The sequence below is a fragment of the Onychostruthus taczanowskii genome, unplaced genomic scaffold (assembly GCF_017590055.1).
Source record: "Onychostruthus taczanowskii isolate IOZ18803 unplaced genomic scaffold, ASM1759005v1 scaffold65, whole genome shotgun sequence".
Taxonomy (NCBI): domain Eukaryota; kingdom Metazoa; phylum Chordata; class Aves; order Passeriformes; family Passeridae; genus Onychostruthus; species Onychostruthus taczanowskii.
Genome location: NW_024504233.1, coordinates 3,005,967 through 3,150,145, shown reverse-complemented (window position 1 = coordinate 3,150,145; position 144,179 = coordinate 3,005,967).

Genomic DNA, 144,179 nt, shown 5'->3' with positions numbered 1-144,179 from the left:
TTAGTTTATGTGATATTGCAAATAATAAATACAAAACCAGCTTAGATTGCTTTAAATAAAAGTAATTTAGTGGAACACATTTAAATTACTGAAATAAGTAGGACAAGCCAGCAAATGCTAGGGAATTCAACATGAAAATTTGATTCAGATCACATGGATAATTCATGTTTCACATGCCTTTTCCTTCTAGTTCAGGATAAAAGTCATGCTAAAATTCTAATCAGGACTACTACGAATTACTGAATTCGGTTCCCTCTTACTAGAAATAGTTTTGTGTTTCTCTGTACCTTATCCTTTACCTGTAACTATCTTTCCACAAGGATATTTTTTAAACTGCTAAAACCTCCCTTGTGCCGCTCAACTGTTGTGCTGTTCTTGTGCTGGTTTTCAAATTTCTCTTGTTCTTATCTCCCCTTAAAAATAACAGAATGGTAATTTTTTTTCATCCAAGTCTTCTGTCATCCTTGAGGCTTTCCAATCTTCCTTAGGGCTTGGCCCAAGGTGCTTTGAAGTCAATGGGAACAATCCCATTTTCCCCACAGCTAGTTTTTGGAAGCATCATTAGGTTTCAGTGCACTCTGTATGACCAGAAAACTCTTGGTGTCTTGAGGAGCAGGTCTGGTCTCTGTCCTTGAATAGTTATTTAATTTGAATAAAGTGAATTTACTCTCCTTGTAGTTGAATAATTAATGTCACATCAGTGTTTTCCCTCTTCTCCACAGCCATGGTTTGTTTTAGAAAGGAGAAGGATGTGACTTTTACACAGTGTTGTATATGGAGTTGTGGCACAAAAGTGTGAATTGCATTGCTAATTATTCTAGAAAAGTTCCTGTAGATCTTTTGTTCTGCCCACTGCAAAAGGATATTCTGTTAATCTACAGAATATATTTTGTGAAATATTTTGCACAACTGCAATCTTAAACAGACAATTTATTTCCCAGTTGACATTATATCTGCAAATGGCAGTTCTCCCTCCTCATAATTTCAACATTGCATACACTGGCCTGGTAGACAATCGGTATGTGGATTTGAGGGCAGCTCCTGCCCTCAACTCTGCTTCAAATTCACTCAGTCTTTGAAATAAAATTCATTGTGCACCCTTATATCATTCTTGTTCAACACCTTCACACAATGCTTAAACTTAGGAGGAAAGTTCCTTGATGTGTTTAAACTAATAAATAACTCAGTAGAATCAATTTACACACCCCTCCCCATCATTTTCTAAGCAAGAAAAAGTGAAGTGAGTCAAGCTCAATCCAGAAAATATACAGCACATGCAGTAAAAAGCACAGTTATCTGTAAAAACACCTGGAAAATGAACCTTGCAACACTTCAATATCACTTTTGAGTAAATTCCCATTGTACAGCATGATTTAAAATATATTCATTATCTTGCTTTTCACAGTTCTTTAGACTGACGTTTGTTCTCTTGCTGTGCACTATTAACATAACTCTTCTTTGTTTATTCCTTTCAATTATGCTTTATGCTCTAGAAGAAATAAAATTTTAGGGTCGGTGATAAATTTTTAATAGACAATAGGGGATTTCTGTTAGTGCTTATAAAATAGCTTTATAGCCTATACAGTGTTCAGGTTAATGTTGCTTTTTTGGCAGCACAAATTATTTAAAACTTTCTTTTAAATTTCTCTTATTACATACAACTTTCTTACCTTCTGTCAGAAGGAGGTCTTTGGAAAAGCATCATTCAAATTCTAGTGTTTCCACAGAAGTTTATTTTGCTGGGATCTGTGATATTAATCTGTGAGGCTGGCTTTGCAGTCAGCCTCTAAGGTAAGAGCTGTAAACATGAACCATGTCTCTGAAGAAGGCTTGGCAGTGAACAATCAGACTTTGTTTTCTGCATGTAGGTGCCCAGAGTATTCTGAATTGCTGGCTCAGTTTCCAGAGCAGCATCTATCTCCTGTACTTGAAATATTAAGTGTTGATCATGGGATTGCTTCAGGCCAATATATATTTCTCTCACAACAATAAGAAGGGAGTGGCAGCTTTCTCTAACCAATTCAATCCCTGCCAAGGTTACCCAAGAGAACTTAAACCAGAGCTTAGTTTCATGGAGAAGACCTTTTGAAGACAGGATGTGCTTCAGCACCAAGGGACCTTGGAGAGCTGTGTGATGGAGTGAAATTGGTGGAACAAGAGGAAACATATTCTGGTGAACTGCCTGGATTATCTGTCTATTAAAAGCTATTTCTAACATGTATTCAAACTCAGCACAAGCTTCAGGCACTTCCCTGTCTTGGAGCTGTCCTGGTTTAACCCCAGCAGTAAACTCGGCCCCACAGAGCCTCTCCCTCACTCCATCCTGGTGGGATGGTGGAGAGGGTCAGAGGAGCAAAAGAGAGAACTTGTGAGTTGAGGTAAAGACAGCTCAGTAAGTAAAGCCAAAGCCGCCCCCAGAAATGAAGCAATGGAGGAATCCATTCACCACTTGCCATGGGCAGGCAGCTGTTCTGCCATCCTGAGGGGAGCAGGGCTCCACCACACCTAGTGGTGACTTGGGAAGATAAGTGCCATTGTTCTGGATGTTCTTCCTCCTTCCTCCAGCTCTGTGCAGTGAGTATGATGCCATGTGCTGTGCAGTATCCCTTGGGTCAGCTGGGGTCTGCTCTGTCCCCTCCTAATTTGTTGTGCACTGCCAGCTTCTCGCTGCTGCAGCCGTGTGAGAAGCAGGAAAGGCCTTGCCTCTGTAAGTGCTGCTCAGCAATAACTGAAACACCCCCAAATTATCCAAGACACAGCACCAAACCACTATGAAAAGAATGAATTCTGCCTCAGCCAAAACCAGCACTAGAGTCCACCTAAAAAATAGCATGGTATGTTTTATGGTGGCTGTACCTCAGGTTTCTTTAACGCTATAAACAAACTCATCTATGAAAATAAGCACAGCTGAGGAAACAGGAGCAGGACTCACAAGAACCAAGGAGATGTTCTTGGTTTGGCTTGACCTGTTAGCAAATCCTCCTGTCTGTTTGCTTCTGCTTTCAAAAACTCATTTGAGGAAAGCTCTCACTTGCATATGATAAAAATACTGGGTTTGATGCTGCTGATAACGTGGACACTTATCTGTCAGATTTGGTAGTCACTATTGCTACCTTGATCTCTATTTACTCCTCCATTAGGCTGTTCAGGCTGGCTGTCTTAAAATGTCTTTTTAAATTGTATTTGAATGTTTTATTTTGTTCACAGAGATCCATCAAATTGACATGAAAATGAAGGAGGTATTGCTAGAAATTTAGGGGTGTCTCTTGAAAACTCTTTACTATCAGAGAGCTATCACTTACTGTCAGTTACATAATGGGGTTTTGCATACTAATAGCAAGTCCTTGAAATATTGCTCATATTGTTCAGTCATGACTTGATGTAATCACTATGATACTGACAGCTGACTTTTGAGAAGTGAAATATTACAATAGCTTTGCTCTAAGCCCTAATGACAAATCAAACAGTTACATTGCTGGTTCTGTTAATCCCTGTAGAAATTTGTAAATTAAAACTCTTTCTCTTTGGCCCTTTTTGTCTTCCCTGTCCTAAATAGACTGGATTTTCAAAGAGATCTCAGCAATCATATCACAAAAAATATTACAGAAAAAACCCCTCAAACAAAAGCTCAGCAACATTTTCAATGCTAAAAGTAAAAGGCTGCTTGATATTTTATTCCACGTACACTACTCATCCAGGTTGCTTTTTGCTTAAGTCATTGGCTAAGAATTTTTCTTGAATTGTCTGGTATCTGTTGCCTTATTGGGCAAAAAATTACTTTATTGAGCAAGTAATTTTTATTAGTATTTCCCATAAAGATCTTGGAAACAGTTCTATCAACATGTAAGTTATGAAGTAAAGGGCAGGGAAATTATGTGTACTAGTGCAGGGTTTGATACTTAATTCTTCTCCCATTTTGTTGTTTAGGAGCCTGTGTTCTTCATCTGGGGATGGAATGGTCTTAAAATGATGTCAAGTTTCATGGGTAAAACTCTCCTATGTTTTACAGTTAATGTGTAATTTTAGAGTCAAGCTGGCTTCTCTTCAGATTTCATCCTGAAGTATTTTGCCATTGAGTGGATCTGTTTTATCATCTTGCCATAGTTTAAGCCAGAAGCAGAGTTTGAAGCCTATTTTCTCATGTACAACCTGCTGGGAAACACATTGAACAGCAGGAGAATATGGTTCTGGTTTCAGGTATTTTTCCTTGTTATTTAGGAGTTGGGCCCCTAGCAAACTCTGGAATATTTTCCACTGCTTGAAAATGCCACTTGTCTTCTTTAAAGCCCTTTAAAAACTCTGTCTTGCCAGCATGTGTGTCTGAAGCATCCTGCGTCTGCATGGAGGCACAGCAAAATGAATATGGATGATTTCAAACTGCAGCTTGCTGCCATCTTTTCCCCAGGTTTGTTTCCCAATCCAGGAACTTTACACAGGCAGGAGCATGTATCCCTAAATGCTGCCAAAGCAAATTGCCAGCCCTTTGGAGCTGGCAAACTGGCAACAAAGTTTGACGCGGCGTGTCCATTTTATATAATTGCCTACCATCATTTCAGAGGCAAGCTGCCACTGGATGAAACTCTTTCTGCACTGCAGTTTCTTCTGTTCCCAGTTGTATGCAGAGTTTTGCTTCTTTCCAATCAGTTGATTGTAGTGTGAGCATTTTTAAAAAAAATTATCGCATATAATTTCCTGTTGCATTTACAAAGAGCTGTTTACAGCAAGATGTTCAGCAAAGGCAAAAACTTTGAATATTTGAGCATTCTGGTGCAGTGCTGTGACAGTATGAGCTCTCCCTTTCAGTGTAGTTTGGCTAATCTGAAGATGGGCAATAGTCAGAAGATGTCACTGCAATCTGCAGCTGGTGTTAAACATGCAAGGTGTAAGAAGTGCTTAAATCATCTGATCAAGGATCATCAATTTCCTTCATCTCTTCAGCATTTAGCAGTTTGTCCTTGTCCTAGGTGCTATGACAATTTAACTTTGTTTTAGCAGTAAACGTGCCATGTACTGCAGCTTGCAAACTGGCTTGCAAACCATGGCTAATTGCAGTGGTGAATAATTCCTCCTTTGCTTTTCTTGTTATAAGCATTTTTTAGAGTCTCTGTTCTTTTCAGGCAGTTATCTAGACAAGGAAATCCTATTAAGATTCCCCAAATCTGGGCACTCAGCTTATGCTGGCAACTCTGAAAGTCAATTAAATAATTTAAATGCCTGTAATCACAGACACTTCTGAATGGCAATGCATTTTCTTTCTTCATGAGTAATTTTCAATAATTTTGAAATTCAAAATGTCTCAAAGTTATCCAGTCCTTGTATTGCTTGATTATTTTATCTGCTGTATTTACTATTGGGCAACCATAATCATAACTAAGCATAATTCCTCACTGCAAAGTGGGTAATAAAAGCAAAATTTGCCACAAAGCTGATCAGTCAGAGAAAGCTGCCAGAGAACCAGTCTGGGGTTCAGCATTTCAGAATTCATTCTGCTTCTCGTCTCAGCCTGGGCAGGGTTGAGTGACAGGTGCTGGTAGCTGTCATTTGAAATGAGACCCTTCTGTGTTTCCTATGAGTCTGCATTTCTGGTACTTTCTCATTTTTCCCAAATGCAGATAGGTCCCCAGGGAAAGTATGAAATATGTTCTTAGCTTTATGTTCTTGCAGGTTTCCATGGCACTACATAGCAATAAGAAATGAATTTTTATTTCACCTCTAATTTATAGCTACTTGGTATAACTTCTTCAGAAATAACCCGATTTTCCAAATCAAGGTTCAAGAAATGTATTTCTTCTCAAATAGACATTTGACTTTCTTGTGTTTTGTGGCATGACAATCTTTTACCAGTTCTTGACAGCATTAATCTACATTTCATAAGAGGTTTGTAGGGTGCTGGCTACAACAGATAACTTGGAAGCAGCTCTTCTTTAGATATATTATTTCTGTATCAATTCATCTCTATAATATTGCCATGTTAGAATTTGTAAAATAATAATTTAAAGTACCAGTTCTTAATTTGGAATGCATTTAAAACAGGAAAATAAGTGATTCTCTCTTTGGCCAGGTTACACACTTCAAATATTATGCAGGTGATAAAGCTTGGTGGGGACGTGGTCTCTGAAAGACAAATGTATGGTAGTTTAATAAATGGTGTTTCTGGCAAACATTAAGTGAGCAATGGCCTTATGGATTTACTGTGCTATGGCACTAACAGCCCACTTCAAATCATATGAACATATATGAATATATTCTGAATATCAAGCACAGTGGTTTTGAAAGAGTCTTTCTTTTCCTGCTGCTAACCCGTGCATAACATGTTGCACAAACAAGATATTCCTTTTACTGAAAGGCAGATATTAGGAGCTGTATCAGAGAGTATAAAATCAAACTTCATGTATTACCAGAATGGCACTAAAATTGCAAAATGTAACAACCCTGTTAACAAACTATTTAATAAGACTCTCTTATGTCTGGAAAATTATGGGTCTAGTGATGAAATTACAGCATAGCTAATCATTGTTTTTTATTTTCCTGAAGGAACTGATAGGTTCAGAGTTTAATTTTTCCCTTCAATTATAAAATGCCCATGATTATTTTGAAATGAGGATCCCTAAAATTAGAATTCTAAACAAAACAGGTAAATTAAATATTGCTGAGTGGAGTTATGGGTTAACACTTTATGGGGATTTTCCACAGGGAGTAATTAAGGTTGGAAAGTCTCTGTGACATTCATCTTGTCAAACTTCAAAACTGAATCAGGTTAGCAGGGCTGTGCTTTTCCATGTTCTGGGTATTTCCAAGGCCACTTGTCTCTGGGCAAATATTTATGGGAATTGAGTGAGATCAATGTGAGTGTGGCTCCCCAGTTTTACGTAGATGTGCCCACCCTACCTGATCCCCCAAGCTGCCTGCAGAACATTGTTAGAGACACCATGACCTATTAGACCATGACCTTGTCTGAGAGGGACATTTTGAAGCAGGTCACACTTGGATGTTTCATTCCTGACACTTCACACTGGGATGGCTGGATAGATGTGTACCAGGATAACTCCATAGTCCTAAAGATACCGTGCTAACTGCTGATTTTCCCAGCTGGTATTTTCTGTACCAAGAATCCAAAACTGTGCCAGAGAGCTCAAGGCTCTGAGAGCAGATTTTCGGCTGTGTAATATTTAAATTGAGAAGCTTATGCCTGTTTGTGCAATTGTTTAAATTAAAGGTCTCCATGCTTTAAATGGCAAGAAAACCAAAAATGTGTAGGGTGAGGTTTTGGCCTCGTTACAGTAAGTTGGAATTCTCTATTAACATGCTTCTAGTGTTTTCTGGGGTTTTATCTGTAATAATGGAGTAAAGCACAATCCTGAGGCATTAAATCCAGTCTCTAGGTGTTCACCTTTGGGGTAAAGAAAAATTAAAAAACAAGGTCAAGGATAATCAAAGGTAAGACTTTGTTAGTATTAAAAAGGAAGGAGATAGTTACTGAGAAGCAAGGACCATAATAATCAAAGGCAGGTTCTTTCCATCTCCAGTGAGCTTTAGAGTCAGCCTCCTTTCCAATTTAAAGAGTGCACATTATGTGTAGACAAGAATTTCAGGAATATACTTTGAATAAAATCGTAAGCTCCCTTTCTCCATAAAGCATTAAGTACAAGGTATTAAGAAGAAAGTACAGTTTTAAAATGGAAAAAGCCCTTTACAGACAGATATATTTTAAAAGAAAGTCCATCATGAGCTGGAAAAGGAGTAGCAATTACTTATGAATCTGAAAGTGTTTGTAATGTTGTTATTAGAAATGACTTTGTAGAAAGGAAACTCTTTTGAAATATGATTATGAAAAAGACAAAATTAAAATGCAGGTCAGGTGTATTTTTAGGCTTGCACCTGTCATATTTTGAGCCACCCTGCAGCAATGTATATATAGAATGAAATAGTTCATGAGAGAATGTTTTTGAATTTTAATGACAGCTTCAGGGGTTTCATGACCTATCCGCTCTGGAAAGAGTACTACTGGTTTGTAAGAATTTTCAGTAAAAATCATATGACAATTACAATGGTGGCTTCTCTGTAGCAAGAGAATATTGATTAAAGAATTATGAAATATTAAGCACAGACCTTGGTAAGACTCGGGCTTCTGGCCCCAAATCAGGGAGATTTGCAGCAATTCAAAGCAATAACTGTTGGACAAATATTGTGTATTTTACAGCTGTAATTTGAAAGCAGCATGTGGCAGACTGGTGTAATTTATGCCAGAGTGTATTTTTATTGCATAACTCATTACTCTTTCCAGTGGGAGCCAAGAATATAACCTGCACAGCAACTACTGAAAATCGAAATTGTTTGCTAACAATTGCCTTAGGTACATAAACAGCCACGCAGTCTAAGCCATTGGATGTTATTTTCTTGTGACAAGGAAAACACTGTTTTCTTTTGGAGTGTGAGTGGATATGTGCACATTAATGACAAAACTAAATGAGAATGGGTGAGGAGATGATTTCCTCTCAGAAAAGTTTTTGGCAGGTGTTTGGGTGATTTCCAAGTTGTGTGTGGTTTTCTGGTTGTCAGTGTTATGTGGAGTTTTTGTTGTGTTTTTTTGGGTTTTGGTTGTTTTGTTTGTTGGTTTTTTTTTCCCTATCAGGGGACCAACAGAATGGAGTTGTCCATTTTGAAAGATAAGATTTGACGTGGCAGACAATTATTTTTCTGCATTAATTGTTAGCAACTGTTGTCTGCAGAGAGATAACTGATGCCAAGAGTGTTTTGAAATCAGTCCTAGGTGGCCACTAGCTTTAGGTTAGAGTGAGATGGAGCAGTTAAACATTGGAAGGGGCTGCTGGAGCCACCATCCCTGGAGGCATTCAGGTCATGGCTGGAGGTGACACTCAATGCCATGCTTTAGGTGACAAGGTGGGTGTTTGGTGGAAGACTGAACTTGATCCTGAAGGTCTTTTCCAAATTTTATGATTCTGTGGATGAACCTGCAGTTCTTTATCAATGGCAAATTGTCAAATGACTACCACACAATGCTGTTGGCTCTTTAAAATCATCAAATCTTCATCTGACTTCTCTCAAGCAAGTTCTCCATTGAGCCTTATCAATTTTTCTGAGTTATCCCTTTTTTTTTTTTTTTTTTTTTTTTGAATAGTGGAAGGAGAATTTGGCTCAACTATAGCTGATCTTGACTTGAGCTGAATAGTGAAAATGTTTTCTTTGCCAGTCACTAAAGTTTGTGGGTCGTAGACTGAAAAAAAAGCAATCTCTCTGGCAAATATAACATTTCTTAGCAACCAAAGGTATGAAACAGGACCTTGCTAATTAGAGTTGTAACAAATTCATAGTTTTCTGCACACTGCTGTCAAGAAGCAGCTGCAGCTCATTGCACTGGTGTGTTCATTAATGCTCTACAACATGTTTTCAAATAAAATCCAGTCAATTACTCTCGATAGACTTATCATGATATGTGAAATATCCAACAAGATATTTTCTCTCAGATGAATGAACAGGCTTTAATTGACTTGAAAATCTGTATTTTTGTCAGCAGAAAAGAATGATCGGAGGTACTTTGCTTATGTAATCTACATATTTAATTTCTTTTGTAATTAATAGAGGGTCTTTGAACCTAATGATTTAAAAATTATGCTTGAGGTATTCAATGGCAACAAAATACAGCCCTGATTTTATGATGGCAGTCACTTTTGGCAGTGTAAATTAATGTTTCTGTGAAACTGGGACTAAATATGGCACTTTTAAATGGACTGATAGCAGAAATTCGTCTATGTGGACTTCTGTCTAGGACAAGTGATTTGATTCACACATTCAGGAAAATAAGGAAGTTAATGGCACTATTTAGAATTGAACCAAGATTCAGGACAATGTATTAATTAAATAATTACCTGCTAGTTTCTTGAAGCCTCTTTGTGCATTAATCCTGAATTTGGGATAGAAGAGTTTTGATGATCATTCACAGAGAGTCAGCCCTGTTCCCTTTCCCCAGACTTGTCACTGTCCTGTAATGAGTGGACTCTTCTCCTTTGAGCTGCAGTTGATCAGTGCAACTTTATAGGCGTTTGCATGCAATTTTCAGACCCAAAAAAGAGATGAAGAAAGGAATAGATGAAAAAAGTTGAAGTTATATGGAAAAAAACCCCAAAACTCTCTGTTAGAATGTAACTGAGTAATTGTCTGTTCTTTAGTTGTCTTTCTTCAAATACTAAGAAAATTTGCTTTCCAGTATTTGCTGTTTTTTCTCAAAAAATTTATCTAGCTACAGCCTTCAAAGATTCCTTTTCTCTAGTCCACACTTTGCTGTCTAGAATACACTGAAATATTCTGGGTTATTAAAACACCTTTTCAAGGCAAAGGGCTTCAACTGCCATGACTTTAAGTTCAATCTAATGCAGGTACTGCATGTGAAAATCTGTTCTAAATAAGAACTTTTAAAGAAACTGAAGGAGTAAACTGGGAAACTATTGGACCTTCAGTTTTGAGATGTGATGTAGTAGATATTGTTTCCTGCCACCAGCTAACAGAGTGGTTCTGTGGTGCCTGACACTTGCAGAATGTTTATTAATTTTAGTTCTTCCCCCCCAGGGGCTTCTAATCAGCTTGTCAGTGCAGCAGCCACGGAATCCTGCACAAAGCTGAAGCACAATTCGTGTGGGTTTAATAAGAGTTCTTAAATGGTGAGGTCCTGTGAGCCCTGTTCTCTTCAGGTGCAGCAAGATCAATTGAACACCACCATGTGTAATTGACTCCAGTGGGCTGCTTTGATCTACTCCAGAAAACACATCTTTTCAGTCTCCTTTCTTGTCTTTATGAGGCCTGTCCATTTCTAGGCATTTTTCTTATCTTTTCAAGGGAATCACATACATCAATGATGCAAGATCAAGAAATCAATATATCAGTGCACAACTGGGCTAAATATTGTAAATTATCCATTAAGTTGTACCAACTTTCATTTTAACAAAGAGTAAAAGACATCTGAACAAAAGGTAATTTTGTCCAAGTTTCTAACTTTGCGTCTTCAGTGAAAAATCAGGCCATAATTAAAGATTGAAAGGCATTTATCCTCAATGGTCAGGACAAGGAAGATATTTTTTCTCAGAAAACCTCAACTTTTTGGCTGATATCCAACAATGAAAATTGTTTGAATATTTTATTTCAGATATCTTGGGAAATCTGTACCTGCCCTTTAATATTAGTTTTCTTAGCATGTGATAAAACAAATCTATGGAATTATATTCATATCAGCACATTAAGTATGGATGTGTCTTATACTCTGTATTGCATTGCATTGGAGTGGGGGATTCTTAGGATATTTGCAGCTTACACAGAGAAAACAGAGACAGTGTTTTCATGGACTTTTCTGGGAGTTTACCATAAATATTTAGGCTTAATGTACTTTTAACTAGTTACCCTGACATTGGCATTTTTTGGGAGGTTAGCTGTTCTCAAGTGATTTAATTATTGGTAAGAAAGATCACAGAAAGGTCTCTGCTTTCTAAGTGATCCGCTAAGGCAATCTATCTCTGAGAAATGCACGGTAGGGGATTTTACAGGGCTCTCTCTATCTGTTACCGCAAGAATTAGGAGATTGCAAGCTCAGCAGCTGAACAGGCTTAGAGCAACATTCTTAATCAGAAATCAAAAGCTCACGGTGATTACAAGGACACATGATATGCGGAGCACCCCGAGGCAGTGCAGGAGAAGCTGCGGCCGGCGCTGGTGCCGCTCCCGGAGCGCTCGGGCCGGCTCCTGCCCTGCGGACAGCGGCTCTGCAGGGCTCCCCGGCTGGCCCCTGCCGGCATCTCCCGCTCCTTTCCCCGCCTGTTCCTGCTGCTCCCGACCCGCCGTGCCCCGCCTGCTCCCCATCCTTTGCCAGGCTCCCTGCAATCCCGGGTGCCGCGGGCGCTTCCCGGCCCTTCCCCGCCGCTCCGGCTGCGAGCATCCTCCTCCCGCCGGCTTTCGCTTCGTGTGCACAGCGCATGACTGAAGCGCTGTTTAACGTGTTCTTCGCGGTTAAAGCCAAAATCTCGCTGCTCTCACTCCTGCCCTCAAAAGTTCGTGTCTGAAAGCCGTGATGTCTGGGCCATTGAAATTATGTTGACTTCTGTCCAAGGGGGCATGTTCATATTGAAATCAGTTTAATGTAACTTGATGAGTATTCCCAATAATATCAATAAATTGTAATTAATATTGAATATTAATCCTAAGATTAATTTTATTTACTAACTACACGTTTTACGTCTTATCAGGATGACAAGTAGAGTAAGACCCAAAATACATTAATATGAAAGCAATAATGCAAGACATTTGTGATAACTTCAGATTTCCTTTTCACCAGGAAGCAACCTAGCAAATACACACTTATTAAAATTGCAGCTCTTTGTTTTATATTGTCAAGTATGAAGAAATTCTTGTAGAGAAAGAGTACAGAGGATGTGTTTTCTTCAGAAGATGCATCCCTCATTGTGAGGTCTCTGTTCTGAATTTCTGACTTGCTCTAGGTCATGCACCAAGAAGAGCAAAACAGAAATGCCCACTGTGTACCAGAAGTTGTTCATTAATTTTCTTATCTAAGAAAAGCTTAAAAATTTATCAAGACCACTTCTGAGAGGGCTTTCTTCTAATGTGGTTTCCATCACTATTTTGTAAGGTAATACAGTTTCCTTCTGATTATTGGAAAATGTATTGATTGATCAGCTTTGTTTAGGAAGTCCTTCTTACTGTCTTCTCTGTGGCTTTGAATATGTATTCTTTTTCTGATCTTTTTGGAGAAAAGCCAAAGTAACAACAAGTCCTTGCATTATATGGATTTATTTTTCCTCTTATAACAGGCACGCCAGCTGGTCACTGTATTTCTAAACAGACTGTGTAGAACAGCAGAAAAGGAAGACAAAAATCCTAGATTTCACAGTATCAAACCCATCAAAACAAAATTGAAGTACTGCTCTACTTAATGCTGAATTCAGAACAGAACATTACTGCTGGTGGGTGTAAATCACACCAATGGACTGATCTGATCATCTCAGTCTGTAAATAACATGTGTCCACAACAGTAATAGGAATTTGAAGTCTTGAATTTATGGAGGAAATCCCTTCAGACCCTACACTGAATTTAATCTCCCTCACCCATAATCCAGATTGAGTGAGTCTGGATTCAGCTGTCCTACAGTCATTTTTCATGAGTGCCTTCCCTGTCAAATCATAGATATGCATTGGTCACAAATGGGAGGGGGGAAAATGTCTACAGGAAAGATTATAGCTGTAAAACCTTTTTCATAGTTTCTAAGACAAATAATTCAGCCTTCAATGTGTTTTGTATCTGGTCCTAACTGTGAGAAAGAGCAGCTTTGGGAATGAGCTCCAGGAGTCACTGCAGCACCTGCAGCATTCACATCTCCCTGTCTCTGCAGAGCTGGGCACTGGCTGAGCCTGTTCAGACAGAGCATGATGAAAGGCAGCCAAGGTTTAGGATCCTGTGTATTCCAGATTCACCAGGTCTTTCAGGTCTTCCACTGAAATGTGCTTGTTTACTGGCTCTCTAGGTATCCTGTGTCCTGAAACTTTTGAAAAACAAAAACCAGCAGTGCTGGAGTTTTTTGGCTGAAGGTATTTCTATTTTCTGTGCTTATATAATAGCATTTCTCAAAAAAATCCACTAGAAGTAATCTAGCTATTTTTATCGTCTTTGTTTCCAACAAAATCCTAATTCAATCTCTAAAGAACTGCCTTCTGGAGATATGAGTTTATGGAAGCATAGACATTTAAACCTTTTACATTTTACTACTCACCAGCCAAGAAGGGAACAGAAGAAAGCCAAGAGTCACCAAGCTGGAAAAAAGCTTTCTTTAGAACGTCACCACAGGTGTAATAATTGCACTGTGAGAGTGAGCCTTAAAATGCTTTTTTATGTAAAGTTCCAATTGGTAGGAGAATCCATCACCTTGATCACACTGAATGTACAGGGAAAGTTTATCCTGAATATATTTGGAACACACAGGCTGAAGTCCCCGCTTTCTAGATGGCTACAGGTGTACAGCTCAGCCTGTGTAATTACAGCAAAGGCAATGTAAGTACTGCATGTCTCTGCCAGCCAGGCCCACTATCTTTTTTTTAAAATAGGCACTGTGATAGAAATGGAAGAAAATTAATAATAAATGTGACATTTTGATTTTGTTTTTTAATAGACTATTTTCAGGAAAACTAAAATAAAGATGATTGAACAGCAGCATTGTACGCAGTTTAAATCCTCCTGAAGATGAAGGTCAACACGGGATTCTGAGATAAAAAAGACAGATTAAATATTTTGAACATAAAATGCAGTTGATAATGAAATCTATAAATGGAAACCTTTTCTATGTTGTGTAATGATAACACATGACATTTCCCTGGCCATATAACCTTTAGCTCTTCTGTCAATATTATTGTGCTGCACTGATTTCAGAAAAGGCATTAAACACTGTCAGAATGAAAACCATGTTTTAATAATAAAGCAATTATTATCCACTTATGATGTAGGAATATAACTGGATTTTAATGTATTGAATCAAACACTATCTGCTTCAATAACAGTGTTGCTAAAACTATCATCTATAATTTATTAGGAATGGAACAAAATTTGACATCAGGAATGTAAACTAAGCCCTGCAACAAACATTTGTTGCAAAGATGCACAGACACCCAGCAAATTATTGCTGAAGGGTCCAAGTATTAGCATCAACCTAAGGTTTGATGTGTATTTTATTTCTAAGATGAAAGCAAGCCAAACTTTTAGATTTATGAAAAGTAATTGGTCAAGTAGCAGCAGCAGATACCACATACTGGTGGTTGCATAAGCATTATTTAAGAGATATTTTGTTCAACAATCTCTGTTCCACTTAGAAAAGAACTTGTGATATAATTTCCAAGCACAAGGCATGGTCTCTGAATAATTGAACAAAATCTTTCCAAGATTGAATTATTTTGTCTTGTAGTTTTCCTTTCCCCCACGCCCCCCAACCTTTTTTAAAAAATCTTAGCTTCCAATTTGTCATTTGTGTGCCATTTTGTGAAAGGATATTAATATTTTTGAACTGGTTGGGCCAACTTTGCCTAAGCAAATGCTTGTGGCTCTATCTTTTAATATTTGGGCGTATATGACTGTTCATGTCTACAACTGTGTGTTATGTAGCTTGTCTGATCTGTTTTGAAAGTTTTACTAAGAAATGTGGTAAACAGTGGAGAAAAAAATTATTTCTTGCCATTTTAGGTGTCCTTTAAGAAAACTTGCTTCTGTGTTGCTGATGCCTCAGTCAAAATATGCAAGTACAGTGATGCAAAGTGTTGTTTAAAAGACTGACTGCAATGATTAGAGGAGTCAGGAGTTTTGAAAGCCCTGTATTTGTACACAGCAAACTTCAGCTTTGCTGTAAAACCAACAATGTGGCATTTTGTGTTGATTAAGCTATCAAGACACAGCAGAGTTCTTCTGGAGAATAAATATCCAGACTTTGTAGTGGCATGGATCCTGTATGCTGTAGAAAAGCCAGACCAATTTCTGCTTCTTGTTCCCTGCCTGGTTTTGTAAAAGGGTAGAGTATTAAGGTATTATTTTCAATAAACACACATTTTGTATTGTTTTTCAGCATTGAGGAATACACTCAACAAAGGCTGTAACAGACTTTAGAATAACACTCCAAAAGTAAAGATAAAATCACACTAGGCCCTCTCTTGCCAGGTGCTCTAATAGCAAGAGGATGGTGTAAAAAGCAGTGGCAGAAAATCACTCCAAGGGTTTGTGCTATCTTTCTATCAGGGATGTTTTTATTACCCTGCAGGATAAGATACAGTGACCTTGTTAGGTACCCCTCTCATTCCTGCTGTTTATTTGAACATAATGGACAGAAATGGAGCTTGCAAAGACACAAGAGTAAGTACTGATTTTGTCATCTAAGCTGTGTAGATACAAGAATGTGCCAGGGCAGCTCATCTCCCAAAATGAAGCTCTCTGATAAAACATCTGAGGGTGTTTGCACTGTAATGTACCAGAGAAAAACTAAGCTAGTGTTAAATGACTTTCTAATGAGAAATAGTCCAGCTGTGGCACGGTGGTAAATCATCCTCCCTCAGAGCTGGGCTGTTACAAATAGATTTCTACTCCCCAACCCAGCCACTGATTATCTGCACTGTGGGAAGGGGCAGGATGCTGCATCCGAGCCTGGGGCAGGGCCACTGTGGTAAAACATCTTGTTCTGTCCTCAGCACAGCCCTAAAGTCAGATTTTGCTGTGCTAGCACCTGCAATGAAACTGTTAGTGCTGGCCTTTAACCTGACCTCCTGGGCACCATGAAATGTACAGGTCTTGTGTGTGCTCTCTTTAGTGCACCAAGCCCAGCTTGGTCTTAACCTGGACAAATGCTGCTAGGAGTAATCTCCAACAGCCAGCTCAGCTTTATCTCTAGGAACAATTTTTATAATGCAATAAGCCTTTAAAATATCTGAACACTTCTTTTTGTAAAGAGGATACTGCCTAACTCCTTTCTTCTAATTGACTTCTTTGCCTCTGGAACATGCCTGCTAGAAATTACAGGGCCCTAAACATTCCCCTTCCTTCATAAAATACTAAAATATGAAATGTTAGAGAATTCAGGTGCACAGCCTCCTTGAGAAGTGACAGCTAGCGTAGCTTACAGCATCACAAAGTCCAAGGATTCACGTAATACCCTTCCTAAACCTGAATAGAGGAGATGCATATTCAGATGATTAAATTATTAGAGATGAGGAAAGTGTTCCATAGGAAGAGGCTATAAAAGATTGAAAGTGCTTACTTGGAGAAAAAATACAGAGGATAAAGAAATATATAAATAAAAAAGTAATGCTGCAGAGGAAGTAATTACTTTTGTTATGTACCAGTGATCTGTATTGCAAGACTAGAAGAAGGAATTAATGAACTTTAGAAAGGGACATGCTTAAAATGATAAATGCAAATCCTTGTTCTTTTTTAAAAAAAGGTCTAAGAATAGTTGATTTTAGGATTGTCATACACTTACTGTGTTCTGTGCATAAGTTGGTGTGAAATAGCCTGCAAGGCTGAAGCCATTCACAAATGAGCTTGATTTTTGTTTGGTTTAAAGTGGGATATTCATCCTTGGATTTTAAGATAAAAACCATTTGTTGGCACAGGTTTGTTTTTTTTTTTCCACCAAAGTGTAACAATTGGAGGCAAATCACACCATGTTGTTTTGTTCTGGGAAATTAATTGTTGTGTTCAAGAGATATGCCTGTGATGTCCCTGCCAAGGAATAATTTCTCCATGGTACACAGCTTGGTCAGTCAGCACATGGGAGCAAAGTTACAAGTCATATTGCAGACCCTTTTCATCTTAAAATTTCTCTTGTTCAAGTCTTTATGGTCCAGGCAGCCTGAGCAATTTTTGTCTTTTCTTGCTAATTGCTATGCACCTCAGACCCGAGCACATGCCCAATAAATCACTGCAAATGTTACTGGAAGGTCAGCTGAAGGTGGAACTGCACGTTGTAGGAGTTTTGGAGGTAGCACCTGTGTGGCAAAGACTTATTTCTGTAACACAGTCTGTTTGGGAGCAATATCCATCAGAAAGAAAACCCCAACTATTTCCAAATGAAAGCTATTGCAATGGTAAACTTCAGCTTTAAACTTTGAGCTGTTTCAGTTGTAGTGCTGTTAAAAAAAACCCAACCCACAAAAATCCCCAGCAGTAGAATATTATTATAAAGACATACATTTTTCCCAGCTCTAAGGTGTTGTTATTTTTGGTGGAACTAATAAAGTATTCACTTTCAAGCTCATACTGATCACAGGAAATATCGTGCCTTTTAATCAAAATCTGAGGAAAGAGAAAATAAAAATAGTTTTGTAATTTCAACTATAGTATTTGCTGTTGCTCCTTCTATATTTAAATGCAGACCTTTGTGTGAAAGAGAGCAATCTGGTTAACAAAAGAAGGCATATTAGTAAGAACTTAAATGAGTTGGGCTTTAAAATAAGTGGGTGTTGTCACAAGATGAAATTTAATTAAAGCTGACATTATTTCTAGCTGCTATCATTTCATGTTTTAGCAGGAAAACATTAAGGAACTTGATATAGCCAGACTGAGAAGATGTTTTATATAAATCATGCCACATGTTTGGTTAAAAGGTATAGTCTGACTTTACATTAGATGCTGTAATGCTGTATCCTGTAGCTGGGGATAAGTGGGGCAAGACAAGAGCCCTTTTCTGCTTCAGAGCCAAAACTGGGTATCTTCCAGAGGTGCCAGGTACTGCAGATATTCAGGATATGGCCAAGAAGAGCCCATGACTGGGGAACACACGCTGCTCTCCCCAGTGCCCCAGGGAGCCAATAACTTGAGATTCCTTACTCTGCCTTCTCTTCCTCTTGTGGGCAAATCTCAGCTTCATATATTATTTTCTCCTCTGCCATTAGTAAAGTGGTATTTAAAGAGAAAAAAAAATAAATTTAGGCTTGAAATATCTCAGATAAACCTGCCAGGATGCAGTAGTGAATGGTCACTAGAATAAAAAATGCATTCAGTACCTAATTTTAGGCTTTCTGCAGAATTAAGACAAACAAAAATTGGTTACTACATCTGTTCCCTGAAAAACTGACATTTTGAAGTATTTTATTTCCAGATAATAATTCAACCAATTCTCTTTTCTCTGCAATTTCACTTTTGAAGGAAATAAATTTTAAGTGTTTTGAAATTCTCAAAAGTAACTGAATTTAGGAGTCAGAATTGTAAGGTTCCTGGCTCAGCCATAAAGACCAGCTCTCAGGTCTTGCAGTCTGATAAAGCCAGCAAGATTTTATAGTCATGGCTAGACAGAAAGATTAATAGCTTGGGAAGATTCTCAGATGCAATTCTGTAAAGCCAGGAACAAATCCTGTGAATCCTTGGAAGAGATGAGACCGTGGGAGATAATGAGTTCACACCTGCCCAGCAGGGCTGCTGAGTGGTAGGAATTCGCTCCATGCTTTTCATCTCTAAATCCTTAAGTAAAGTTTCCAGGGCTTCCAGACAGCATGAAAGTTTTCAAGGTCCATCAGCTAAAGGCTGGGACAGAAAGGGAGACATTTTGTGCCATGGATCTCTGGAGAAATGCTTTCCCCAGCTCAAATTCTGTATATATTTTTTTTTGTCAGGACCACAGGAGCTCATTCCTGTCTCTGTGTAGGTGCATGAGGGACCAGAGTGATTGGGCATTCAATGGTGTGGCTGTTCAAATGCTGCTGCCTGTTACAGTCACGCTTTCTTTACTGATGCCTTAGGATTTCCGCTTTCATATTTTTCATATATTTGTTATCCTGCAATTCTTTAGTGTATAGCTCTAAACTCCATAGAGAGTGTTAGCTGCTGCTTTCCCATTTTGTTCAGACGTAACAATTCCTCTCCAGGCCGGGGAATCAAGGACACCTCCCTGTCTCAGGCCCCGAGGGATGAAAACAGAAGTGATTTGGGGGGAGCAGACTGAGGGTAAATTACTTCATTACCTCAGGGTGGAACTGGGAGATTAAACCCCAATATGCAAATGGACCAAACTTATAAAAGTGTGAAAACCCATCACCTATTTTTGGGTGTAGCCCCTACTTTGTCTGCCTGAGATGTACCTGAAGGCCCATCGATAAATATAACTGCTTTTTATTCCCTAAATTTTGTCTGGCCTCTGTTTTCAAGTACTCCCAACAAGGCATCATTACCATACCAGACTTTGAGGCACTTGCACTTGTTTGATTTATTTATCAGTTTTAAAAGGGGTGTGTTCTGACATAGAAATTTCAAATGGTACCATCATTCTTCCAAGGCTAACATCCCATCAGAGTAAATATATAGAACTTGATTTAATTTTTTTACTTAGAAATTTAAATGTCAAGCCTCATAGCTTGCTGGAGAAACTGTCTAGGCTCTGAAATCCTTGATGCAGTGCTGGTTTTTAATCGGGCAAGAAGATGAGCTTCAAGGTTAGATGAACTGAAAACTCTATAAAGTCCTTAAAAGTTAGTATTATTTGCAAAATCAATTGTGTTACAATAACTCTTACAGGTCTCATTTGAATACCTTTGAAGCTGATGGGATTTGCATATAAATCCATATTCTTAACGTAACGTAGGAGATGATTTTAGAACTCCAAACAGACTTTGTGATAAAACTTTCTCTGAGTTTGAAAATTTAAATGGGAATCGTGTCCACACGATCCACTTAATCCTCACCATGGAGAGCACTGGAGGCACTCCCTGGACCTGTAATTACTTCAGGGGTGTAACAGAGTTTTAAGATCAATATAAAAATGTTCTAATCTTCTTAGCAATTATCCCAAATGGTGTAATTTAGTGTTGTACATGGCATTATTCTGGAACACCATTTTCTTCCTGGAGCCCCTGAACATGGCAGCACTAAATGGTTTCTTCCCAGGGCAAGCACAGGGCTCTCCTTGGCAGAATTCCCCCATTTCTCCTTGTCCCAGGCTTCCTCCTGGAGCCTCATACCTCTCTGCAGATAGACCTTTGCTCCCCAGAGCCTGCAGCAACCAGAAGACAATACCATTCTCTGCTCAGTGTGGCTCCTTAGAAAATGTTAATACTGCAGTAATCTGTTGTGAGTCACTTTGCTCAGTGTTCTAGATCTTGGCTGTAGTTGTCTATTTATAGCTGAACTCCCTCAAGGTTTCTAAAGACCTTTTTCATTCAAACACCATTAATACATTTTAAAGAAATCAAGTTTTCTTCGTATTTATGTTTGAAAAGGGTTCCATGCTAGAATACAGCACAACCAAGAATATTAAAAAGTTGTCTGATGAATGCTTTTCTGAATGGAAAAAGCAATTGATACAAAATTTTACTTTTTTTTCCCCCCCTGTTTTCTAGCCGCGTTCTTTTCGATGCAATTTAAAAAAATCTCCAGGGGCTCCTCAGGAGTTAGGCCTTTACCTGTTTTCCTGCCATTATTAACTCCTGCATCCTGGCAGCTCTTGCTGGAGAAGTTATCACTAACATTCACTGTCATCGTTAGGAGACAACTTTAAACTGATTGGAGTATTTATCAAAAGGTGTTGTTGGCACTCTCAGCTGAACTATAAATCATCCTCACTGGCTCATGCTTTGTCACTCTCTGAAGCCTGACCCTTATTTTATTAATCCACAGGAGAAAATACATTAGAGAGGAGTGTATTGAAAGAACAATAAATTAGCTGAATGGTCTTTAATAGACATTGCTGTCTGCAGAGAACTGGGTAAATCTCAACAGTAAAAAAACCAGAGAAGTTCTGCATGTGGATGCTAAGGAAATAATTATTTCAAATTACAATGTCTTGTTCCAGCAGTTATATTATTTAATCTACCTGGTTTTGTAAAGTGGCTCAAGTTGTCCCCCCAGTAACCAATCTGATCATATTCCCAAATATACAAATTGGTTTTATGCCATTTGTTGTACCATTGCAATTAGGAAAGTAGATTTGCATTCTTCCCGACTCTGTCCTCCTACTTAAAATATTATTCCACACAAATACAGAATTTTTTTGTGAAAAAGAGCACAAAATATAGGAAAGTCCACTGTGAGAAATCTCTGACACCAGAATAAGAATTAAAATAGAAAGCTTTGCAACCTGTCTTGTGTCTTTCTAAGACACCTGAAATATATCCTCAGTTCCTAAAGGAAACTTTATGGAAGTGATGGGTGGCTGTAGTTCAAATTTCATGGACTTGCAACACTAACTACATGTACAAACCATCAGTTGGATTGCTCTGTTCAGTCATTCCATTGGGGAAAAAACAGAAATTGAAATGAAGGTAATTTCGGTTTCATCTTCTAATATCCTCCTGTGAAATACCTTCTAAACCCAACAGTAAAGCCATAGAAAGGCAGAAAACTGGCATTTGTTTCAGCATGTGTATGACAAAAAAACTAACATGTTAATCTATAATGAACAATTGAACAAAACAAAAAAGTGAAATGTTCTTAGCTGCAGAACAGTGTTACTGGAATATAGCACAAGACAAAAAAGCTAAAAATATTTTGTGGGATTATTCTCCTAAGTGGAATTGTGCCAGGTGGCGAAGTATAAAGCAATTATTCTGCCTGATGTGCATCCACGCAAGTGTAAGTGCACAAGCTGGCTGGTTAAGAGGGCAGTGCCTGCTATGGGTGACAGCTGCTAAGGGTCACAACAGACACGAGGTGTTACTGGGGTGGGGAATGAGAGGGATAGGGAATGGGAGAGAGGAGCTGGTAAGCGTGTCTGCTGGTAGGAGAAATGGCAGCGTGGATGCAGGCTGGAAATTTAAACTTGTACCTTTCAATTAAGTCAGTTGGTTTCTTTCAATTGAGTTAGAAACACACACAATCTGTTAGAACATCTCTGGTGAGAGTTTAATATCATGAAGTGCAGTAATTTGATCGTCTGTGGTCATCTGAGCAGCACTAAGTTTATCCCTTGGGCAATGCCATTGACTTCCCTGGAACTACTCCAGGGAGCAGTTGAGCCCTGTGCTCAGGGAAGGAACAGACATTATGCAGGTTTGCTTACACTGTCTGGTAGCAGAGCAGCTTTAGTGTTGAAAAACCATATTCTAAATATCTTCATCCCAGTAATTTTCAGCTATTTACTTACCTCCTGATTTCGGAAGCAGAACTGGAATATGTAGACTTGGAGTTCAAGTATTGCATGGTTACAAACAGTAGAAACAGCAGCTTCAGAAAATGCCCATGTTTTCAACCACAGACAATATTTCTTATGTTCTTTTGTGTTTAACTGGGCTTAATTAGCGTTCTCATGCTGGATGAAAGCAATAATTTATAATAATTACTGTTGTCATCCGATAAAGGTTTCCTTTCACCTGCAAATCATTTGTGTAGTTCTGGAAAAGCGAGGGACTGCCCTAAGTGGTGCTGTGGAAGAGGCAGCTGGGGGAATGGAGCTGGCTGGGATGTCAGGGAAGGCGGTGCAGCAGGAGCCACATTGCTCAGCACCATGGTGGAGCCTGGAGACCACCAGGGGACACCACAGCAGGGTAGAACTGGTAGTAAACACAGCCACTCTGAGGTTTGCAGGCAGGTTTCTAATGAAATTCAATTAACCCCAAATCTCTTAAAAGATTACGACACGAATTACTCTTTTGTGGCACAGGTGTTCTAACCTGCCCCATGCAGTCACGTTCCAACTGAGATAAGCAAGAGTCTCCTCAGACTTTTGAACTGCTGCCAAATTAAGAATAAATATGGTTCTTTGTAGTAATAATAACTTTATCATAGGTAATAGGCAATGAGGCTGAACATTTTAAGATATAGTTGCACCAAAACCAATAAAACTCTTATCATGTAGCAGAGATGTTAATTAAAAAATGAGTGAAACTGGCACAAAGTGCCCTAAGAGTATGCAAGTGCAATGTAACAGAGTAGGTCTGAACAGTTAAACTGAGTCTTTCAACTACCTATGTAAAATATTTTTGGGCAGATATGCTGGCAGCTAATGCAGCATTTCCAGGGAACAGCTTCTAGAATCTGCTTAATTTAATCGAATTTAGCAGATACAACTTTTGATGTAGAAATAGCAGAAAATTTATGTTCTCCTAAAGGAATGAAGTTTTACTTTGGGAAATACGGTATACGTACAGGATAGATTGAATAGAATTTGGTGAGTGACCAGTACACTTGGTGCAAACTTGGTGAGATGTTGGACTGCAGCTGAACAATTATTCAAAGCTGGTTTCCAAGGGGAAACTGGATTTTCATTCTTTTGCCGGTGAATATTTATGCAAAGTGGAACAGAATTTCCAGGAGTAAATTTAAAGCCTTTAATTTTGGGATGTCTGTATGTGTGTGGGTGTGTGTGTTAGTGTTCAGGCAAGCGTGCTCCTATAGCATCCAGAGGGGGAAGGTGAAACATGCAGGGCTGCAGAGGATCCAAGCTCTGACTTGCACACTAAGTGATCTCTCACATCTCTCCTAGTGAATCTAAAGCACACATCTCTCTTAGTGAATCTAAAATCAAGGATTTAGAAATTGATGTCTCAGGTTTCTAGCCTGAGAATTTAAATGCCCAAATCCTGCTTGCCTGAAAAGAAAATGAGCATCTCAGGAGATGAAGTGCCCTGAAAATGGTACTTACGTATATAAGTTACCTTATATTTGCAAAGTACTTTGCCTCATGATAATTTACCTTAAAGTAAATTTATTGTCTAAGCATGAGATTAGGAAAGATTCAAAGATGGTAACTGAGAATTCATGACAACTGAGATACATTTAAACAATTTTGAACTAAACTATCGATGTCCTGAACTTAGATTTCCTCAAAATTTATTCACAATTACAAATCACTGGAGGACATTGAACCTCTTCTATCAGTACTAAATCCCATAAAACATATAATAAATTGTGAGTGCCTAGGTATTTATTTAGAAATGTTTTTCTTGATGTCCTGCTAAGAAAGGCTATAAGGAATGAAATAGAAGGCAGATACACACACCCAGGGGTTCAGCAGGCAATGCTATTGGCTGTAAGGGAGGAGAAAGTGACATGTTGTGATTTTCTGTGAAATATTATCACCACTTCCAGTGAAGTACATACACTGATTTAGCAGTTCAGGAATTCAGCCACCAAGTGGGACATGGGTGATCATGGTTCAGTGAGCACTCACTCCAGATATCAAGGAAAACGTCAAAAGTCATTCTCACTCCAGTGAAGTACATACACTGATTTAGCAGTTCAGGAATTCAGCCACCAAGTGGGACGTGGGTGATCAGGGTTCAGTGAGCACTCACTCCAGATGATCAAGGAAAACGTTAAAAGTCATTCTCAGTGGTGTTTAGTACTGCTATTTGTACCTTGCTTCTCCCTTTCAAAGATGGGCAGATTCACAGCATCTGGAGTAGTGGCACTGCAGACTACACTACTATGAAATAAATAAATTGAATCATAAGGGAATTTTTCACTGCATATGGTTTGCCACAGGAAATTTTCTCAGTCAATGACCCACAGTTTATTTCAGAAAAATTTGACATGTTGTTAGGTCTAAATGCAGTGAAGTATGACAAAGTTGCTTCATTTCATGAAGCATCAAATGGAGCACTGGAACTTTTTTTTTTCAAACCATTAACCAGACAATCTCACTAACAATACATTATCAGAAAACTGCAGTCAGTTTTCTTCTGTTTGTTTGTTTTCATTTGGTGGTATTTTTGCCTTTTTTATTTTTTTTTCTTTCATTTTTTTTCAGTACAAAACCCAATCCTTTGTATGTCACAACAAAAGAAACATTTAGTTTTTAGTTTGGAAATAGACTGAGAAGTCCTAAGGCTTGTGCTGTTCCCTTGACACAGTGCTGAGGGCTATTGCAGCTGTGTGAACCCTGCGTGTACCGAGGCACCTGAGCCTTTCTGGCTGCAGTCCCTAAAGCTGCCCTTCTCCTTAAAGCTCAGCCAAGGGCTGCCTCCTGGAGGAGAAGGGGTGCTTTTCTTCCCTTTGTCCTCTCAGCCAGATCAGAAAATTCTCAAGAATTTGAAATTCTGAGCAAAGAGGAAGCCGAGGTGAGAACAATGAATGTACTGGGCAAGTGTGTCAGACAAGTTGTTTCTTACAAGGCTCTGAAGAGTTTGTTTTCCTGCTTTTTCTCTGACCTGGGGAAGCTCATGGCATTGCTGTTCAAAGTTCTCACAGAGACTGAAATAAATAATGATTCGTGTTGAGGACAATGGAGTTTTGGTTTCCCTATAGGAATGAATTCCTCAGCTGACAGTCAAGTTATCAATACTCAGCTGGCTTCTCTACCACTGATTAATTATGGGGACATTTCTATTAGAAATACAACAAATATTTTGATGTCTTACAATTGGTACTGTTTAATTAAATAGAATGACAGCAGAGATTGGTTCTTACTGTTTGCTCATGTGGTGCCCAGTACCATGGCCTTACAAAAAGATCCTATTAATAGAGTATATAAGAGAAATTAATGCTCTATCCAAACATGCATGCAAAGTGTGAGGAAATTTTAATCAACCGACCTAAGGCTTTGTAAACTGTAAGTTTGCTTGAGTGAATCTAGTAGAGCTAGAAAATTAGACTTGTGAAAAAGAGAAAGTAGGCCTCACAATGTGAATGATAATAAATGATGTATGAATATTTCAGAGGTACAATTTAAAATGTGAGGGTTTGTTTTATTTTCAGGGAGCATTTCCATGAGTTTTTAGTCTTATAGCTTTGGCTTTTACTTGTGATTTTTCTTCTTGTATTTTAGAATTGCTTATGACTCACATGACTCAGCAGTGAAAGGAAAAAGCTGCTAATCAATTTTAGAACATTGCAGGTGGGAGACTCGTCTGGTTTAGTTTATCATAACTACACATGTTAGGAATATAGTTAGTTATTCGTGGAAATAAAAATTGCGATTCTGGGAACCGGGAATCACATCACTCAATTCCTGGCCGAAAGCTTTGTGCATCCCAAACCAGAGAAAGAAACTAACTTGAATATGAAGAACTCAGAAAGAAACAAAGACATCCTGCCGCGGGCGAAATAAACTGTATAAGAACTGCTGCCTCAAGCAGCTGGGGTGGACGGGGAGGTCAAGGCACCAGTGGGTCCTTTCATCACGTTCACCCGCATCACCGACCGGGGGGGATACGCTGTCCTTTGGGTGGTGGCTGTCAGACTGTATTATGGTCCCGCAATAAATTTTATTTTTTATATTTTTATTAAAATTGGCTATTTTAAATTTTTCATTTATAACAACACAGAAGTGAACTTATCTGAAATTACCTTTGAAACGCAAGGGTAGGTCTCAGTATAAGTTATGTTTTCCTGTGTATTAAGGGGTAGATCTGCTCAGGGAGGGTTTCATAGAGGCCAAAGCCAACCTCCCCTCCCTTTCTCCCAGGTGAGCACATCTGTTCCCCGTCACACTGTGCAGCTGCACGGCTCTGCACAAGTTCCTTCTCCTCTGCCTCCATTCCTGCTATTCACACCATGGCTGCATCTGTGTCTGCATGGAAATCACTGAAAAGCTGAGGGCATTTTTAAGAGCTTTTTGCCAGATGATGGGTTTGAAAATCATCTCGGTCTATCTGTATTTTGACAACAGACAACTCAAGGAACAGTCTGAGCTCACTGGGGAGGACTCCCGCTGTCAGTTCAGTGCTGGTGGTCAGGGCACGAGGACAGGGTGTGAAATGACAGTGTCATGAACTTGCCAAGTGATTCTTGCCAGCTTGCTGGCTCGCTGGGGGTCTGGCCAAAGCCCTCAGCGTGATGGACAGCACAAGGACAGGGAAGCCTTTGCCCTGTGGCAGCTAAAGCATGGCTGATGATGAATGGAAATGACTCCCAGTGCAGTGGAGTACATTAGACCTTGCAAACACAGCTGAGCTGGCTCCAGATTACTTGTGGGCCTGAACGACTTTCCTTTAAATAGGTGTTCCCACCATGCACACCACCAGTGGTTGGTTGGTTGGGGGTTTTTCCCCTCTGCCTCCTACTTGCCAAATATGGAGATTCTGTGATGGCTTTGATTTGTGGATTGCTGTTGGGGTTCTTTTTCATACTCACTACCTCATTCTTTGAGGCAACTTCAGCTTTTAGTTCTGTGGGATTTTCTGTTTTCACACTGCATGATTTTTTCCACATTTTTTCTCTCTGTATTTTGCGTATAGAAAAAAATCAAGTTTACACAGACCATTCCAGGGTACACTTACTCAGGTCAAACAGTTCTAAAATTGAATTGCAGCATTTCAAAGGAAATCTCATTCTCCATTTTTGTAGTCCATGTAAATAAACTCAGAAGAATACAGGCCTGCTACAGAATAACATTTCAGAACTTGTAGAGTGATAATTTTATAGTGCATTTTGAACTCCTTTTAACTGAAGTAATTCTTCGGGGAAAATTATGGACACACATACTCCAGAGATTTATTTTAGATAAAATAATTTAATAAAATGCTGGGATTAAAGCTATCTCTTTCTTAATCTAGGCACGTAATTTTTGTTAATCACAAAATTAAATTGTGTGTGCATAATTGCTGTATTCAGGGTCATTCTTCTTGCAAAGGGTTTAATATTAGGATTGTTCAGAATTGTGGCTTGACTTCAGCAAATTATGTTGGATATCAATTGGGCATTACTTAGAAAAGGAAAGTTGCAAGAAAAGGTTGAATAAATAAAGGACAATCATTTTTGTAGGATCCCTGTTAGTTTCTATCCTTGAGATATTATCTAAACTTACATTAAATGGAAGAATCAGTTTATCCATGCTTTTTCTATTTTTTAGGAATTTGATTTTCCATGGTTTCTTATTACTCTCCAATACTGAAAAGTCAGCAGATAATTCAGGTCAGAAAGGACATTTGGAGGTCTCTTGTCTAAGCCCTTGCTCAAAGCAGGGTCAGCTTTCGGCTCAGATTCATATTTCTGGGACCTTATCCAGACACAAATGTTCACATTTAGAACATTTCCAAGGCTGGACGCTGTGACAGGGTACACAGAACTGTGCCCATGACAGGAACTTCAGTTTGACAAGCAGATGCTCTGACTGCTCCAGACTCCTCTGATGAGCTCTGTCCTTGGAGCCGAAGCTGGAAGGCTCTTGGGGAAGATCTGCTGGAGAGAGTCCTTATCAGTCCTTTCTCCCGGGGTGCTACGAGTGATGTGGGCAGTGTGAATCACCAGCCACTTAGCTGGGTCCTCTCAGCTAATGACCAGGGATGTGGCTGTGCCGAAATGAGAGCAATTAGACCTCTCTCCTCCCCCTGAAGTTCAAGTCAATTAGCATGTGCTCGGGTTTTTATGTGGTGAGCTGCATTTAGCACAGCTCAAGTGGTTAAACTGATTGGGTTTGGCACTTAAGCTGCCAGGAGGAAGAGATGATTTTCTTCTGTGCCTGATGAGGGCATATTATACTTGACAAGCAAATATCAATACTATTAGAACTACCAAAACAATCCTTATAGAGAAGATGTTTATAAAATATATTTACATTAGTGCCAATAACAGTAAAAATGAGGAGAGTGATGAACACAAACTCCATCTGTAGCTGTGAAAGAGCAGCTATATAGATTGGCACTAGTTCAGCTATCTTCAGAAATTTTAGTCCTTTCATTAAGGCTGCCAGAAGCAGACTCAATAGAAATATTTACATTTTTATTTCAGAGCAAGATAGCATTGCTTTGAAGATGCTTTTGTTCCACTGAAGTGTGAGGATCAGCAGAAGTTATTTAAACTTGTTAATTTCTAGAAAATAAAGGCCTGATTATATTGGAGGTATTTTAAGCCCTTTTTAGGGTAAGCTAGATATTCCAGTACCGAGTTCTGCAAATCTTTGTTGGTATATCGTCATTCTCTTCCTGCTTGACTTGATAGAGAGCTGGGTCAAACATTTGCCTCATTTATGATAATAGAGTTCACGACTGTTTGCTTCATAGGAAACTAGCAAAGCCCTGGTATAGCATCCAAAATGCAAATTAAATAGCCATAAATAACACCAAAGGAAAATACCTGCTCTGTGCTGCGCTGCAAAGATAGAGCAGTGCTGTACAGTTCTGACTGGATTATGAACAGCAGGCATTACAGCACATTGTTACACTGCCCTTTGCAGCAACCAGAGATTTTTCAAGTTCTGTTTGTTTTGCTTTTATTGTATGGAATCTGCAGCCCACTTGAAAGTAAATAAAATTATGAAACATATTTTCTGTGAGGAGAAGAAAGCCAGAATGCAATCAGCAGTACCTGAAACACACGCGCTCAGTATTTCTCAGCAGATGTGTTACTGAATAAAATGCCCAGGCATTAGCATTTTTAATGTCCTCTTAACAGCATATGATAGATGTGTCATGAATAATTAGATATTATTAACTACTGAACAGTGCTTAATTCACTTACCTGCCGGTACATTTGCCCTTTCTATCTGACAGCTCAAGTTGAATAAATGCTATCTCTGGCTCTGAACCACCAGCTGCATGGGGCACAAAGGTCAGCCTTTCACATCTCAGAGTGAGAGCTTTTACACTGGATGGTAATGCAGCTCCTGAGTCTGAGCTGTTTGAACGAGACTGCCAGTGGTGGAGCTGGTGCTGGACCTTGCTCCCGATTGCATGGTGTGTTAGCACATCATCTCAGGCTGCTCAGGAAGGAATTAATGTCAGTCACCTAACAAAATAGTTTAGTGGGATTATACATCCCTTTCTGTAACTGCATGCCAATAAACCTTTCCTTACACCATAACCAATGCAATGGCCGGGTCCTCACCTAAGGAGAACTCCATTTCATGGAAGAAACCCCTTGACTTACTGGACAACATTGTTTGGGGGAGTGTACTGATCTTCACATCTCTACCTGTACATAATCCTATAAACTACCTTGAATTATTTGATGGGATTATTGTGGGTGGGTGTGGTTTTGAAGATTTTGTTGCATTAGTTTTAAGTTTGTAAGGTCAGGTTTATAATACTGTAGGGTTTAGAATATTCTTCACACAGATCTGTAGGGCTACCCTAGCCAATAAAATAAAATTTACAGCTGGAATAAAATTGATTACCTTTGCCAATGTTGTCAGCAATTGACGTTTTAGGCAGAAAATAAGGTCACACTAAGGGCCAAGGCCCTGCTGCAAATGCCATTGAAATCAATGGAAACTTTCACACTGACTGCAGAGTACTTAAAGGTCAGGCTCTGAAGTCCAGATTCTTCTGCTGGAAATCTGCCCAGCACTGGGGGTTTGCCACTGAACAAACAGGCATGGAAAGAAACTCACCTCCTGTAAGAGGCAGCAGGTTGCACTCTAAGGTTTAAAAGGAGGCAGGGAAAGAAGCAGTGGGAAAAAAGACAGGGAAAGCTTTTTTATATAAAAATATAGAGATTAATGCTATTTAAAAAAAAAAAACCCAGTGGTACAGTGGGCATGCTGTGATTAAAGAGAAAAATGGAAAAAAAAACTTATGGGAAAAAAATAGCTGGTATGACTTAGTCTGCAGAAAGTCTGATTGTGTAATTCAAACTATTCTGAATTCCATGAACAAAAATATTGTTGACAAATAGGAGGAAAAGATAAAGTGAGTCCTGCACATGAAGATCATGCCAGAGATTTTGTGTCAACTTTTTGTATCTTCCACATCCGTGAGAAAGCAATTCACAGTCATTCCTGAAGTTAAACCCAACGTGAAGTGCAGGGGAGGTTCGGCAGTGCTGGCAGGTTCCATGTCCTCTGTGAAGCTCTGACAGACTTTGCCTCTCTCAGCATGTGCTGTCTCATCTCTTTCATTGCTGCTGAGCACAAATGCTTGGTGCATGCGCTTGAAAGATGCATTTTCACAATGAGGTGGGATGGGATGGGATGGGATGGGATGGGATGGGATGGGATGGGATGGGAGCTTTTGCATCTAAACTGAGGACACGGGAATTAAACAGCATTGAAATGGGCTCTGAGCTTCCTTCCTGCTGCTGGCATGCCACACAGCTGTTTCTCTTCAGGGGAGCAGAGCCACAGGAGGAGAAACAGTCTTTGCTGATTGCTCTTTTGCTAATTTATATGAATGCACTTAGCGTGCACATATATTTATATCGATATTTATGTTATACAACACAACTTGGCTCATGTTGGTCTTGATCCATAAAGAAGAAATCCTGGGATTTTGTTCCCATCCATTTGGTTACTGTTTCTGTCAGGAGTATTTAAAAAGTTGTTTCTAAGTCTGTGGGAGCAATTTAACCCCAGGATTATGTGGTACTTATATTTTTTTTTTTGTTCTATCTTAAGTGAGAAGTTGGGAGGTACTGTATTTATATTATGAGAAGCTGGGAGGTACTGTATTTATATTATGAAGTACAAAGACCAACTGTAGAATGTATTTAATATCTTTTTTATATTTAAAAAATCACTACACAATTTTTATCATTTATCATCTCACAGGGTACAGTAATTGGTCTTAAAATTGCCTGTTTTGAGTTTGTCTATGCATACAGTGACATATTAATTATAATGCATTTTAACAAGTTTACTAATTGTAAAGTGTATGCTGCATCACTCTCATGCGTATTGGATTGCTGAACTCCTCAAGATCGGAATTATACCTGTTTGCTCAGTCTGTGCTTTTCAATGCTAAGTGATATTTTTACAGTTAATTCATTTCTTATTTTATTTCTGAAAATATTTACAAGAGTCTGATCCAAACTGTGGTCGCTCAGCAATTTCATTATTGCTGTTATCTGGGATATAACTTTATATATATATGTGTTTATATGTGTTTATATGTGTTTATCAAGTGTTTTAGCCACACTTGATTCAAAGAATGTGAAGTCCACCCAGTGACCATCACCCTGGATAGTTTCTGTGCACTCCCTGCTTCTGCTGGGTATGGCACCAGATGGGCTAATGCGTGTATGAGCCTTAGCGATGGGGCACAAGACACTCCGTGCTTGTCCTGAGGAAGATCCTTTATCACAACAACCAGAACCCTCTCATGTTCTAAACTGAACTCAGAACAAGCAGGTTGGCTGCCTGCCAGAGCCGTGCCGCCGCTGCCGTGTCTCTCCTCCAGCCGCCTCCTTGATCGCGCAGTCCCCACGTGCCTCGCCAGCCCATCAGTGCCTCCACCCGTTCTACGTCCCTCTGACAGGCAGCTGAACCCTTCCCAGAGTGCTCACTGGTGAACAGAACTGAACTGGGTTTTACAAAGGTGAAAAAGGCCCTTAAGGCCTTTCTTATTTCCCACGATCCTTTCCTCTGGGTGCTCCCTGGTGACACTGCATGGACAGGCTCCTGCCAGTTGAAGCTTAAGATCTATGCCTGATCTACTTATGGAAATTACAGCAGGAAACGTCTCTTGTTTCTTTCCAAACAGCTGCTGCTCTTTTCTGCTCTGCTGTATGTCTGCTGGTCAACTTGCTGTGCTGATTTTCATATCCCCAATGATTTTATAGGGTTTCATTGTCATTAGTATTTCCAGAACCCTCTCTGTCTCCCATAAGGAGTTCACAGCATTAATATTTTCTCTGCACTTTGTAAAGGTAGTGTTCATTTTTTTTGGCAGTGGGAAATGATAAAAGGGCTTTCAGACAGTCTGTATATTCAGTATTGTAAATTATTTAAACATGTTTGTCTGTTATTTTACCAGGCAAATACTAGGTTCTTACCATATATATCATTATATTTTTCTAAATTCTCTGGCATATATTGTAGTATCATTAAAACTTTTCAGCAGCATTGAAGGAACTCTTGCCTGTAGCTAGATGAAAAAGTAATATGGTCATTTCTTTGCATTCACAATAGATTTTCTAAGCTGTTCACCCCCAGGCTCTTGATATTGAGTGAAATGCATTCCTTAATCAGACATGAGACCTCATTGTAATTGTAGATCTGCAGTGGAAAAAGGCCTGCAGAACACTTGCAATATAAGTGGAACATGTTCCAAGCTGAACAATTACAGCTTGGTGTTTAGATTAGCGTGGAGAGGTTTGATCCAGACCTGTGGAATTCAGAAACTCAGACTTGGGAATTGGAATGGGAATATTACTGTCGTTCTTACAAGTCATGAAACTCAGCCTTTCCTTTGCTTACATATACATTACACACCAATGTGGCTGTCTCCTAAATGTGTGGAATAAAAGATGTGGTTTAGACCTCTGAACTTCAAGTTCCCATTATTGTGAAGTTTGGCTAATGAAGTGATCAAGTCGCTAAGGTTTCTCAGGCAAACAGTCTCTTCTGCAATATGCTCTGTGGAAGTGTGAGGAGCGTTTGGAGTTGGAAGATGAGTTGGAGATGAGTTTTGAGGGAGGAGGGCTGGCTAATAGTTGAGAAAACATCTGTCGTCTTCTTGTTTGAGCACTGCACAAGATTGTCTGCATGTGCTGCATGTGCACAATCTGTTTTTTTAAAAATCAGTTAGCAATTGTTGCATTGTTCTAGTAGGAATGTTAAAGTTATCAGTATCTTGTTTTCTGAAAACAACCTAGATGAAAACTGTGCCCTCAGAGCATGGGAACTGCAGCTGAAGGCAGATTTTGGAACACAGAGTTGCACTGTAACATAAATTCAAATCAGGAAATTCCTCATTATGTGCCCCATTTTATTCAGTGTAGTTGTTAACCTCTGTGCAAAGGGAACATGAGCCATGTACAAAGCAGCCACCAGAAGGAATGGGATCACTGTGCAACTGATCTGTTTTCCACACAGAAAAAATACATGTATCATGACAAAATCTGGGCCTGGAGGAAGCAAGGAGGTTTCATCAGATCTCAGATTTCTGTGCCAGGTTAAATAGCTTAAAATCACAGACACCCAACTGTTCACCAAATTCAAATTCCTCAACCATTTTCATTAATTATGAGGGACACAGAGGTTATGTCTAGCCAGGTATTTAGGTGGTGGTAACTGTGTGCAGTTTTACCAACGCCTTAAATGCAAGCACACAGTACCTATGAAAGTAAGAAAGGAGGTTTGAACCCAGTACTAAATTTCTGCAGTCTTACCAACTGTTGGAGTTCTCCGTACATATTTATTTTGAGGAAAGCCAAAACTCACAAGAACCATTCTGGTTTATATTCTTCTCCCATCTCAGACTTTACTTTTAGAGTAGAGTGAGCAGTCTCCAATTGAAAGGAAGGACCAGGATCCCTTGAGAAAGAAAGCAGAGAAAGGGAATAGGAAAATATACACAAATGGAAATTGCCAGTGGTGGGGAGAACTAGAACACTTGATGTGTGCTAGGCAAAAAAAAAAAAAAAAAAAAGGAAAATGAGAAGAAATAATTCCCCAAATCTTGGCTTTGTGATGCTTTCTGAACATCTGTGATTAGAAGGACTGAACTAAGATAGGGGGCATTTGGGGCCATAGCTGGTGCTGCTGAGTATTGCTGACTAATCCTTTTCTCCCAAGAATAAGAACAGTGGGTGCTCATGGTTTCCAAGAACTTGAAAAACAACCTTTTGCTCAATTAAGTGGGGCAAGTTCCTCAGTGAAGTTTCCTTGAGCTGAGCTTTGCTGCAGTAGAATTAACTGTTCAAATATCTGTCATATTTCACAACTGGGAGCAGTGGTGACCTACACAATCTTCATCTTGCTGTGATCAGGCATTTCTGAAAACTCTGCAAATTTCTAACTCAATGTTTGTAATTTTTCTGGTTTATATTTTTTCTTAGCTCTTATTCTTCTTTTGTGACTATATTTCAAATTTCCAAATTATGACAAAAAGGTGCCGTGCCTGTAATGACAGCCTACAAATGCAGTACTTTTAAATTGCCTTTGGAGGAACATGAGCTGATACCATGTGATCTAAAATAATTGAAATTAATTGTCTCTATTTCTTGCAAATCAATTCTGCCATGCCTTTCCAGAGACACCTGCAGAAGGCAGTGATGCATTCCTAAGACTGCAGTACACTGTGGTAGAAAATGAAGCAGCCCTGGGTAACGGGCAGTCCCGATGAAACACTGATCTGCTGCTTTTTCTGTTTCCTGCACCCCTCCCTTACCTGGAGCCCTGCAGCATTTGCTGTGAGGCACTGAGGCAGTTTACAGTGGCCTTTGTAACACTTGTAGTGCTCAAGCTCTGGCCTCACAATCTTGTCTCCCTTATTTTCTTTTTCACTCTTTGAAAGATCAGCGGTGTCATTTATACTCTTCATACTTTTCTTCTGTGCTCAGCTCACTCTGTAATCCCTGTATTTACAACAATCCAACAAAAACATTAGTTGCACAAGCACATAGTTCCCTCTGTCAATTATTATGTATTTTATATATGTTGATGCCAGCTGAAATTTTGGACTAATATTTAAAATGTACAAAATAGGTGCACCAAGATAAGGGAGCAGGTTATGGCTGGCCTCTGAAGATGTGTATATATTGCAGTGAATATCATTCAAAGAAACTCTTAGATCTCTCTTGCTGAGGACCAACAACAGGGAAAACCAAAAGCCCTTAAACTCAAAAAGTGCTAATCTCTCATTGATCTTCAGGCACAGTGGGACACAGGCTTTCATGGAGTGTTCTGAATACTGGTAAAAGACTTGGAAAAAGGAAAGCCTCCTCATTTTATGGCAAACACTGCCCTAAAGTGTGGGTTTGAGGCAAAGAATAGTCTGTGGAGCAAAACAAAATTTTGATTTTGTAGAATCCCAATCATTTGTGCTGTCTCTGCAGACCTACAGCAGTGGGGATGTATGTGCCCTATGAGATCCCTAGCACAAGCCTAGGGTAGCTGCCAAAGACTGCACCCTAACCAAAATCCGTGGAAACATCATTAAGTTGATTTGAAGCACTTAAGAAAAGTCCAAACCCCATGCTTATAATAATAATAATAGTCCCATTCTACCACAAGGAACTTTTAATATATCATTGTTATGTGCTTTCAATTTGTTACTTTTATAGGACAAATCAATCCACTTAACAGTCCACATATAAGCACACATAAAGAATAAGCACATTAGATAAAACTAGATTTTAAAGATAAAATTTGGCTGTGTTAAATGTATTTCAATATGTGTGTGCTGTGTTTTTATCCCACAGCACATTGTGGTGGGTGTTATTTCATGCAGACGTAAAAATAGACTGGGCATGCATTGCAGCATTAAGGTCTGAGGAATTATCTGTAGATTTGACAGCTTTTCAAAACTTAAGACAGTATAATTCACATTTTAATTGGCTTGTGATGAAGCAGTTGTTTTGAAATCTTCCTTCTTAGTAAATCTGTAGCACAGCTCTCAGAGGCTTAAGAAAAAGTACTTGGCCTTTTCCTTATCCCCAGAATCTTCATGCATAGACGTACGTGGGCACCAACTGTCTCATCTCCAGACTAATTATCTCATTTACATTTTTCCTGCTCTCTGCTTAGAATGCTCCATGGACAACCAAGATTTAAATTGTGTGCTGTCAGACACAACTGGTTCAGGGACACACACACACATTGAGTGCATTTTATTTTATTAATATTATTCTGAATTACATGGTACTTTTATATTAAAATAGCGTATTATCTAGTGCTTCACCTAAAATATTATGTTAAAGATGAAGCTCCTATAACTTAAAACATTCTAAAATTAGGGATTTTGTCTAAGTTGCTCTGATCACCTCTTCCACCCTCTGGACTTTGAGTCTATTGAGTGGAGGAACTCCTTCCTTTTTTCCTATTTAATTTAAGGGAATCAAAATATTCTTATACAGTTACATTTTGTAGCTGCCACGCCATACAACTAAAAGTTGCTTAGAGCAGAGTGGCACTTCACTGATAAAATAGTGATCTACTGATGAGTGCAAATAAAGTAAGTTCTCAGCTGTAGGTCAGTCTCACCTAATTAAAGATGTAATTGGGTCCTTTCATGATCTGATGCATAATAAGACAGTGTAGTTGGAGACTGCCTCAATTTGAGGCATCACCTATCTACCTAGCACAAGTCCTGTCTTTAAAAAATAGTGATCTCTTGAGGTTACCAGCTGAGGCAGCACACTGTGACCGTATTCTCACAAGATCAAGCATCTTGGGGCCATGTGCTGCTCTCCCTTCAGGGCACCGTGTACTCCTAAAGGTGTGGCAGGTGGAAACCTTGGTATTGTGCTCAGTGCAGGCTGTGACTGCTCCGTGTTGTGCTCCACAGGTTTTGTTGAGTGAGTTATTTCCCATGCAGGTACAGAAGTGCCACGGGTCACTGACTGACGGCTGCTAGCCCACTTCCCTCCATAGCAAGATTAATTTGCTACAGAACCAGCCAAATCAGCACCCTTGACAGGCAGGATGTGTGTGCTCTCAGCAGCTGAAACCCAGCTTTCCCAGTTAGTGCTGACCTTTCAGTTCTGCTGAAAGGCAGCTTTCCAGGTTCCTTCATTTGAGGGCAGGTACTGCTACTCTTCCTCTCCTAAGCAGGAATAAAAAAATAGCAGAACATGGGCTGCAATGAAGTTTAGACCTCCACAGAGGTGGCAGGAGAACCTTTGGGGTCCTTTTACTGCTGTGAACTATACCATCAGTCATTTTATATTTAGTAGTTATTTATATTTTACCATTGATCCCCAAAAAAGTCATGTGATGAAAAATGAGCAGGAAATTTCTGAAGAGTGCCTGTCTGCAGGTATCATGCATGCATTGCTGTCCCTAAAAACCCCAAAATATGGGTTTAAAGCAGCCTCTAGTAAGGAAACCTTAGATTAAAATAGAAGGTTGTGATCTATAGGTACAGCTATGAAATCAATAGGCAGTCCCTAAAACCACTGCTCATAAGAGACATATATTGTATATTGTAGTGCATATTTGTCTGCAGCTCTGGAAAACAAATTCTCCGCAAAACAGCATCAGTCTGTCTGAATAATTTAGGTGAAGAAAAAAAAAACCAAAAACCAAAATGAACAAACACCTCCCCCCAGCCCCCAGAAGAAAATAGGAAAACATTTTGTGCCAGGTAGCTCATCCAAATGTTGAGAACTACTTTTATTTTACTCTTGTCATCACTCTCTAGAGCTTTATACTGTGAGAACAAAGAGGGCACTCAATTTTGTGTGCAATTTTAAGTATTTCTTAGTGCCCATTTATGGTGCCTTCATATACAGCAGCTTTTTCACACAAACCCCTATGCAAACCACAACCTAAAAGAACCCCAACTACAAAAAATCCCAGTGCAAAACCACAACACTTGAAGTATTTCACAGCCATAAAATTAGAATCAGCAAGTTAGTAAAATAATGAAATGATGTGTAATAGCTCAGCTGTTGAAATCAGTACGTTCACTCCCTTCCATGTGCAGAAGAGCTAATCCTCATCCCCAACCAGCTGAAACTATAAATACATTAAACAAAAAGCTAGCTAATTATAATCTTGGGTGTATTTTCTTTTAACCCACATAGGGCCCTCATAGCTGCAGAGTGCTTGACTTGTGGTGTTCACTGTATTTCAGTAATTCTGTTTTCTCCATCCACATTTTAACCTCTTTGCTGCATTGTTCAGACTCTGTGCCCAGGAATTTCTGTCAAGAAAGAAAATGGGCCTAATGGTTTTGACTTTAAATGTCCTGTTTAATTACAGTTTCCTAGACATTTGCACTCTTCCATATGTATATCTGGCAGTTCCAAGGAAAAGGAATTTGTCTAGTAATAGCACTGAAAGGGCATCTATTTTTAGACCTAATTTTGGAGATTCCAACATCTGGACCTGTGAAAAGCTCTCTCTGTCCTGAGAAATTCCCATCTATATGTTTTAATAGCTATTTTTTTAGTTATAATAATTCTGCTTTCCATAGGGTATTTCATCCTTAGGAGGGAGGATGTGCCTAACAGATAAGATATTTTAGACCTTATTATGTTCAAATCTTAAATGCAAATATGAGTATTTAAAAATTATCTGGCATTTCTTTGGACATTTAGGGAAACAAGCTAATACTGGAAATTATATTCCTGAAACTGAAGGCTTCTCAGCAGCAAATCAGTTCCTTTTCTTCTTTTTCCTTCAGTCAGGGGATCAAATTCCCAGATCCTTAATAAATTCATTGATTATATTCAGGTACAGTTTCCACTTTCATACATAAAAACTAAATTTTGGAGGGAAGTTAAAATTTAGCCCTACACTCTCTAGTCTTCTCTTGAGGGAGTCAAACGACAAATTCATATTTTTTCTGAAAAGGTAAATGCAAAATTACTTACTCCTAATTAAGATGTATATTCATACAAGTCAATAGTAAATTTTGTACTGATTTTAATGGGAATATTTATTGAGACTCTCAAGTGCCCAGCCTCTGTAATCCCCCTTTGTTTCTTCCAAAATAAAACCAAAATGTATCTGCAGTTGTTCCAAAGGCAGTGGTTCCCATGGCTGGATCCAGGCAGCTCTGGTTAAAGTTCAGCAACCCAGAGCTTTGAAATCGGTGCAAACATGGAGTTCCCTTAAGACAATGTGGAGAATATGGGTTTAGAGTGGATCCTGAGCTGCTGTGCTCTGCTAGTTTGGAAGAAATTATAATCACTCCTATTTTAAAAGTCCATACTCTTGTTGTTCTGAGCAATTGAGTAAAATTGCATTGCCAGTAAGAAAAGCTGTCTAAAATACCACAGTAATAATCAGCTTAATAAAAATGCTTTGAATGAATGTCATCTCACGAAAGCAAAATGTGGCATGGGGCTGATTTGTAAAACCGCCTCGTTAACGGAAATTATTTGTAGCTTGTCAAATATTAAATTGCTCAAATTGGTTTTTGTAATTGAATTTCAAGGAAATTAACAGTCTGTTGTAGTAATAAATTTAGTAGATTATGTATTTGGTGCATTTTCCCCAAATTAAAATTAAGTAAATAAGTGGCTAAGACTTTTCACAAATTTCTATTTCTTTAATGGCTAAAACAAGAAAAAAGTAAACTTTCTTTTACTGCATTGCACTCAAAATCAATGTAAAGCTTAAGTTAACTTGAGAAAACCAGAATCATTAGAAAGGAATTTTGTAGAGTTGTGTGTATTTTCATATTAATTTTGAAAATGAAATTACTCTGACAATAGTTTTCTGGTATTTGTTCAGTTTAAATTGTATTTACTCTATCTTTTCAGCCTTAAATAAATCAGCATGTTTTATTTTTTCCTGACATGTAGAGGTTTTATAATAGAAAGAGAACCCAATTTTGTCACTGTCTTGGAAGAAAATGCTCAGTAAACTTCTTATAATGTACAGCAAAAATAGTGGCTGCTCATAAGCCCCTGTACAATGAAGATTTTTCTGTGTAGTGCAGAGGAATTTTTTTCCAAGTGTAGATGTAACTGCCCTACATAAGGTAACCATCTTGCAGTAACATGGTCCCCTATTACTGATGGATTTTGTTAGCATTTCCCATCATCATATCTGCTATAATGCCTGTTATTACATGATTTATTATGTAATAGGGCACTTTAGTTCTAAAATCTAATTTTGTTCAAGTGTGGCTATATATAGACTGCTCTCAAACCACTAGGCAGAAAGAAACCCCCACGCCCCATCTCTAAATGGATGATTCTTGTGGAATAAGAAAAGGCAGAAGTGATTGAAATTGATGTTTATTTGTCTGGAGCTGAGGTGGGACAAGTTTCTGTTCAGTGCTGTCACCCCAGGCTGGGGTTCCCCAACCATCCAGCACTCACTGGGCACTCTGAGCTTCTTCCCAGGGTCTCCAAGGGTACAGCAGTGACCAGGACACTGCTCTGGCCATGATTGCATCATGGACAAAATTTCTTGTCTGGGAGTCTTAAAAAACTCCCTTTATGTTATGTTTCTGTAAGTTCAAATCACCCTGGGAAGATCAATAGCAGTGGTTTTGCAGCAGACAGCCCCAATCTGTACTGTGGAGCAGTGTGGTTTAGGGCTCAGTTTTGGTAAATGGTGGTTGATGTTCTATCCAGTAGATACCATTGGCTTGCTCACCCAGTTGCAGCATTGTCAAGCAGTTAAATGCAACACTGTCAGGCTTTTGAAGCTTTTGAGAAAAGCTGCAGCCCTACATTTCATGGCAATATCTAATTGTCTTCTTGAATAATTATCCACAAAAGTTGAAAAATACCTGAGATTGTTCCTGCAAGTCAGTAAAATGTGCATGAATAATACGCAATAAAGGGGTGAAAATATAACTGTTCTTTGTTTCATGACCTACAGTGGACAAACAAAAACATTTTTGTTCCAGTGTACAACTGCTTAGTCAAAATATGGGACTTTTCTGCCTTGTGAGACAAAATTGAGGATTTGTGATGTTTATTCCCAAGTGGTGTGTGCAGGTGCCTGTTGTGAGAATCAGCAAGAAGGGAGGACGGCAGGGGTTTGGAGTCCTCAGTAAATATAACAAAGCAAATAGGAAAGCTCTGCTAAAACAAAAACATTCACTGCTGCTTCCAGCCTGTTTGTAAAAACTTTGCTATCAATGGGAGTAACAAATGATATGAACAATGACATTCCTAAAGGGAAAAAACCAAGTGTTTTATAGCTTCATTTTTTTGAGATGAAAATTCAGGAAGAGAATGTGGCACACTGCAAATTGAAAAATTTTTATCAGGGCAGGAACTGATATTAAATGAATTAATTTGGTTTGCCTTTTTTTTTTTTTTTTCTGTGGAAAAAATAATCTGGAATGTATGATTTGAAGACAGCTATTAAGCAATTTCACTTACATTACAGAATGTCTCATCTCCCATTCAGAAGAACCCAAATGCATTTACTTACTGCAAATTTAATATAATAGAAAGTAGTGTTTAAAGGCATTATGTGCTAATGTGTGGTCATTAAGATTTATGGAAACTGAAGTAGATGACTTCTGATTAGACAAGAATTCTCTTACATAAAATGCCTTTTATGCTTATTTTTACTGCAGTAATTCAGCTGCTCTGTCAGGGCTCTGCAGTCTGAAAGGAGGAATGCACAGATGGAGCTGCAGTCCTGAGTTTCACCCCAGTGAGATTGAGGTTTGACAGTGCCCTTCTGTTTTCAAACACTGTTCAAGAAATCTTTAAAGTCCCCAAAGTTGCTGACTACTACTGGTCCTAATCTCTGACTTCCCTTGTTAAATTCTCCTTAAAAAAAGTAACCACTTGGAATTTGTCATAGTTAGTCGCAGTGAAGCAATTAAGGATTACATGGAAAAAACCCATACTCATCATACCAGCACCAGTTTTACTGAATGATGTTTGATCACTGAGCCAAATTCAGTCAAATCAATGTGATAATTTTTCTGTCCTTTAAGAATGTACATGATTCTCTTCTGCTCAAGTTTTTCAAAAGCATGCCCCCTTTTTCAAATGCCTTAGTGACAGTAACTAGTGAGGAATTTGGTTGTATTCATTAGCACAATTACACAGTTACTCCACTCTTAAGCTAATGAAGCATAGCATTAGAAGTGAAGCAAAGATTTCAAAGTACTAAATTACAAAATGTTGGTCTATAAAATTCTGACAGCAGAAAATAAATTGATAAACATGCAAATAGATGAAAGAAAATTTGAAGTTTACTGCAGTATCAAGTACCCAGTAATTCCTGACAAAGCAGTTCTCTAAAACAGTGGATCCGGATACATGTGCAGTGAGAAGTCAGACTTTTAAAAAATAATTTTGCAATATTTTTAATAATTTTTATTTTTGTCTTGGGAACAGAAGTTGTAATGGGCAACTGAAAAGTAACTCTTGACATTTTGAGTTAGGTCTGAACCTGGAGGATGATCTTTTACCTGCAAAAATAATGCGCATTCTAGAACTAGAACTCTTTTAGATTCACCCACTTTATTTTTCTCAATGGCAAATTGAGGTCTTGAGGTGGAAAAACCTGCAGAGTGTTTCACAGCCCACATGTAACAAGTTCCTCTATCACTACTTTAATAATTCCAGGAATGACTTGCATATGTGAATGTGAATTACGACTATTTTTGTGATCATATTTATTACCAAAGATGTGTTATTCTGAACATTATTGTCAATCTATCTGGCCCTTCGGAACAGTGGGACTGAATTAAATTTCCTGTGTATTAAACAAGGATTATAAGATACTTTAGACAAACGAGAATAATAAAATATGGAGCAGAGCTATTCATTCCTACATGCTCTGAAAACTTAATTGCGAAGCCTGCAAGTTATGACTCCTGTACTTTATTCCTTGCTTTGCTATGAAATTGATACATGGTGCCAATAGCTGTAAAGTCTAATTCCAGAAAATGCCTTAAAGCATTTCTGCATTTAATGACACACTAAAGCGTAGTGCTATGCTGAAGTGAAACCCACAACTTTTATGTCTGCTGGACTTTCCATCGTTTGGTAAGAAAGGTACCTTGAAAGCACATAGTCCATAGTCTGAGATGATGGAAGAAGCTGGGGCTTGGCACATAGTAATTACACAGCATGAAAAGCAGTGGGACAGCTTCAAAATCTGGGCAAAAATAATTAAAAGCCCATTTGTCTAACTTCACTTTTACCTGGTGACTTCCTCACTTAACACAGGAGTTGTTCATTGTGGTAAAATAATCCAATATAGAAAAGGTTGCAATAAGACACATGGAAACTTTGGGGAATTTCAGTGCAGCAGGCTAAAAGCACAGGATCATCCCTGCTTTCTGCCTGAGGGGCAGTGGCTTATCAAAGCAGAAAATCTGGCACTGCCCTAGGAAGCCTTATCAGGTAAATGTCTGCAGACCAGATATGATTTATATGGCCCATTGGCTATTTGACAAAATAAGAGGTTTCCAGGAGAAACATCTCTCTCCAAAAGTAACTGCTCTTGGTTTTAGTGAGATTAGGTAAATCAAGAGGAAATATTGTTCCGTTTCAAAATACTCAAGGCTCGAGAGAAAAACAAAGTGTGATGAGCCCTTACATTTTTTTTATTTGTGAAGATATTTATTTCAGTCATCCAGCACAGGGAGCAGATTGCTTTTTCAAGCTCAAACACCTTCTTTACTGGCTCTTTGTAACTCAGGAACAGAAACAGTTGAAATATAATTCACCTTCCAAATTAAGGATCCTTCTCTTGTCGTTTAATGCCTTTTTGTTCTGAGATTTCAGCTTTGGTGCCCAGCATGCCAGTCTGGGTAAACGAGGTTTGTCAGGGCAGCCTCTCCCAGCAGGAGACAAGCAGAGCATGTTTTCATTGTGTTTAGAGATTTTCTTTGGTGCATTATTCCACGTAACCCTTCCCATTCTGCTCTCCGTCAAAATCACCACAGATCTCCTCAATGCCTCCAAAATCTTCAGTGACAAAAAAACACTTCAGCTTAATGTGTTAAGAAACACTTAATTGTATAATTTATCTTTTCGTGCTTGCAAAGTAAGGCTTGGTGATATAATCGTAGGTCTGAAGAAAAAATGACAAAGAAGTCATACCAGTGCTGTTTTAAAAACCAATCTCATGATAAATGCATTTGCAGTTTTGGAAAGCTTGAGGGAAACTGTCAGTCACTTTTGTCTCTCCCATCTCACAAACCTCAGGGTGCACCCTGTGACTTTGCTTGCTGTGAATGCTTAGCACAGCCCACCAATATAACAATGAAACTCTTATTTACAGCTCACTACAGCGTGTCTAATAAAAAAGAAAAACACCCATTAATATCATAGGAATTTATTCAAGAGGTTTTTTACAAGGAACTAAGCTTTTCACTAAAGGGTCCAGGTCATTGACTGGTAACTGCCTGGTCACTGGTGCTTAAGTCTAATTGAGATGTTAACTAAGCAGCCATAAACAGAGGGACTCTAGTTTCTTCTTGCAGGAGAGCTGAATCTTTATTGCACAGCTTATATTTTTATAGGAATATCAGAAGGCACAGTGTTAAATCCAGTTGGTCAACAATACACTGAATCTGTTTATTGGTTGGTAAATGACAGAGTGCATGTCCATCAAGCCTCTCTATTTCTATTTTTTTACATCTTTTTGTTCACTGATTCTCATGGGATAGATTTCTTGTTTATGCAGGTGCAACCTATTTTTCTGACAAGAATAGATTGTTATGCAAACTGATTTTCATTCTCATAATTCTTTCTCATGGGAAGTTAAAAGGCTGATTGTTGATTCAGCTGAGCAAGGCCTGATTTTACAAGACCTTTCTTTTCTAAGGTTTTTACCTATATGCAACAGCCAAGCATCCTAGACATGTCCTAAATATAAAATGGATGAGATCCCTTACTTGTGACTGTTTTCCTGTAAATTGTATTTGTAATAGACTCCAAGCTTTATTTAGTGAAATGTAGCTTATAGCTTGAATCAGCCAGTAATGATGCTTTTCAAAATGAATTATAACACGACTACATAGTACGTGCAGGCCATTATATTAAACCTGAATGAAAATACTTATCTGCTTATTTGGGGAGTGTTAAGTATCCCACTATCCTGTTACTGCATTGGTGTGGTAGTGTGACCTCAATTTTTGCCTGTTTTAAAGAAGGAGATTCTAAGGTTAATTTTAAAAAATCCTAATGATAAATTCCAGAATAATTCTTATTGTGTTCTCAGAATACCTAATAGAGAAAATCTGTAATTAAGTGCAAAACAGTAGCAGAATTAGGTGCAAACAGTTACAGGTAAAGAAATTTCCAATTGCATTATGTTTATAAGACAGATCATAGCAAAGGTCTGCCTCTATATTTCTATTTCTACTTGCTGATGGATCCATTCACTGGTAATCAAAACAATATTGCAGTTCATGCTGCATTAGCAGTTACAGATTAGTTCTTGGATTGCATCTTTTTCTTTTCTTTCACCCATTTTTAAAATGATTTAAAATTAATAAATAAAGAACACAAAACACTTGGTAAATTAGGCAAAACAAATGAGAAAAAATTACTGATAGCAGGTAATGACAAAGCTGTTTTGATGTGAAATGTTATTATTTAAAATAGTCCTTGATCACCTGTCTTTAAGCATGCACTTGGAGCTTTTAGAAATAAAATTATTTTAAATTAATAAGGGTATTTCATTAACTGCATTGCAGGCATGGAAATGAGGCATTATATTATTTTCTCAAAACCCACATATTTTCAGCTATTTAGAATCCTACTGCTGATAGGATGTGTTAAACCCCTTTTACCTTCATTTTATTATCTTGTAGAAACATTGAATTGAAACATCCAGTCATAATAATTTTTCATTCAAATTGATCACAGCTTTGAAACTGTTGCTTTTAAAGTAATCACATCATAAGAAAGACAAAAATTTAGGTCATTTGAATAAAAGGGAAATTATCATACAGCTAGAACACATTCATATCTCTTCTTGCATGCAGCCTTTCAGGCAAAGTTGCACATATAGCATTTTTGTATTCACTTGAATGTTTTAAGTTTTAATGAATTATGAATGATATTATAGGTGCTGTTGACTTACACAGCATTTTGAAAAATGTTTCTAATTACAGTGACCTGTGACAGTTCTCATTAGTTTGTCAGTTTGAGAACTCTCTTGAAATTAGAAATGTGTCAGGGTTCAAATAAATATTAGTAATTAACAATAAAAGATATTTGTTGTCATAGCGGCACCAATATTTTCCAAGTGAATAATATGTCTGAAACAAGCAGAGGAAGATGGCTCTTCTGAAAATCACATCTCAAAGATGATGGCATTGGGAAGCAGGGATCTAAGAATAGAAGTGCTTAGGTAGGATCAGCCTGTGCCTGGAGCAAGCCTGGGAGGGTGCAGGGGGAAGGAGTAATGCCCGCAGGAAGGGCATCCCTCCTCCTCTGGGAGATTTCTCTTCCCAGCTGGCACAGCAGGAGCTCCTCTGGACAGTCCCACCTACATCAGGGGAGATCCCTGGAGCCTGCTTTCCCACCAAAATCAGATGGCAAGATAAAGCCAAAAGTAAAAGTGCAGAGCAATTTATATCTGTCGAGACCTGCTCTGAAATATTTTTTCACTTGGGCAGTACTGATGATTGCTTTTTACAGCTCCAGTCTTAGGGCTCATAAACTGGGAAATGGGGACAGAAATTCTGGTTAAGACCAGAAAAGTTTTTGCAGATTGTTCTTACAATTAATAAATGATAACCTTCCTTTTATGGTCCCACCTTTCTTGCTCTTTCTGTGCACGGTGTGCAGAAATCACTCTTGGCAAACCTTAACTGCTGTCTTGTGCTACATAGACCTGAAGCTCAAACAAAGCACCTTTTCCTGGGAGCCTTTTGGAAATAACATAGAAGGTAAAGTAGAAAAAAAAGTGATCTGAGAAGAGCATCTCTCAACTAGAAATGTAATTAAAATCAGATGCCTGATATGCAGTCAGTGTCATGGATTTTCCACTAAACAGATGGTGAATTTGCTTTTCCTAGCATGAGACACTTTTGTTTAGCCTCATAGGAAAACTAAAATATTTCTTAATAAATAGAAGATTTAGCATAATAAAAAGACAGGAAAAAAACACAAAAACTTTCTGTTTAATAATGAAAGAGGATTGTTATTTAAAAAAACTATTTGCAGAAATATTCCTAGTTGAATTGGTGTGTATTCTGTGGCAGAGAGTTACTGGTGTGTTTTCTACTTGCAGGGTGTCTGTTTCTATATACTTGTTATTCCTGTTCCTTCAGTAGTAAATTAAATTTCTGTTCATTCTACATCCTTATCAGGAGGTGTATGGCTGTGTAGGGCGGAATTAATTGTTTCTCCTGCTGGATCTAGAACGTCTCTAGCACATAAAGCACTGCCTTTGTAAATGTGTTTGCTTAGAGGGGAGTGTGGGCTCACAGTGGGGTAGGGAAAGGCAAAATACTCTTACAATTGTACAAGATCAAGATCCCAATGTCCTCCAGCTCCTTGTATTGTTTCTCTGTTCAAAATTGCTGATTTGACAGCTGAATTAGCAGAAAAAATTTATATGAGGACTCTCCCAATGAAAAGTGGGACAGCCTAATCCACCAACAAACATAATTTAAGGTTTTGCTTCTCTGTGTGAAGGAATTAGTAAGGCAATAGGAAGTGTCACTTTTTGGTCTTCTAACAGGAGAATGAAAGATGGCTAAAATAAAAGCAGGTGTTCTGTTTTAAGAGCTTGTTTTGTTACTTTTCATGCCCAGTTTTATGTGGTAACATTTCAGAGGTTTTGGATACATAACTATTTTAAGCAAGCAACTGATGAATTTCCAGGTCACTGACAGGTGATTTGAGTTTGCTTTTTGAACATTGCATGGTCAGGGATTAACATATGTGACTGGAAATAAATTTTCTTTCTCTGAAGTGTAATCAACAATCCTCAACTTTGTCTTCAAATCAGAAAACCTGTGCAAAGTCCAAATACTGTGTGTGGAATTGCTGGTCAGCATTTGCATTCTGTGAATTTGATAAATAAACATAAACCAGTAAGAATGCATAAAATCAATTAACCAAACAAACCGTGCATGGCACTCCAAAGATGTAACTGAGTGCTACAAATGCACTCATCTGCAGCTCCACTTATGCTTCCCAAGATAAGGAAAGTTATTTATACTTCTTAACATGTAAGGTGGTTGCCAGAGAGCAAATATGAGTTTCTGCTGAAATTAATGAGGGAATTCTGATTCATAATCACTCATGTATGTTTAGATTAATGAGAAGTCCAACATTTCCTGGTACTTACATCTCCAGTAACAGATAGTTCAAACTTTGCAATGCAATTAGAGAAATTTAATTAGGGAAAAAAGTACAGCATTAGTTGAATTTTCTGGATGTTATCTGGTTTCCGTGAATAGAAATGGTAAAACTGTCTGCTCAAAGAGCATTTGAAATTTTTCCATGTCTTCAATAGCAATATCTCTTGAAAAGCCATACAAATGCAGGGTAAGAGCTGAGAAAGCAGCACATACTTCACTGTGGGGTTTTTTGTTAGCTGGAAAAAACAGGCATGGGGTGTTGATTTCACAGCATGATAGCCCCTCGCTGTATCCAGTGGCATTCTTTGCTCTTGATTCACCTCTGTCCTGCATCGTAAATCAAAAGCTGTGGAGCAACTTCTTGTAAACAATATTTTACATTTGTTTAACACCAGTGTGATATTAAACACAGATTGCAAATTTAAAAATTCTGAACTCCTCCTAAGAACATAATAATTACAACAGGACTTCTAGAATCTTTCACATCTTTTTAATTTGACTATTTGATGCCTGTCCAGGATGTAAGTATTTGCTATAAAGAATATCTTTATATTTTAGGTGTTAAAAGTGTGCAGAAGTGTAGTGGCAGGGAAAACTCTCTTCATTAAGTGATTCAGCGTATTTTAGCAAGAGCTCAATGCCAATGTAATTTTCAGACAGTCTTTTCACACATTTCAGTAGAATTCATTTTATTCCAAAAGGGATCTACTTATATTTACATCAAAAGGTTGAGATGTTAGAAATTATTCATTTATGCTTTTGAAATCTTCTTTCAGAATCAAACCTCTAGCAGTGTAACAGGCTGCTTCTGCTGGCAAAGCTGTTTAGAAGTGCTGTGAACCCTCTCTGAGTAACTGTGAAATGGTCAGAATGACCATTTAATTAGGAAGGGGACCCAGTGTATTTCCAAACTAATAGCGGTATAAATATTCAAACTTCTGGTGACACAGAAATCTATGTGTCAATGTAATCTTAATTTCCCCAGACATCAGGATTTAAAATAATTTAGAGCCTACAGTAAAAATCAATTTTGAGAATTACCTTAGAATCCTACTTGCATTCAAACCAATATTGTTTTGATTGAAACTTTAATTTACAAGCACCCTGAAGAATTCTTTATGTTTCTAAAAAATTCTGTGTTTTAGAGGTAATGAAGATAGGCCACATAAGTATAAAATGAAGAAATGTTACTGTGTACAGTGCAAATAACCCATGATAGAATGTGTCAATACAGGGCCATAAGAGTGAATACTTGGCTTTAAAAAGAAAAGAAAAAAAAAGTTACAAGTATACCTTATAGGAGTCATTATGTTGAGTAGATTTTAAGTTTAGAAATATACATAATCTACTCACACCCTCCAGTACTGACCTAGAGAAATTTTCTTGTTCACATACTTGACAATCCTCCTCTACATTAGTAGTTGTTTTTTTCTCTTAAATTATAATTGTGTGCATAGTAGACTAATATTGAAGGAGAATAAGGTATAAAAAATTAGTAATTAATGGATTTTTATTAGGATTGGGGTGTTTGACAAATAAATCTGCAGTAAACCAGGGCCTGGCATTGGCATTATTATTTCTTTGGTGTTTTGACTTGAATCTGAAAATCCAAATAAGTGAGCATTTTAGTTTGTATAATAGCCTACAGTTAAAGTAATTACTATGATTGTTGCTAGCCCTGGTGACACTGCAGGGAAGGCCTGTGGAACAAAAAGAAATATCAGCATTTTGCCAGTTGGGTATCTTGTGCATTAGAAATAACCTTTCAATAACTGGTAAGGTATCAGTGCCAGGAAAATCTTTGAGAAAAACTCCTAGTTTCTGTCATGATGAGAAGGGTGTTAAACGTTTGCCTCTGCTTTTCTATTGGTTATACTTGTTCATATGTGTTTCAGAAGGAAGTAAGCAAAGCGTGCTAGGAGTATTTAAAAACCTGCAGGACATTTTGCTGGGTTTTGAGGGGACTGGATTAACAGAGGGGTTGTGACATGGCAGGAAGGAGATGTTTCACATAATGACATTTTTCTTTAAAGTGTTGTATTCTTCTAACTTGAGTCACTAGGCATTTTTCCTTAATGGAAGTGATTTTGAACACAACACACAATTTTTAATTTTTTTTTCTTCAGTGAGTAGTATGTGCCTCCTAGTGGAAAAAAAAGTATTAAAAGAAAAATCATAGTCAACCAATCAACACATTGTATATAGAAAAAAATCATGTTGGTTTGGTTTTTTTTTTTGTTCTTTTTGCCAGTACCTTTTAAAATATCAGCTCATATATTCCTATGGGTTCATTCACCATTACTTTGAATAAGTTTACTCATATGCATGGATCAAAAGCATAATAACAACAGCACTTTTCTGTTTAGGTTTATGTGGACTTACACTTGTTGGGGGCTGGTTAGAACATTTACTTGAACTGTTTATTTTTTCTGTATCAGACACCATTTTTCAATTTCAAATAAATAATTGCATGACAGAATGCAGTGTAAAGCTCATCCAATTTGATCAGGCATTGGAGTTTTTGCCTGTCCTCTGCTGCCCCATATCTGAAGCCCAGTGTGCTATTGGCATTAATCAGCCATACAGTTGATCATTCATTAATAAATAGCTTCATCTCACTGAATAATGGTTTCAGTTGGAAAGAGCTGAATCAATGAAGATTTTTTCATGCATTTATTTTAAAAACCCAACTTATTGAGCATTTCATAAATGGAAACTTTCTTGAGCAAGCTTGATTAATTACAGTAGGTAGGTGTTTAGGTGGCTATATCAAAAGCACTGTAAATGCAAGGTGTATTATCCATAATATTTGGAGTTAGTCCTCATAATTCTGGAATCTCATTTAAGTCTGGGTCTTGAAAAGGCCCCAGTCAGACAGGCTACTTGTGTCTCTCATATCTGAGCAAGATATTTAACAGGTTTTCCCATTAAATGTGGGTTATTTGGCAGATTTGAGGCCTTTGTTGAAACTCTCTGAACTCCTCCTTTTGCTCACTGCTCTTATGCACAGGGCATGAAAGAAATCAGGTGGTTTGGATCCACTTTCTGTGTAACTGCAGGCAAGACAAAATGCTCTGGAAGAGAGTGAATCTTTTCTTTCTACAGTAATTTAGTAAAAAATCACTGTTGCAGGTCTTATGTGTAAAAGTTGCTCTTTTGAAGCGAATCATCTAATTCAGGAGAAGGCTTTTCACCACGAGGCTCTCTCAGAGTGTGGTGTAGGTGTGCTGAGAAGGTAGCAGCAGTGTCACCGAGCACTGCTCAGCCCACAGTTGTGCCATCTTGCTGAGTGTGACAGGTTTTCCATGTCTGGAATCCGTGCAGGAAGCTGATGTGGATGCAGGGCACAATACTGCCTTCACATCAAAGGAAGGACAAAACCTACTGCTTGCCTCTTGCCCTGTGTTTAAGAGGTCTGAACCAGTCTTTGCCTGATGGCTCAGCAGTGTCACTAGTGCCAGCTGGAATGATTATTCTGTGTCTCACAAATATCGGGATTACAGAACACAGAAAGCAGTTACCATCCAGTTATGGATGATATGTGTTGGCATTGAAAAGGAGAAAGATCTCCTGCCCTTTTATTTATGTCAGATGATATGTGTAACAATAATCCAGATATGCTGTACGAGTGTGCTGCATTTTACAAACAGCGAATCTCCTTGTATCACTTTCTCTCCATCAACATCATGTGTTAAAAATTATCTATCCTACTCTTTGAAACTGAAATCAGTAGATTTCAAATTTACCTGGATAACACACGAACTTATTATCTGTAAATGGTAAAAGATACAGCATCCATAATTTCCTTTTCCTGAAATATGCATAACTTAAGGCTTATAGAGAAATAATGCCTGTGTTGCTTTGATTCTGGAGTCAAAATTTCATTTATTATTGAGATTTGTTTGACATTCCTTAAGGTTCAAACTTCTTGGGATTCTGAGTATAATCACAGCAGATACATGTGCATCTCTTATTGCTTGGCTGAGCACAGAAGACTCAGAAGCAACCCTAGAGGAAAAAATTCCTCTCCCTTGATGAATTCTTTAAAATCATTAATGCTTTCTGGCTGCAGCATGGAAGCGGGTGGTGCCAGCAGAGCAATGTAATTAACCTTCCTTATAAATTAAATGTGCAAATGTGTTATGTAGTGCACAGAATTTGGATAGAATTATTTCTACTTCAACGTAGGTTTAGCTGGAAAAAAAATAATTTTCTAACAGCTGCTCTGTGGCTTGGGAATTTGAAACAGCTTTTACTCTCCTTGAACCAGCTATCAAATACCTGGGGCTGAGAATGGCAAAATGTGAAATGTAGTCATATATTATTATATAAGGGATCAATATTTCAAAAGGCCATCTAAGCTCTCTGGGAAAAGAGTGGTTGGCCATTTTTTCTGCAAACCACAAAAGATGCATAGCTGGAAACACTAATTTTTCTCATCACTTAGAGTTTAGCAGACAGGCTTCTTTTTAATGAAAAGATGGCAAAAGAATAAATAAACTATTCGTCATTAATTGGGAAGGCTCCTTAACAGTTGTAAAAGGGGGAAAATCTCCTTGCATAATTAATAAAGGTAAAATATATGAGGAAAAAAAAAAAACCCTAAATTTAATAATTAAATGAAAGGAGAAAGTTTGCTTACTGTTTATATATAGATGCGTGAAAAACATTCCCTTTTTTCCTTTTACTAAGGACAAGGGTGAATACACTCCATATATTTTGGAGAAAAAAAAACCCATTATTTCCTCTATTAAAGAAGAGGATTTGTTACTTCACCTATTTAAAACAGAGAAACATGATGAAAAGGTAGCAGATTTAAATGTTTGGAAATTTTCATTTCATTTGAGGAGTTTTTGGCAGAGTCAAAAGTACAGCTGGAGGTGTGGCAGCATAAAGATTGTTAATCAGCAAGTTCTGGCCAAGTAGGGAATCAATCCAGCTGTTGGTATGGAAATTCATATGGCAGCATTCTGATAGAATTCTGGAGAAATCAAAAAAGTGGCATGAAAAATTATTCATTATTGATTCTATTATAGTGGGAAATAAACACTTTTTAAAACAAAAAGTCCCTCCACCAGGCTTGTTTAATTTAACTTTTAAATAAAATTTTAAACCTAAACTGTCGTGGGCTTTATGTAAGAAAAAGTAAAGGGACTGAAAGGGAAATTTGATAAATATTTCCATCATTGAATGCAGAGGTAAAAGTTTCCCCTAAAATGGTCATACAGTAATTTTTGACTCTGTGGAGCGCGCTAAAATCTGGGGGAGTTTAGTAGAATAGAAGGTACAAACTATGAAATTTTAAGATCATGATTTTTTTTCCCCTGTTACTACTAGTTACTACTACTGTTTCCCTACTACATTAAAAATGTCCTTATTTCTTCCTTCCCCCCCTCCTTTTCCTGCCAATACATTTGTTCTTTGATGTGGATTTTGCTTTTTATAGGTCAGTGTTTTTTTCTTATCTATACCATATGTATTTTATATACATTAGGGGACATGGAATTTATTGTTTCTTCAATTTATAACTGATATCAGAAAACATGTACAGTTCTCAGAAACAGAGAAAGAATAGCAAGTTATGCTATGAGGTGGAAGTTAATTGAGAGCGGCAACAAGGTGGGGAACAAATACTCAGGCTTGTTATTCTTATACAACAACAGCCTTAGAATTTTGTATAAGATTGAATTAACTGCAAACTGCTTCTTAAGAAGTCCAATTAGCTAGTGGCACTTTGAAAATGAATCCTAACCCTGCAGTAATCTGTATTGACACATTATTCCTTATGGAATTTGTCATTTATTCTGAAATGAAGAGATAAGTGAAAAGCAGATAACCCCATCTCTCTCATTCTTATGGATCAGTAAATTGCTATTTGGGAATGAATAATTTTGTAGGATTTCAACATAGAATACTACTCTCAAAATTTTAAAGTTGCCTATTTTATGTTAGAAAACCTCATTCATTATTGATGTGGAGGCAAAAATTTTATTTATGTCTTGTGTATAGTCATTCAGTGTGGGGCATGGGATTGACATTTACATGCCTGAGTTTTGATCCTGCACATGTAAGACAAATTAGGCACAATGGTGCGTTTTCTATAGAAAATATCATTCTCCCCAGCTGCTCAGGCAAACTCTTTTCCCTAGAACCTCAGGTTCTAGGCTTGACACTCTAGTCAGGATGTGTTAGCTGTGTGTTAAGCCTGGACAACACAGTTGGCACCTGATTATCCAGGCAGGAGAATAAAGAGGGGTTGGGCACAATGGTGAGCAGTATCTACCAGAAACTGGCTGACTTAAAAGTCGGCCTACTGTCCCAATAATGATTTTTTCACTGCATGATGGACAGCATTGCAAAATACAGAATGATATTCTGGTCACAGGATGTGTGTGCAAGCAGGATGTTATCATTTTTGGAAGTTACAGGTATAAGATCAGGAAAAATCAAGGGACTGCATTCCTATTGCTTTATCCTTATGGGGCAGCAAGTCATAGCTAATAAAATAGGTTTAACTTCTCAGAGGGGCTCCTTAGCACAGCAGAACACCTGTGTCTACTGCAGCTGCCATCCCTGACATGTATATCTGTATTCATCTGCCTGCTCTTGTGCAGCTTTGACAGTGCTGAGCTGCCCACAGTACCTGAACAGGGCTCCTCCTTCCTTGTGAGGGGGAACGCACCCACACTGACCGTGTTTGGGATGCATCAATATTTGGATGATAAATGTTGGAGGAATTGCAAATGATTGCCCCCTGAGGTATTCATCTACTGTCTCAGCATGACTTCAGGGAGCTCTGAGCCTCTGTTTATGCTGCCTTTTGCATCAACTAGTCTATATCAATTCCAGAGGTCTGCATCAGCTGTGATCCCATGGTACCTTTTGTAAATAGGATCACTAACCCCAATATGCTGCCCAGACACCAGTTCTAATAACAGTCAGTCAAGCCAAATTCCTCTGTATCCCAATGTTGCATATAACATTCTTCACTGCCTCCCGTGCTGTTTTCCTCTTAAACCTCATGAAAATGAAAGCATTGAAAACTCTGCGAAATCAAACTCTATTTCAAGCATAGTTTTTCCTTTTCTCTCCCAAAAGGTGTTGCAAAACCTAAGTTGGAGCTCACTGCAGACTGATTTGGGATATGCCTAGACTGAGATTTCAAATTCATTAAGTTACTTAGCCTTCTTATCCATCACAATTAGAGTTAGACACCCAAATATCTTCATGTCTAGACATATTGATGGAAGATAGAGTCTATTCTCTCATGGAAGATTATAGTTAATAATTAGGATTAAGGAATTGGCATGCATATTAGAAATTGCTGCAGCCAAAGTACCCCTTTATCATCTCAATCTGCAGTAGGTGCAGAGGCAGCTCACCAGGGGCTGTTTGTTCCTACACTCTGCTTCGCCTGGGACACAGCAGCTAATAACAAATGTCACTCAGCAGAACAGCAAAGCTCCATTCCAGTTCTGACTGTAAAGGTGGAAAATCCACTGAAAGCAATACCTCAGCCGGGCTGAAAGGAAAATTAGCAGGTCCAGTCCTTAGTTTTGAAGGTTTCTGGATATTACAGAACCAGTTCTGCATTTATGTGTCAGTATGGGCATTAACATGAGTGTCTCTCCTTCTCAAACTCTCAGATGGAATACTTTCCATCTCTGTTCCTCTCTGAATGGCTTTGCATCATAGATTTGAATAAAATCACACTGTTTAAGGGCCAAGATCCAGACCAGATTCTGTTCACTTGGCAAGCTGGTAGTCTGAGACCCTTGAGAAATCTGTCACAGGAAAAACAACTTTATTTGAAAAGCAGTGACTGAGACTTCCTGATCTCCTGTGGAGGCAGAAAATCTCTGAGGAAGTTCACAAGAAAGAATAGGGCAGTTGAGATGCTGCAGGATTTCCATCACTTCACAGACTCTTCAGAAGAGCCCAGAGACTGGAAGAAAGGAAAGGAGAAGGCTGAGAAAAGCAGTCAGTGTAAGTAGATTGAGAGATATCTTGTAGAGAACAGACACCAACAAATTGTCAGGATGCACATGGCTTCTGAGTGCAAAATGTGAGCTAAGAAATTATCCTGTGCATGTGGGACATGGAGCAGGCCATGGGGTCATTCCAAAGGTAATCGGATCTTGTAAGCAGGAGTGAAGAACTCTTTGGAGAAGAAAAACCATTTACAGCAAGTTTTTGAAATTTTTGGTGTTCTTAATGGTTTTAGAAGTCTCTTTCCATGATAACGTGTTATTATTAATGTCTTGTAGGATTTTTCTGGAGTACTCTAGTCCTCCTTGAGTTAAATGTATATTAAATTTTCAGTGTTTGGTTGTTTGATGCCAGTCTATGCTGTAACAGCCACTTTGAAAGGTGTGACTGCCATATATGCAATCTCATCCAAGAGCAGAATGCAATTTTTAAAAATTTTTCTAAAGTTGGCAGGAATTTCTTAGCATTTCCAGCCAGATCTGTAGTACATCTGGCCAAGTGTTTTTGCATGTACTGGTCTTGCACTTCAATTTATTCCTGTGTGAATGAATTTAAGTACTCATAGAGCTTTGTGATTTGCTTCCTCATTTTTTCCAGGATGTCACATTCTTGTTTTGTTTTGCCTGAGTTGCATCTTTGAGAGTGATGTGATTCTAAATTAGTTTCTGGCCCGATTTAGAAGCATTTCTTCCTGAGTTCTTCAGCTTTTACTTAATGCACACTGTATGAAATACTGATCCATAATATGGATAATATAATGGCATTTTACTGGCTTTTCTTAAACCTTACACAGTTACACTCAGAACTGCATAAATGGGGTCATTGTGACAGAGCAATGACAAAAGCACCAAGCAGCACTCTGTTCTTGACTGAGTCTATTCTCAGTTATCAAGTGCAGCTATCTGTACAAGGCTGAAATCAGAATGACACCCTAAAGGCTTCTGTTCCACTCTGCCATGCCCTCCTAAGACGTTTTGTTCCACTTATATGCCACCCTCCAATTTTCATGGAACACCATTTGTAACAAAAGATCTTCAAGCATAAAAGAGGTATAATCAAATTTAATTGAAGTGTATAGGACAAACACAAAAAAATGGAAAGAAAAAAAGCTTTGTTTGTATTTGAGCACCTTGAGATATTAAAGTTTTTTTTAATAATATCACAAGGGTCATTGAGGGCGAAAACATCTTGGAGTCCTTAACTGTTCTTGAAAGAAAAAGTACTCTCTTAGGTGCATGATTCATTTCAGTGAGTATTTGAAACCAGAGGAAAGTGAGCATATTTATTAGCGTAACAATAAACTGATTTCCTCAGGTGCTTTGAAGAGCTGGCAAGCAATGTGGTAACAGGGAGTACAAAGATTTTTTTTGATGCTTGATCTCAGCTATAACTGTTTGGTGAGATATAATGAGGTACAGTGAAAAGGAAAACAACTGCTGATACTTTAATAACCTGTCCTGTAGGGCAGCTGGAATTTCAGTGTTCTAGGTCTATGTGTTATGCAAAGTGTGAAGTTTATGAAGAATCTGCCTTTCTGCCCTATTCTTTTCTTTTGTATCTCCCCCCACACCTTATATTATCTTCCTATAGCTTTCCTACCAGGCACTTGAAAAATTGAAAATTATCCTCCCTCTCTCAAATAGAATATTCTATTATATAATATAATATGCTGTCCTTTGCTTAGATTATCATCTGTAGAGGTTTGTGTAGCTTTTGAAATTCTCTTAGATGTGGAAATGCTTCACATATTCTGAATACTAAAGGTAAAAGCAGGGGTTTTCCACTCTCATCTCAGCATTTATTATCATTCATACTTGCAAAATAAATATCTCCACAAACTACGTGACAAGCTGTAGCTGCAGGCATGTCAGTCAAAAGCCAGAAATAAGAACTGTAATAGAAAATACTTGTTTTACTATATTGGTGTTCCTTTGATACTCTTCAGGACCTTTAATTTGTGATCAAATTAGTATGAACAGAAATTACTCTTGGGTGCAATCTACAGTTTCTCTGTGAAAGTGATAAGGATGTCATTTGACATGTGAACTCAGAATTGTGAAACCATTCCATATTCTTGTATTTCTGTAAGAAGTAAAATCAGTCTAATGGAAAAATAAAAAACAAAGAAATCATTACAAAGAGGTTATTTGGAGTTGACCTTTGAAATAAAGTTTGGGAAAGGAGATTGGAACAAAATCACAAGCTTTGTTCCCAAGTATAATCTTTAGGGTAGTCTTTTATTTTTTTCTAAAAAAAAGTGCAACACTTGATAACACAAGTCTTGCCTATGGGAGCCAGTTTGCTCCTAAAAAGCTCCTCAGTGCACACAGCTGCAAGGAGCAGTGCCAAAGAAAGCCAAGTATGATAAAAGCAAGAAAGCCAGTCAGCGGAGAAATTTGTCAATGATAAAAAACCTCATGAAATTTCTTATCAGGGATTGCCAGTTAAGATTGAGCTGGACACATCACTTGACAGCACAGCCCCCAACAGCCAAACTCCACAGTTTCTACAAAGCTCTCGGAGCACAGAGTTACAGGGAAGAGCCATTGTCATTTTCAACATCTACAGTAGACTCATTCCATAAATCTTAAGGATTCCTTCTGGTTTTGATGTCAAGAACACATGCAGGGTATTCAGACTGCACTAGGGAGTCCTTGGAATGCCGAAGCAAATTTTACAGGAGAAAAGAAACCTTCAAAAAAAAAAAAAAAAAAAAGTGAGACAAAGAAGAGTCATAGCTTTCCATTTCATGTGATTTCATTTTGCATCTGCAGAGTGGGGTTATAACCACACTGCAATACATTAGTGAGTGTGATCACATTAAAGGCACAAAGAGAGCCCTTGAAGATTCCATCCTCCAGAGCAGAACAGTGCAAGCAGGACCAGTGTAATTAGAAGTGATTGGGAAGTTCCTACATCTGGCACACATGAATGTACAAAATAAGGCAAAGGAGAAAACTCGAGGGAATTGCAGTCAGGAAAGGAAAGGCTGGTAGAAAAGTCTGGTTTGGATATAGGAATGTACAGAGCTGACAGTTCCTCAGTTGAATTCCTGCACCACTGTAGTGCCTGTTTGAGCTCCTGTGTATCCCTGGGCTTTCGGAGATTTGCTGTATTCAATAAAATAAATAACATGCTGCAATTCTACCTCAAAAATTACCAGCATGTAACTGTGTATTTTCAGCATCAAGGAGAGAGCTATCAAAGGACAAAGCAGTAGAAGTTTCAGGATCTTTATAACAAAAATTTATACAGTCTAGTCGCGGTCCAGAAATTATCTTGCCTTTTCAAATTTCAGCAGAAATAGCAACTGTAAGAGAATTTGAGAATAAGCTCAGCCTTCCACACAGATGACATGATATTCCTGCAGTAAATAGGAATTTGCTAAACAAGTTAATTTTAAAATAAATAAGAGATGATATTGCAGATATAACCCTTAATACAATATAAAGAGTTTAAATGATTTGTTGAGAATCTAAAACTGCTCTGGGGACAATTTCTGTCCTTTATACTGCACACACAAAGAATAGTTGGCAGAATGTAATAGAGGCATTTTTCTTTTCGTAAACAACAGGGTAGAGAGTGTGCCATTTGAGAAAAAGTACATTGTAAAGTAATGCTGTAAATATTGCATGGCATTATTCTGACCCACTATGACTGTGTAGATGCTATGAAAAGGAATAAGAAAGAATGCCTTTTTTAAGCACTATTAATCTGCCTGCTTTTGAAACGTTTAATATTTAAAGCAACATAAAGCCATTTTTTATCCTTTAATCAAGTTTCTAGCTTCAATATCTCTTGGGGTTTTTTCCAGATTTACACTCTGCTATTTATTTACTATTATTTTAGGTTGTCATTGATGCTGCAGCTACTTATGCAGTAATAGAAAAGAGCTTTTCTTCTTACTGGAAAAAATAAAATCATTCATTTGGGTCTGAGATTGCCTCTTTCTCTGGTATTTAATTTCTTCTGCTCTCACGAGCATCCATTCAGATGGATTATGAAAAATGCCTCGTTACAGTGTTAGAACTTTTTGTTATGTTGGTAATTTTATTCATAACAAGATGAGAAAGATTTTCTTTAATATGTCTAAACTTTTTTGTTCAAAGATCAGGTTTAAAATATGTGTAGGATTCAACCTCTCTCTGAGGTTAGTAATCTGTATCAGTCTTTTTATCTTCATGAATAATTTTTCTATTTATTTGTGCCAAAAAAAAATCAACAGTGTTATTCCAATGTCAGTTTATAAATATTGAGGCTCTGCTTCCCTACTAAGAATGAAATGCTCAGGAAGTGGCTTCTGCTCCCTTTTGTGCTTCACATTTCTGGAGACCCTTATATGCAATTTTGTATATGACCAGGCATTCTTTTTATTGTGTTATATATACCATACAGGTGAATTTAAATCAGAGTCAAGAACAGCACCACGTGCTAATGATCCTGCTCATCCCTTGGTTATCACAGAGACAAAGGAGCAAGAGCTGCTTGAGTTTCTGGCATTGACTCCTTTAATTGGAAAATTGCAAAAGTAGCTTAGATTTCTCTTTTTTTTCTCTGTATAAAATGGCTTTAAATTGTCTTCATAAAATGTCAAATGATCCTGAACCTCTTCTAGTTTCCATGACAACCTGAGTGTGGTGTAGTCGTAGACTGGAGATTCTCTGAAGCCGATAGTGACTTTATTAAATATTTTTGTTTTAACAAGGGATGATGTCAGCTATTTCTGCCAGGTGAGCTCTCAGACCATTGTTTTAGTCTTTGGTTTTAAAGATGCTGCTTTGTATCTTCTTGCCTATTTCTGTATCAACAACAAGGAAGACAGAAAATTGATAGGCTCAGCTCAGATACTTTATGCATAGGAAAACTGCAACTTTTAACTAACAGACAATCAATATCTCATTTATTAATAGTGGTGTTCTTCTTCCCAGTACCACATATTTGTCTGAAAGATAAGCTCCATTTATTGGTGCATTTTTGGGGCCTAGTAGTAATTCTAATGATATTCTCTTACATTACACATGCAGAGAGAGAATTGGATCCATAGTGGGTGAAAAATGAGAAAACTCTATTGCATTTACAGCTGAGTGTTCCCAGGATATAAAACCTGCAAAGTGGCAAATTTTTCCTAATTGTACTAACCCTAAAACCAAGCTCCTTTCCCAGGAACAGAAGAGTATTGATATTTAACTTTTTGCTTTGCTTGCTTCTCAAACTGAGCTGGTTTTTGCTAGATTAGCTTGATCTGTCTGTACCCACATCAAATCATTACAAACTGCACCTCATTTTGGTAAAATGAAAATTAAATTATTAGAAAACACTGGCAATTTCTGCTACCATTTCAGCAGATCTAGTTCTGAATAAAGAGCATTTTATTTTAGAAGGTAGATTAAAGGCCTAGCTCTAAACAAACAGTCATGACCCTTGTGCATATCCTGGGCATTAAAATGTACAAAGTTTGCTGTTAGGACTATCTCAAGAAGGCTGTAGGGTTGTTATCTGGTATGGAGGCTACTCCAATCATCAAAAGTTGCATTGGTGTTGCTGTATATGTCCATTTCTTTGAATGCAGCCACTCAACAATGTTTTTGTTGTCCTGCATTGATCAAATTATGCCTGCAGTTAAATTGGTGAGGTCTGCAAATAAATGTTTGCATTAGTAAGGATGTGGGTCTCCATTTTCAGTCTCTCAGCCCACTGAGAAAAGCTAGCTTTAGTAATGGCAAATGGAGTGTACCAAATCCAGCCTATAATTCACCCTGCCTTATAGAATCAGAGACAAGGAAATGACATTTTGTTAAGACAATAAATATGGACAGTGGCAGAAATTAAACATTAAATCTCTGGCCTAGTCCCAAACAGCATCTCCATGTTTTTAATGGCTAGTTCATTCAGGGCTCTGTCTGCACTGCTGAAGAATGACATTGGAAGAGAAAATAAACATAGAAGCAAGCTCATCCACTTAGGTAAAAGTGACTTGGCATAGAATGGCCAAATAGGTATGTTTTCCTCTGGAAATATGAATAAATGTGTCTGACCAAGAATCCCCTTAAAGTCTGTGTCATGTCAAGAAGCTGGATTTAAATCATTCAGACTGTAGATCAATAAAGTCTAATAATACTCCAGATTAATCATAAATTTATAGAATCAGAGGCTCAAATTTCTACACAAAGCTTTCATTTTCACCCTCCAGCCCAGACCTACCTTCTCTAACTGCACAGACACCTCAAGCAGCTCTCGAGGGCTGAAGGGAGGCAGAGCAGTGACATTGCTGCTGACTGGGAGCAGTGGCCAGGGTTGGGGAGATGCTCTTCTCCAAGAGGGGTAGAGCAGCTTCCCTCCTCTGGGTCACAGCCTATCTGTGTGTTGGCTTCACTTGTTGTCAGTAAAACAAAGGTCTCAGAGCAACGGACAGGCCAGTACAAGGGAGAGTTTGGAATTAATTAATCAGATATTGCTTAAGTAGGAAAACTTCTTCCTTCCCAAATTGTTGCTCTTTAATAAAAGAAATGCTGGCAGCTATTTCTTCCAGAAACAGAAACTCAGGTGTTAAGGAAAATAACTAGATTTGCAATAAATAGTGCTGTCTTTGGAAACAACACGACAGCAGAATAAACTACTGTGATTGTTGATAACTCAGAGCAGCTTCAGGGCTAAAAATATGGAAGGCTGTAGTAAAAACCTTAACCAAAATGTTGCTATTAAATGATTCAAAGTTAGTCAGTTGTCAATTCTGCAAAATGTGTACATGGAGCTCTGCAGGCGTGAACGTCTTCAGCCTTGGGACCTGCCCAGAGTGAATCAAGGCACCTGGGTATTTTCAGGTTAGAGGTGTAATTCACCAGATGGTGAACCACAGAGCTGGCAGGGTGAAACACACCTTTTGAACGTCTTCAGCCTTGGGACCTGCCCAGAGTGAATCAAGGCAGCTGGGTATTTTCAGGTTCACCAGATGGTGAACCACAGAGCTGACAGGGTGAAACACACCTTTATTACCTGGGAAACAAACTTGGTTGGCAAAATTAATATTAATACAATATTTTCTATAGGACTTTCAAAATATAACCAGCATGTAGCTGTATTATCTAATACAGTTGGATAAAGTCAAAGTTGGAAGGGGGTGGGGGGAAATCCCAAAGGATGCCATTCCTCTGATTTTTCTCAATGTTGTAGAGTTCAGATCAATTCAAGTACTCTTATCATGAACAAGGCAGATAACTTTTGCCAAACTGAGTCTTCTAAACAAGCTTAGACATATAAAAAAGAAATTTTCCTGTGATTTCTAACATTCTAAGGAACTAGCACAGTAAAGTTTACCACAGCCTAAAGCAATGATGATAAAACTGGGGAAAAGAGTAGATAAGGAAAGAAGAAATACAAGAAATAGTGTGGGAACTAGTAATCAAAATGGGTGTGCATAAAATTGTTCAGAGATCCACTTGGATTTGCAGATTTGGGAATACATCTTCTGGAGATTGTAACTCTTCTGGAGAGTAACATTTTTTTGTATGTCTTAATAATCAGGTCACTCTGCAATAAGGTCTCTGAGGACTTTGTTGTCTGGCTCTCTTGACATCAAAGATAATGCCAAATGTTTAAATTTCATGACCAGTGCAAGGGGAATGCAATTTGTAAATCCGTCATAGTAGGAAAAAGTGAGTTTTGGAAACATTTTAGGTGAATCTTGGCTTCTGAAGTGAATAGCAGAGTTTCCATTGCTTTCAGCTAAAGTAAAATTTCACCTTTGACTTTTCTGAAGTCTTAAAAAGAAAGTTCATTATAATTTTTTTGTCTCTTAAAACTAAAATATTAGTTTCCTTCCTGTGTTTTCTCAAGAGGCAGAATGGAAAATCTAGTTATACTTGAAAAGCTTTTGTTTTTCCCCCAAGAAAGGAGAAATGAGGGATAAATAATTTTCCAAAAGCAGTGAGGAGTAATGAATTATCAAACTTCCAAATGCTGAACAAAATTGGGGGAAAATTTTGTTTTGTTTGTGGATTTGAGTGTTTTGGGGATCTTGTGGGTTTACTTTTGTTTTTTCTTAAATATGGATTTTTGTTAAGATCATATTTTCTTCAGAATCAGAGAAGAAAAACAAGATAGAACTTTATTAACAGATAAAAAACAGGTGCAAAAATTTGAGTTTTATATTGTCATTTAAAGCATAGAACAGATGAGACTGAAATTCTATGGTTATGATGAAAATTACTTATTGAATTGTCTGAAGTGATGAAATAGGGGTTGCTGAAACTGAAGATAAAAGATATCTTTTCCTTCAGATATAAACCACTTGTTTTATGACCATTCTTTATTGCAGAATATCTCAGTCATATTGAAAACACCAAAATGCTTGTTAATCTAAACCATCTGAATGTTGTTTTGCTGGGTGAGGGTTCTGAGCATGCAAGTACCTTCTTTGAGTGGGAGGCAGTGCAGTCTACCCTTATGCAGTCATGTTACTGCTGCTAAAATTCCCATTTTCCATTTCAAGGAAAGCAATGTTTTTGTGTGATATGGACATTATCCCAGGAGTGGAGCTCTGCAGCAGGAGGAAACTGCTGTTGGCTGCCCTTTACTTTCAGTCATTTATTTGTTATTTACTTGGTCTGGATTTGTAACAGGGCCCTAAAAATATTATCAAGTGGAGTTTTAGAGCTCCCAGCAGGGTAAGAAACGATCCCAACAGGTATTGCAGGAGGGTTGTACTGTCAGAGCTGAAAGTGGTGCCTTGGCTCCTCACAGCCTGGGGGCAGCCCCAGGCCAGCTGTGTGCCAGGCTGTGCCCAGCAGGGCAGCTGCAGGTGAGCACTGACACCATCACAGTGGCACAGGGCCAGAGATCCCTTTATTGAGGGAGTTTTCCTGCCTGACTTTTGTGTTCCAAAAGCATCTTCCTGCCATAGCAATCACACAGTGTCCAAGCACTGCTGACACTGAGCGTTGGCACAAAGCAAATAAAAGAGGAGTGACATTAGTGTACATGACTACTCTCAACAATGCATTTTTAAAGCCATCCTGTAATATTCTATCTTCTTTGGATCCCATAATTTCAGAAAGCATGCATGTATTAGTGATTTCTAAGACAACCTGATGATTTTGGCAGCTGAAGTCATTATTCTTGTCACCTGGGAGCGCACAAGGGTGGGTGAGCCGAGCTGTGGGTGCTTCCCCTGGCCAGGAAGCTCAGTTAAGGAATGGGAATGCAGTGTCACTGGCATGAGTATTTTAAAGTGCAGGCAGGCAGCTTGGTGAAAAGCAGTAGAAAAGGTGTTACCAATCCATCTTCAGGCTGGTGCTTGGGGCGCCGGGTTTTGCCTATAGGTTGTATAGGGTGGATGGAGTTGCCTTTGCCACGGGCTAAAGGAATGTTGGCATGAGTGTGACTGCTCACCCCATTTTTCTTCTGTGATTTTAGCTCATGTTACAGAAACTTTTTTTACATTTCTAGAAAGGCAAAACTCAAACATTCAGTAACATAAAAGAAGGAAATGGAATCCTGCAAAGAGTAAAGATAAATGGAAGCAAGTTTGCAGGTTAGGTGCGAGGAGTAATACCTGTCATTACAGACCAACAAACATTTTATTTTAGCTTTATTCCACCTGTTCATTTGGCATTTACTCTGGTTTCACTTTTACTTACTACACTGGCAATGTCTGGGCTCAGTGTGCCAAGGCTGCCTTTTTGCTTCATTTTCTCAAATGAGCCAATTGTATGTTTTCTTCCAATGCCTTTAAACTTATCAAGGGAAAAAAAATCACAACCAACCAAATAAAATAACCAAGAAATAGTCTTAAAAAATCTTTTGAACAGGATGTTTATGAAAAATATTCATGATATAAAGTGAACTTTCTTGAGCTCATGTTCAACAAAAGAAATTCAGCATTGTGGTCACATTAGAGTCGGCTGGAATAAAACAATATGACATGAAATATTTAATAGAAGACTTGGACAATGATCTTGTGAACCCTTTATAGGCATTCTTGGATTTAGGAAAATGAATGATCTAACTGATTTCCAAGAGTCATGAAACTGTACCTCTAGAGCTTGATATAAGGTGTTTTGAACTCAATATAAAGGAAAAATGGCCAAGAAGGGCAATCCAACCTCCAGAGAAGGCACAGAGTCAAGCCTTTCATTTTCCCATGTTTTTTGTTAAGATATAAAAAGAAATTGTAAAGTTGATGGATTTTTATTCCGGGCAGCAACTGGCAAACCAAACTTCCAAGCCAGGTCTACAGCCAAAATCATCTGAGATCTGGTAGGGAACTCAGTCCTCAATAGCCACATATCGAATAGGGAATATTTTTTTCACCTAATTCTTATTTATGCATATACCTATGTGTGCCATATTTTGCTTTAAAATATACATTCCCTAAATATTTATGCTCATTAGAGAGTAGCTACATTTTACCAGCAGCATTCTCCTGCTTGGTCTCTGCTGATTCTCCACATAATTTTGTAATATTCACAGCTGTCAGGTTTTTCAGGTCATCTGGTATTTTACAATATGTGATCACCATTTAACACATCCTTGAAGACAACAGTGTTTGCTCTCAGTTAAATAGAAAATTGTATTTTCAACTGATAGAAGCCATTATCGCCTGAATTGCAGGGAAAGGCACCTGTATTGTTAAAGAATCAAGGAAATGATGGTTTTCAAACCAAAGGAATGGTTTGGTTTGGAAGGAATCTCAAAGCCCATCTGTTACCAGCTGTGCTGCCATGGACAGGGACACCTTCCACTGGACCGGGTTGCTCATGGCACATTACATGGGAAAATAGATTGCAAAGGGAACTTAAATGTGCCCTCTGCAAAGAAATGGCTTTTACCTCACACATTTGACACAATATAATCATGTATGATTTCTGACACCAGGGCAAGTCTTAATTTCAAAATGTAAATCTACAAAGTTCAGTGTGAAGCATTCCTGCTATTTATTCCAAAGAAAGCTGTCTTAGCAGAACAAAGTAAAGCAAAACATATGAATTGCTTCCTTTTCTAATACCACACATAATTCATGTTTGAGACAGATTGCTCAACAAGAATTGAATTGAAGAGCTCTGGAGGATTTATAAAAGAAATGCATGAGAACTTCCACAATTCTAATAGATATATAACATTTCCATAAACCTGCACACTCAAGGCCATGAACTACATGAAATTCAGAATATCTTTCTGCTAAGCTGGTATTTCAGAGCTGATAGTTCAAAAGTAAAATATGGTTTGTCTTCAAGAGCTGTCTTTTTAAATGTCCTAAAGTAATTGGTTAAATCATATAACCTAGCACAATAATCCCTGTTATTCACCCAAATTATAAATTCAGATGAATACAGACTAAGATGGAGGGGTGGCCTTGAAACCGAAGGCTGTGAAACTAAAAATCCTAGTTTTGGATCTGAATACAACAGCTGGTGAAATTCTGATTCTTTGACACAAAATCCTGAATTCTTTTACTTCAGTAGGAGCAGGTGATTTTCATGAACTCTGTGATTTGGTTCACAATTTTGCAGGCCATTTCAATTCTTATATCTTTATCATAGTGTTTGTTTGTACGACAATACAAGCCCTAAAAAACCCAAATTCCCGAGACTAAAAAAAACCCAAAACTGAGACTAGAGGTTGTAATGAATCCAGATTAGAATTCCCCTCAACATTACTGACATGCTGGGCATGTTGTGTGTGAAGTTAGGGCTTTATGAGACAAAATTACAAAAATTTTGTAAGAATAGCTTACTGTACTGATTTAAAACAGGGGCGAATGGAGTTTTTCCATTCAAACAGCGATTAAGCCAGGCTATTTTCCTCTGTGAGAAATACACTGTGCACTGCTTTTTAAAATAGCTGGTTTAAATAATACTATCAAATCCTATAAAACAAATGGTCTATGAGCAGCTTCATAGAATACCACTTCCTATATTATATTAATATATTAGCAATCTATAAATCTATGCTGCTTATTATTAACTGCTTTAGCATGTAGAACCAAAATCTGAACACTGCTCAGCATTCTTTCTGTCACAATTAAGCCATTATGAGCTGAACTTCTGCATTTGCTGTTGTATTTTCAGTTTAAAGGTTATTATTTCTTCGGTAATGGAGTTTTACTGGTTTTGCATAATTTGCATTAATTACAGTAATTAATGGTAATATTGCTCTGCCTCTGTCATGTACCCAAAAGTTGAGCTTGTGACAATTCTTTGTGAGTATTGGAAAGGACAGATAATATTACATGAATGGCTTATAAAAACTGGTCTTAAGTTTGTCAGTGATAAATTTTAATGGGGACAAACAATTAGAGCTATTATTGCAGCAAAAAGGGCTTTAAAATTCCATTTGCTTCTGCCTTTCACATTGAAATATAATTTAATTTTACCGTAAGACATGAAACTTTGACTGCACAAGATCTGTAGTAGATACCTGTACACAGAGATGGAATTGGAGAGACATGAAGTGTCTCAGTAGAGACAGACAAGACTCTTGATTCTTCATGCAGAATACCTCAATCTTTATTCACTTTGCTTATATTTATAGAAATATCAGAAGGTACAGTGTTAAATCTAATTGGTGAACAGTGCACTGAAACTCACTTCATGGGTTGGTGATGGTTAGTGTACGTGTCCATCTAAACTTTTCTAGATAGTTTATAGTCTTTCTTCATGGATGCTCACAGGATAGACTTCTTATTTTTGCAGGTGCAAGAGGTTTTCTTGCAAGAATAGGTTGTTATGCAAACTTATTCTCATTCTTACAATGCTTTTCTCATGGGAATTTAACAGGCTGGCTGTTAGCTTAGCTAAAACAGCAAGGCCTGATTTTACAATGGCTTTCTTTTATAAGGTTTTACCTATATGTAACAGTGAAATGTTTTCCATGTATTTTTTCTCTGTAGTGTATTCACAGAAAGTAATTGGCAATGCAGGTAAAGGCATGATTTAACCAACATCTTGTTGGATTGACATGTAACAATAAGGGTTACTGTATGCATTGACATATCTTTATCCTTATTTACATGCACCAAACCTACCATACATGAATATTTTTGAAATAATAAATTCCCTGGCAGCACAGTCTTATCAAAATGCTCTTGTGTGCAGTCAGAATGAAGTTATTTCTTAAAACCCAGCAAACTGTTTGATCATATCCACACAGCACGTTTGCATCTTCAGTGTATAAAGTCATAGCTGTGTCTTGGTAGCTGTGTTTCATTTTCTCGATTTTCTATTGGTTTTAAATATTTAAAAGAAACATCATGCCTTGGAAATATTGTATGTGATTGTTTCGTTCCTTTCAGGAGAAAAACTGCTTCATATAAAACTGCTGGGATTCTGGACGTGGCAGCTGGAGCCAGCCATGCTGGGAGCAGGTGCTCCACAAGCTTTTCCCCACAGCTCTGCCAGCAGAGCTCTCTCCACTCCAGCCAAGCTCTTGTCATCTCATTACTGGCTGTCTCCTGGACAGCCTGGCAATTGGGCCAGCTTTCTTTTGTGTCGATAAAGAGCAAATTGGACTGGATTGCAGCTATTTAATTCATCCCACTTCTGAAATTCATGCACCTGGGTATTGTCATGGCCCCAAGAGCAGCTGTAGGCTTTAAATGCCCTGAGCAGCCTGCCCTGCCTCCTCTTTTCCCTGGGCTGTGCCATAGGTGTGCCAGGCTGTCTCTTGGCTCCATCACATGCCTGTTCTCCTTGCTCAGGCTCTGTGGGGTGGTGCCAGCTGGCAGGGGCACCGCCTGTGCTGAGCTCACCTTTGGCTCCTGCTCACCCTCCTTCACGGAGCTGCTTCTGGTGCTCCTTGAGAGGTGCCTTTACAGGGAAGCCAACTTTTTGCAGTTCTTTACAGAAAGCTTAGAAATGCTAGAGAACCTGCACAGTCACCATTTTGATCCAGAGAAGTGGAAGAAACTTTCTGTAGCGAGGTAACTGCAGCAGTTTATTTACTTTGCAGTCCTTTAGGTAATTTTGAATACATAAGTTTAAGTGACCAACTCGGGATCATGAAAGAGGCATGTGGCTCAAGGCAGAAATTCAAAGCTTAATCCCCTTGTTCCACATCTGCTCAATTTCTGAAGTGGCCTCATACGAGAAAAGAGGCAATTAAAAGGTAATTAAAAGCTGTTAGTGTTTGTTAGAAATATAGGTAGTAATTCATGGAAATAAACGGTGTATTAAATAGATATGAACAAAATAAACTGGGGAGGAAAAGAGGGATTGGGGGGGGGGGGAATTCCTTTCATTCTCTTCAGGTTGGGAAAACCAGCCTGGTGACGAAACTAGGGAACCGCGGCAGATGGACATTTGTATCTAAGAGAATTGCAGCTGCACCGGGGCCAGGTGGCCGAGGCACCTACCGTCGCCCAAAGTCGCCAAGTGATGGCACCAGATAAGATGCCTGTCTCAGGACCATTGGCACCTTGAATCTGAATACCCGAATCCGGGAAACCAGGATGATGCTATCTCGGGACCATTGGCACCTGGACCTGAATGCCAGGATACCCAGGAAATAGATCATTCTATTCCTGGACAAAGTCGCCAAGGCAGCCCGAGACAGAGAAAGAAACCAGCTTGAATATGGAGAACTCTGAAAGAAACAAAGGACTATTAGCCGCGGGCAAATTAAACTGTATAAGAACTGCGTCTTCGAGGCAGTTGGCAGGACAGGGAGGTCAAAGTACCAGCGGGTCTTTCCTCTCGTTCACCCGCATCACTGCCCGGGGGTGATGCGCTGTCCGTTTTTGGTGGTGGCTGTCGGACTGTTTTCACAGTCCCAAAATAAATTTTATTTTTAATGTTTTTATTAAAATTGGCTGACTCGCAATTTTCAACAGTGTTGATTTTATAGATGGTGCTGAGAACTCAAGCAATACCTGTCTAGTTTCTGTATTCACATCTACTCAGAAAACACACATTGTAATGTAGGGTGGAAAGGCATTTATATCCTGTTGGGTTGTGTGTTTTAGTGCCTTTCCTATAAAATAAATGCACCCAATCTTTTCTCCTCAAAGCCTTGGAATTCTGAGAAGAGAAAAGCCAATGTTTTCTCTTAAGTACCTGCCACTGAGATAAGGTTGCATTTGTCTTCTGGCTGTACAAGAGCACAGGCTCTTGCTGGTATACGTTTGTACTCTGTCTCCTCTTTCCCCAGCAATCCTGCAGCGTGGTTCCTTTAAACTGGGTGTACTTGTGCCTGGCCATTAATTATACCCTCAAGGCATTAGAAGCCTTGAAATGTAAATATGCAGATTTTGCTAGTCCTAAAAAGTCCTGCGTGCTCAAGAGGGGAATCAATGGGCAAAATCGCAGCCAGCAGTTTTGGCACAGCAACGTGTGTCCTGTGAGCCTCACCTTTTGGTATGAAACAGAAACAAAATGGCAAAATAAAACTCCACGCAGTGTTTATGTGGCCATCCTCTACCCCTTCTTACAACATCACTGGTAAGATTGTAAACTGAATTCGCTGGAATTCTCTGAAAGTTTTTGTTATTTTTTCAACAAAACTCAGCTGGAAATCTCCAATGGTAACAATTTCACACCTGCTCCCCCAGACCTGAGTTTGTTAATCAGCACAAAGGCAACGTTTCCAAACTCCAGTGTTCAGAAGGGCCCTGTCAGAGTCTCTGGCAGGTGTTCATCACAGGAGGTGCCTCAATGATATTTCTTAAACAGGTTCTTTAAACTATTCTATTTTGAAATCTCTTACCATTATTCATTTAATTTCTGGCACTGCAGTTTACAGCATTTCATATGAACCTGTGCCAAAATAGATGTAAATGCAGTCAATTCTTTTTTGTTTTAATTTCCTCTTGAAGATTCATTTTTAATCAAAACTATCCTTTGTAAACCTTATCTACCCACCTTTTCTTCCCCAGAGGGCTCATCTGAGGTCCACTGAACTCAGAGGGAACTGTTTCAGGGTATTATAAAAGCTTTCAGTGAGCTTTCAAATGCTGCTCCCATGTGAAAAGCAAGTAAACATCAGGAACTTTTCCTTTTTTCTATTTTTTCAATAGGTTAGCATGCACTTTGAGTCATGTGCATTCACTGAGACTGGAAATGCCACTAATTTAGAGCTTGTCAGGTCCTTTAGAGCATTTTCTATTTGCAAATCTTGTATGTGAGCCTCCTCAGTTTGCTCAGAATTACTCACCTCCCTCCCTCTAAAGACTAATTTTTACAAATATATTTTCTTCCTTATTTTTAAACTATTTGTTTTAACAAATAACTTGTCATGTTCATTGCTGGGATCATAGGATATTGATTTTGATTTAGGAGTGGTTTACTCAGGTTTTTTTCAATAATAGAAAAATGGTTAATCTCTGATAAACTTTCATAAAATTATTTCCTTAAAGGAATCATTGAAAACAACGCCAAAAAACCCCATAGTGTTTTGGATAGCTTTTGTTGCTTTCAACATTGTTGAAGTTTATGGTATCAAGAATATGGACAATATGGAACCCTCTGTGCCTGTAAACACTGGCAAAGTCCAGCAGTGCCTTCAGATCCACCTTCTGGTTAAATCAAAGTTAACGTGGAACTAATAGCATGGGAAGAAAAAAGCCATCCCCACAGCTGACCTTTGTGTAATTTCATTTTGTGATGATTTTTTATTCTTTCAGTTCTAAGTATGCAGTTAATAGAAAAAGAGGTAAAGGGCAATCGGTTTCCTGCCAGTAACCCAGGGGTCAGGATTTGAGGTAAATTAGATAATTACCAAAGTCCCTAAAGCAGACCCACAGTGCAAAGGGAATTTAGGAACTAATAAAAAGACATTTATAAAATTATGCACAGGAACTGGAGGTGCTTTGGAAAAACCAGCAGCCTTTCAATTAAAGGGACTGACACTATTAGAGCTTTCAAATGACAAAGTAAGCCCGTCTTCAGGGAAACCAAGTCTGAAACAGCCCCATTTCTTCCAACTTCTGATTTCCACATGTGGTTTTAAACTTTAGATGGTAAAATCACAATTAAAGAATGAGAAAGGAGTATTTTTGTATGAAATAACGATTAATGTTGTCCTCCATAGAAGCAAGGTGGCTGTTATTGAGATCTGTGGCTTGCAGCTACAGGCTGTGTGTGTGGGATAATTCCTTATACAGGTTAAACACAGATAAACACATTGTGGGGTCCTAGAAAAGAATGGCCTCAGCTTTAAGTTATACCATGTGCCAAGGGGTAAATGTGTAAAAACACCTGCAAAATTATTTACTACCTGCGTGGGTTTGGGGTATGTGGTGTTTTGGTTTTTTGGGTTTTTGTTTGTTTGGGGTTTTTTGTGGGGACAGTGGTGAGATTCATTTGTTTGTTTTTCAGACTATATTCCCTGTTTTTGTATTACAGGGGTTTACATTGCAAGCAGGAACTGGTAGAAAACTTGTTAAATAAAAGTAAACTGACAGAAAACAAGAGATGTAGGAAAAGGCATTTATATAACCAGGACAAGATAATGATCAAGTTCTCAGGAAAAATGAAACAGAACAGCTCTGTTGCTTCAATGAAAAATGAGTTTACTGTCTGACTTGGTTTTTGTAGCTCCAAAATATGGCCACATGGATGCAAGTTTGATTTTTAGGGATGCTTCAGAAAATGTGTAATGTAGCAAAAGGCTAATATTTTGTTCACATAACTATCAGTGACTCTATTTATTAAAGCAAACTTAGGAGGATCAGAATTGCATTTGTTTGCAGAGAAATATGATATCTGGACTGATGTATAAGTCTATTCAATTCTGCCTTTCCACCAGCAGAGGAGATAGCACTGGAGAGAGGAGAGTTCTGTCATAATTATAGGACACGACACTGCTGTGAGATAAAGTTCAAACACACCGCCGGGATGAGTCTGATTATCCAAGCCCTAAATAATTTCATTTAGATTCAGTTCAGATTAAGTCATGGTATCAGATTTCTAACAAATGACAGGATGGGAGGTTTTTATCAAGTACCTGACACCTGAAGGTCAGCTGTGGTCCTCCTGGTTTACGGACCTGTGAAATATTGTCCAGGATGTTGCCATAATCCCAAGGGAATAAAAGTTGTACCTGGGCCTAAACTCGGGTCCTACAGTGGAAAAGGGACAAGGTGGGAGGGAGAGAAACACCTCTGTGCTGTCCTAATCCCTAGAAATAAGATGTTATCTGGTCCTTACCCTTCATCCCCCCCTCCCAGGTGTGTGCACTTCTGGAACACTGCAGTCATACCTGCATTTGCTGCCTGAGCTGGATGCCATGGGCTGTGGGGAGCTCACAGCACTTAATCAGCAACCAAGGTGTATCCCAAATACGGGGAAAGCAATTACATTGTAATAATGCAATATAATAAATTAAGGTCATATGGGCTACAATCAATTTGAATAATTTAATATCACTGAAAACCAATATCACACACCTATTGAAACATTCATTACAATAATTGTTTAGGCTATATGAAAAGCTTATAATTCAATATGAATATTAACAGCCTCTATTTCCCAGGCAGATAGAAAATTATTAGAACTGATGATTTTGGATGTAATATGGAAATAATGTTCTTAATGGCAGTGAATGTTTTATTCCAGTGAAGATACAGAAACCAGATTTGTACTGGCAATTATGAATTGCAACAAAGTATTGGGTACTGAGCAGTTTCTTCCTAACTCAATATTTTTAACAAAGTTGAGTTTGATTTTTTTATTTATAAAGTAGCAATGTTTGTTTGTTTATTTGTTTTGCTTTAAAAGTAAATAAACAACAAAATAAAAGCCCCACAGTAAAAGGGAGACTGAGCAGTGGCAATATGGTTAATGACCTAAAGAAGTTTGTGTTCAGTTGAGGTCTTTGATGAAAGTTCTATTTCTAAGGGTGTGTTTGGGCCCCAGGCCCTCATCTGTGAAAAGGGTATAATGTGTTGTCTCTGATTTTTAAATTTATTTTGATTTTTTTTTTGTTTTGTTTTAGTTTTTTTTTTTTTTTTTCTTGTTTGTTGTGAGCTGCTTTGGATAGAGCTTGTCTTTGTGCAGTAGAGCTGCAGGGTGGTCCAATATTGGCTGTTACACTCTGATAAAAAAAAAATCAAAGAGGCTTTCTTCAAATGTCTTTTAACTTTAGAAACAAGTAAAGAAATGTTTCTTTTGCGTATTCTAGAAAGGGTAAGAGAAGTCATATTGCCCGGACTGATGCCGTTGTAGCATGACACATCTGTAAAGTCACTGACAGAGTTGTACTGAATCATTTTTTTGGTGTTCTTTAGAATTTCTTGTGATAGGTGGACAGCAGTAGATATTTCCTTCATAAAGCACTTCAGCAAATTTAGTTCCTTGATTTCTTGGGCTCCCTTAATGACTTCATAATTGCAAATATTATAGAGGGTCAAAGGGTTGCTCTTTTCATCCCAGCAGTAGAAAAATGTTTGATTTTGGTTCTACTCCATCTGAAGTTAGAGGAAAAAATTACTACAGTTTCTTACTTAGGCATTGATCCTTGGGCATTTGGGTGGTTTATAATGTTTGCTAGATGTGGCTTATTGGTACACTCTAGGTAATGTTTCACTGCTGCTATTGACTTTGGCAAGCACAACAAAAAGCACTTCAAGGCATGCATCCTTGTTCCTTTTTACTTCTCTATGACAATGAAGTCCAGAGTTTTAGAGCTGTTGTAAAGCTTGGAGCTCTGTACATACCCCAGCAAGTGAAATGGTTCTTCTGAAATCCACAGAGATTTTGGGAACTCTGGCAGTACACAGAAGGAATATTACTTACAAATATAGCTCTAAATGATTACATTATTAAGCAAAACCCCAAAAACAAAAAGAAAAGCTACTAGAAAGATGTATCTGTCTCACTGCCTTGGCACCTATTTTATGTTTGTAATTGGGCTATGCAGAAATGAGTCTTTATTTATGTTTTGAGAACATTGACACAGTTTGCCATTACATTGCTCAGGATGCCATTGTATGAGATAAGACAAAAGAAAGCATTTCTCAAATATTCTTGAATATCTGAGCACATCTTTTTCATTACTTATTTAGTGAGTTTTAGGGATCTGCTCAGTGCTTTATTGGGAGAGTGCTTTCCAACAAAAATCTCAGTCAGAGTGGGCTCCTCCTTTCCATTCTGATCTGAGTGCCTTGGTCACCCAGGTGATGCCAGCCTGGGATTTCAGGTGGTGGCAGAAGAAGCAGCTTTGCTCTCCTAAAACAAGAGCTCTGTCAAAGGGGCTGAACTGATCTCTTCCTGCACAACCTGCTGCTCTGGAGACAAGAGGCTGGAGCCAACAGAGTCTGGTTAAAGATCACTTAGAGCTCCTGGATGAAGATGCTGCCATATACTGTGATTGCATATTTATGGAAACATAACTGAACTGAGTGAAGACTTAATTTTGTTCTATTATAAATGGAAACAAGCGGGTTGCATTGTTCTTTTTTTTTTTTTTTTTTTTTTTTTTTTTTTTTTTTTTTTTTTTGTGGAATGGTCTTGGAGTTTTCACCAAAAAATAACAGAAGACGTTCCAAAAATGTTAATTTCATATTGGAAATTATTTCAGTAAAACAAATCTCCTCAAGCACAAATAGATGTAAGTAAAATTAGATCTGAATACATTTTGATTAACAGTTGTCAGGGAAAGGGAAAAAAGAACAAGAAAGATTTTTGCATGTACAGAAAGTACTAAATGTATGGACAATGAGACAATTCCAGTAAATTAGCAGCCTGCTTAATTCATTAAGAATTCATCTCTTGGGTAATTGCTGAAACTGAAAATGTTGACAGCCTATTACCAAAATCTCTGTAGGATCCTAATGTGGAGCTGAGGGATTATTCTGTTAAGTTGAATGACTCCTTGGAGTCAGAGAAAAGAATGTTGCCTGCCACCCTGTAGTTTGCCAGAATGAGTTCTTTTCCATTAAATTATAAGAATATAAGGAAGAATCTTAATTTATAAAAGGCCATGTTGACATCAGCCCAAGATCTAAGTTTCTGAGTAATGGGATGCTTGAAATCTATAATGTTTTGTCTTTGAAGAGTTAGATTCTGTGTCTACTGCCAGAAATTATCACATATGTTTTTAGTTTCTTTTCTTAAAAAATTGTGTCTGTGTGACAGATGCATGATAACAAATTCTGAGATTGTGCAAAGTGGGCCTTTCTGGGAAAAAAAAAAAAAGATTAGTCATGTGAAATACAGTTGCTTTAGTTTCTTATTGCTACCATCTATATTAAGCAGAATTTGCCACAGCCAAAGCCACTGTACAACTGAAAAAAACATCACAGGTGTGGGGTTATTTCTCCTTTTTTAATTGATATCTTTGACTGCTGAATGTTTCAATTTTGTGCTCATCTAATTCTTTATGTTGCTATAAATCTTCTGGATTGTAGCTTTGACAGTGAATAACAGGGTAGGAGCCAACTCCTTAATTCAAGTGCAATTTAATTTTCAAATCCATAAGTGGAGTAGTTGTCAGAAAAAGGTTTGAAAATTAATGTATTTTTCTATAAATAATGCAGTTCTATCTGATAGTCTAATTTCCCACAGTATTAATCTTTAATGATAAACTGTTTCCACATTTCTCTTAACCATAGGTCTACTCAGAATAAAAATTACAAAATAGACAGTTGCAAACATATCTGATACTTCTCCCCCCCCCCCCCCCCTTTTTTTTAGTGCCTGACAAATATCTTCAGTCTAGGGAGACACTTGGTAGATTTTTAAAAAAAACAAACACCCAAAACAAACAATAATCCACTCAAATCAGTACATTGGAATTTAAAAACAATCATTAAATAGCACCTAGCTTTGCAGAGTAGCTAGAGGTGTCCCTGCATTTTCAGAATTACTGGTTTTGAGAGACTCTAAAGAAACCATTAGGACTTGGTGTTCGGATGTTTTTCCTCTGGATTTATTCAGCCCACTGGAAAGTAATCTCCTGAAGTGATCAGTGCTTTGCTCACTTTGCTGATTGAGTCAGCCTTCCAAACATAAACAGAAGAAAATAAAAACCACAGAGAGCTTGTAAACTTAACCCAGCCATAAATGAGTCAACAAGTCCATTAAGATACATTGACTTTCCATCTCTTCACATTTATAGGAAGTGCAGATTGCAAATAGGAAATTGTTAACTTTGTGGGAGGTGGCACTCATTATGCACCACACTACCACCCAGGAAGCTGGTTTTGCATACTACTTACTTCAATTTTGGTATTCTTACCATGAAACAAATACAATTTTATTTTGCATGATTTTTGTCCAAATTGCCATCCTCCTAGAAAAAGTATTATTAATGAATTCAACATATAATTCAGAGTGTGAACTTTGTAAGGTTTTATTTCCTTATCTCTGTATAAATGTGATTATCCAACCCTTTTCCATTTCTAACTGCTATTAGCTCATGGTTCTAAAACCTTTATTCATGGGAAAAACCTTAGGGCTCTAACTACCCAGACATTATTTCAAAACTTCAGTGATGACATTCTGAGAAAGGCTGTGGCCTCTAACAGCACACAATCCTTCCCTGTTCAATGAGTACAGCAAGTCCAGCTGCTGCAGTGGCACACTGGGGCCATGGCTTTCCATCCAGCTGGAGCTGGGACCCCCCAGCCTGGTCATACTGGGGCCAAAATCCAAAGCCAGGGGTGTGTAACATGCAGCATGAACAGTGCACATATCACTCTCCTGATAGATAAACCAGAAAAGTCTTCTCTGCACACTTGTGAGCCTTGTGACTCAGGTATTTCTGGTGTCTCTGCTCCTCTCACACAGACAATTAGAGGAACTCTTTGGTTTATTTCTCACTTTGAAGCCCAGAATTGTTCTGAGCTACACATGGAAGGCAGGGATTTGTCACCTGCCCTGACACAGCTGAGACACAGCTGCCCCTAACTTACCTTCAGTCCTAAAGCCTGATTCAGGAACTGAGTCTTGTTGCATGATCTGAAGGAGGATGAGCTCCCTTCTGTTTTAATGAAAGCTGGCTATCCTAGCAGAATGGAGAGTGATTAAAGACAGCATTCCATGAACTAACTAGTGAAGTGATTTCAAATGGCTTAATTCAAACCGAGAATTATTTAATTCCTAGAAAAATGAGTAAAGACTTAGCTGTCTCTATATGCTCAATTACCATCCAAAATTCAGAATAAGATCTTGTTAATGATTTCCTCAAGTCCTTGCTATTTGCATTTAGCAAAGCAGTGAAATGTGAGTTGTAATTTGTGATGAGTAGCACATTACCAAGTTGCTGTGCCTCTACGCTGCTGCACTGAATCTTCTCTGATGTGAAGGAGAGGAAGAGAAACAGAATAGGGAGAGGCAGATAACTGAGTGATAAACATGAATAATGCAACGATTTCCCAGTAAAACAACAACAAAAGTAGTAATGACGCTTAGTAATTATTGTTAACATGCTAGTAACAAAATATACAGCTCTTATATTTTATTTTATAGCTCATTATATTCTAATCCAGTATGTTCTGTATAATAAGATGCAGCACAAGAGTAACTGGCAGAGATTGCACCTTAGGTGTGCTTGAATTCAGGGTGCTGTTTTCTGGTTTGGTATGCAGTGATTTAAATACAGATAATATTTTTTCCAAGTAGCTGAATTGTTATGGGGAGGAAACATTAACAGGATATAGACTTTGTTGAAATATGTCATGCCTGAAAAGCTAGAGGGGAAAAGTGTCACTTCTTCCTTGAAAGACAAATATGGTTATAACCACGTGTGTTGCATTACAAACCTTGACTCTGTATTAAACTTCTGAAAAAGCTTTTACAGTAACTTTATGTGTGTTCTTGGCTGTGCTGTAAGTAGAAACACTACAGCTGCCCATAAACTGTTCTCGGATAATCCATCTGCTGCAGGAATACCAAAATCTCCAAACGAGAAAAGCCACACAGCTTTCAAATGGGAGGCAACATAACTCTGCTTAACTGCTCTCTGTGGATTATCTCTTACACAATGCCCAGTAGTGCAAGGCTGTCAATCAGCGCTTAAATGGGGACATTAATTAGCTCAGAATTGCTGCTCATTTCTGGTTGATTATTGTTGCAAATGGTTTATCTTTAGATAAATTATTCATGAATTATTATGGTCATCCTTTCTTTGGCTCTAAGGAATTTATATTACCTGACAAGTGACCAATCTTTTGACTTTTCTTCATTAATCATGATATAGTGTTTTGTATTCCAGCAGCTCATTTCACCTTTACCTGAAGGAGATGCTGACATATCATAGTAAATAATCATTGCACAGTAAATCCTTTACACTTAACAGCGTTAGCTTAAGCACCTTACAGGATCTGCACCATCTCACCATGACATTTGAGAGAAAGGAGATAATTTTCTTAGTAAGCATCCTTTAAGTGATAGATTTTCTTGTGTTTCCACTATTAGTTCTGTTAGCTTGTGCTATCACTTTATATTTAACTAAGGAAAATGAAGCATGACTGTTTTTTAGTTTTAAGGCAATCTTCACATCTGTAAGGTTAAAATTTGCTTAAATACAAAGAACTGTTGGGAATCCATCACAGTGTCACACATATTTCCTGCAGGGATGAACAGTTCAGCCTGCAGGGAGGAAAAACTTCGGGAGGGCTCTGTGGTTTGCCATGATCAGAGCATCAGGATCTGTTAGATAAGTGGAGGCCTAGAAGAATATGAGCAGGAAAGTTGTGACATTAGGAATAGGCTGGGGAGGGGACATGGGATAGGCAACATTTGAGAAAGTATTTGACACATGAGTGGTGAATTTCTGCTGTTGGGTGTCACTGAACATGAAATAGTAAAGCTGTGCCCTTTTTATATGTGAACCTGCTTTTATCTTGATTTTTCTGGTTTGGGAGTTAAAAAGGCATAGCTAACTTTCTCACACCAACAGGAATGAAAGGTAGTTTGGGGCAGATGAGGGAATGGCTTGACTCCCAAAGGAAACAGGAACTGTGCTAAAGAGAAGAAACGGCCTCAGAGTGTGTGGGGAGATGTGGGAGGTGTGGGCACTAATTTTGTTATTAATAAAATATTTTTTGACCAGGGATAAGTAGGCTGTTGGATGACACTGCACAAACTACACATTGCTCTGGCTGGACGGGGTAAGTACTCTTCAGTGGAAAGTCAATTCATAAACATCTTGCAAAACACCAGAAAGATGGACAGCATTTTCTTGCAGACCAAGAAGCCAAATGAGATTTGGATCCAACGGGATGGGATTTCAATTTTGTTTTGTTGGTTTGCAGGACAAGTGCACATCTTGACCAAAACCAAGCAGTCACTTAGACAGTCCTGCCTCGAGGTCCCTTGTTCAGGGTGCTCTGGGCTCACTTCCCGAGAGGATTGCCTGTTCTGTGGGGAGTGCTGCAGCCAGAAACACCAACCCTTCTGCTGCCCTGCCAGAAGGGCTGGGTCACTCCAGGTGTGTGATCCTCCTGGATGCAGGATGACTGCTGCTCTGTGCCTGGGGAGGTTTGTTAGAGCTCTTCCCCACATGCCCACGTGCTGGCAGCCTGTTTAGAACACTGTCACCCACGCAGACAGGTCCAGCTTTGATGAGGATAAACAAAATCCATGACAGGAGAGGGAAGGCACTGTCAGACTAACATCAGGACTGCAGTGTATATTAGCTTTTGTGTAGGAATCTTGATGTGATGTCTGTTCCAACGGATTTTCTTCCCCTGGGAAATGGTATATCCAAAATGTCTTTCACAGCCTTTTGCACAGAAGCTGAAGTCATATTACATGCTTCAAAAGCAAGCAGCACATTTGCAATTGTTTCAAACAGAAAACATATTGAGAGCCTGCTAAAATACAACTTTCTGTCCTTTGGGATTTAATTTGCTTAGAAACAAAACATTCCCCTGAAGATAAATAGCAACAGGCATCGATTCTATTAACTGGAACAACGCTTCCAAATTAATTGAAAAAGATTTCCTAAAACCACTGTAACACTTCTATCAATTAAAAATATGTCCTGATTGAAAAGTTTGGTGCTGAAGAATTATAGTTACAGCACACTGAAAACTTACTGAATTAACTTTTAATTAAGCTATTTCATATCAAACTATTTTAATTAAGCTATTTTATATCAGGCTACTTTATATCAAAGACAAATGCAGCATTACTTCAAAGAGTTCACAGTGAACATGAAAATCATTAACACTCAAAGATGTGCCATATGGTTTGGCAGGAGCTGCAATACCCAGACATGGGGGCAGCTTAAAGCTTCAGTATTGTGAGTCCATTGGTCTAGAAGGAAAACATGCTGAAATCTTCAAAAGAACCTGGATATTGCCACATGGATCTATGTAGTTTTAATTCATTGGGTAATCCAGTCCTGAGTAATTTCAAGGTACTTCAAATGTTAAAATAAATGTGCAAGTGGAAGGACAGTTGATTTCTGCTAACCATGTTGGTAAAGAAATTATCAAATTGTACAGTACAAATTTCAGATACAATTTCTTGATCTTGGGAAAACCAAGGGCAGAAAAATGAAGGGAAAATATGTTCTTTGAGAGCAGATGATTGTGAGAAAGTTCTGTGCACTGGCTTCTGTCCTTCTGAATTCCAGGACATTCTTAGATCCTAGTGCAGTGATTGAAGCCAAAATGGTATGTGTACAGTTGAGGACTGTGCTTTGAACATTTTCCCAAATTCAAAGTATTTTGCTCTGTGACTAGAAGATAAAGTGCTCGACTTTTCAAATAAGGCAGTACAGACTCTACCTTAGAATACATTTAAATCCCTGAGAAATGCACACAGTGTCCAAATGAGTGAAAATTTTATTTAAAGAGAAAGAAATAATCGTGTACCTTGAAAAACCTCTAAACAGGACTCCTGGACACTCAGCATGAGCACTAAATGCTGGCAAGTGTTGCAAGTGCAACACAATTCCACGGGCAAATCCATTTCCTTTCTTTCTCAATTCAGATTTCAAGCTGCCTTGTGCAGGTTGGCAAGTGTGGATCCCTCTGGTATTGCTACAGAACAGTTATTTTCTCCAGGAGATGTGAGGCTGGGCTGAGGGTGTGTGCCTGCAGTGGTTGAAATTATAAATGAAGGATTGTATTCTGCTTTTAGTCAGGGGCACAGCTGAAAATGCAGAGTAGCTTGGAGTGTTTAACTCTCCTAGCTGGAAAATGCTTTCCAGTCTTTCTGTAGTGCAAAGGATAAAACTAGAATTAATTATTCTGAGGAAACCTATAATGGTTTGGGTTTTTTTACTTTCTGAGTATTGAGAGCAACTTCTTTTTTTTGTGTGCCTTTTTCCCCATGACAAAGCTTGATTTTTTTGCAACATATGATATGCTGCTGCAGTAAAGAAATAATTTAAAATATAGAAAAATAAGCTGAGAAGATGCAAAATCATGTGATGTGACCAATAGCATTCATCATCTGGCCAGTCATATTGCACACCTGTGATTGAGGATAGCATGGTAGTTGAGGGGTCCCAAATAAAAATGATAATTGTCCTCAAAAATAAAACTGTTTAAGGTACAGAATTATATCAAGTATTTTATTTTTTTAAAACTTGTGCACAGCTTTACATTTGCAGGTCTTACCTGAAGTCTGCAAAGATAAAAGTGCCAACATACAGAGATTAAAAACAATTTTCCAGGTACTTCTGATCTGTCTGGAATTTGGAAGGACTGTAGATCTTATGACACACACTGATCTCAGGAAGTATGGGCAATTCAGATAAGCTTTGAATAATCATCAAACATTTTGCTGCTTACTGCTTATCTTCCATTTCAAACTCTGAAATATTTTAGGCTTATCTGTCACAACAAAAAGGGAAAGGAGTCAAGGTGCTATCATGGTCAAAAAATTGTACAACCATCAATAATAAGAGGTTTCTCAGTGCTCTGAGACATTTCCTGGTACCTGCACTCTCAGGCTGAGAACTGAAAGTAGGCAAAGGTTTGGGTTGTGTTAATTTAACAAAAGCATTTAAAAATATCAGCTCTTATCTCTAGAAGTGTTAGTCAGTGTAGAGGAAAGATAAGATTTCAATTAACTGCAGGTGAAATATTGGTTCAATGTGTTTTCCTCCTTGTTTTTGATTGCTTCTTGTTTTCAGGATAGTAAAACATATTTAATAATCATTATCTGAGTATTAAGCAATTATTTTGAAGTGGTGCTGAACTGACCCTTTTTCCCAGCAGCTCTGCTTTGACACCTTGTAATCAGGCAGTCTGGCCAAGTAGACCCAGTTTGGCAGAAGCAAGCACTGTAATACTCAGTTCTCAGGTAAGTTACAGTGATGTTATTTTTACGATAGTTCTTGCTTATATATTCTTATAAATTTCTGTTAAAATTAATTACAAAGAATTTTCTTTGTTTTATTTGTTAGTGTACTTCTCAGTTGTGGAGAATCTATCCATATAAGAGTATCAAAAACTCTCAGAGGTATTTATCAGCTTTTAAAAAGAAGTTCAAACAGCTCAATTATATTTATGATAAAATTCTTTTGTGATCAGCATTTTGGGGTGGGGGGTCTGTTTGTCGAGAGTTTTTGGGGGGGAAAGGGGATTCAGTTTGGTTTTTCATTGTTTGACCAAAAAGTTTTCCTAAAAATAACACAACAGGTGTTTGAAACTCCACTGGTTTACTGGTACTGATACTTTTCAGAGTCTGCTTACTGTGAGACCACGTTGCTCACACCAGTTTTGCTCATGATAATTAGGATGGGCCCAAATTGATCAATAACTTGTGACATGTTTTCACTATTCCAAGTCATCTTAGACCATGCTTCCATGATGGCTGTTTTACCTTGTGTGCAGCAGAATCACAGTTGCACTAAATCTAAATAAAACCTATTCATCCTCAAAAATCAGCCAGCAATATGTAATATAGGTATTTATATAGAAATACATAAATGAAGAACTCATCTGTAGGTAATGAGGGCTATGCTAAATATAATTTTTTTATGCTAAATAAAATGCATTCAATTTGGCTTATAGAAATAAGCACATTATTAAAAGATAGAGTGTTTTGCTTGCACTTGCTGTGGGAGAGCAATTGAATCCCCATGATAAAGACAAACTGCAGTAATATGTGTATGATTACTGACAGGATCAGAGAAGTTACAGCAAGAGGTCAAGGGATGAGCTGCAACATCGGTGTTAATCAATCGCTCCCTCTTGTCCTATAAAAAAGGAGAAAGCCAAAATGTTTTATGTTAAGTTTAAAGATCATAAAGTAAGAATGTCTGGAAGTTGAACTTCTTCACCCTTTTATTCCCCATATTGTTATTTATACATTATTATTGTTATTATTAGGTTAGTCTTTCATCTTTCTTGAGTAAAATAAGTAGACCCCGATGCTTCCGTCCTGCAGGTTTTTCAAACCTTCAGTGACATTTGTAGTAGAACACTCCCAGTTTCTGCAACACTTTTTTCACTGCAGACCTTGGCCACTATTCCAATAGAAATTTTATCGTGGCAAATAAGGACACAAAGTAGCTGTTCTGTCTCTTCAATGTGCAGCAAGACTTCTGCTTAACACCTTTTTCTGCACTGTTATTGCCAGCTTGGGCTCAGGATTCCCAGAGCTCTCTTTGGCATTACTTCCCAGTACCCTTTCTTGTCCCTAAAGAACATGAGCTACTTTTTTAAAAACTATTATTATTATTATTATTCTGTACAAAACTGTATACTTAGTCAAAAACAAAGATTAATGTTTTCTATCTGTGCCTGGTTTACCATCTAGTAAAGATGGTTTTTCATCATGATTATTCCACTGGATTACTCTTTGTCTCAATCTTTATGTATCTGCAAATATGACAATAATTTCATTTCTTTCTAAAAGTCACTCATCAGAGTATTAGTCTGGTTATAATATCCAAACTTGGAGGAACTTCTTAAGTGACACCTAATTAAAGGTAATATCAGTCTGTAGGGTCCTTGAGGGACTTGTGATATCCTAAAGTAAATGTTTAGTTTGAGATCTGTTTTGTCTCCATTGGTTTGTTGTATATTCAGATTCCTTGCCAAGAGATTTGTGTTTACTGGGCATGATGATGGTGATAGAGGTGTCATTGCGAAAGTTGGTTTTGGGTATAACATAAAAGACAACTACCAAAGACTGTGCAGTTGCTCTCTATTCCAAGTTCATTTCATGATTGAGTCCCTCTTAAATTTAAACCTTTATATCTTGTGTTAGGTGTTATCTGTACATGGTTCTTTCAGAAGAAATTTGTAGCCACTGGCTGCTGTAATTTACTTATTCCTCTCTAGAAAGTAAACAAAAGCTGTCCAGACTTGATGGAATAACTTTAGGGAAAAAAGGTTAAAAAAAAGAAATGACACCCAAGTTACTCCACATGAACTGATCCCCTACACACACCCAGGGCTGGCTGCCCAGTGCTGCTCCTCTGGCTCACAGCATTGGTGGCGTAACTTCTGTCAGTGCAACCTTCTGCTCTCCTGTCCTCTTCTCACTCCAACATCCCCCCTGATTTTGCAAATTTTCATGATTTCAACTCTGCTTTTCTACTCAAGTCAAGATCAGCTTCATTCACTGTGTGAGAAGTTTAAGGAAATTATAGGAACTGGACATGTCAAAGCATGGTTCAGACCCAGAAAATGACAATAAACCAATCTGCTGAGCTGACTGCCTGGTGTTTCCTTGTTAGAGGGCAGAGGAGAATGGGGGTGGGCTGACTGGGGAACCAGAAAGCATTAGAAACTTCGCCTGGAATTAAATAAGAATGGAATTATTTGCTAAATCATAGTGTCATTCCTCAATGGCAATCAGTGTCACTCTGGGAACGAGTCTTCCTGCATTCTTCCCCAGTATACTCAGAAACAAGAGAAAATTTCTGGAATTGTTCTTTGCATTACTCATTTATATTTATTCATATAGCTTTTGGGGCTCTTCTGTTGAAAATAGTATTACAATTGCATTGATAGCATTGATAACGTGGGACTGAACTCAGTGTTTCAATAACTGGCTGCCTTCTGCTATGAATGTCCTGACTCCTGTGTGCTCTAGAAATTGAAGGTATTCACTAAAATAGGAAGTTATAAAATAATTGCTTTTGATGAAAGAAGTCCATAAACTTGAATGAGATTATTTCATTTCCTAAGAAGGTCGCTTAATTGAGCAAGAGATGCAACAGGTTAAGTGAAACACCAGGACAAAAGAGAAAGACAGCTATAATGGAAATGCACTTAATTACCAGTAAAAAGTTTAAGAACATTCTAGATATGTCAAATGTATATTTTGTTGAGTAAAGATATGACTCAACAAAATAAAAAGTAAAGTGGCAAATATTTGTCTTCAAATGTATTGTTGTAGCAGGTAATTACTGTAAAGCTTCAGCTTGTTCCATACCTCTGATGGGTTTGATAAACAAATTTCTAAACCATTCCCAGCAGAGAGGGCTGTCAATACCAGTGATGTGTGTCTTGTACTTTTATTACTCTGCAATTCTTTTAGGGGTAAGATGAAGAGGCCACAAAATGTAAGCATGCTGAAATAGGCTCTGCTTGTCACTGTTTTCTTTACTATAGAACAGGCATTAGAAAAGGGTTTTGAATTTTTGCAGGGTTGGCACAGTTCTTTTGTCCCTGAAACAATTCATTTTAACCTGAGAAGACAGACTGGTTTGAGCAGCTTCCTAAAAACTTTCAATAACCATTATACTGGCCAGAATTCGATAAGTCCAATGGAATTATTTTCCTTTTTTGAGAAAACTGTGTTAGGCTATGTGTATTTTTTCTTCTGCATATCTTGAGCCACCCTTTCACATTGTTGTTGTTATGAAATTTCTTATTAAAACATTTCAGAAATGGATTTGCATAATATAAATTGTAGAGTATGAAATCATAGATAATATTAGCAGGGCCGTGACAAAGGCAATCTTTTTTTGTCATTTTGTATCTTCCTTTTTAATGCACGGTGAATTGTTGATCTTTCCTACTTCAGAAGATAAATTTGGGGTTATTCTGTACCTTGTACCTTGATATCTTATTGACTGCAGTACATTATGAATCTTCCTTGGTAGCACAGTCTGGCACTCTACCAAGAACAAGCTATTCCCTACTCCAGTTCATTGCAGTGTCTGCTTTGCAATGGAGCAAAAGTCCCTTGACAGATGTCCTGACAAAGCAATAATGAAAAGGTCATACCACATTTCCTGCAGCATTCATCTTGTTTTTTTAGTGGCTGTGTACTGAAAACTAGAGCAAATTACACCTAATTAGGGAGACTAAGTTCTGCAATAAAGTGAAGTGTCTTTTATCAAAGTTATTACATGTTGTATTTGAAAATCCTAAAACTCTTAAATAGCATCTTCACAACATGCTTATTCAGATCCAGTCTTAAAACGTTTTACCTTTTCTAAAGATCAAGGTCACAAACTCAGCAGTTCTTTTTTTATGGGGCCTTGGGGCCATTTTGAACTATTACTACTGCAGGAATTGTTGATTATGATTGAATACTGAAACAAAAGCATGTCATAGACATTCTGAGCAAGTCTTCCCTGACACCATTGTCAGCATGTAGAATCAGAAGTGCCCAATATTTAATGACAATTATGAAAATACTTGCTTATCAATTATTTCATTTTCACTTGGTAAGTCATAAATAATTAAAGGATAATTCTAAAAATACTGCATGTTGGAGCAAATACACCAATTTTTTTGTTTGTTTCTTTTATCGTAATCTGATTTCAGAAAATTAAGGTAAAGCCAATTGATGATGATGAAGAAAGTATTCTATCAGTACAGAAAAGTAATTTGGTTAAGTTGGGAACAGACTATTTGGAAAGGCTGCAGAAGTCTTTCAGCTGACTTAATTAGTTTTGCTAGATCCATAGGCTGTTAATTATAGTGGCAACAGTGTCATCATTATGTCACCAGTAAAATAGCGTGCTTAATTGTGCAGTTATTGTACTGCTTAAAAAACCTAATTTATTTTCCTTGATGTCAGACCTTTTCTGCATAACCAATAGCAACAGTAAACTTTGTTACATTCCATCTTGCTCCATATTTTAAAATGCTTAGAAAATACGGTCCAAAATCAAGCAGGAGTTACAAGTCACTAAGATTGTTTCCATCACGTTTTCTTCTAAATGAGAAACATAGATTAGGATTAGTGCATTTGGGGAGAACCTACTCACAATAAATCTTTTCCTTCTGCATTGTGTAACAAGTGGAGGAGAGTCAGAGTGTTCTAATTAAACAGATGCAAATACTGGCTCAAAAATATTTTTTTTTTGTAATGAAATAATTGTTTAGTAATGATAATTGTTCCACTAAATGCTTACATTTTTCTTTCTCTCTGATTTTTCTAATCTGGTGATTAATGTGTGACATACTCAGGTCAATGACCAATTGAAGTCCTTCCTGTGTTCAGGTATCTTTTTTTTCACAAAATCCAATCAAAATACACAGACTGAAGGAACAAAAAGACCTTTCAATCCAACTCTGTCAATGCCCCTCATAAAAATTATTTGTATTTTCATTTATGCCCTATACTTGATATAATATACACTAAAGCATGACCCACTTATATCCTGTGAGTATCTTTTTATTATTGAAAAAACTTTCTTCCAACACTGGAGATGAGACAGCATCAGGCCTGATGAACTTGGTTTTCATTAAGCATGAGTGTAATAATTGAAATAAAACCAAAGCTGGTGAAATGAAGAAAGTGAAATGAATGCAGCTTTGATAGAGTCTCTTAATTCCTCTTATTTTTCTTGGTAAGAAGCACATTCAGTTTATTTACAAAGTGCATTTATTGTTATGTTTTTATAATCTGAAACACAGGATTAAATTATAAATAATTTATATTTGTTTAATTTTATTCCAAGATGCTATGGATTTTAGGACCAAATGTTTCAATGCAGGTGAAGCTTATGTTCACAGCTGCTTTTTTGGGTTTGGCCTACTGCCTTGACTTTATTTCCCAGAGTTTTTCCTCACACTGTGGTTCCATCTTTGAGCAGGTTGGGGCCAGGGGAGAAGGGCTGATCTGGAGAACAAGAGCTGCCAAGAAATGGTGTGAAAGGAATTCTGTGTGACTGCAACGAGCAAAACTGTCTGAGAGCATCTGCAGAAACTGCAGTGCTGCTGGAGATGGTGATGATGATGATGATGACCATCATCCAGACTGAAGAGCAGCCAGGGAATTACAAAAAGATTTACTTTTGAAACAATTTAGAAGCACCTTGAAAAGAAATGCCAAAGATAGTGTGGGGTACCTGCCTTGTGGGAGAGGGAAAAAAGTAATTCTAAAGAAATTCTTTCCCCTCAGACATCACTTATTTGACTTGCTTTTTCTGGAAAGTCATAATTTTCATCAGTGTAACTTCTACCTAGTCTAATCCTAGAGGAAGAAGTATGAGGGTTATAAAAATGACTGAAGATAGTAATAGATATTATAATAATTAAGACAGAAATTAGAAATAATAGGTGAAATATAAATAATTGTATTTAATTTTTTTTCTCTGACATAGCAAACTAGGGACTAGATTGATAGTAAAGAAATTGTTTAATGCAGACTCATTTTGCACAGTTGAGGATGTAGTCTCATTTACTTCAGTGCTCTTCTGAAACAGGCTCTTGAAATTCTTCCAGTTCTCAAATTACAGGTTCTGTGCTCTACTGAGTTATAAACAATTGAAGAAACAAATCATGTAATGGTATGGAGGCCTATTACACATCAAGATGAATTTCAAAAGTAAATCATGGTGCCAAGGTGATAAAGGATTAGGATTTTATGTGCTGCTAGTGTTGAACCACAATTATCTTAGCAAAGAAAGAGTAATTATTCAAAACAAAACAAAATTTGCTGTCAATGCAGACTGCTCAGAATATATAGGGTGCAAGTCTGCCTTCACTGATGTAAAATAGTTTGGCTCAAATGCTGAGTTTTGAGAACCATTTTGACCTTTTCATGTCCTTCGGTTATCAGTCTGTTCCTATAGCATGGATAATTTTTTCAGGTACCTTAAAAATGAGTCTTCAGATAGAGAAACTGGCTTTACTCTAAGCCTCTCTACTATCAACACTCATGTTTTGGTTTTTTTTGTTTTTTTTTTTTTTTTTTTTTGTCATGAAATTTTGTTTGGTTGTTTGTTTTTTGTTTGGATTTTCTTGTGTATTGTGTCCTGTGAATTAGGGGTCAGTGACCTCAGACAACCCCATGCTGGATGTTCCTGGTGGACACTAATAGAGAGGTACAACTGCAGGTACTGGGCTCTAAAAATTCTCCTTGGATGGAGCTGTCAGGGTGCTGTGAATTTGTCCTTTTCAGAACAAAAGCAAACTCTGTACAGAGCACAAATAATCTCTCTTGCTAGGTGTGGCATTGCCAGCAGGAGCAGTGATCCCCTGGATTTGTGCCCGACTAGAACAGCTCAGTATAAGATGAGGGGCTTCTGTCAACGTGGGGTCTCCACAAATGTGAGGTGTAATGTGTCCTGGCCCAGACATTGCCAGGGAGTACTTTTACAAGTTCCTCTCTGGTCAAAAACCCAATGAATCTAACTCACATGTCACCACCTGAGCTCCCTGCCAGCTGTAGGGGTACCCTTTACCTTGGTTTTTTTAGGCATGAGCATTACAGATTATGACCAAAAGAATAAAGGGTAATTCAAGTGATTCTCAGAACCCTTAGGGGGACTAGGCACCCACTAAGTCAGGCAAAAATATAAGGAAATATATTGAAATTGTGCCTTAAGATTATCAAATCAGCTTGATAGGTTCATCATAAAGGCACTAAGAGTTTCTTTTCTTCCTCAGTGAATTTCGTATTGAGAGTGCATGGAATTTACATCATATCCTACAGACACTGGATGTCAGGATGCTGTTGTGGTGTTACTTCGTGACGGCAGGTGACAGAAAGAGCATTTCTGAAGTGGCACTCTCATGACATGTAATTTGATAAAGGGTTCATTAACGATTTTTACTTTTGTTACATAATGTCATTCCATTTTAGTTATATAATGCATTTCAAAAGTTAGCACATTCTCTGTGTTTCAATGCTCTAATAAATTCATCCTCTACAGTTTTTAAAATACAAGAAAAAAACTACTTTTCACTGCCAAAACATGGCTACTGGCTTGGCATTTTCTTCAATACTAATGTGGTTTGACTTTACTGTTAATAGAATTTAAGAGCAAACAAGCATGTTAAACCTATCTATAGTTATCACCAAATATCCTAATCTGTTTAATTTAACCTATGCTTGGATTGTGCATATTTCTTCAGCTGCAACGAGCATAAATCCTATGATTGAACTAAATAATCCCTTTGTTATTTTATGATTTGGGTATTCTACTCATGCATATCAGTGGCATGACTAATATAAACATTATTTTAACAGAAATAAACTTCTAAAGAAGAATTCACTGTATAAGAACTTAGTCTGGACAGGTTGTTTGTTTTTTTTTAATGATACTTTAATGACTTGTTTGTTGTTCATATTTTTCAAAGTGGATGATTAAAACTGAAAGCACCTGTGATGACTGTGCAAATTTGTAAGGTGATACTTGGGGTTTTTTACCTAACGAGAAAAAAGCTGTATAGAATAAATTTATTACTTAGAGTTAGTGTTAAACCATCTAGAACAATATTCTAGGGCAGCAGTTGCAGTACTTCGTCAGAGAAAAGGGAACTCTTGGGGGCATGTGCACAGATCATGAAACTTATGAAATGTTGATGTTCCCACAGCCACAGTGAATTGGAGCTGGGGCTCAGCCCAGCTGCCAAGCTTGTTTTAATATTCACTGAACACAGAAACAGCTCTAGTTTCAAGACCAAAGAGTGATAAATTGTGCATACTGTAGCTGTCACTCTGAGTGGTGTTTCCAACCAGAGCAGCCTCTCATTACGGGGAATATCTGTGAGAGCTTACACTACATTTACAATAATGGATACAGCAGTTCCATTCCACCTCTGTGGATATGTGTGGGATTGAATATCTTGGATCTTTTGCAGTGATTTAAGCACAGCTGTGCTGAGAGCAGAAAACTGTTAGTGATGAAGTCTGGAAGGGATTAAGGTTTATTATTACTAATGTAATCTATTTTAATGAAACTCAGATTGACTGTTGTACTGTTAGAACCTTTTCATCTGTTAATATATGGAAGGAGGAGTACAGATCAGTCTTCCTGCTCAGAAATTATAAGTGATCAAAACAGTTTCAAATTGGTCTTTCCTCCCCTCCTTCATCATGTGAATGGATTCTGGGTACATGGACGGATGAAAAATGCAGAGTACCCTTGTCTCACTCTGATGCTTCCTGACCAGAATATTAATGGGCAGCGCTGATTTGTAAGTTACCCTTTTTTCATGTCATATGACAACTTATGGTGTTGTCTCAAAACAGACATTTTAACAAAAAGAGCTCTTTGCTGTCTCAGATGTTTTCAGTTATATCAGGCCATGGTGGCAATTGGATTTCAAATGTGCTGCTTACAGTGGAACCCTGGAACCCCTGTGGAAGAACCTGTGATATTCACATGAACACCACATGAATTCTTAATAATCTGCAGGTTATACTGAATACTGATTAAATTATTAAGACAAACATAAGTATATTTAATCTTTGTGATCAGGGCACCTGTGTGAGTAGCAAAATAGACATTTCTTTGATAGAAAGAGTAGAAGAACTTGTAAAATCACAAAGCAGCACCTATAAGGAAGCAGACAGATCTACTAGGCAGCTGGGGGTGGGGGGGCGGGAATGAAAAAATGCAGGCATGCCACTGGTATATTATGTATGTGTCTGTAGGTAATAGAATGAGTTATGGAGTATCATGCTAAAATGTAAAAATGCCATCCCTAAAAAATTTTTAAGACCAGAGATCTTGTCTTATCATTTATTTGAAAATTGCAAGTACACTATTCCTGCAGGGTACATAGAATAAAATGAGAAAAAAGAACAATTAGTCTTTCCTGGTTTTTGAATTATGTTGCTAGTAATTTTTTTCAGGGTATTTGTGGGGGAAAAGAATGACAGCTCCTTGGTGAGTGAGTCAAACACTAGATGGAGCAAAGGAAATATAATCAGTGATAGTCAGCATTATGTGGGACCGAGGGGGTGGAATTTTGGCTGTGCTGAAAAGCTTGGAGACTTCCTATTCATTTATTTCAATCTTGGTGTTTGTTTCATGAACCAAAGCTCCCTGGTGTAACAGAAGGAAGGGCAGTGGAAAGCTTGTAAGTGGCTGAAACCCCACTCTGCTGACACCTTGTCCTTCCTTAAGCAAGTGTGACCAAAAAAACAGTAAAAGTATTTTCACTGAAAAAAATGTCAGTGGAGATGTAAAAATATTATCTTGTTGTTAGAATATTTTCTCCTTAATCTATAAATTCTCTTAATGTTTTCCCCATAGACAACAAAGAAACTTAATGTCCAAGGAAACACTAACCTCTATTTCATTTTTTAAAAATTATTTTTGAAGAAAAGGGGTTTTTAATGCTTGCCTTAGATCTGGTTCAGAGCTGTGAAAGGGCAGCAGCTCAAACATATATCTGAAATCCTTGAATCACCCAGTGAGAGAACTTCTTCCCACCTCTCCCCAAAGGTCAAAAGTTCAGCTTTCCATATTACTATGGAAAGATTGTTAATGATTCTTATTGAGGACTTAACTGTTCAATATTGAAATAAATTCAGTACTGGATTTATCAGGATAAACCTTCACTGTTAACAGGAGCAAGTGTTATGCACATTCATCTACTGCATTTTTAAAAATGAATAATTGACATAGTGCTGTGTTTTGTGATATTCAGTTAAACATAATGCAGTTAAAAAATACCCACAGAAACTCAGAACTGTCATAGCTCCATAGGCATTTAAATTTATAGACTGTTTTACATAGTTAACCTATTTATTGGTGAAAGGGGTGTAACATATATAGCATATATAGCATATATGCTGTATATAATTAGGATTTTCCAGAGTTTTGGGGTTTTTTTCCCCTCCGTGATTTTAAAAGGGCAAAACTTTTCAGAAAGTTTTATCTTCTGAAAGTTGAGGAATTTTTGTCTAATTTTTTTGAAAATCTTGACCCAAATGCATGCAGGTGTTTTGTACCTTACTATTGTATACCTGACCATAACAAAGTAGCAGCCACCTAGAACACCAGATAAAGTAGGAATGTTCTTAATCATGAAGATGCATTGATGATTCTCCTCTTGTCTGGTTTTGCTCTTAATCTGCTTTGTCAGACATGGCAATTCCTATTGCTTAGGTTGTAATATTTGCAAAAAACTCTCTTAAAAAAATTTAAATAAATTCAGCCAAAAAATAAATTCAAATTTTTAATGATGTGTAATATGATGTATATGATGTCTTCATATAAATGACAAGTTTAAAAAAGAGCTTGATGTGTTCAGATATATCCACTACTCAAGGCTAGCATTAAGTGTTCTCTGCAAATCTCATTATATGCAGCTCATGAGTGTAATTAACATATTAATCTATATGCAGATATCCATCTAAATGCCAACACATTTTTATACAGCAATTTCCTTTCTACTCTCAAATTGGTATTGGGGAAAAAACGTGGAAGAAACTTGGTGAAGTCAGAATGAGAGGCATTGAGACTCATGAATAACACTTTTTTGACTGTTCTTAGTAGATGCACTTTCAGTTGTCTCAGTTTTCACGATGCTCTGAAGGAAAAAAATGCTGATTTAAAAAAAGAAAGAAATTGTGTTTGGAAATTTTTTTTGTCAATTCTTCCAACAAAAACCACACTTCTCTCAGATAGTAGTAGACTTGTTTTTCTGTTTGAATAAGGAGTTGCTGCTTGTTGTTACCTCAACCATTCTGTGATTCTGCATTATCTCTAAATACCCTTTAAAAGTAATCCTCTGTAAGTGAAACCTGGAAATCTCTCTCCAGTCTTGTACTGTAGTGGCAAGTGGGGAGCAAAACAAATCAGAAAATGCATTTGGGTTATGCTCATTCCTTAAACAAAATACTAAGTTATCTGCTGCTTTCCTTAGAGCTTGTTCTGAAAAGTGGCATCAAGGAACTGCATATCACCATTTTGGGAAGTAGATTGGGAATGTCTGCAAATGTGTGTGGTCCAGTTAATTCCAGTGGAAACACCACCTCTCAGGAATGTATTCCTGGCCATGGAATCTGGCATAGCTGATAATACTTCAGCCTTTCACAAACAAACCAACTGCAGGAGAGTTCTATCTCTCTGCTTTGATTTTCTTGAACGTAAGAGACAGCCGAGCATCAACAATCAATGAGGAACTGGGACTAAAAGCTTTTGCATTTTGTGTTAACTGGCATACAAAAGTTCTGTCATGGCAGGTGACAGTAAGAACTGGTGAAGAAAATGAAGATTATGTAAGAGAATTCATTGTCCTAGTTCCTGAACAAACAGCCTTTCTCTCAGAAAATTGATGATCACAGTGAGCCAGGACTGTTTCCCAGGGTTACCTGTTTCCTCTGTGTGGGTTATTCAGAATCAGCTTAGTACTGAGCTCAGTGTACTACTTTGGGGGTTTCTTGGCTGGTTGCTTAGTTATTTTTTTCCTCATCTTTACTGCACTGAGTCTGAAATGCAGTGTTTTGTTCCATCTCAGTAAGTATTTTCCTAAAGCATTTAGTGGATAGTATCAAAGAATAAGTAAGTTTGAGCTGCTCAGAGAGCTGATCATTAGCTGCTCCAGAGAGTTCCCAAATGGAAAAGAAATTTGCATTAGAAAGAGAAAATCCAATCATAAAAGTTATGTAATCCAATTATAAACACTTTGCGATTCTGGAGTTCATGGACTGTTTGCCTTATTTACTAATGAGCCTAATTAAAAAGATCCCTGAAGCCAAAAATAATGGGGATGACAACTGTTAGAACACCATACAGTTGCCAAGAAGAAGTGTGAAGCTCTACTTCAAGTCTCCAGATCTGGAAATAGTCCTGACTTTTAGGTCCTACTATTTCAGAAGGAGAGTAGTTGTACAATTACACATCCAGTCTTTATTTCCAAAAGTTTGGAGTTACTGTGATTCGAGACAAATCACAGCAATTTTTTGCTGTCTTGATTTAACAAAATCAAATGTGTGACTTCATATCTTTGTGACTCCTGACTCTTTAGCCCTTTGTGATTATTAGTTCTTCCTCATCAGCATAGTTACACACCTTGGAATTTTCAATAATTTTTTTCACGGTTTTTGACCAGCAGTTCAACCACAGCTAGAATTTTTACTATTAAGATCAGGTGGTATTATCTTTGTTAACTCGGTTAAGGGCAATTTTCATCATTAAGCAGTGAATGGTTTTTTCCATTTTTTTTTACAGAGAAAATACTATAACTCTCTCTCTCTCTCTCTGTCTCTCCCCCTTCCTCCCTCTCTCCCTCCCTCTCTCTCATATGTAGATTTCTGTATCTCACCCACAGATTGGATAATCTGGGGTCTTTCACTCTCAGTTCCAGAGAATAAGCAAATTGTCAGAGTCAGAACTGAGATCACTGTGTGGAATATCAACAAATAATTTATTGCTGAGTTGCTTAACGACCCTAAATATAACTAGTAAATGTTTAAAAACTAGGGATGCATGTTCATTTCTAGTGTTAAGTTAGGAATCCTGTGAATTCCTAAATGTGAGGACTAAAAAATAGTTATCAATAGTTTAGAAACTGCCTTAGGCAGGGCTGGATATAGCCTTGGGCAAAGAAAGAGAGTATTTTCTCCAAAGAGTCTGTTATAATAAAAAAAGAATAGGAGATGGTTTTATCTTACTCTGCTCATTTTGTTCTTTGGCTGTATCTCAAGAAGCTGTGGTGCCTGCAGTCTCACTAATTTAAGGGTTTTATCTATTCCTACTAAATCTTATCATGGAATAGGACTTAAAAAAAGTATGTGGTAAACTTTGTTCTCATTAAATGCATGTGTTAAAAAGCTGATACATTTAACTATTCATTCCAAATAAATGTAGGGTTAAAAGAATGAGGCAAAAGACCCAAAAGTGTATAATGATGTTGTGTGTATGACAGTCAATGCACCGTCAAATTACTGAAAGTGAACATTTCAAGATACTCTTTTGGTTTTTTGATTTTTTAATATATTATTTTATTTTTTAAATTTTATTTTATTTTGTTGTATTTTATTTTGCTTTTTTTTATTTCTCTTTTATTATTTTCCTTTAAATTGCCATGGATTCAGTTTGGTAAATTGATTTGTATGATTTATGGGTCTGCAGGATCTATGATCAAACTCTGGCTTGATGTACAAATCATCCTCAAGCCTGCATTATGAAACAACACTGAATACTGGGCTCATGACTTACTCTGACACGGCATTGCTGCCCAGTTTTATTGACTTGCCATCCCATCCAGAATAATACTGAGAGAATAAAAGCACTTCATTTCACTGTGCTAAATGCAAACAGATTTTTACTTTATCGCTGTCTATTGAGAAATTAGAACATAGTTCTACAGAATCAACCAGAGAGTTGCTAAATTTCTGAAATGTATATTATTTTCTCTGAATATATATTTCAGCTCTGTTTTCTATGAAGGATTAGAGCAAGCTGGATGAATTTCATACAATGATTGCTGTGTTATCCCAATGTACATGCTTAGAGAAACATTACAATTTACTAATCTGTTATAGAAATGTTTGTATAAAACTTGTTTCCTCCTGAAAATGCTGCTAGAGCAGGAAAAAGTGAAGCCTCTTAGGTAACAATGGGTATTTGAATGGATTTCACAGGAAAACCGAGTGCCAGCAGAGATATAATTATATAACTAAGTGGCAGAGGTAATATACTTTAAGATATATTCAAATTGCCACGCTCTGCACTTGGGGGATTTCTGGAAACTGTTTTCAGAATAGCTTTGGCAGTGACGTACACTTTTAGATCTGGGGACGTTTGCCATTTATTACAGGCTGTAATATGAAGACAAAACTTCTGTAGCAGAAACTTTGAATGAAGTTACACTTAGTAGAATTAGATGACTTGAGTGCAATTCCATTAAGATGCTCGGCGTTCAGAGCTCAGTGTTTGGTGTTCAGCATTCAGGAGCCAGCTGGGTCTGCTCTCGGCACAGTGCAGTGGCTTTCCTTGGATCAGGAGTATTTGCAGGTTCCAGAACAAACCCTGCTGGTGTCCCTGTGCCACTCAGAACCGATGGGGGAAAATCTCTCTGCTCTCTGAGGTGCAAATCACCTCTCACCTCAGTCCTCTGAGTCTCTAATGATTTTGATCAATGCCGTAGGAGTTGGAGTTGTGAACTCTCCGTGTCTGAAGGATACAAAGTTCCTGAGATGAAGCTCAGGCTTTTATAACCAGAATGGAATGAGCCTGCTGAGTGCTTATACAGTATGGAGCTCCACAGTGAAATGCATCTTACAGGCATTATAAATCAATTTGGGTAATGGAAAACAAACTACAGGCAGCTGCTATTTGGAATTTATGTCTTTTTTTTCTTTTTGTTGCTGTCTTTAGAAACATAATGGGAAAGTCAGAAAAACACATTATGTCAGGAAAATAACACTGAGGGCCTGCAGGGCAGTCATAAAGGTGTTTAAATAACCATCTCAAGTGTTTGTGATTAGTAGAAATAAGTAGAAAAATAGATTGTTCTTAGCCTATGAATGCACTTAAATCAAACAAAGCTTCTAATCAATCAATATGGCCATCAGTTTTCTGATCCTAATGTCATTAATATCAGTGAATTGTAAAAACTATTGACATAGCCTAATTCTGGCTTTACACTGTGACAGATTCTTTGCCATTTACTTACGAGTTCAACCATCAATCTGCAACTTGTGACCCAACAGAATTTTCTTCAGAATTTACAAAACTCACATGTTTGGTCTTACTGCTTCTCATTCATGTCACGTGAATGAGAAATGTGTACTGACTTTATTTCATCTACTGACTTCACATTTTCAAGTAAAGTTGTCATTGTTATAAAATTTAAATGTGAAATGCATATCTGTAGATTATAAGTTCTCTTTTCAAGGAGAAATAAATTATTGTATTACAGTAGCTGGCTGTATAAGCTACTACATGGTGAGAGGAGGCAAAACCTCTATAACTAAGTGAAGAGGAAAGAGGAAAGATTAATTAGGGACCAGAACAGGTTTATTTCTTCTCTTAAAGATTCCTAGGTGTCCCTAACATAATATATGCTTTGTTGTGTTATTTTTAAGCATTTTCTGGGTGCAGGCACTTAATACAAATAGCACATGGCACAGGAAGGTTTTTAATTTCAGGATTAAGTTCTAAATCCTACTTATTCCAAGAAAAAGGTAGAGCACACAAGTACTAAGCAAATAAGGGAGTAGGAAAGAGGAAAGAAAATTTTTACAAAATTTCAGTTGTGAAAGGTATCTGTGAATAGACTTCATCATGTGTACTTCTGCATAAATGCTCCATTCCTACATGCTGCTCTTGAATGGCTGAATTGAACAGTGCATTGAAACCAGAACAGTGATAAAATCATCATCTTGATAGAAATGCTTGATCAAATAGTTCCAAAACAGATGTTTTGTTGTACATTTATAGTGGATTTTACAGTTCATGATGGGCATGATATATCACAAGACAGTCAGATCAGAGAGATAAGGTGACTCTTTCAGCAGTACCACAGAGCCTCTGTGGATTTAAATGTAATATCCAATTCCAGAGAGAATCACACCAGGTCTGTACTCTATCCATGCCATAATGGCAAGGGAGAAGGAACATGAAACACAAAAGATTAAGGAGACTGCAAAGTACAGTAATAATGGGAAGCTTCAACTAACTTCATAAATCTTGAATAAATGTCATATCAGGACAGAATGCTTCCTTCTGACGTATCTAGAATTTGAGTCAGTCCTTTTCAGAGAAGTAAGTCAGGAAATCTTCAAAAGTAGATGTAGCACTCAATTATTTAGATCTGACTCAAGATGTACTAGAAATCATAATGGACTTAGATTTAACTTCTCTATGTAAGAATGGCACCCAGGAAATTCCATTCCTAAAGCACTTTTAAGAGAAGAAACTGCTTAAAGGAAAATGGGAAGAAATAGATAAAAGGTTAACCTGGTTAACCAGGTTGATGATTCTATATGTCAAAGAGCTGTTTTAGAGTAATGTATTTGACATTATATTGGAGTTAATGTGTAGCACAATTTAGCAAGAAGTGCTGCAGGGGTGACAGGCCAGCAAAATTCATCCAGCAGCTTAAGGAGGATTTTAAGGCCAAGCTTAGAGAGTGAAAATCTGTGGAAAATAAGAACAGAAAATTGCATCAAGTCCATCAGGTTCAAAAGAGTTCCAACAGATTAACTGAAGAATAATTTTGAGGTTGAAGATGCTAAAGTCATAACATTTTATAACAGCAAGTGCTGTAAACAGCAGGAGCTCTGCTTGAGATTTGTGGTGTACACAAACAAACACACACTCACAAGTTAAATGCATAGCATATGTAGTGTAGTAACCTGTGTTACATGAGAGATATAATTTGTTATATTTTGTTATAATTATATGTTATAATTTGTTATGTATCTAACATGTGTTATGTGTTAGATATATAATATATTGCAATTATGTTACAAATATGCTGTATATAACTATATATAGCATGTTTACAGCTATATGAAACATATCAACCATATATCTAACAGATCCACTGCATATAATTCTATGTTATACATTCTAAATTATCTCTTGCAATGCTCATGATAGAAGCCTATGGCAAGTGCTCACAGTGTCTGTGCTTAGTCTTGATTGAACTGTTCTGACCTGTCAAGGGCTTTTCAGCTTTGAAAATCTGATCTAAACCTTTTTTATATTTGTAACCTTTTATTTATGTGAGTAGAGAATCAGATTCTTTATAAGGAAATTAAGAAATTCCATTTCTAGAGGATAACCTGGATTTTTTCATTCTTTGTCATAGAATTTTATATCTTAAGCGAAAGAAGATCCTATTCAATGCCAGTATGTCACCCCATATTTGCTTTATAGGCATCTTTCCAGTCTCTGTTTGCTATATAAACATATGGGGTGCAAATAAAACTCAGAGGAACAGGTATGTACAATAGTGGGGAGATAATATTTACAGTCATGGGAGGGATTGCTTGGAACTTCTCCAGAAACTGCTACAGTCTTCAGTCATTATTTAAAAAAAAACCAAACCCAATTATTGCTGCATAGTTTTGTTCCTCTTCCACACCACCAAAATAAGCTTTTTTAATGTATTAAGATTTTGCATTCAATGAAAACCAATACAATTATTTGAAAAGAGGTGAGCTGAAGGAGAGAGAACGAAGAGAGAATGCGAATGAAGAAAAATAAGAATTTTTATCTCACAGAATGATTTGTGAGGTAACATTAAGAAGATAAATACATGCAATCTGAATAAGTGATGTCTGAGAAAGACCAACAAGCTGAGGGCAAGGGTGAACACTTGGATAAGATGAAATATATTCACAAGAAATGTAATGGCATAATAGAGTGGTGGCAGGTAGTGGAATTTTAGTCTGGCTCTTATTGTATTTCTTTGCACACCTCTTTGATGGAATAAAAAATGATGGCTTGATTTAGCAATGTCAGTGAGTTGAAGTTGGCAAAGTAATGACCTGCTTTTGTTGGCAGCTGAGTTTTGAATGAGTTCTCTAAGTAGTTCCAAAAGCTTGGGGATTTTTCAATTTTTACTGCTATATTTCTTCCCAGATGTTAAAAACTCCCAACCTGTTATATATTCTTCCCTATGAACAAAGTCGTTTTCAAAATAATTGGCTCACTAAAAATAAGTTTGAAGAATTTGAAAATATTAGTATTTCATTTTAAGATGTCAGTTTTAATTTTTAGAAAGATCTGTAAAATTTCTGGTTCATATTCCTTTAGAGTGAAGATGGATGGTCACAGGAGACAGTGATAACAGCTCAGCTTGGCTTTTTCAGGAAGTATAATACCAGTTGATTTTTATACCCTGTTCCTTGCATAAGCCTGATAAGCCCAAAAAAATACTAAACCATTTGCTTAGGAAAAAAAAAAATCTGAATATTTTAGAGCAGGTCCAGAGGAGGCCACAAAGATGCCCAGAGGGCTGGAGCTCCTCTCCTGTAGAGACAGGCTGAGGAAGAGAAGGCTCTGGGAGACCTCAATTACTTAATTTCTTCCAGTACTTAAAGGGGAAAGTGACTTCTGCTGTGGGCAGGCAGTGACAGGACAAGGCAGGATGGTTTCAAACCAAAAGCTGAGAAATTTAGATTAGGTGTTGGGAAGTTCTTAACTCAGATTGTGGTGAAGCTCTGGCACAGGTTGCCCAGAGAAGGTGTGGATAACCCATCCCTGGAGGTGTTCAAGGCCAGGCTGGATGGGGCTCTGCGCTGCCTGGTCTGGTGGAAGGTGTGCCATGGAGGAAGGCTCTCTTGGAACGAGATGCTCCTTAAGGGCTCTTCCAGCACTGCCCTTTCTATGATTTGTGCACTGAGAATTGTGAGAGTGAAAAATTGACTTTTATTCCTGGAAGTAACATGAAGAGAAACTTGCTCAGCATTTCTATATATGCATGGGGTTTTGTGATTGAAATCAAATGGAACAAAAAAGTTTCTTTGGAATATTTGCCTTCCATTTTTCAATGAGATTGAGAGCTATTGTCTAGAAAATCTCTCCTCAAATGCTTTTTTCTGTAGTCAAATTACTTTCATTTAATTATGCTTAGACCATTGGACTCATAAGGCCATTGTAGAGCTGAAGTCACTGTTTGCATCTGCAGACTGATACCTGAATGGGAACTAGCATGGGCATGCAAAATATTATTATTATTATACTTTCCAGTATTCTTCTTAGGGTTTGAGTTAGCATATATTCAGTTGATTTCAGTATCCCTTTGAGGTACACAGTTGGTGGTAATTGGGAGTGGGGCTGGGCTGGGCTGAGCCTCATCTGGAATTGGCTGCAGCTGTGCAGGACAGGTGACTGGCATTAAAGGGAATGAGTGCCCAGGGGCACTGACCAATCACAGGGGGAGCAGAGGGCACCCAGGTGCAGTGCATTTGGCATGAAGGGTATAAAAGGCTGCACTGAAGAGCAATAATGTGCTTGTCCTTGAAGCCTTCATCGGTGTCAGTTGTACCATCATCCCTCAAGAAAAATTGGTCTGCTGGGAGTTTTTCCTGCTTGTTGTAGGCTGTAAGTAGTTCTCTGTTGTCAGTTGTAGTCTAATTGTTTCAATACCTTTTGTCATTTGCCTAAGAACTGCTGGAATTAAAAATTATTATTGCAGTTGTTTTCAAAAACAATTGGGTGTCAGGTTCATTGCTAAATTTGTAATTGGATCAAAGATGCTCCATTTAGTGTATTTAAACTTTGGAGCATCATGCACTGCTGACAAAGTGTGGGGAAGAGTTGCTCATAATTTATTCTGTATTTTGTTTTAAATATAAAATACTAAGCTAAGTGAACCACAAGCCTTAGGTGAAAAGATTTCTCTACTTGTGGTATTTACAGCTTGGGTAAATTAGGTGTACATAATAACCAGCTGTCAACCTCCAGACGTAGTACAGTCAAGCTGCGTAAATTCTGCAGTCCCAGACTCTGTGACTTTCCCTGATGAGGGGCTTGGAGGGCTGCTGTAAATAATTTCATACTGTGTAACCTAATTTCATGCCAGCTTTGTTTTTATTTTTATTTTTTCTAGTAATTTAATGAAAAGCATGTATGAGCAGTAAAGTCTGATTGCAGTGAAACTGTCAGAGCTCTACTTCTTTAGACCAGGGAGGCAGAGGAAACCAGAGAATGTGACATTGCAACTGCAATGCTTGCAGCACGTGACAGAAAATTAATGAGTGAGGAGTTCTCTCTTAAGAAAATGCTTGGTTGTAGTTCCAATATTACAGCACCATTAATAGAGGCTGGGATGTTCCTCTCCTTTTAATTTTGTTGCTCAGGGTAATGGTGGAGTAATTAATTTCAGTGAAGCTGGCGAATAAATTGGATTATTTGACCATCTATCAAAACAGCTGCTCTTTAATGAGAAAGTCTCAAAAGCCTGATTTCTGAATAGGTCAAAAATCCCTTAATATGTCACTCATGGGTTTCTCTCTGCTCTCTGTTAGGAGATTATTTCCTTGTGGTGTCATACTCCCTACACTCTGTTCTCCTATGCACTCATTTTCCTGGTATTATTGGTCATGTAATGAGTTATTAATTCTCAAAATTTCCATATCTTTCAGACCTGATGTAGTCTAATTTGGACCTCACTTGTAATTTAATTGTGAAGTTTTTTTGGGCTTCTTTCTCTTCCTCCTCTCTAGACACCATTCACACTTTTCATTTCTCTCCTCCTTACCAAAAAAAGTTTATCTTATATAAAACATACTTTATTTTAAGTTCTGGTTAGACTTTAAAGCATAAATTAAATACCTTTATTAAAAACTAATTACCACATGACCTGCTAGGGCTTACAAAAAGCCTGCCAAAGAAATTTGTCCTCACCTTGTGCTTCCACATATCTTACTACAATCAAATACAATATTTCTTAGTCTAAAACAGCTGTATTGAATATCTCATTCACTTTCTAAGTAATCAAGTTAGGATTGTGTTCATTCATCTTCATGTCGTAGCCACTTTAAATTTATTACTGTTTTTCAAACCTGTCCGTAGTTGTGGAAATAAATGAGGAATTAATTACTGATTTTTAACTGCCCTATTATGCTGTGGTGTCTCCAGGTTCTCAAAGGAAGGGGGTTGTTTCTATGAGTGAGTCCCAATTCTCTCTAATGTTTAATTTGATGTATCAGTCTTTGTACTTAGCGCTGTAGTTTTTCTAGAGAACTTGTGATCAAGCCTGACCTTTCATCATTTTGAAGATAAGAGCGTAGATTCCAACTGGTTGTCACTCAGCGTGATACTAAAATGTTGTGGGGAAGAAATTACACTATGCATTCTAGAAGTCTCTTTTAACACCTGCTTTTTTTGTAAATGTGTTGATTTCACTGAACTGTAGCCATGCAGTGGCTGTGTTGCAGAAGCAAACCAGTATTAATACATTTTTACATGATCCTGTACAGAGTTTATGGTATAAAACTGGTTGAGTTCTTAGACTCTTGAGCTGAAGCACAAAGATAAGCCAGTGCTGGCAGCGTGTAACCTCACACCCACAGTGCTGCAGTTTCACTGTCAGAGCTGGCCAGATGAGGTGGATCTGAGTACACTTGTACGAATTCCTTTGCTTTGCAGCATGTACACGAGCTAGAGTTCCTCATTGACTTCTACAATGATGCAAATTTTTATGTGCTTAATTCTCTCTGACGAATGGCTCTTCATAACCTCCACAAGTTTCACATGTGGAATGGAATCGATCGTAATTCTGTATGAACTAAAGGTGCCCCGGAAGCATTTGATGTACCAGATGCAGCTGGAGTCTCCTGACAGAAATTTACTGATGTAGCTTCAGTTACCAACTTGACATGAAAGGTGTTACTCTAAGCAGTTTGTGCTTTTCTTTGACATTCCTCTGTGCTAACAGAAAATTGATTAACGGCTTCCATGCACATGTAACTATGCATACTGGAATAAATTAAGTGTGATGATATACATCATGTGATAATAAGTAATCAGTGAGTCTGAAGGTGCTCTGTATTAGGCCTTCCCCAGCTTTGTTCCATCCTAGGAATCTGCCTCAGTTACCTACATTTTGTAACAATCCAGATTCATAATTAATGTTCTTCTCTAGGTGAAATAGCAAACATAAAGCTTCTGCAGAGCTGTAGTAGAAGGCTGTGCCACTTGGTGTTTCACATTCTTCCCTGTTCTTAGGCACCCTTGGGTGAACTCATTTCACATTCATTAACCTCTGCCACTGTTTCAATCCAAGGCATTATGTCTTCATGTAATAAGGGACTATTGATTCTTTTTCCCAGTCCAATGAAACAGCACAGATGAAAAAATATTGTCCCTGTTTCACAATACTTAAAATTGTATTAGAAATGGATTTCAGTAAGCAGCTGGCCAAAAGCACTTGGCAAGTCATGAAAACCTACATTAAAAAGGAAAAAATCACTGTTTTTCCAAGAGATAAGATACACACAAGATATATATATATATAATATTTTTTAAACTGTATGTGTTATCAAAATCAAAAGATTCTATCAGCAGGTAGCAGTACAAGTATTTTATGTGTGAGTGAAGTTAAAATAGTGACATATAAAGGGAGTGCGTAGAAAGATAATTGATTTGAAGACTCCACAGTATTTTTTGTGTGGGTGGGTTTTTTGGTTTTTTTTTTTTTTTTTTTTTTTTTTTGTATTTGATATAACCAGAGGAAATTTCCCTTCCTTTCAATCTGATACTGGACAAGGCTGGAAGGTTTATAAGTGTGGTGTATATCTAGGCTTAAATTTCACTTCAATGTGGTATATAAGAGATTTATGAGTGACCCCTTCTCCTGAAGTTGAGAAAATATTTAAATGTTTGACTAAACTTTGTTTCATTACCAAGTGTTGTATGCTATAAGTGCCAAGCAGATCTGTGACAGGACCAGCATTCAAATACACTTCAGAGGGAGAGCAAACCTTAAGAGCAATCTTCATGATTCTCTTATAATCCATTTATTTGGTCTGCACTATTAGTTTTATGTAGATTTCTGGGGTTTGGGGGTTGTTTTTCACATAATAGTATCAGGAAGAGCTGCCTATTAAAGACCCTAATCAGTCCCAGTCTTCACACAAGCTAAGTTGTCATTGTGCTCCAGCAGTTTTGATGCCCTAGCAGCACAGAACGGTCCAAAATCCACTTAACAGGTTAGGTAAATAGATTTATAGTAGTTTGGCAGTGCCAGAGTGATGGTAAGTGTTCTGCAACACTTGAATACATACTGAGAAGGTCCCTTTCCTGTTTTTGAATTTGTTTTAAATTTGACTCCTAATCGATTCTTTTACATGATTGCAAATCCAGACAGGATCTTTGCAGTGACCTCAAAACATTGGTATTTCTGGATTAATTTCAGCTAGGATTTTTCTTTTCTTTGTGTTTCAAAGACATTTCACCTTGAAATATAAACGATTTTTGATCATTTAAGTTACTTTGGTTTTCTGCTCAGAAAGTCATGTGGGTAGGTCTCAGAGGGTAATTTTAAACCATTATTTGTAGTCCTGTTAAGCAGCAGGAAAGAAGAGAAAGATTAGTAATTGGTCGGTGTCCAGCACAAAGGGTTGAAATTGATTTGGTGCGAGGGGAAAGGCAGGCAGTGCATTGCAGGGCTGGCTCTGGGGTACCTGGTGTTAATGGCCCGGGGGCTCTGGGTGTCACAGCCAGCTTTAACCCCCTCGCTGCCATCCTGCTGCTCTTTCAGCACATCCCGGAGCACAGCAGCCATGGCCCTGCTGTGCCCACACTGCTACCAAAGCCCTGAGCCCCTGGCTGTGCTCAGCAGCCAGGGCAGATGAGTGCTGTCTCTGCCCTTTCTGCACCTCTGCAGGGAGGACATGAAATCCCCTTGGGTTTGCACTCATCAGTGAATTCCCTGCTGTCAGTGGGCTGTGTCCACTACAGTGGTTGCAATAAAACAGACTTACTGTAAAGCAAGGTGACCCCAACATCTGGGAGGAATGATGCGTCTGACTCCATGATATCAGAAGGATAATTAATTACTTTGTTATACTATATTATTCTGTACTATATTACACTATATCTAAACTGAAACTGCACAAGCAATTCAGCCAACAACAATCAACAAACTGAACTGAATAAAATCTCGTGACAGCTGACCAACAGTCTGGACATGTGCTTGGCCCTGATAGGCCAAGGAAACAAAACGCCATCGCTTTGGGTAAGCCATCTCCATATTGGATTCTACTTTTGCACAACACAGGTACAGCACGTGAGAGAAGATTTGTTTTGATCATTCTCTTCTCTGCTTCTCTCAGGTTCAGAGAATGTGAATCCCACACAGACTGAATTTCCTCTTTAATAGAGAGATGTCATTTAATCTTACATGAAATAGTAACTTATGGCTGCTAGTCTTGCTCCAATGAACTGCTAAAGGGTTTTTAATATGTATTTTAAAACCAAAGTAGTCTGTGTTAGTTCTGATGGTTGGATCCTTGTGGTCTTCTGTGGTTTTTGATTGGATCTGGTCAAGCATCCTGTCTGACATATCTCCAGATATTGTGTGGCAAATATTTTGAGCTTTTATACTGAGTACACACACTGCCATTACACACAGGGGAAAAAAGCATCTAGGTTTGATTCAGATACAAGCTTGTCTGTAGAGCAACCTGTTCTAAGAGCTATATTTTAGTCCAATTGTTTGTTGTGTGCTCTGTCAGATAAATGTGTACTGAAACCTCTCACAGAGCCTTGCTGAAGCTGAGAATCTTTCTGTACTACTTGCCTGCAGCAGAATGAGCACACAGAACAAGATCTAACAGTCCCATCCCTTCAGCACACCTTAGCACACCCTAAATAAGGGGTTTGGAGTATTGGAGGCCATGTAGTCACTTCAGAAGGGTGTTTTCACTGAACTGATATATCTGGTTTGTCAGCTCTGTTGTTGAGGAAGAGCTGTTTTTAACAGGATAGGGGTTAGACAGTACCTAAAGAGAGTTCCAACTCCCTTAAAGTCTTTCTTCACTCTTAACCATGTACTCTTTCCTTCCGCTTCCTTTGTCTGCTGAGCCGAATGAGAGCATTTGAATGGCAGAAAGCAAACTCCAAGAACAAAATGAAGGTGCGGAGAGGGGATATGAGACAAAAGGATTACTTCTCTTAAAGGGCAGGGATTATTAAATCAGTTTAGCTATTTAATCCTCATTAATGTTTATGACTTTAGTTACAATGTACAAACAGGCTGAAAAAACACAAAATGATTGTGTGGAGCCTTTAAACCTTACCATTGATTTCAAGGATTAGACTAGAAGAAGTTACATGTCAATGAATATTCTGAATAGAGACTGCCTTACCTCCCACAGTGCTCTTTCCCCCCTGTATGAGATTACACAGTAATTTCCTGGGATTCATGGAGACAGGGTTTGCCCCTTAAGGTTTTGGTATATGTAGATGCCCATGTGTTTGAGCTGTTGAAGAAGGCTAGAAAGTGTTTCCTCACTGAGGAGGCTCCATCAACTATCACATAAATTTTACAGGTGACTATATTGCCAGAATGACCTGACAATGGGGCCTCAATCCCAGTGCTTACATTCTGGAATACCTACATGTTGAGTGAAACTGCTTTAAGTCAGTGAGCAGGGATTATCAGCTTTATGACAGACACCCTTAGGAACTGAAGCTCAAGACAGACGAAAGGAAGCAGTGACCAGCAGCTTTCTGCTGAAGTTCCAATGATGTTTGCAGCTTCATGTATATACGTTCATGAACTTGGATGGTTTGTGACTGTAATTCCACAGATAACCTCACAGCTCCATTGCATAATTATGCCTATTTCCATAATCAACCAAAGCTTTTATGAATACATTGCATTTCAGAGAAATTTGATAGAATGGTTTCAGTTGGAGGGAACCTTAAAAATAACTTAATTCCAACCTCCCTTCATGGGCAGGGACAGCTTCGAGTAGACAAGGGTGCTCAGAGCCCCAGTCCAGGCACCCTCAATCTCATCCTTTTTTGCATTAGAAAAGGATGCACAGAATGCTTTTACATGATTAGCTAAAATCCATCCTTAAGAGAAACCTCTGTGTCATTGCTTTGTAAATCCTGGAGTTACTATTTGTTGTAAAGGACCCTCTTTGCTTTAAGAACCTGGCATTAGGACAGTGTGTTTTCCATTACAATGACAAGTACATATAAGACACAAATCCCACTTGAGAGCCTGAACTGTTTAAAGGGGTTTAGTGTCAGACACTCATTTCTGGGAGGCTGGATTAGAAATTGGAAAAGCTGTTTTCTTTACTAGAGCACTGAGCTGGCACGTTAATGTCTACCTGCATGTCAGGAGTACAAAGTGTCCTGAAAGGCCAACCTTTTCTATTGCATATTGCAACTTTTTACACAGAGATTCCTTTTTACACAGAGACACTGATGTTTGCTACTTTGAAATGGCTTTTTTTTTTCCTCAACAAATCCCACTGGACTAATTGTCTTTTCAAAAAACAAAACAAAACAAAAAAAAACCAAAAAAAAAACCCCAAAACAACAACAACAAAAAAGGCAGTACATCAAAATTATGTTGTCTGACACTGAAGAGAAAAATCTACTTTTTGGCTATTTTTCCTAATCTATCTTTCTTGATGAGGTTTTTCTGGATTTGCCTCTCCTCTCACTTGCATGTTTGTGAATCAGGACTGTCTCAGAAATCCATGATACAGGGCACTCTAAATTTAATGTAAGAGTTTCCAGGCCTATGTGGTTTTTTGTAGACATGAATATGTAAGATGCCTAAAACTTCTAAATACTTAGTTCTTAATGCGTTATTGCACTGGCCATTGACTTTTAAGATTTAGTAGTATTTCTTAAGAACTGATTTTAGAGAGATTTTATCAGTCTGTGCTTTTTAGATTGATCTATTCATACTTGAAAAAGACTTAAAGATCCTAATTGATTTATTTAACTGGACAAGAACATTTTTCTTTTGCCCTAAACTTTATTAGAGGTGCTGTAACACTGAGGTTGTAAATGTGCGTCTGGTGAGGAGGTAACCTGCACCTGACCAGTGTTGGTGTTGTGTAATACAATTTAACTGATAGATTATCCTTTTCTTTTGAGAGTTTGAATGTGTCAGACAATTAAGAAACTGGAAATCTAATAAATAAGAAATTAGAAATCTGCTGGTGCTTTTACTGTGCCTGTGGACAAACAACCTATGTCTGTGCTCCTGCAGTGCTGTGCAGTAAGAGGGCAGATCTGTTCTTGTCCTCAAAACTATTGAATCCTGCATAAGTAACTCAGTTTCAATATATTAATGCTAAATCTCATTAGAAATTGTGTGGAATCAAATTGACTTGATGTTCATATATTAATCCAAAATAATTTCCACTGCAGGTGCCTTGATGTCAGCACTTTTAAGTCAGATATGTTTTTTCACTCAGTTAGAACACTGACACTGTGTCAGAGTGCAGGATTCTTTTATGCACCTCCACTGTCTCATTGGGCCAAGTGTCCTTTTGTGACATTTGGCCAAGACAAAGCTGCTGTTGATAAAACAACTTAGCTGAGTTCTAAAAATAACATTTTTCCAGTATAATTTTGGTAACTGCTTGGATTTCATGGCATAGTTTGTAATAAATTTGTTGAAAAAGAAATGGCATCAGACATTTTCTGCTCAGAAACCTATTTACTGATTTATATTTTCTTTTCACTTTTATCTGCAACAAGGGTAGTACAGGAATATCTTGCTCATGCAGGCTTGTTTAAATAGTATAACAAGTATGCAATTAATTGGTTAATTTAGAGTAAGAGATAAAGAAAAACTTTCATTGCTGAAAATGTCAGGGAAACTTGGCAGAAATATGATTAACATGCAGAACTAAAATTAAAGACAGAACTTACTCTTCAAATTGGTCATCCTTTTCAATGAAAAAAAAAAAATATTTTAGTAAAGAAAGTTTCCATAGAGTTTGTGTCCATTTATCAAAAAGCTATGCACAAGTGGGGACTGTATTATAGACATCTCTAAATGCAGTGTATTTTAATGTTATAAACCTGCCATTAGTTTAAAATATGTTCCTCTGGGTTTGTTTTTTTACAGCTTCACACTACATCCGACTGAATAAGAAAATTATTGCAAATTAATCATGCTTTACTGTCAAAGAAAAAGGCTGAATTTATTGATTATAAAATGAAATTGCAAGAGAAAGTACAAATATGTGGTAGAAGGGTTTCAGTTTTTTCTAGGAGTGTATTTAAGTTCAACCTTGATGGCAGAGGGAATAATTTTCAGATAAGTAAGTGCTTTAAAGTCAGATGTAATTCTAGAATGTGCTGGAGCTGTTATTCAAATGCTTTGTCTACATAACAGCTTAGCTACTCTTTGCAATATATGGATGAATTTTGATATAACCACTAACACATCTAAATGCTGTTTTATTTTTCAGGAGGTGTCCATGTCGGCAGCCCCGGGATTCCAAGGTCAGTTCATATTCTAGAAGAAATTTTTAACCATGACAGAGATAAAAACAGGATTCACTATTTGATTTTTAGATGAGCTTTTGTTAGGAATAACCTTTTCAGTCATATCCACAGCTGTAATCTCACGGTATTGCCTTTTCTTGATGGACATGAACAAACTTCTCCTGCCTTTGCAAGGTAGAATAAAGTTTAGATCTTAATGCAGGATAATAGTGAATAATTTAAGTCCTACTGTCCTCAAAATGAATGTGACTGACCATTTTTAATCTCTGTAGTGGTGTGAAGCATGGCATGTATTAATGCCACGTTTCTCAACCTTTGCCTTTTTGCCCAGTTTAGAAATGTTGATGCTTTAAGTACCAAAAGCATCTTCCTTCTGACCTGCTCTACCTTTCCTCAGACCAGACTTGTGCTTTACCCAAGCAAAGATGAACAAATCTTGCAGAGCAATTATTATCAGCACAAAGTCATAATCTAAATCAGTACACTCACTGTCAGCCTGGAATACATCACTTGCCAACACTCAAATATCTGACAGTTTTGATTCTGGGGCTGCTTTTAGGAGGCTGTGGAAAATGTATCACCATCTGAGATGTTTGAGATACCGTTATTATGTTGAAGAACATACAATATTTTTAACAATAAATACATTACCAAAATCAGCTATAATAAATGTTTGCCTTCTCTAACTTCAAGACCAAGCAGAATAATAACAGATGAAGATTTTCAGAATTTGGGTGACTACATTAAAATATTAAAAGTTCATATATTACAAGACTGGTTTCAGGATAGTCTAGGAAATATTCTGTGAATGTGTAAAGACAAAAACAGGACAGAAATTGAGCAACAAATAATAGAAACAGATTAATTATTTTTGAATCTTTTTAGTTGGTAGTGGACTGAAATCCCCAAATTATGAAGAGAAGTGGCTGCTAGGGCATACGACTTCTGATTGTCCATTACAGAAAATTTAACTTGAATTTGAGAGCAAACCAGATGTAGTTGGTTGTTTAGTTATAGTTGTTTGTTCACATCCATGTAGTCTGACCTAGAGATAGTTTTCCTGGATTGGTTAAAGACACTTTGGTTAGCTTAAGCAAAGGAGCCCTTCTGAGCAGAACTGTTCATTCAGGTGACCTCTGCTGCTGGTCCAAGTGAAAATGGTAAATGTCACCTTTCTTCCTAGAAAAAATATTTTTACAAATCATTTTGAATTACTCTCAGTCAAACATGGGGCAATCTTGCTACCCATTCTCTGTAGTTGTTCCTCAGCTTCAGCAGTTGTCCTGTTTTTAAATATTAGTATTGAAGAATTTTGCTTTTACCAAATGTACAGGGACTTGGGAATATGGGCTGTACTGCCAGTGAGTAAGCTCAGCACTCAGTGAAACAACAACTTCCTCTTGGATCCTCTTATTTCCCTAGAAGTTTGTTAGGAATAGAACTGTGTGGAATTTTGTGATGTCCAGTATTTTGGATTCAGTTGTTTTGCTTTGTTGGGATTATTTGGCATATCACATTTGCTGTTGGGTTGCTTTTTGTGTTGAAAGGAGTCCAGACAGTAGCAGACTGTCTATATGTCTGACTGTATAGATATTGCTGTTATACAATGTCTTTTTCCTAGACAGATACACGGTTGTTCTCCTCTTTCTGAAACAGGATGAAAGCTGGGTGCCCACAACTCCAAATGTAAATCCCATATATTCTGTTTCATTCTGGTGTAACTTAACAGGGATCTGGTGCTGTTCTGTCCTGATATTCTTGCATTTTAGACAAACTGAGCATATCCAAGGCTGCAGTATAGTACAGGGTATGACAGAATTCCCCCCAACAGCTCTACCTCTAGCAGTTTTTCCTTCCTTACTCTCACAGAGAAGGGGGAACTTGCTAAACTTTGCTATGCAGGCTATTTATGATAAATATATTTCTATTTAAACTGCATTTTTAATAACAGTATCAGTTTATATCCATGACATTCATAGCATAAAATGAGCAGTAGATGAGTAGCATTATAAATTTTTTTTGTTGCATATGACTGGATTTATCTCTATTTTACAGTAATTTCAATGTAAATTCTGTCAAGAAATACAGAAGTTTTTCCATAATATTTTGATTTAGGATCATATGTGACTCAGTAAAGGTCAGATGTTCCTGAGTGAATCAGGGGGGCTGCAGGTATGAATTTTTTCAAGAAAACACACAAGCAAAATCCAGTGTTTGCTCACAATGTTTCTCCTTACTTAATCTGTGCTAATGAGTTGTTCTAACTGCATACAAGCATTGGTTTTTTCACGGCTGATCTTAGGTTGTTTTAATTGATTTGCTTTTGACTTCTGTGCTTGGTTAACTGTCACTCACTGCTGAAAAGAGAAGTGGGGTTTTAAAAGATTCTTTTAATCTTTAAAGTAGTTGCAATACTAAATAAATTACCATATCTGCAGACTAAGAAAAGAAAAAAACCAAAACCAAACCACTGAAGTTCTTCAAGAGGGATTTCCTGTCCTCCTCTAACTCAGAGGAACATTGGTGCATTGACAGAACCATGACTTGCCATTAACAAATGAATGTTTTAGGGAGCTTTTAGTATTCTCTTTAACACCAAGAGCTGTTAAATGAAAAAAATTTGCTACCACATCTGAACAAGCAATTTAGCAAAACAAGGCATGTTCTTAGACTAAAATATTTTTAGGTAAAATGCTTTGGTTCTTTCCTGCTGGTGTTAACACTGCCTAAGGTTCAGAACCATGAAGAACCAGAATAACCTCAGTAAACTGGAATTCAGTATAAAACCAGTTGTTAGGTAAATACTTAGTCTCATTTTAACATACATAACTCTTTAGCACATTTTTCCATGAGACAAAATGGTTGCAAAGTTTTAGAAATGTATTTTAGTTTATGACTTGAAGAATATTTGCTGAGAAAGTTCTGCTAAATATAATTCTTTATCAGTAAGGAGAGTTTCAGAAGCCTTAGGGAAAGTAATGATAAATGTGGGCTCATCTGATAGAAATTTATATTCCAACAAGGTATAAAAGCTTCAGTGTTTGCTTCTTAAATTTCCTTCTTCCTTGCTTTATTTAACTGATGTTCTTAACTGTAAATAAATGTCAGACCTCATAATATATATGAGATAATTACTGATTAAAAAATTCAGTGATTTTCATCATTGCCCATGAACTTGGTTCCCAGTAAAAATACCATGTTTCCTAAACTGTGTAAAGATTCCAAAGCACATTTAGATACTGTTCTCTTGTGCAGATTACATTCAAGATGGAGAAAAAAATTTAGCACCATCATGTAAAAGCAGTGATTTTTTTTTTTTTATATGTGCCAACTTTCATTGCTGCAAATGGTGCCAGGAGTAAATATCTTCTTGGTGTAGTGCTGGCTCAGGGTGTCTCTCTTTGATCTTCGAATGGCATTTGCTGGCAACCAGTTATGCTGAATATAGAAAGGAGCTCCCAGGAGGTCTGTTAGGAACATGGATATAGAATAATTTCTGACTTAAGATCTCCTTAAAGAAAGGAATAAATCCCATAAGATTTTTATGTCGCAAAACCTAGCTAGGAAAAAAAAATTGAAATGGCAGTTTTCTAATATAATCAACTCCAGAATGAAATATGTCCATGTATATTCATGTGCATTAAGTTAGGCACTTTTCGTAACTCAAGGGATCCTGTTGTGTTTTGGGGTTTTTTACATACACTGAAAGTTGTGAGAAGATACGCTTATGAAACTTCCAGTGTGATATAGTTAGAACCTTTAACATCTACCACACTTGAATTAATAAATAATACTACACATATTATTATATGCTATCAAATATTAAGCATCTGATTTTGGGAGCTATATCAGGTGGTCAAAACAACAAGACAGAAAGACAAAAGCAATAGAACATATTTAATTAATTTCAAAAAGAAAAAAAATGGCCAATTAACTTCTGTTAGGAAGTTAATTCTTTGTTGAAAATTCTTACCTGAAAATAAATTCTTTCACAAGTTTCTTTTAAAATTTATTTAGACTGCAGAAGTAATAATAATTCTGCAGGGATGTAGGTGTGACAGCAGAGATCACTGGAACAGCAATCAGCTGGGTGCTGCCTGCTCTGGGTTCAAATGCTCCTGCTGGGAGAAATGGCTGCACTCCTTGGGCAGTGCCAAGGGAATTATCCTCTGTAAGGAATGTCTGAATAATTTGACATGGGGGATTACTAGTGTGCAGGCCAGTGAGAGATCTCAGCCCCACCTTCTCCCAGCTCGGAATTTCTCGCTGTTACCCCCGGCTGGGACCCAGGTTCCCTCAAACCGCCTGTTCCAGTTACATTCCTCTATCACCCTTCCTGTGAGGAATGGCTGGCAGGGCTGCCTCTGTGTGCTGTACCGGATAAAGGTCCAGCATTATTCTGGGAAGAGATGTCTGTGGCAACTGCAGTGAATAGTCAAGGATCTGTTGTACTCATCTTTCCAGACCCCAGGCAGATTCCTGGCAGCCAGTGGCAAATTTCAGGGCTGCAGGGAGCACACAGTTCAGTTTTGCAGCAGAAGACACCTGGGTCTGTCTGCCTCTGTCTTTAGATGCACCAGGTCCATCACATAATGCAGCATTCCTGGGCAGAACCTCCCTGTTTTCATCTTTGGAAAGGGCGCTGTCTCCAGCTGTCTAATCAGGTCCTTTAAGGTGTGCTTTACAGGTTTTTCACCATATTAAATACAAATTAACAGACAGCCTCATTATTCCAGATTTCATTTATTAGATCAGAATGAATAGCATTGAGCTGGGTAAATGCAGAAGGCATAAAAGCAAGAGGAACCTCCCCCCAGTATCAGTATATGTGTACAACTTTAGTACTGCTTGCCAAGAAATAGTCATTTATTAGCTTGCTTTCTATAATTCATAAAGATATGGTTTATAGGGAAAAGTGATGGGGGCAGTAGAAGAATATGTGTAGATTTATTTTAGTAAATATTGATTCATCTAAAGATAGAATTACAACACAACCTGATCTATAACTGGAAATAAACTAAAAATAGTAAATATAAAAGTATATTAATATAATTGTCCTTTTCTTTCAGAACAACAGCTCTATTTATTCTGTCACCTCCCATTCCCCTATCTGCTTGGGAGCTCCTTTTCTTTTTCCTTTTCAAAAACTTCCTTTCCTTTGAAGTTTTTGAAAATATTCCCATGGGGCTAAATTAAATATTACTATTTAAGAAACCTCTAAACCGAATTAAGCATTTACTCATTTAGATTTTTAAATTATAGAGGAGTCACTCCTTTGAAATGCATACATGTAAAATACCATGGGATTATTGCTATTGAGAGCTCTGTAGAATTCCCTTGTTTTCCATCAGGGGAGAAAAATGATGTAATTATAGCTCTTACACAAATATGTCCATTTCACTAAATTCCACAAGCAGCTTGGAGAAAGTGCAGTGGGACTGCAAATGTTGTTTTGGTGCATATATGTTCCACTGACACAATTACTCTTTGGAGTTTTACTTCCTCTCTGAGGGGTTAAATTCTTGTTTTATGGATGCACTGGGGCAAGGACATTACCGTGTAAGGAGAATAATCAGAGGACTGTGTTTCTAGAAGGGATCAGGACAAAGGGGTTGGAGTGGAAAATCTTGCATGAACATAGTGACCTATAAATACTGGTAAACCGGTGCAGTGAACTGGTTTTGCCTTGCTGGCATAGCAGAGTCTGTCAGTCAATCCCCTCAAAAGGCCTGCTAGCTTCTGCCCGAAAGCAGGAAATCTAGCCTGATCTTACAACCTAGATAAGGCATTTGGAAGATTCATCACTGTTAATTATCTACTAACCCTTTGTTCTAAGAGATAAGGAAATATTGTTTTCCTTGCAGACATGTGATTAAGTAAGATAGAAAAAATATTATTGTGGGGTCATGTAACTGTTTAGGTACAGGCCAGAAAATTGAAAATGGGTTTCAAATTTATTAGGAGAAAAATATTGCCATGGTATCAGTTAATCTGAAAAGACTGTGTCCTGAAATATAGCTTGCCTTTAAATCAGACATGTCTGTAATTTCAAACTTTTATTAACTACAACAGTATGGCTGGAAGGCAGGGAAACAAATCTGCTGTGTAATGTGCTGGATAAACAGGATACCAAAAGAGCCTCTGAATTTAAAGTGGCTACAAAGGTCTACAAAAGAACTGACTTTCTGACTTGCACAACATCAGCTCCTGTTAAATCAGGGGTCAATGAAAAGCTGACTTCAACACAAATCAACTTTTTTGGTTTTTTTTCTTCTTCTCAAAAAGAAAGCAATCTTTAGTGAATTTTAGTCTTTTGGTTTGGTTGCCATTTTATTGGCATTTTGTTACATTCCCCCTAAAGACAAAAGCAATACAGGTTGTAATCTCTCAGATGCACAGAACGTGTGTGAGTGCAGGAAAGGCGTGTTGAGAGACTGCTAAAATGAAAGTTTGACTGCATATGTTTTTATTAGTTTTCCCTAATTTTTTTCTATATATTTACTCTGTGGTTAAAAATATGTTAATTGTGGCTTTCTCCATTCTTAACAAGCGACCATCTTTGTATTTGACTTAATTATTTATGCCCACAGAATGCCTTCTACTAAACAAAACTTCATACAGTACTTTGAAAGCTTTCCTTCAATATACTTATAGAAGGAGCTATCCCTTGATATATTATCAAAGTCTGGTTTCTCTGAATGGTGATTTGATGTTGCATCCACAAGTTGAATAGAAAGTGAATTCACTTAGGTATTTTTGTGTAGATTTATTCATTTAAAGTAGGATTTTTTGGTGGTTCTTTTCCTTTTTTTTTTTTTTTTTTTTTTTTTTTTTTTTTTCAATTTTTTTTTTCCCCGGGGGGAATTTTTTTTTTATTTGCTTCACAGTTTTAATGTCCCTGGAGGCATATCACTGGGATGTTGCTGTCAGTGACTGTCCTCTCTCTTTTGGCTAAGAATACCTGTTGTCTCAGCAGAAGAGACATACAGCCTGTGTCCAGGGGCATGTGACCTGATGCCCCAAAGCCGTTTCTGTTGCAGCCTGCCTTGCTCCCCCAGGAGCTCTTAGCACTTGGTCACTAACGGGGATCTTGGGCAGACCCAAGCACCACGATCCTCTAGGCCTGCTTTGTGGTGGAGTTTATTGCCTGCCACAGGTGCAGAGTTTCTGTCAGACGCAGAACTGCCTCCCTCCTTGGGTTGAAAGGTGCCTTTTCACTCAGTCCTGGTTCCTTTACTAAACTCTAAACTGAGCACTCATCCAAGTGCTCCATGGGTTTGCATGATGACATTATTGCATCTCATCTCCTAGCTCTGCTTCTCTGTAAGCAGTGTCAGTGAATAGTGTTTGGTTTGCCCTCTGAACATTACTGAGATCACTCTTTTTTCCCAGTAGAACTGTGTATTTCTACTCCTGAGTCTCATTTTTGAATGTTAATATTCAGGCATCATTGTGTTCAGGCATAAATTGCAGCTATCTTTTTCTTGCATGCGTCACTTTAAAATATTCAATTACAGTCAATTTTGATTAATGTTTTTATCACCAAATCATTTGTTATTGTGAAGACCCTAGTGATTTCTACAAACTTTTGCAAGTCCATTATGATCCAAATCAAGAATCAAGAGACAGGAACAAAACACAGGGATATGAGCAAATAACATTATCTCCTCTTGCCTGGCAGTTCCATGTGTCAAGTGAGCTAGTCATAATTTGTCTTGCAGCATAATCAGCTCTGTATGGCAGTGAACTCCCCTCAGCCCTGTTAAAGCAGGGGTAACTACAGCTTGCCAAGTGGAATACTTGCATGAGCTTGCAGGGTGCACTTCTGAGCTGAGTATTTTCCATCTCTCACCCGAACGCCGGAAATCCAGAAAGCACAATGTTTGTTAATACATTGTACATTGCCCTTTCATTGCAAATCAGGTGCTCAAATGTTGTAGTTTGCCCTAGTAGCCAGTTGCTATCTGAATAAAAGTTGTGAGACAGACTGAGATATGAAATTCTTCCCACTTGGCCATTAGTTTAAGAGTTTTCCTTTTCATTTTATTCAGAATTGGTGCAAGATATCCATGTAAACAGAGATATTGTCAAGTATGGCTCTATCAGCATTGTGTAAAGCCTGGAAATTTATAATAGGAAACAGCAGCATGAGTAACTGTGTAAAGCACTTGACATCTGTCCATATTTATAAGCACACTTTCATTTGCTGCAGTTTATTTACTCTTGGCACACACAAATGAAATGTGACAGACACCCTGTGGCTTCTATTGATGAGAGGATTAATAAAGCTTGTACTTTGATTATGACATCCTAAGCCATCAAGCATGAAGACTTCAGCAGTCATTATTGAACATTGACACATATTGCATCAGTAATCAGAAATGACAGAAGACAAGAAGCTGGCAGGAACAGGACTTTCAGCTCTCTCTCAGGAATAGGATTTAATATGACTTTAATGTATAGCCATGCACAGTTTCAGACTAATTTTTAGCTATTTGTTCTTCTTTAAATGCACGTTAGGGGAAAAAAAAATCTCTGCATACCCATTTTATTGAGATGAAAGCAGTGCATAACACAATGTTGTTAGGTGGTAATGCAAACCATCATGGCATTGCATGCTGGGGGTGCTTCTAGGGATTTATTCCAGTGTGGAGACTTCATTGAACACACTTGGCAGGCCTGTATCTTTTCCTGCATATTAACAAGGAAAAATATGGGAACTTCAGGCAAAGTCCTGTAGAGCCCCATTTATCACTGTGGGAAAGAGCTCCCTGAGTTCAGGCAGTTGTAAAGGTGATGTGTCTCATATGGGGTCTATGGAATAATTCAAATGACCTCTCTAGGTCATGTGGAGGTAAGGGATGAACTGAAGCTGCAGGAGTGTTTTGGCATTTAGCCCAGGCATTGAATTGTCCTTGTTTGCTCTGTAGACCAAAGGTTTGGGCAGAGTCTAAGGAGCTAAAATCCAGCTTTTTCCAGAGTACTCATCATAGCAGTGTCAGTAGACCTTCATTGTGGCTTTAGTGGCAGATATTGCATCCATTTGCAAGGAAGATATTGAGCAATTCTGAACTGTGGAAACAGGGATAGAGTTCTGGAAACTTCTGTTTGTGGTCTACATTGGATTTCTAATCTACTGCTAGGTTAATCTTGTCCACACCAGTTCACCTCTGTGAGCAGTAAATCCATTCTTTTTTGAACAAACCTCTAAATTAACAGTTCTAAAACAAATAAACAAATAAATTAAACAACTAAATAAAGTTTTAAGGGTCAGCTTTATTAGGAAAAAAGCACTTAAGCACTATCTTAAGAATAAATGTCTTTGTGCTGTATAGAGGGAGATGAGATTCACCTCCTCAGCAGGGAAGGAGGAAAAATAGCATATGGAAGCTGTCTCTACCCCAAATACACACACACACAATCCCAACAGCCAAAATAAGGAAAAACACTACATTCTTGCTCAAATTACATTGTATCCAAGTTTTGTCATGCCACCAGATGCTGAAATTTGTTGACTACCTATTTGCTAGATAATAAAGGCTTTTCATTTAGGTACGCCCACTTTTATAGGTGCTACACATCCTTGCACTGTGATAGTAGCAGAGCATAATGCTACCTAATTTCCTCCCAAAGATGATTAAAGAATGCTTTGTAATCTGGAAGTTCCTCTGTGTGGGGTGAAGGATATTCCAGTGAGGCTTTATCTAAGCTATCCCTTTGTTAATGTTGTGTGTTTGGCTCTTGTGTCACTCTCTTGGAATGATTAGCTCAGTGAAATGTGTGTGCAGTCTAATCCTATAAATCTGAGGGCTTTTATGAAATATAGCAAATATTATAATGAACTGAAAATAGGGCACTTTTTATTGGCAATGTACAGTAAAATTTAGGAACCTCTCTGTTCCTCAACCCCTTCTTCTCCACCACACCCCTGGCCCTCGATTTTGAAAGACATGGCACTATTTCTGAGAAGAGAAATGAAGGCAAACAGGCAGGGGCTGAGAGACAAAGGGGTGGAAGAAGCTTCTTCTCTGCCTTCTGAGTAAACAGCACAGCTGGCATGGCTCTTGCCTGCTGCTGCACAAATGCCTGCACTATGGAAAACAAGAATTAAGTCTGTGTACAGTAGCAAATCGGGATCCCAGCTCAATTTCTAATCCTTGTTTAAATTCATGAATATCACTGATGTGCTAGAAAAAGAAGCTACTATTTTGTATCAAACTCTGGAGGCTAGATAACTCTAATAGGTGTGTCATCTTTCTTGAAATTGAGCTGAGCAACTGGGTTTGAGGAATCAAAGGAGGTGCGTGTGATACCTTAATATGTTCAAGTAACTACTTCTATTGTTCTTTCCTATTTCTCCTTTCTACATGTTTAGTGGGTTGTTTATTTATTTCATAGATAAATGTTATGAAAACTTATTCCTATTGTATCATTTGTTACCTTCATCTGAAATTGGTTCTCAGTTTGTCAATAGTGTCATATTTTCCAAAAATGTGTCCATGCATACAATTATAAATATAGCTATACTTAATTTTCCTTTTAGTCACATCAACATGGCTTTTTTTCTCATCAATGACTGAGCAAAGTGAGGTCTCTTTACAGCTGGGTCAAGTTATCCTTCAGTATCTAGTAAGTGTGTAAGGAACTTTTTTGTTGCAGTAATGCACCACAAAGAGTGAAGCCCCTTGCTTCCCTGCAGTTTAACATAATCAGAATTGTTCCTTGAAGTTCAGTGGAATTTATATGCAGAGCTCTAACGAATGGCATATCTGAAAGATCTCCTTTTCTGCAGATTATGTTCATAAATCTCTATCTGTTCCTCATTTTCTTGATTGTTTATTCAATATCTTCTGCAGAGTTTTGTCAGACAAGCACTGAACTTGACAAATGACAAGAGGAGTCCTCACAGGGATCAGATAGGTTATTCCAGCACTCAAAACTGAATTAAGACCCAAATTCATATGAAAGGATAATACAGGGTGCTATCAGATGCACTTGTCTTTATCTCATTCTCCTTAATTAAGGCTGAATCAATTGAAAATGAGCAGATTTATTTGCTCTTGCCCTGGTTCATCTCTTCTTGAAGAGGGGAATAAATGCTCAGCAGATGTCAGTCACTGCCATTCTTGTTAAGGTTCACTGAAATCTTCTGGACTCCTCTCAGTGCTTTTGCCTTGCCTTCCTGAGCTGGGGCTGCAAAAATCCAGCAGTAGATCAAGTGATATGATTTACATATTTTTTGTTGTTCTTTGTCCTGTTGCTTGGGCAAAAATGGTTCTATATCCAAGCTTTACTTAGACATGTTGAAAAGTAGGAAAACATCAGGTGAAAATGGATGAACTGCATTTGTGGGTGCTTGACTTGCACTCTGACACAAGGGAGAGAGGAAAAGAATGATTTATTTGTTGCTGTTATTGTAGAGAATAAATTGCACTGAAATATTTTAGCAAGAGATAAGTAAAGGTGTTTGATCATATAAGAGAATTGGGTTTTAAAGATCCTGACCATTCCTGTCTGAATCTTGAATTAGAATTCCAGAAACAGATCAGGATGAGATTTTCTTTTTTTAATTTATTTTTTTAATAGAACTTTTTTTCTGAAACAGTAATAATTTGAAATGGAACCAAGGGAAATGCCATACGATTTTAAAATTTATGTGCATGTATTTATAGCACACTCAGGCCAGGTATCTTTAAACAGAGCAAATCTATTTACCATTATGGGTAGGCTACTTACCAAGCAGCTCGGTAAAATTCTTGTTTGCAGGACAAACTATCACTGGCAATGACTGGGGCAAAGGGTGTGACTGATCACATTCAGAAACTGTTTATTAAATAAGGTTTAGGAGGTAAACTTAGGCTTCTGAGCTCCATCAAAGCTTTGCTGTGATTCTTTTTCTGTTGTTTGTGAAGGACTGATATGTCCAATCACTTGATCTTTTAGCAATTGCAACTCTTGAAACAGTAATTTAGCACAAGTGTGATGGAGTATGTGCGGGAGAGTTGCAATTACGGGTTACAGTAATGTACTTTGCTTTTATACCTTGACCAATCTTATCAAGTATTGAAAGAATCTCTCTTGATCACAACAGACTAACCCACGTAAGCTTATTGCTGAGCCAGAGTGTGACAGTGCCTTCCAGGGAGAGCAAGAATGAAGTTGGGTGGTGGAATCTGAGTGCTGTTTTGTCCTGGAGGTAATTCCCAAAGAGGGTCTCAAACAGCTCTTGGCAATGTTTGTGTTTGTCTTGTGTTATTTCAGTGATATTATCAAATTATTTGGGTGGACATAGACTGTTCAGAGCAGCACTAGAACTTTCAAGCTTCTTTTGTAAACAGTCCTCACGGCCCTGCTGAACTTTTCTGTTTCAAAATATGCTTGTAAATTAAATCAGCAATAAATAATATATACTAATATTTCTTTACAATGCAGGTAGCTAAAGTGTTAGTTTATGCCTTGGAGAAAAAGTTTAGGGTTTGGCAATTGCCACAGTTTACCCCGCAAGATTTACCTTTAGTTTACCTGTTGAAATCGAATGTGCAGAGATAAAGTTTTCAGTTGCACAGTCAATACATACATTCTACATTAGAGCCATTAATCTCTGTTTACTTTGTGCCCAAAAGAACACTTTAGTTATAGCCTCTGACATCTGTGGCTTACTTCTATTTTTCAAAGACCTTTCATATTCTGTTGCCCTCTGTATTCCTTAGCCTCTGCTTCATCATTGAGGTTCAGATTTTTTAAATACCAACCTGATATGAGTGAGATCAGTTGTCCTCTAATATAGTTCTGTTTTGAATATGAGTGGATGAGGATGATACAGGTTATCAATATTTGATAAACAGTGCCATTCTGGTGTGTCAACAAATGAGTGTTTTGACAAACGCTCACTAAATGATCCTGAGGATAACCTTTAGACTTGAATGACTTGGATTGATTTTATGCTGCTGCAATGCAATCCTTCCAGAATCACCTTATGCATTATTCTGGGTTCTCTTGTCTCTAGTTCTTGTTCATTGTGATTGTTATGCTCTTCGGATTGGTATTTTAGTAGTGCTCAAATGTGTGTAGGGGTAGCTGAGGTCATAAATGCCCGCACAACAAACATTCTGTCAACTAATCTCTAATCTGAGAGAAGCATCTCCTCAGCTCATGGCAAGTGAAACCACTGAATGGGGCCATTTCGTTTCATCAGGAGCCTGAAGGGTCCCTTTTCTCTGCAGCTGTCCAGTAAGCATGTGACAGAAGTGCCACACCAGCCCTGAATTAGCAATGCAGCGCTTTGAAGCCTTAATGAACCTCAGCCTGTTCACAGCAGCACCACTCAGGTCCCAAGACTGCTTTTACAGTACTTAGGCAGTACAGATTGTTAAAGAGGAAGATTTTGCTTCAGTCCATTGCCAATCCTCTTGTTGCAGGGGGACTGCACTGCAGTAGGGCCTTCTTGCTGACAATGGAGGAAATTCAGTTTTCAGTCGTGCTCTGTGCATGTTTTGTAGTCTGTGGGGTATTTAAAAGCTACCTTTAATGAGGTGACATAAAATACAGGTCTAGAGCTTAGAAATAGCTCTATTGCTGACTGTCTGCTTGGAACTGGAGAATATGGTGCCAAAATAGAGACCCTGGGTTGCAGTGAACATTAAAAATGGGATAATTCAGAGGCCTTGCCTGCTGCTTCCTTAGGGTTACTGCTGAGACAACAGAGCCAAGTATAATGTCTGCATCTGAGCTTCCCTGAACACACTGGCATTGATGGCAATATAGGGAAATACAATGTCATCTGCAGCTGTAGAATAAAAAAAAACAAGTCCTCATGTGCAGATTGGGTAATACAATAAAGAGGGATCAAGAATACCTTACACAGCATTTTTAGGTGTGTGAATGCAAGGTGAGCTGCAGAAGTTTTGTTGCTATACAAAACAAAATGGCAAAAAACCCCCAGGAATTTGAGAGATGTCTAAATATCATTACAAGAAAAGAAAAGATGAATACTGCAGAACAGTACGGGCATGAACAAGATTGAGATTGGGGGGGGCAAAAAATGTGCAGTAGCTGAATGAAGAAAATAGTTCAAATTAGAGGAAGAGGGATTGGTAAATCATTACATGAAGATACTGCTGAAGTGAGCAGTTATAATTTCTCAGTACACAGACAAGGAGTGACATTTACAATGATTTTAACTTTCATGTTAAGCATCAAAACAAATTCCTAAAGATTTTATAATATTTCATAAATGCACAATAGAAATCCTTAGCATCTTAATTAGCAAAACAGTTATTTGCTTATTTTCCTTTAAAAACTCAAGTTCTTGTCTCTTCCAGAATACAATTCAAAAAATCTAAAGGCTGGGAGGCAATACCATTTTTTGGGGGGGTTGTAAGGTGATAAAACCACTGAAGTTGTGGATCTCTGATGGAAGTAAAATGCCTTGAAGTATTTTTTCAGCCAGTAGTGTGCTAAATACAGAATTATATCTTTGGAAGGCACAGTAAATTTATCTGAAATGCCAACCCCCCAAATGCTTCTGTGAATATTTCTTTGGGCTTGCATATATTTTTGTGTTCTCCACTCTAGGTGGAGAGGGTAATGAATACATGATTCTCTTTTTACCTTCTTAATATGTTCATTCAGTGAAAATATGTTAGCTTGACCCATGTTTCAAGCCCCTAAAAAAGTAATATAAATAATAGCAAGTGTCTTTTGCAAGGTATAATTTCAGTGTCTGTAGGACTGAGGCTCGTCCTTACATTGTGCCAGTGAGGTGCAGAAGTGAAAACGGTGACTGAATAAGAAAGTAAATGAGTAGAGGACTAAGAGGAGAACCTGATGTACAGTATGAGAAATGACCAGTTGAAAAAGATGTTTTACAAAAATCTGTACTGTTTAGTGTGTCTTTTACAAATACATGTAGGAAACAGTGATACAGCAAAGAAATCAAGACATCTGTTCATTTATAGACTGAAGATGCATAGAAAGGTAGAAATAGGCAGTTGTAGTTTTAAATTATTTGTTTCAAACTCCAGTATAAAAGTCTACAATCTCAACTTTTGTTTATTATCAATATTGTAAAAAAACACCATAAAAATAGCAGAACAGGATGCAGAGTAAGAGTTCATGCAGGCAGCTGCAGTTTTTCAGTTAACAGACTTCCCCTCAAACTTGTCTGCCTGTTGTAGTTTACATGCTGCACAAATTTATTTTTGTCTCTTAATTCTAACTTTCCCATTATCTAGCCTGTCCTTGCAACACTTTTGAGAAATTACTAAACCCTATGAAGCACAGACTAGACTCCTAGATCAGGTTATTTTATGTCTTTATTAGACAATCCCATTAGGACCTCACGAGTGGCAAGGGAGGGAAATATAATGCCATCAGCACCCATATAGTGCTGCACTCTCCCAAAGTTACTGGCATTAGTAAACTCATCTTCCTGCCAAAGCCTTTTAAAACGGTCTACAAGCTAATTTCATTGACTTATAAAACTATTTGTACCGAGCAATTCATTTTATGTTCTGCACTGAGGAACAAATACCACCTTAGGTTTAAGTTGACCGTGTTGCTGAGACACCACCCTGAGCTAACTTTGTATTTTTATGTCCCTGAGGGATTTCATTAAGGTAGTAGAGCAGTCTCTATCAAATATTCATAACCTCTAGTAAATGAAGTAATATCTTCCTTTTCATTGCAGTTTGACGCAGACACATTTGTAGCTGACAGTACTTGCACAGATCCACAAATTGAGTTTTTGCCAGTTGGAGCTCTGCTTCTCATAATATTTGACATGTTGCTATTGTTTTCTAAATTTTTGAACAATGCAAAGATCCTGCCTTTTTAAAAGATCTGCATCCTTCCAGACCAGAAGGATCTGATAATTCATATTCATGCATCACTTTTGCATTTAACTCGTTTGGGGGCCTTTTCTTATGCCAAGATCTTTGTGGGAATGCAATGTCATATTACACCACCTCTAACTCAGGCTGACTTGTTACTCAGTTGGGAGCCTATGATCTTCTGAGAGGTCCAGAAATGTGCAAATGAAGTGGTTATAACCAATAACACAGAATAACCTTGCCTGGAACTGAAGTATAAGGCAGTACCATCCTAGGATTTCACATGGCCATAAAGTGTGTGTAATTCAGTTCTGAACCCAGCTGGTTTCAGAGTACACGTTCAGGAGATGCTCTTTGAAGTAGATGTATCTGATTCTCATTTGCATTTTTGTATAAAGGTGCCATAATGCAAATAAATTGAGCTGGCCTACTTAGATGTTTGAAGTTAGTCATGTATTCCTGCATCTTGCTGAATAAGATCCTGACTCTGCACTTCATTGACTTCAAAGCTTTTCTTTTGAATCACTGAGTTTTTCAGCTTTTGTACTGTTTTCAGCCAGAGCTGTCAGATACTCTTTTTTTAACTGACCGCCAATTGTGAATAACAAGAGGCTTTTGTTTTTTTGTTTTCTCTTATGTGTGAGATATTGTCTGTAATGTTACTTCATTATCATTTTATGTCTTCAATTTACGTCTGTTACACCAAACGCACAAAGTGGGAAATAAGGAATTTCCTGGCTGTTACAAGAGGTGGAACAGAACTTTCTACAGTTAGACCTTTTGTGCTGTTGCACCATTGCAGTGATCCCATAAAAACAGTGAAAGGGATGGTTTAAAATGGCCTGAAATGAAAAAAAAAATGTGGTGTAGCATTGTTTTCCTTAGGTGTAATTGTTTATGCTGTACAAGTGGGTGAAATAGGCACTAAAATATTTGAGAATTATGCAGCTGTGAGAGAACACAGATTCTCTAAACATCTTGTGAGCAGCATGGGAGTGTTGAATGAATCATACTGAACCCATTAAGCTTTACCTGCATGAATCAATGTAAGACATCTGCTGCACCTTGCTGTATCCTACTGGAATGGCAGGCACTGGGTATTGCCCTTGGGTTCAAGATGCTGGGATGAGCAGATGTAGCCAGCCATGTGAACTGCTGGCTGAGGGGCTTGCATCATGAGCAGTGATTCCAGCATTCCTGATGGACCATCAAATCCAGCTAAACACACCTGACTTGATATTTACGGAGGGAGGTCAGCCCTCAGGTGTCTGCAGTTGTGGGCACACAGTGTGTGGTGACTGTGAGTGGGGCTGGCCCAGCCTCATCCCCAGTGGCACAGCTGTGAGCAGCAGGTGAGCAGCACTGACAGCAATGAGCCATGGAGTGCCCAGGGGCACTGAGCAACCACCAAAGGGAGCAGAGGGCACACAGGGGCACTGCATCAGCATGAGGGGATAAAAGGCTGGGACAAAGAACAAGAAGGGTGGATGCTTGCAGCCTTCTGAGGTGATATAGTGTTACTCTGTGTGGGCAGATGCTTGAAGCTCTCTGATATTGTACAGTGTTGCTCTGTGTATTGTGGCTGTCTCGACTGTCGCGTGGCATCCATGGACATAAAATCCATGCTCGCTCAGCCTTGAGGAGCAGGTCTGCTGGTGATGGATACCCACAACAGTGGTGTGATGGCAGCTGCAGGCTCCTGTCTGAGCTGGGGCCCTTGAGGTGCCTGGGGCAGGGATGAGCTTCTGTGTGATGCTGAGAGGTTCTGGAGACATGCAGCTCTACAAACTTGGGGTGAGTTACAATGACTAACTTAATGTTTTACTTTCATAGTTCCTCAGTTTATCTTTGCATACTTTATATATTGTGATTTTTGGCTATTGGATGGTGTTTCAGTTAATTCATGTTAATGCAAACCTTTAAAGCAGTTGTAGAACCTGCTGCTGTTTCTAGAAGACTTCCAGTGAAAAAACTATAACAGCTCTTAAAAGCAGCATGCTGGTCCCACAGCTGCATACAGACCTTTATCTTAGGTGGTAGCTGTGAAACCACTGCCAAGCAGTGAAATAAGCCATGATGTCCTCTCTGTTGCTGAGCTCCTCTCTGGGGGCTGATTTAAGAGCAGCATGGTGCAAATGAGCTGCTAATCCACTTATAGGAGAAAATCCCTTATGGAAGGAGTTGGGAGGGCAGTGGCCAGGGGTAGCTGTGAGCTTTTGCTGGTGTATGCCACACGTTTCAGTGTAACTTCCTCCTGAGCAAGTGGTTTTTTTTTTTTCAAATCTTGGTTTCCACTGATGATGTCCCTGGTGCACTTTCAGCAGCATAACTCACACAGGGTGTTTCATCACCACATTTCCAGGCTAGGTGTAAAAGCTGTATGGATTTTTTTTTTTTTTTTACAAATATATTAAATAGATGTATGGGAATTCCTTGACTGCTTTCTTCAGACATGTTTTACTCTGGGGGGTAATGCTGGAAACTAATCTTGTAAGGAGTAAACTAAATAAGATTATGGCTCTTGTGCTGTTCTAATGTCAAAGCAGTGTAGCTGCCATAAGTGTATCAGTTAGTTCATGTGAGTGTAGGGAAAAATCTATTCAACTGTTACAAGATTGGCATGGATAACTTCTCTGAAATGCACGGGATGTTGCAGGACTGGACATTTTCTGAGCTACAGAAAATTTAATTTCATTCTTTGAGAGGCAGGAGAGGGAGATGGATCCATTTGACATGATTTTAAAGCACTAGAAATTACTTCCAAATGTGTGACCAGCTGAACAAACAACTGTTGTATTTGAAAAACTGATCCAGATTCTGATTTCAATTACTGTGGTGTGAACTCACAAAAATTGTAGTGAGTGTGTTAGAATTGCTCTGGATTTAAAAAAGGAGTTGGAAAACATTTAACTGGCCTGCTGTGTATTTGTGGGGTGTCCTTTTTAAAGGTAAATGTTATTTTGAAAACTTCTGGAGAAGAAACAACACTTGGTTTATCAGCTGGATGTTATATGCATGAAAATACTTTACTCAGTGGCTAATAGTTATATTATAAATAATAAATAGTTGTTAGCTTATAGATGGAGAATACTTCTGGAGAGAAAGGTGAATTCAACTAACCTATCAGCAAGCAAACAAAATGTAATTTAGTTCATAATTTCTAAGACAGAATCCTATTCTTCTTCTGTGGCTAATAAATGCAGTCAGAAAGTCTTTCTAAAACTGACAGTACTGCAAATGCCACTGTCCTAATGTTGCCAGATTCCTAAATTAGAATGAATACATTTCTCTGATTTGAATACAAATGATATTTGCCAGATATTATTCTGTCAGGTTTATGTTGTGACTGAGCTGAATTTGAAATCATGCTAGAACAGAAGTTGAATAAGAAGGATGAGTGTAGACCATATATTGTATAAAGAGCTCTGCTCTGAAGTTTTTCAGTGTTTTATATACCACAGTGTGCATATCAGAAAATTATGATATTGCAATTCACATGCACTGATATTTCCTAATAGCCTTTGGGATTTTCAAAATTAAGAGTAATGATTTCTTAAATGAAAAGCGTGTTGCACCTCAGGCCAGAATCTCTGCTTGGTTTTGTTTGTTGAAGAGATTTTTGTAGGTGAATGATAGGATAACTAGTATCAAGAGATTTTTTTTTTTCCAAAGGATTAATGAAATCGTTTTTATGTTTTAGTAATCTTAGGTCTCTCTATAACTAGTTTACTATATCAGAACCCTGATAACCCTAATTTACTATGTTCAGAACCCTGGAATTGAATTATAACTCTGGAAATCGTCCAGTTGTCTCCTTCAAGTTACCCAGGAGACCAGTTGTAAAATAGAAAAAAAATCATGGGGGAGGAAGGACTCCGTGTATCCTAAATCATACCAATCATCCTGTAGTATCCAGAAAACCTTGGTGCCTTCTAATAGTGGTGTACTTGTAAGCTGTGTTTGTCTTGAGACCAAGTTGTCAGCATGGAGGCTAAATGGAGCTGGTGTCAGAATATTTAAAGCCAGGCACAACCAATGAAAGAGCTTCCCTGCTCTGCAAACGAGGTGGTGTGCTTGGGGAGGAAGGTCCAGTGGGTCAGCGCAGTGGTGCCAGCTGTGCTGCACAAAGACAGATGCTCCAGGGGCTCTTCCTGCTTCTGCTCAGGTACTCAGGGTCTCTTATGGGTCTCTCCTAAAGTTACTCCTGACCACACTTGTTGTAGGACTAGGTAGAAGATACTGAATTCTGACTTGGTCATTCTGAAACTCCCCAAATCTGACTCAAAACCTTTGGCTTGGAGACCTGAGACCTCACTGATGGAGGTGGAGGTAGTGCTGACTGGTTAGGTGAAACATCTCTGCTAAAAGAAAACCCCTCAAACCAACCAATAAACCCCGAAAACTGAGGCAGCATAAGTGAATTGATCTGTCTGGATGATTTCTTGCTCCCACAGTGTCTGTTTCCTTATTTCCTGCCTTGTTCTATGTTTGCCTAAATCCAAGCCACTTTAAACCAGCACAGAATTCATAGTTCTGAGTAAACAGTGGAGCTGTTTTCAGAGTGCAGCTTTCTGTTTTATGCTGAATTATGAGGTGCTTACCTGAGAAAATGCCTTTTATTTCTCTCAGAAATCAATACTTGGGGATCTTTGCAGAGGACAATGTTCTCCTGTTGGGAAGCACAGCAGTCAGACAATGACAGCTGGCACAGTTCTTTCATGGGTTCTGTCCATTCATCAGCAAACTTCCCATCATATAGTCCTTTTCACAAGCTGAAGTAGCTAAATGGCTTTTTTTCCTACTAGCTGTCATGTATTTCAAAACTTATTTTTATTAGAATGTTTTTCCTTGTTTCCACTTTGCTTCCTCCTACCTGATTTACATGCTCTGATCTTGATTTATGTACTTTGTTACATAGTTCTCCCTATGTTCCACAGGTTTTGTTCCATGTATTTCTATTTTGTCATTTCAATTCCCTGTATGAATATTTTCCCCTTTTCAGTTAAGTTCATTACTCTCAGTTCTATTTACCTTTGTTTTCCTCAGCAGCTCATCTGTCTTTATTACTTTTTGGGGAGGAATTCACAGTTCAATTTGCTAAAATACCTGTAAATGTCCTGATATTTTTTTTTTAATTAGGATTATGAAGTATGCTTGCAAGAGAGTTTTGCTGCTAAAAAATATAAATATATATTATGGGCCAGGGGAATATTTTTTTCTTGGAATTCACTCCAAGTGGTCTCTGTCATTACTGGTTCTTAGAGCCACAAAATGGAATTAGCAAGGTCTTCTGAGTCTGAACACTGCTCATTAAGGGGGTTAAATACCAAGCCCATATGTTATATTTGAAATTTAGCATACAATTTCCCAAAGTATCCTCATAATTTTCTCCTTTTAAAATCACGATTATTTGGAATATCTCTTGCCTTAATTCTGGTCATTATGATGTCTCCTGGTGTTCATTAAACACACAGCGTGTGTAAACAAGACCTAACTGCACAGCAAATTAGAAAATACTCTGTGGCTTGGCAGCACAGCTTTATCTGAAGGTGGAAGATGTGCTCTGGTCTTCAGACTCCCTACATTAACAATACATCACATTTTATATATATATATATATATATATATATATAAAATATGTATGTATAAAATACAGAGAAGCTTGGTAGGCCTTCCATAATATCTTCATTTCACGCTGGCATGGGGGAGAATGTGGAGCACGTAGCAGTAGCAGTGGGTTTGTTCATGATGCAGTGAGTCTGAGTCCCTGCACAGAAAATTGAGCAGCAGGGCTGGTCCCACAGTGGCTTGGCCAGGGAGCTGCAGTCAGGGCTCAGGCTGGAGCTGTGCAGCTGCAGTACAGCTGAGGAATGAGGAATGGCTGCGCTGCTCCCCCACAGCACGGGAGAAGGAACCCTGGCAGAAACAAGCACGGCCTGGATGTCTGCATGCATAAAGACATGAGGCTATAAAAATATCTGATGCCAAGGAAATGGCTGTGTAGGATATGTGCAATATGAGGATTTATAAGAGAGGTAACTGGAGCAGCACCCAGAGGATCAGAATTTACACTGGACTGGTCTGTGATGCTTAGCAGATCTCTGTGCTGCTCACACCCTGGATCATGGTGGGGCTTTGCTGACCTAGGCTAAAACCCTACAGCTTTGTGCTGTGTGTCCTAGTGCTGGGTTTAACATGTACTCTTTTAAACACACATGGAAATAATTTGGCTTTGCTTTGAGATTTCATTTCACAAGGACTAGGTCTGAGGTGTGTTTTGTAGAGTTGTTGTCAGGCTGCTTTGGAGGATGGGCTGCTGCCCCTGGGGTTGCTCAGGAGGTGCTGGAGCTGGAGCCAGCCCACTGGCACTGGGTGCATCCTGCAGAGAAACCCTCGTTCAGCATCTTGCTGCAGCGCATCAATGTTTGCAATCCCAGGCAGCCCCCCAGTCTGATTCAGCTGAAGAGTGGTTTGGTATTCCTGCCTCTGCTGAAATGAGGGCATTGCTTCTGGTTTTGCTTTGCTTCGTGGTTTATTTGTTTGGGGTTTTTTAATTGTGTTTGTTGGTTTGCATTAATCTTTGATTTTAAAAGGAAGAAACCAGTAGTAAGTTTTCATGCTTTCTTTCCCTAATTTTCCCTATATCTAATTTTCTTAATCCAGCAAACAAGAAGCTCATCAGCTGAGTAAAAAGGTATAAGAAAATAATGTGTAAGGTACCTAAAACATTTAAAAGAAAAACAAATATTTAGCTATGATTCATTAAATTTGCATCTAAATTTGTCAAGAGGTTTACTGGTTTAAGTTATATTGCTGTGCTGTATAAATCAAATAAGTAGGCTGACCTTCTCCCCAAATATGAAATATTTTATATAATTTCTTTCTCTAGATCAACTAAGCAAGACTAGGAAGCACATTATTAAGTGACTTAAATACTCATAGAAGTTGAATTAGAATACTCAGTTTCTTATTAGAAACTTCTTTCCAAAAGAAGTCCTTATTACTTTCCACCTCTGTTATTCTTTACCATTTCTTCCTATTTGAGACAGTAATAAGGTCAGTGCTGTATTGTTACACACATTGCTTGTTGAGGCTCTGTTATACTTAAGAGGATTCTTTTTGCCAAATATTGTTTATAGGAAAATTTCAGATCCATTCTAATGCCTTACAAATGAAAACAGCTGTTTCTGTAACACTTCCCCATTTAATTGCTTTTAAGGGACTGCTAAATCCATTAGTGAGAGTACTAATTGAGAGGAATTGCAGGAGGAATGGCAGGATTTTTTTTTTAAATGCAGTTCAAATTAAAACAATATTTTTTATTTAATAGTTGGATTGGGGAAGCATAAATATAACTTCTCATGTTTTGCCATATTTGTAAGGTAAAAAGATTAATATAACAATTATTTTTCATGTCTAGTATACACATTACTGCACTGCTGTTTATGAAGCTACAAATTTAGCTCTGTTAATCAACACTGAAAAAAATGCAAGTAAATAAATTATTACTGCTATGAATCACAAAATTTCAATAAGGATATATTATAGAGTGTTATAAAGGTTCTTACATTTAGAATATTTCTAAATTGGCTGCATCTATGACATTTAATTATGTTTAGAAACAGGAGAATTTTATTAGAGTGCTGTGGGAAAAAAATGAAACCATAAAATCATACATTTTAACATGGAAATTACTAAGTAGTAGGAATTAAATATGAGAAGATAATTGTTGCTCTCTCTAATAAAATTACAAATACAACTATTCTAGTAAATATTTTCCCAGTTTAGTAAATGTGAATATTCTATTCCAGTAGATGTTGTCCAATTCTAGTAAATATTGTAGTCTCTGAAAACCCTGAGCTGGTGTAGCTGCTGCCTCACCCCTGCCCAGGCTGTGGCTGACCTCAAGACTGGAATGGTGAATAAGGGAATTCATGACAGACCAGCCTGGACCAAGGGGGGTTGAGCCCCAGTGTGTCAGGTTTGTTTGTTGTATTCATGAAAAAAAGTTTAAATCACAGAGCACATTGTCAGGTGAATCTGAGTTGCAAATGGACCATGACAGCTTTTCCTGGAAAACAAACTAAAAAAATGTAATTTTTGGCTGGTTGTCTTATTATCAAATTTATAAGACGTAATTAAACTCAGTAGGATTCACATTCTAATTAAAATAGGGCTAGAATTTATTGTTATCCCATGACACTTTCATTAGATTACCTCCTCGTTTCATCAAATTTTTCATTGAAAAAAACATAGGCCAAGAAAAATCCAAAGCAATTGAAGGAGATTTAAAGATGCCAAAATTTGAGAGCTTCACATGAGATGGGGGCATGAGATTGCACCCTAGCAAGGGGTCATGGCATGAGTTGTTCTGACCCATTTTGATTGCTGTTATACTGAAGAGAGGAAAAATAGGGGGATAGGTAAAACAGGCAGCTTGTAATGGAGGAATGAACACGGACACGGTATCAGCAGCCAGGAGCTGTTTGTATGTCATATTTTGGTACCAAACAAGTTCAGAGAGACTTAGAGTTTGAAAAAAAACTGGCCTTCAGGATAAGGATGCAAAAGGTAGTGCAGAAAATTAAGAGATAAGAAGCTAAATCTATGGATTTATTTGTTTATGCCATGCTTTGTCTGATTTTCAGAGGCTTGAACTTTCTTTATGAAATGTTCCCATCTATCTGTGACATGGAAGGCACTGAATCTTGGATTCAGGCAAGAAGTGAGAAGGGAGTAAATAGGAATTTCCCTTGCTATATAAATAGGTGTTGGTTGTGTATAATGCTGCCCACACATCATCTTCCTCCCTGAACTCAGCATGCACAGAGTGATTCAGAAGGAATAGAGCTTAGAATTTATCTGCATTTCCTAGCTGGATGGAGTAAAGCAGACTAGATGAGTTTGTAATTCCTGTGTAAAGGAGAAGGAAGCTGAGAAGGAGTGGAGTAGCTCAGCTGAACTGCTCTGCTGTGAGAGGGAGGGACTTGTTTGTAGGCAATGTGAAACAAGGCGAGTGTAAGGGAGGGCACACTTTCCTTTTTTCCCCTCTTCCATTTTCTCTCTTCTGTCACAGGTTTCCTAGGGAAAAATAAGGAATAATAGCTCAATCTTTTTGTAGGAGAAGAACTGTGATGTAAAGGCTGCCATCATTAGCCAATGGCAGAAGATAATGCCCATCATTGCCTGGAGAAGCTGTTTAATTATGGTCAAGTTTCTTTCCTGCTCAGTTGAGAGGGTAATAATGTTTTCTCTCAGCTGTTTGACATACCTGGAACTGTATATATTTAAATTTCTGGAAGATGAGCAAAAAATGAATGGACTTGGTAATCTTAAAAGTCTTTTTTCAGCCAAAATGCTTCTCTCCTTTTGTAATTAATTGTTGTTCAGTGAGCTGTAAGATTCCACACAGGGACTGAAATGCAGAGGAAGAAGTCCAGTTCTGGTGTGAGTCAAACAGCAAGAACAGAACTGTATGCTCACCTTGTGACTTATGTTACTGATAGCTGTCCTCTCTGTCCCCATGTACCTGAGGAATATAACAGCAGAGACATTGAGTGCTGTGTGTGAGAGGTGCATCAGCAGTGGCACAGATGTGACTTGAATAGGACTGAGTGACTACCAGAAATAACACATCTGAGCCTTCCTTTGGCCATGAAGGCAATAAAGAAGTCTGTATTTCAGAAGGTGCAAGTCAGTCAGGAAATACAGCAGTGCAAGGTGCACTCCAGTGTTTCAGCACATTTAATACTCACCTGCTTATGCACAGCAGTGCTAGTGGAAGAAGGAAGGGTGGCTTCGTTGCATCTTGATAATTGCTTTTGCTATTCATTAATTCAATTTCATTTTTTCCATGGTATCTTCTGTGTTTGTTCCTGCAGCACCAAATGACACTAAGATTATAGTTACTTTTAAGACCATCTGAGCAATCAGATTTGTAAAAACAATTTCATAAAAACATGAGTCACTATTGCAGGAAAATTCCTTCCAGGTTAGTTTTCAAGAGATGTGTTTGGAGCAATTTGGCAGTTCCCAAACAAGAACTGAACTTGCCATGCTCTTTGCCCCCCTCTTCCCTGCCATATCTCCCAGTGGCTGGGAATGGTTGGGTTCTTTGGGAAGGTGGCAGAAGGAGCTCTGCCTGTTCTGTTTCCAGTGCAGACTCTTATTACTGATTCAATTTCACTGCAAGGAGCTGTAAAACCAACAGCTTATTCTTCTTCCTCTTCATCAGCATCCTCCTGTGGAAAAAAAAATGAGACAGAAAAGGAACAAAGGCAGCAGCATGAGACCATGTGTCAGTTGTACTTAACAAGTTCCACAAGTGAAAGCCACCAGCTGGGAGGAGGGCTTGTGGTCTCTTCTGCTTTTTTCACCATGTTTTAACAGCACTTTTCATAGTTGCAAGTTTACCCAAATGTTATTTCAAAAGTCTGTTTCTGGTTATGTACACTGAATATAAGCATTTGGGTTCAAGAATGCTAGGATTTTTTTTTTCCATTCAGAACTTCACGTTATGAATCTCAAAATTATCCAGGACAGCCACAGTGTATTCCTTTTCAGTAGAGTGGCTTCAGCACAATCCTACAGAGCCTCCAGAATCACTGGCTTGCCCCAAATCATCTTCAGCATCTGGTGCTCAGGTGTTTAACCCAAGCAGTGAGATGCAGCTGTTGTTTTGTTAGCAAACCTCCTGCCCCATACCTTCAGGAGTCACAGCTCCCAAGCACATGAAGTCCTGTGCAGCCTGATGGAAGAGCTCATCAAAATTAAGTGATGCAGCTCTTGTAATTGCTTTAGTCTTAATCCTGTTTCAGGAAAGTGAAAGCAGATTTGTTGCCTGTGAGGAAAACAGACAAGCAGATTGTTAATATGCTGTGCTGCCATCTAAAGACCCCAGGAGGTTGTAAACTATGTTGACACCTTAGAGATTGACTCTGCCTCTGGAAAGTTGAAATCTATAATTTGATAATTCCTATTCTATAGCATGCTCTGATCCCTTTAGGAGCAATCACCAGCATATGAATTCCTATGGCTTAAAGAAAGAAACAAGTGCAAACCCCTCAATTTTCCTCCTCTTTCACAAGGTGCTCAGGACTTAATTCAGCAAGTTGTTCTTCCCGGACATGCAAGAGTCCCAAAACTATCACCACCTCTAGTTATTGCAGTGTATTTTTCCCATATTTTCATTAAATTATCTTTTCTACAGTTGTTATAGTTGCCCCATACATAGCTGCAGGATTACAGTAGTTCTCCCTCTCCCTACACCAAGCAATTGCCACTTGCAGAAGGTTCCAGGGGACACCTGTGAGTGACCAACAGCCACCCACGGGGTCCTTGGGCTTTGCCCTTAGGAGGCTCAGGGCCAATCTGCAGTGGGGTTGTAGGGAAGTCACTCTGTAATTCACCTCATTATTGCATACATGCTTTTATCCATGCACAAAGGCTCCAATGTTGTTTTGCTTGTGTACTAATCAGGGAATACCCCAGTGTTTTATAGCAATGCACAGAAGGTAATCGTAATGGTAATATTAGTAATAATCCCTTTACTTAGAGTGCTCTGTCACTGTGCTGACTATTCTGAAGGGTTGGGAATATCCTCTAGAAAAGATTTGCCTAGTCCTTTGTGTGTGCAGAAACATCATAGAAGACTCAGAAAACATTTTAAAAATACTTATGATTTTCCTTTACCTTATGCATAACCCCTGGCTTCTGCTTGACTCCCAGGATTTTAGTGTACTTTTTTCCAATTTTTTTGGAAAAACTCAAAAAGGGAACAAAAATCCTTAATGTAAATAACAATTCATGGGAGCGTATAGTATAGCTGGTTAAAAATAAAACCAATTTTATTATTAGTTTATGGGCAGGAATGCCTTGTCAGCAAAGTGAAATGTTGAAGAGATTCAGTCAATTCAAATTTGGCTTGGCCGCTTTAAAATTACATGTGAATTTTGTTGTTAAAGGATGGTTTCTCAGGCAAGCTGTTCAAGCCATTATTGCAGTTTATAGTATTTTTTCCTACTAAGAAATAATAATTTTATAGTGATTTACATGCTGCTTTCAGAGGAACATTTGAATCCTTGCAAGAGAACCCTTATTAAATTGGTAAAATAAATGTCATTAAATACACAGCTTGTTGCCTGACATGCCCATAATGTTGCACATTAATGGATTAGAGCTATATTTATAGGAGCATTAAAATATATCACTTTTATAAAATTGAAGTTTATTTACAATTTCACAATTTTTTTCCTCAAACCATGGGCAGAGTCATTGGATACTTTATTTTAATAGGCCTTCCATGGGCTGGAGAAATAAAGTTCTGTTCTTTGTTCTACTTACAAATCTAAATGTGAATGTAGTTAAAAGCTTGGTAAATTCAAAAGCATCTGAGAATTTTCATGTGTGGGACATGGCTGGAACTACAAGGATAAATACTAGAGATAAATACAATGCAAATTCTGATTTGGATAAATTATTCTTAAATGGGACTGTGTTTAGCTAAAACAACTCAGAAGCATGTAAATATACAATGTACTAAAGAGATTAATCAAAGAAAGGGCCAAGATTTATAGATTAGGTGTTTTGAGTATTGTGCCTTTATGCTGTATATTATAGCCAGCCCTCTGCTTTACTTGCCAAAATCATTGCAGGAGATTGTCACAATATTTCATTCTAAGATACACGGGCATAACTTCTGATGTTTTCAAAAATACCCTCCCTACAGTTCAAGCAGGGTTCTTTCATTTGTTCATCTCAGTCTGATTTTGCTTTCAGTTTGTTGGACAATTTTCTGCTGGTCTGTTTCCACGTCGGGCGTTGCAGAACAAAACAGAAAAGGCAGAGAGTTTTGTGAACAGTCCCTGTCTATTTAATCTGCAAACCTCAGTACGGAAGTTTTTACAAACCTTTTTCAGAAGTGGTCTAATTTTCCCCTTTAAAGAAAGCTGGGAAGTGCCAAAGCTGTCCTGTTGAGCACGTCACAATATTCTGCAGCAGCACAGAAACAATCTGTCATACACACTGTCCATATTCCCCGCTCTGAAGGAGCTGATTATACATTCCCCGAGTTTGTGACTTTATTGATCTTTTGTCATCCCCACCGAGTGAAACTGATATTTTCTAACAAAATGTAATTTGCTGGAACAAACAAGCAGTCAAGTGCTGATGAAAAGGATTCAAGGAAATGGCCACTGTGCCACTCCACAGGAGTTGTGTGGGCCAGTTCTGCTTCGTTGGTGTCTGCTTTGCATGCACTTTGTGATGCCCACGGTCCTTATTAGCACTGTGCCTTTTAATTCAAAATAACCACATTTTCACTTATTAGCCTCAATGTTCCCAAGCTCATTAATTGGAATTTTCCAGAGTTCTGATAGGAATTAGTCATCTAACTTCTGCTGAATTTTAATGCCATTTTGATACATGCTTGCAGCAATAAAATATTTCCTGAAAGAGCCTGTTGGCTGAGGCAGCTGTTTGTGTGTAAGTTTGGTGCTGTGTTAAGGAAACTGGGTTTTCACAACTGACACTGGGCTCTTACTCCCAAGAATTTGTAGATTGCTGGGTTGTAGAAAAATGTAGGTATTTATTCTAATAACTGAGACTCAGCCTCTTCCTAAGAGCTTTGTGAGAGACAGAACCCACAGTGGTTGTGTTGGGTGAAAAAGCTGGCACAAATTATGCCAAGTATTTTGTTTGCATCCTCCTTTTTTTTCCCCCTTTAAAACACAGCTCTGAGAGCAGGAGGGAATGTCCAGGCCAAGATCTGGACAAAGCTGGTTTTTTGGGTTTTTTTTACTCTAATTCATGCATATTTCAGAAACAAAATTGTCTCATACAAACTACCCTGAAAGAGCCTCTATTCCTCAAAATTTACTACTGTGTTCTTCCAGAGTGGTCAATAGGAATATTGCTGCTATAGTAAAAATGCTTTGCCTAACGTGTGAAAAGGTTTAGTTCTATTTGATCCTCATTAGGAACAAGGTTTAGTTATGTTTGATGCTGGTTAGGAACAAGCTTGTTCTTGGAGAACTTCTGTTGAAGGGATGTTATGGAAACAAGAAATAAGAAACAGTAAGGAGTGGGTTACCTCTTTCTTCTTCTGAAAGAAGAAGAAATGGAAGGTGGCTTTATTTCTTGGCAGTGGTACAGCTAAGACAGTATTTTAAAGATGAAAAAAAGAGAAGTAAAAGTAATTAAAATGTTTATTGTATTGCTGTAATTTGAAGACTCAAGTACTGAAGAATGCTCTAAGAAATAGAGAAAAAATACTTTGATGCCTATATTCATTAAGCATTGAAATTAAGTTAAACAAAAAAATTGAAATAATTCCACAGATTTCTGTAAAGCACTAAAGTGTGTTAATTCCTCTTAGTTTATTTATGTGCAGAATATTGTCCAAATTTTTCATTTGCCCTC